The sequence below is a fragment of the Hypanus sabinus genome, chromosome 22, assembly GCF_030144855.1.
Source record: "Hypanus sabinus isolate sHypSab1 chromosome 22, sHypSab1.hap1, whole genome shotgun sequence".
In the NCBI taxonomy this organism is placed as follows: domain Eukaryota; kingdom Metazoa; phylum Chordata; class Chondrichthyes; order Myliobatiformes; family Dasyatidae; genus Hypanus; species Hypanus sabinus.
Genome location: NC_082727.1, coordinates 12,422,382 through 12,566,560, shown reverse-complemented (window position 1 = coordinate 12,566,560; position 144,179 = coordinate 12,422,382). Strand labels below are relative to the sequence as shown.

At 41.7% G+C, this 144,179-nt stretch overlaps 1 protein-coding gene across 6 annotated transcripts; it reads left to right on the top strand.

The window, feature by feature from the left end:
• Positions 1 to 31,872: 31,872 nt before the first annotated feature.
• LOC132379338 (ectonucleoside triphosphate diphosphohydrolase 4-like) lies at positions 31,873 to 125,835 on the top strand. 6 transcript variants are annotated; one of them, XM_059947062.1, is made up of 14 exons: positions 32,892 to 33,192; positions 34,993 to 35,161; positions 40,802 to 40,981; positions 82,279 to 82,484; positions 91,419 to 91,569; positions 96,632 to 96,735; positions 108,711 to 108,770; positions 111,120 to 111,268; positions 112,259 to 112,425; positions 116,242 to 116,566; positions 117,042 to 117,127; positions 121,807 to 121,968; positions 124,431 to 124,671; positions 124,990 to 125,833. In XM_059947062.1, the coding sequence occupies exons 2-13, from the start codon at positions 35,154 to 35,156 to the stop codon at positions 124,636 to 124,638; spliced, it is 1,806 nt and encodes a 601-aa protein (XP_059803045.1). In that variant the 5' UTR covers positions 32,892 to 33,192; positions 34,993 to 35,153; the 3' UTR covers positions 124,639 to 124,671; positions 124,990 to 125,833. The 6 variants fall into 6 exon arrangements, with proteins under 6 accessions (XP_059803044.1, XP_059803046.1, XP_059803045.1 ...); XM_059947061.1 differs by lacking the exon at positions 32,892 to 33,192 and adding an exon at positions 31,873 to 31,968 and having other exon boundaries at positions 124,431 to 125,832; XM_059947063.1 differs by lacking the exon at positions 32,892 to 33,192 and adding an exon at positions 31,910 to 31,968 and having other exon boundaries at positions 35,092 to 35,161; positions 124,431 to 125,833.
• Positions 125,836 to 144,179: the final 18,344 nt, after the last annotated feature.

Below are 144,179 nucleotides of genomic sequence, written 5' to 3'. Positions count from 1 at the left end.
ACACAAATGCCTACACAGTCAGTTCCTATTTTCTTATATTAAATATAATATTGGCCTGGCTATCTCCCTTTCCTTTTTCAAAACTTTGGCCATTTGGAAGTTACCAATGACAGAACCTCTGTCCATATTTGTCAACCTTCCGTGACACTATTAGTTGCAGAAGTACTTTCAAAATGTTTGCTTCAAATCTGTAAGAAAATTTGGAAATTTTGAAAAGTAGAATTAATCCAAAAAATGTACTACAAACATGTAAGATAAAATATGGTATATTCATGGAAACATATAGAAAAAATTTCTCCTTCACTGTAATCATTAAAATGCAATGTAATGTGACAGATCATCTACAACTTTAACCTTATAATATAATCATTCCAAAATCAGAATTTTTGCTCTTTGGCCATATAAGGTGATATTGTTATAAATGCTGCTTTGAAAAAATTCTGTTGTATTGTAGGTTTACCTTTGAATTATCTTAGCCCATTTTAGCTTGCCTCATTCCAATGAAGTCAAATTTAATTAAGGCCAGAAATCTCTGCTTGTGTGTGATCATTGTCCTTCTCAAGTTTAATGTCAAACATTATCATGTTACTTTGGAATCCTCTGCCAGTGCAGTGTAAATGTCAGCAGGACAGGACTGTGTGTGAGAGGAAGGGAGAGAGAAAGACAAGAAAGAAAGTTTTAGGAAAGAGAAAGAGGGAGAGGGGGAGAGAGAGTGAGAAAGAGAGAAACTCAGAAGTGAGAGGAGAGTCAGTGAGATGGTCAGGAGAGAGAAGGGAGACTTAGGAGAGAGAGAGAGAGAGAGATTTAGATGTGCGAATCATAAGAGAGAACAAATTGAGGTTCAAGATTGCTTAATGTCATTTCCAGTACACAAGTATAAGAAGAATGAAATAATTGTTACTTCGGATCTGCTACAGCACAAAAAAAGGCAATAGGATAAAGAACACAACAATTAAAAAAATGCATAAACTAGCTTATATACATAGATTGATTGTATGCTGATAAAGTGATGCTGGGCACTGGAATGTCTGTACATAAGGTAACTGACAGGAATTGATAAATTAGTGGTGGTGGGGGTTTTGGAGGGGATGGTTAGTAGATGAAGGTGTTGATCAGCTTTATTGTTTGGGGAAATTATTGTTTTGAGTCTGGTAGTTCTGGTGTGAATGTTACATAGCCTCCTCCCTGATGGGAATGGGGCAAACAGTCCATGAGCAGTACGTATGGGATCCTTTATGATGTTTTTGGCTTTTTTCCGGCACATTTCTGTGTATATGTACTTGATGGCAGGTGGGCAGGTGCTGGTGATGCATTGGGCAGTTTTGACTACCCGTTTTGGAGCCCTCCTGTTCTCAGCAGTGCGGTTTCTGTACCAAGCAGTGATGCAGCATATTAGGATGCTCTTCAGCCTCCTCAGAAAGTAGAGGTGTTGGCGAGCTTCTCTGATGGTGTTGAATATGTTCTGCGACCATGAGAGAAAAAAAGAATACAGGGAGTCAGAAAAAACAAGAGTCGACAAAGAGAAGGAGAAAGGGAGAGTGAGTGATAGGAGAGAGGAAAGGGTCAGAAGAAAGAAGTGAAAATCAGAGGAGAGGGAGCTATGTCACAGAAAGAAGGGACATTGGCAAATGCAAATAAGGGGAATTGGCTAAGAGGGATATAAACAGTACATGGGATATAAACAGTATATGGCATAAAAAGGCTTCTGTTATTATTGGGTCTTGCATGTTCTCCCTCTTCATCCCTCCTACTTCCCTCACAGAGGTGACAAGTATAGAAGTCCCTCGATATTGCAGGGGATCTCAGTTGACATCTTCGTGTTTGGGCTGGAACAAATTTGGATTAATCTAACTCAGAGAGGAGATTGCTGTCACCTGAACCGCAGCTGACATTGCATTCTATCTATTACAGTAAAGTATGGCTGTTAAGTGCGGAGAAGGTTGGCACTGCAGGCTGAGAGGAAGTTGGGCTTGGGTCAGAAGGCAGATCACTCATTAGTGGTTAGGAATCAGGGGTCAGGGCAGGCTTATATCACTAGTCAAAAGAATTATACACAAACATACTAGTAGCAATAACACCTTGACTGTTTCCTGGGCTGCCAAATGTCCCATGTTACTGAGGTGGAGAGTTTATTACCTGCACAACATTTCTTGTGGTCCTTCAAGTATAGGGCAAAGCATGGTTGCAGCTCATTTTATGCAACTGACCAACTCAGCATAAGGCTCTATCTCAGCTTGCATTATATTTAACAGCTGAATGATATTGATGGAGAGACTTGCCCAAGTCTTGTACTTGGATTTTACTTTAATGAGGTACCAGGATTATATTAATACGCAGCAGGCTCTCCGGACTCTGGATTGGGGATTGCCAAACATTATGTGGATTTTCTAGTGTAGTCTGTTTTGTCCTGTGCTTTTGTGATATCATTCTGGAGGAATGTTGTCTCATTTTTTAACTGCATTGCATTTGTGGTTTCTAAATGACAATAAACTGAATCTGAATCTGAATCTAAATCTGAAATTATCTAAGCAAACTCCCTTTTGGAACACAAACAAGAGAAAATCTGCAGATGCTGGAAATCTAAGCAACACACACAAAATGCTCAAGGAACAGCAGGCCAGGCAGTATCTATGGGAAAAAGTAGAGTCGACATTTTGCCCCGAGACCCAGACCCCTGACTGACCCTGTTTTCCTTTCAATACATGCGGTAATTTCCAGATTGTAAGTAAGTGCTCCCTGTATTAAAAAGTTTTTCTTTGCATTCTCCTGTATCAATCTGGCTAAAAATTTATATCTGCATTGTTTTGTCCTTGAAATATTTGTTCAGAGGAGTGCCTTTTTTCTATCCATCCTATCTAAGCTCTTCATGATCTTGGGCGTATCTATTAAATCAGGGGTCCAAGTGGCAGCATGGGAGTATTTAGTGTTCAATTCCCACTGCTGTCTTACGGAGTTTGCCCTGTGATTGTGTGTGGGTTTCCTCAGGGTGGTTGGCTTGATTCAGAATTCAGATTTGCTTATCACATGTACATCAAAACATGCAGTGAAATACATTGTTTGCATTAACAACCAACACACCCAGGCAGCCTGGGGCAGCTAGCTTGCAAATGTCGTCACACATTCCAGGCAATATACCCACATTATTCAGAACAACACAAGCAACAAGAACAATAACAGAACTAAACAGGACAACAACAGCAAAACAAGCCCCTTCACCCCCTCACAAACTGTGGTGAACTATGTGCCTGTCGGGACACGCCCCTGCTGACTGCTCCTGTGGCTCCTCCCACAGGCCCCTGTATAAAGGCGATCTGAGGCCTGACGCTCAGCCTCAGTCTCCAGGACATAGTATGATGGACACTCACTCCTGGTTCCTTCTTCCAGTCAATAAAAGCCGATATCTCGCCTTACGTCTCAGTGTGAGTTATTGATGGTGCATCACAAACACAGATAATTCTCCAGCCCCAGGGCAGGCTGCTTCTGGGCCTCAGGTCCTTGACGTCGAACTGTCAGACTTGACCTTTGGGCCTCTACCTCAGGACTCACCAGCTTCAGTCTTTGACCTGCGGGTTTTCTGCCTCTGGATTTGCCGAGCTCTGAATTTCAGCCATTGGCTTTACCCCCTGGACCTCTGGGTATCGACCTCAGGACCTGTCTATCATAGTTTTGACCTCCGGGCCCTGACTGATGAGATAGTGGAGACAGATACGATGATAACATTTAAGAAACATCAATATAAATATTTAAATTATGCCAAGGCACATAAGTCTACTGACCTAATGTGGGCAAATGGGTTTGGTGGAGATATGTACAACAGGCATCATAAATATTATTGGCTATAGGGCCAGTTTCTGTGCTGCAGTACACTATGACTCTAATAAGGTCCCTCTGTTCTTCTACACCCTTCACAATGGAGTCATTAAGACCATAGTGTATCATTCATTGTATTAAATTTCATCCGCCACAGGTAGGACAGTTGTGTAGGGATTAGTGCAATTGCTTTACAGTGCTAGCGATCATTGGTCAGGGTTCAGTTCCTGCAGCGGTCCATAAGAAGTTTGTATGTTCTCCTTGTGACCATGTTGGTCTCCTCCGGGTGCTTTGGTTTCCTTCAACATTCCTAAAAATGCATGGTTAGGGTTAGAGTTAGTAAGTTGTGGCATGCTATGTCGGCGCCAGAAGCATGGCGACACTTACAGACTGCCCCCGGCACATCTTTGGACTACGTTGGTCATTAATGCAACAAGACACATTTCACTTATGTCTTGATGTCTCAACGTACATGTGACAAATAAAGATAATCTTGTCTCCCCATTCTACAAGCCTATTTATGTCTTCTGATCAGCTGCGAGTGTTGCCCCTCTATTTGCCACACTTCAAAGATCTGGGTCAAACACAAGTTTCGAAATATTATCCCAAAGCAGACTCAATTCTGTAATAGGCATAATAAAAACAGTGGTCCCAACTCTGATCCCAGGAGAATACTGCCATCTAGTATCTGCCACTCTAAAAGTTCCCTCCCATCCATTGTTGCTCTTTGCTTTCTGCTTTTTAAGTCAATTTCCTCTTCATGCTGCTGTGATTTTTTTAATTCCCAAGATCTCAGTATTGCTACACCGTACAAGACTCTGGAACCCAGGGGATCAAGCAGCATCAATGGAGGGAACAGAATGGTAAACATTCCAGGTTGAGACCCTTCAGCTGGATGGCTGAGTTACTCTAGCAACTTGTGTGCTGTTTCAGAGTCCTGTATCTGCAATGCCATGTGTCTCAATACAGCTAACCAGCATTTGTGACATTATCAAGTGCATTCTGAATAGCCTTTGGACGCTGTAACTAGTAGCAAATTAACTCATTGGGAGTGCACAGAAACTAAGTGTAAATGGCAGATGGATGACAACACCTCCCAAACTCATCATTTACCCACCCTTTCTAACACGTCCTGTGGTACAAATAATAGTATAATGGTCGGTCCTATGTCAGCATCATTGGTCACTTCACAATCTACAGTACCGCATGTCACCAAACATCCTAACAAACTTCTACAGATGTTCTGTTTGAAGATTTTCTGAAGATTTTGAAGATTTTGTTTGAAGATTTTCTACAGATGTTCTGTTTGAACTGGCTGCATCAAGGTCTAGAATGGCAAATCAAATGTGCAAGCTGTAGAGAGTGGTGGACTCAGCCCAAAACTTCACAGGCACATCCCTCCCTACCATTATAAGTATCAACATGAAACACTGCCTCAAGAAGGCAACATCCATTATCAAAGATCCCTGCCATCCAGGCCATGCCATCTTCTGGCAGCTACCATTGGACATGAAGTACAGAAGCCTGAAGTCTCACACCACCGGGTTCAGGAACAGTTACTTCTCTTCAACCATTCTTTTCTTGAATTAATCTTCACAACCTTAATCACTATCTCAGTATAGCAACACTATGATCAATTTGACTACTTTGTACAACATTGGACTTTGTTTTATTTTGTTCTAACTCTAAAAATATCCCTCAAGATCTCCAGCATCTGAAAGATGTCTTGTGTTTATAAACTCAACTTTAATTTTAACATTGACATGGGAATGAAAGTGTGCCATTACCGCCCCTAAAGGATTTCTAAGAAAGGCTTACTGTACAAAGAAGTGATGAGGGCAGTGGGTACAGATGAAGATCCTGCTGCCTCTGTCGGGTAAAGAAGGAGGCACAAGAGCCCTGAGCTGGAGAAATGGAGGGTTATCATTGGTTTGAGGTCTGCTCAGCGTGAGTGTATATAGTGCTCCCTACCTACCTACACTTATCATACCATCAAAACCAATGCCGTAAAGAAAATATTCAGTTCCTAACCTTTTTAATGAAACCAGAAAATAGATTACATAGTGTTAATTTGAAAAAGAAACATAAACTTTGGCCCAGAAACTGAGAAAGTAAATATTGGATTTTAACACCTACAGTCCAAAGGAAGACAGTAGAAGTACTTGAAATTTACTTCATGCAGTAAAATTCATGGTGGGCTGAAGAATATGACTTTTATTCATCTCACAGGGCTACCTTAGACTCACGGAGAATCCATCAAAAGGTACACAAGATGGTTCACTTGTTGACCCAGCTACACAAACAAAAATATGCTTCCGACTATTGTGAAGGGTCTCTGACTATTTTCCAATCAGTTGACTGAATTCTTCCTTTCTGAGTCTCAGGAGTTCTGAGTTCCAACACTACGCAAGATGTTTAACAAATCAATGCTTGCTTGAGTCAAGTTGGTCATATTTTAACCAGCCTGTTCGAGCTTCTTACTTCCTTTTTTTGAAGTGTTGACTTAGAAAAGGAAATTTTCACTAATATACTGTCTTTCATGAATCAGGATGTCTCAAAATGTTTTACACCAACAAAGCATTTTTCAAAAAATATAGTCACAGTTGTAATGGAGAAAACATAACAGCAAATTTATGGTAGGCCCAGCGAGCTTCCATAATAGGGCAACGTGATTATTAATAGGACAGTGTTTTAGTCATTAAAAAAATGGAGATGCTTAAGAGCTGAAAATGCTGGAGGAACTCAGCAGGTCAGACAGCATCTATGGTGTTGAATATAGAGACGATGTTTCGAGCCAAGACCCTTCATCAGGACTGGAAGGGGGTAGAAGCCAAAAAGCATTGGTAGAAGGGGAAGGAGTACAAACTGGTAGGTGATAGGTAAAAACAGGTGAGGAGAAAGATGGTGTTTGGGTGGTTTCAGCAACATATACCAGAACCTAGGATCTGCTCACGTAAATCTTTGATAAATTATGGAGAAGCAATTTTCAGGTGCAGCACATATCTTTGCCCACATGAATGGCTTGTCATTGGACACCACTACGCTTATTCCGACAGTTGCCTGAGTTACTTTGCTAAATCCCCAATTTTCCTTACCAAGCATCTTTCCATAAAAATTAGTTTCTTAGTGCACATAAATGTTGTCCTAAGTATTATGATTTCTATTTTTGTTGTACTAAGTGTTGTAAACTCAACTTTTTGTGTAAATACATTGACACAGGTGGGCAGTTTTGCCTTGGCTGGTCTGAAATAAAAGTTGATTGAACAGAGTTCAAAGTTCAAAGTAAATTTACTATCAAAACACATACAACTCTGAGATTAATTTTCTTGCAGGCATTCACAGTAGAACAAAGAAATACAACAGAATCTGTGATAAGCTACACACAAAAACTGAACAATCAATCTGCAAAAGAAAACAAACTACGCAAATGCAAAACAACATAATAAATAAGTACATAAATAATACTGAAAACATGAGTTGTATCCTTATAGACTTATGGAGCTTGCTGCTTTTTGAACTTATTCCTCAGTTTGTACATGCAATGGCCACTTTATTGCATACGCCCATTCATTAATGCAAATATCTAATCAGCCAATCATGTGGCAGCAACTTAAAGCATAAAAGCATGCAGACACAGTGAAAAGGTTCAGTTGTTGTTCAGACCAAATATCAGAATGGGGAATAAATGTGATCTAAGTGACTTTGACTGTGGAATAATTATTGGTGTCAGATGGGTGCTTTGAGTATATCAGAAACTGCTGATCTCCTGGGATTTTCACACACAACAGTCTCTAGAGATAACAGAGAATACTGCAAGAAACAGAAACATCCAGTAACAAAAATACCTTATTAGTGAAATAGGTCAGAGGAGAATGGCCAGACTGGTTCAAGCTGAGAGGGCGGCAATAGCAACTCAAGTAACCATGTGTTACAATAGTGGTGTACAGAAGAACATCTCTGATTGAACGCCATGTCGACCCTTGAAGTGGAAGGGCTACAGGAGCAGAAGACCACGAGCATACACTCAGTGGCCACTTTATTAAGCACAGGAGGTACCTAATAAAGAGGCCACTGAGGTTAGTCTAGCATTATAAGGATTCAAGAATCCAACTATTGCAATGCCAGAGTCACTGCTCAGCTTAGCCAACTAGACATTTGGCAACTGAACAATCAGAAACAACATCTTGCCACCTTTATCTACCCATTTCACTCAGGATTTTATTAAACTACTGTTGCAATGATTAGGAATTAAAAGGAGAGAGATCCTTTCATAATCATTTTCTATTATGCCTCTGAGCAAAGAAGTCTGTCAATTTAAAATAAAGAACTTGTATAAGTCCATTGTACATCATAAAAGAGACATAAATTAAGAACCGATGGCAGTTTGTGAATACAGGCTGTTCCAGGAATATCATGTGTAGGCGAAGATCTACAATAGGTCAAATATACAATGTTTCCTGTCATAATAAATTCATATTAAACAAATACACACATATTTTAATCTGTTTTCATATTCTAACTTTCCAGGTTTATCCAGATCACTACAGAGATACAGCAGTGTTAGAATGGGAACTCACACAGTCCTGCCTCTGCCAATTACGGTAGGGACAGAAGTACTGGTGTGAGCATTTAAAGTAACAAGTTACGTCGGCCCTTGTCCAAAGCTTTTCACTGACAAAGGGCTAGCTTTCCTCTTTCTTTAAATAGTGGGGCTGAGGAGAATACTATGGTGGGGATTGGCTTGCCTCACTAATATTCATTGGCCTCTCTAGAAAATAAGCAATGAATTTGTCCATAGGAGGGAGGGCAGCAGAGATTTGCTGTTAGTTCTCCTGCGTTTTTCAATGAATGAAACAAAGGGAGTGAAAACCCCATTTGTCGGAAACTTTCTACTCAGATTCTTTTTGAGAGCCATTGCACTCGGCTGTCTGACATTACAGGAAATAGCTCACTCAATGTGATGCTAAAGACCTGGTTACTGGTGGTCGTGTTGATCAGGAGTTGGGTTGCAATTAGAAAGGCTTACAGTTCTATATTTGCACTCAGGCGTGAGCCTCATCCTAACAAGCAGACAGATTTCCCAGTATTGAAACCAATGATCTGAGACGCAGAGAGAGGGAAAAAAAAGAGCAAATGTACTTGGAACAAAGATCTAAAAGTTGCCTTGGTTGGAAGAAACACATCAAAAGGAGACAGAAAAATGACAGAGATTTGACCAGATCTTGACTTTAAACTCTGCACTTTACAATTCTGATTTCAGTATATTATTACACTGATTAATTCATTTCCTATTCACCCCAGATAGATCATTTATCCAAACACAACAAGTGTGTTGTGTCATCTCCGTCCAAGTGTCGGAATAAGTTCTCCCAATTATTTATGTTCCATTCCCATGTACACTGAAAGAATACTGTCAACCCCTTGTCTAATCCCACACAGACTCACCACTTGCCTTGCCTGGTTAATTTTTCCCACGTCGATACTTGCCTTTAAGGGACTGTTTTGTTGAAAGCATCCTGTTAAAAGGCCACTCTGTTAACTTTATTCATGCCCAGGGTGTGGGCGTCATTGTTGAAGTTGGCATTTGAGGACAGGTCCACCTCCATTTCCCTCAAGATGGTGGTGAGACACCATCTTAAACCACTGTGGTCAACATACTCAAGCAAAGTGTGGCACTTTATATAAGGGAATGGCTTGCCGAACTACTTAGCAGGGTAGTTAAGAATAATTTCTTTGGCTCTGAAATTGGAGTCATATACAGGCTATCCAGGTAATCACAGATTTCCTTCCCTTAAGGATATGAACATCAGAGGTTGATTGAAGTTTATAATCTGATGAAAAGTATCAATAGGGTACAGAGTCAGAATTTTTTTCTCAGAGTAGACAAGTCAAATACTAGAGGACATTATTTTAGGGTGAGAGAGGACGTTCTTTACACAGGGAATGGTAGGTGCTTGGAATGTGCTGCCAGGGTTAGTGATGAAAAACAGGTATCACAGTTCCGTTTAAGAGGCTGTTAGATAGGCACATGAATTTGTAGGGAATAGAGGAATATGGATCATGTACAGCAGTGGAAAGTTAGTTCAATTTGGCATCATGTTCAGACCAGACATAGGACACAGAACTTTGTGATATAAGATGGTGCCATTAGGTGGTGACTGCGTGCAGTTCCGATGGGGTTCATCAAATATTCCCATTTAGGACTCCTACAGCTGAAATTCACAGACACAGCCATGGTGCTTCAGTAAAATGCATCATTTTAAGACATTTATAAAATCTATTTATACTGAAATTCAACAAACTCAGATAGCAGACTAGGGTCACAAGTGCAATTCCCCTTTACGAAAACAGATGCGGGGATGCCGTGCTGGTTGAAGTTTCAGATGCTCATTGCTGACCATCCTGCTGGAAAATGTACAAACACTGGAAAATAAGACTGAAGGCCTTAAAGCAAAATTGCTTTACCAGATGGACATCAGGGTCTGCTGTATTTTGCTTCACAGAAACATGGCTACCACCCCCACTCCCCCCTTATTTTAGACACAGAGCTGCAGCCTGATGGCTTCACCATTCTCTGCAAAGACAGAACAGCTAATGCCTTCCCTATCATTGTGGGAGATTTCAACCAGGCCAACTTGAAGACATCTTTGAACAATTACCGCCAACATACAGTATCACCTGTTGAACCAGAGGAGCCAACACACTTGACCACTATTACACCACCATCAAGAATGATTTGGAAAGCCCAGTTACCTGGCTATACTTCTACTCCTAGCGTGTAGGCAGAGACTAAAGACCGCAGCACCAGTGGTGAGGACCAAGAAGGTATGGTCAAGGGAAGCAGAGGAGTACTTACAGGACTGATTTGAGTCAGTACTCTGGACAATATTCAGGGATTCACATCTTTATGAATGAATATGCTACAGTTGTCATCGACTTCATCAAGACCTATGTGGATAGAACATAGAACAATACAGCACAGTACAGGCCCTTCGGCCCACAATGTTTTGCCAACACTTAAACCCTGCCTCACATATAACCCCCACCTTAAATTCCTCCATTTACCTGTCTAGTAGTCTCTTAAACTTCACTAGTGTATCTGCTTCTACCAATGACTCAGGCAGCGCACTCCATGCACCAACCATTCTCTGAGTGAAGAACCTTCCTCTAATATCCCCCTTGAACTTTCCACCCCTTACCTTAAAGACACGTCCTCTTGTATTGAGCAGTGGTGCCCTGGGGAAGAGGCGCTGGCTGTCCACTCTATCTATTCCTCTTAATATCTTGTATACCTCTATCATGTCTCCTCTCATCCTCCTTCTCTACAGAGAGTAAAGCCCGAGCTCCCTTAATTTCTGATCATAATGCATACTCTCTAAACCAGGCAACATCCTGGTAACTCTCCTCTGTACCCTTTCTTATGCTTCCACATCCCTCCTATAGTGAGGCAACCAGAACTGGACACAGTACTCCAAGTGTGGGCTGACCAGAGTTTTATAGAGCTGCATCATTACCTCGCGACTCTTAAACTTTATCCCTCGACTTATGAAAGCTAATTTTACCCCATAAGAGATAGACATTTTCCTGGATAAAAATGGCATTAGGGGATACAGTGAGCGAGCAGGTAAGTGGACATGAGGCTAGGTTTAGATCAGCCATGTGATCTCCTGGACCAGTTTTCGATAGCCTGGATGAGTCGGAGAGGAATTTTCCAGATTTTTTCTCCTCAATTGGCAAATCGGTTTTTTTTCCCCCGGGTGATCACATGGGTTTGGGCGGGATGAATAATAAAATAAAATGGGCGGCATGGTGCCCTGTTGGTTGGCACTGTTGCCTTGTGGGATTCGGCGATAACTGGAGTTATGATTGGATCAGCCATGATCTTGTTGAATGGCGGAGCAAGCTTGAGGGGCCGATTGACCTACTCCTGCTCCTATCTCTTATGTTCTTATGTTATATGTTCTTATAATCTTTCTTAACTACCCTGTCTACCTGTGAGTCAACTTTCAGGGATCTGTGGGCATGTATCCCCAGATCCCTCTGCTCCTCCACACTTCCAAGTATCCTGCCATTTACTCTGTGTGAGGTAGTACACCTCTGCCAAGGTGTACCACCTCACACTTCTCTGGGTTGAACTTCATCTGCCACTTCTCAGCCCACTTCTGCATCTTATCAAAGTCTCCCTGCAATCTTCGACAATCGCCAACACTATCTGCAACACCACCAACCTTTGTGTCGTCTACAAACTTGCCAACCCACCCTTCTACCCAAACATCCAGGTCATTAATAAGAATCACGAAAAGTAGAGGTCCCAGAACCGATCCTTGTGGGACACCACTAGTCACAACCCTCCGATCCAAATGCACTCCCTCCATCACCCCCTCTGCTTTCAGCAGGCAAGCCAATTCTGAATCCACCTGGCCAAACTTCCCTGGATCCCATGCCTTCTGACTTTCTGAATAAGCCTACTGTGTGGTACCTTGTCAAATGCCTTACTAAAATACTTGTAGATCACATCCACTGCACTACCATCATCTATATGCCTGATCACCTATCAGGCTTGTTAGATATGATCTGCCCTTCACAAAGCCATGCTGACTGTCCCTGATCAGACCATGATTCTCTAAATGCACATAGATCCTATCTCTAAGGATCTTTTCCAACAGCTTTCCCACCACAAACGTAAGGCTCACTGGTCTATAATTACCTGGACTATCCCTACTATCTTTTTTGAACAAGGGGACAACATTCACCTCCCTCCAGTCCTCCAGTACCATTCCCGAGGACAACGAGGAGATAAAAATCCTAGGATGTGTGTATGCCTTTGATATCATACCGGTCATACCCAAACCAAAAGCTGTGGATGAACCAGGAGATTTGTAGATTGCTGAGAGCTATGTCTGTAGCATTCAAGACTGGAGATCCAGAACTGTACAAGAAGTTCAGATATGACCTATGTAAGGCTGTTTTAAAGGTGAAAAATCAATTTCATTTGAGGTTAAAGACAAAATTGGATGCATGTCAGCTCTGGTAAGATTTGCAAGTCATTACTGGCTGCAAAGCGAAACCTGACTTTAAGAATGGCTGCCATGCTTCATTCCCAGATGAATTCAATACCTTTTACGCATGCTTTGAAAGGTAGAATAAAACTACACCTGTGCAAATTCCTGCAGCATCTGGTGACCATGTATAGGTACTCTCTGTCTTGCAGACCAATGTCAAAAACATCTTTCAAGATGGTGTACCCTCGCAAGTCACTGATTGTGTATCGGGTAGGGCTCTGAAAACCTGTTCCAATCAACTGACAGGTGTGTCCAAGGACATCTTCAGTCTCTCACTGCTGCAGTGAGAGGTTCTCACCTGCTTCAAAAGGGTGACCATCATACCAGTGCCTATAAAGAACAGGCTGAGCTGCCACAATGACTATCACCCAGTGGCACTCACATCTCCTACGATGAACTGTTTTGAGAGATTGGTCATGGCTAGAATCAACTCCTGCCTAAGTAAGGACCTGGACCCCCTGCAATTTGTCTATCACCACAATAGATCTACAGTGAATACAATCTCACTAACTCTCCACATGGCGTGGATCACCTGGACAATAGTAATACCTACATCAGGCTGCCATTTATTTGGGACAACTCAGCATTCAACACAATCATATCCTCAGTTCTAATTAACAAGCTCCAAAACCTGGGTCTCTGTATCCCCCTCTGCAAATGGATCCTTGACTTCCTCACTGGGAGACCACAGACTGTGTAGATTGGAAATAACATCTCCTCCTTACTGTCAGAGGATTACCAGTATTAGCACCAGAACTTGCAATAATTGCCTCCTTCAGCTGGCACATAACTTCAGAATATACCAGTAGCCATCCCAGCAGAAGTCAGCGTGTTTTACAAGTCAGCAAAGAAGGCCATTTAACACCTTACCTATCTATGTCTCCCCCTCCACGATCTATACACACAACCTCTCGGTCCTCACAACCTGGTATACAGTACTATATTCTGAATATAGACCCAGGTACCTAATTCAGGGTGAGTATAATGATTTAAATTTGGAATAAGTCTGGCACAAGGGCACAAGGGCCATCCGTAGTACCACCGATGTGGCAAAGAGGGCCTCAAGGTGGCTGTGGCTCAAGAGAGGGGAGCCATGGAGTCATGTGTAGCTAGCCACCTGGACACAAGCTGGGGTCTGATCAGCCCCGGCTGGGTCAACTGGAGGAGGGTTACGATGTTGAAAGACCCAAAACACCCGATGATTCCAGGAACATCACTGATGATGTGTCCAGAAGCATCAGTAGATGTATGCACACAGCTGAATATAGACCCAGGTACCTAATTCAGGGTGAGAATGATGCTTTAAATTTGGAATAAGTCTTGCTGTTTACTTCTGAATCTTTTCCAAGTGCTCACTATACCTTCCAATGTGAGGAGATCAAATTGGACATGATATTCCAAATGAGACATCTCACTGCCTCAGCAAAGGAGTTAACATAATCAAGAACATCACCCACTCCAGAGATTCTCTCTTCTCCCCATCCCATCAGATAGAAGGTACAAAAGCCTGAAAGCATGTACCACCAGGCTCAAGGACAGATTTTATCACAGTTATACTGAATGCGCCTCACCTCATAGTCTACCTCATCATAGCATTGCACCTTATAAGACTATTGAACAGTCCCTGAGTAAGATAAGATGGCCTCTTGACCTCACGATCTACCCTGTTATAGCCATAGATGTTATTTTCTGTGTGTGTTACTCTGGATTTCCAGTATCTGCAGAAACTCGAGTTCGTAATATGCAATTCAAGCAGAATGGAGACCTGTAGATTGTCAGAGGGGTGATGACACTGATAGGCGGAGACATCCTGATGTTGATTTGAGTGGGACAGAAGGAAAGATTTATAGGCATTGGGGGATCAGTGGTTGCTTTGTTGCACTGATCCAGAGAAAGAACGGCTGGACTATGCCAAACAACCACAGTGAAAGAAAGAAAAAAATTACCCTGTTCTTCATATGCAGTAAGTGATAGTTTGTACTGAGTAAGGATTATGTTTTGGGCAGCAGTTAATTATTACTCACAGTCCTGGCACTCAAGAGTTTTTCCAGACAATGAACAGAAGCTGAGCTGAGCTCCATCACTGTTTTATGTACTGAGATATAGAAGAAAACTTTCTCTATATACTGTTTCGGCAAAAACACCCTTTAGGCAGGGACAGCATGGGAATTCTCCTGCATGGCTTCTCTTATACATTCTGAACTTCTTCACCCTCTGTCAACCAAACATGCCACGGTGATCCATTCTGACATCAGGCAGCAGTGGGGTCCCAGTGGAGTCTTCCCCTTTTATACAAGGGACCACAGGTAGTGAATGTTCCTCAGAACAGTGACGTGCAAAGGAGGTTCACAATTCCAGGTTATTTCTGAGGCATGGAGAAATCCATCTCTTATGTATACATAAAGTGTGATATTCTGCAGCCCTTCTTTGATAATTTGAAATGGCTACTCCTTAAGTTCTGGTTTCAGATTTCAATAGGTACATTCAACAGATTCACTTAGTTATCACATATTGACCAAAACATACAGTGAAATGTGTCATTTGCATGCATTTCAAACAACCAATCCAATTTAAGGATACGCTGGGAGCAGTCTGCAAACGTCGTCACACTTCTGCTACACTCTGCTGAATTCTGGGCATTTGCAATAGGAGTGTGAGGAGGACCGAGTCGGTGAGGGGACCTTCTTGTCAATTCGCTTTTGGCACTGGCCAAGGTGGCTATTCACAGATCCAGGCACACAGCCTTCAAGGGTTCAGCCCGTGTCAATTGCCTGCTTATCTTGCGAAGATATGGGCATGGTGTAGGTAGGAGGGATTAGTGTTTGGGTGCTTTTGATTTGCTTTTAGCTGGTTCACCACAACATTGTGGGCCGAATGGCCTGTACCTGTGCTGTACTGTTCGATGTTCTATGTAATACTGAATATAGTCAGTAAGTCAGGCAGCTTCAATGGAAGGAAATAAAAAGCCAACATTTTGAGCTGAGAAAAGTTCCTCCAATGTTATGCGTGTGTTGCTCAAGGTTTCCACCATCTGTAGAATCTCTTGCGTTGTCGAAGATCAAGTTGGCATGGCCTAGATGGGCTGAAAGGCCTACTTCTGTCCTATCCTTCTCTGTGACTTTAAAACTAATTATGTACAGTATGTAATGATGTACTATAGCTTTTTTTGTCAATTTTTAGCTCCAAAACAATTGGCCACCTTCTACAATACTGAAAAGTTTTTTGGGTTGTAGTCTGCCTTATGAACTTTCCTCTATGAAATTACTGATATAATGAAGTCCTGATGAAGGGTCTCGCCCTGAAACAACTGGGTAGAGGAAAGTTCATTCGGCAGAATGACTGTTTACTCATTTCCATAGATGCTACCTGGCCTGTTGAGTTCCTCCAGCATTTTGTGTGTGTTGATATAATGAAGGTGATCTGTAAATAAAACATTTCAATTCCATGTCAATTTTGCCTCACAGTTTCAACTTTTGAACTCTTCACCACTATAGCAATCATAATGCTCAAGGAAGTGGCACGAGGATTGCTGGATTTGAAGACATCAGATTTTCATAGGAGATAAGCTGAGTATACAACAGGCAGTGTGTATAACTATCTGCCCTCTGCTGGGCAAGTTTTTATGTACAATTAGAGGGTGAAATAATATAACTGATAAACAGCACAATGCTACTCTCTGGAGGCCAACTCTAGTATGAATGGTATGCGCTCCATGAACACGTGACACATAGGAGAAATTTTAACCCAAGCCATCCAAGAAGAAACTGAAAGGCTGGTTCTACATTTTCCATTCCTGCTTTATTTTATTACCTGGACAGTCAGTTTTCTGCTGAGCACATTAAGTTAAAATTAGTCTCCTATTCAAAAAGATATTGGTTTGGATTCTGAAGGAAAATACCAGTAACGTAACACTGAACTGGCATTTCTCGCATTAATGACACGATGTTTATGGTTTCTGTTAATGCACACAGAGATGCAAGGTCCCAGACTTGCTTGCTGCTGATATCCCAAATGCAATCTGAAGTTAGTTTCCTCATGGAGTCCCCTGGTGGATTGTATAGTTGCAACAACTCCTCATCGCTTACACTGGGGAATCTGCTTTTTTTTAACATTCAGGATCCAGCCTTGTCCACCCCCTCCCACCACCACAGTAGATATTTATTCCTCATTCCTAAGTGCCCTGGAGAAGGTGATGATAAACTGCCTTGTTAAATTGTTGCAGTCCTTCAGGTGAAGTTCTTTTGGCAGTGCTGTTGGGCAGGTAATTTCAAGTGATGATGATGCAAAGGTGAGTGCAACTCCCCCGGTTGGCAGGTTCTTCTGGGTATGCAAGCCAGTGAATCTGGGTTTCAAGGTCTGGAGTTTGGAATTCTGTCATCAGCAAGTCCTAAGGTTGAAAAATTGAAGACTGAAGGTCGATCGGAAGTCCAAAAGGCAGAATGCTGATGGCTGAAACCTTGCGTCTGTGAGTCTGTGAAGCCACTGAGAAAGTCGGAGGCATCCAATAATCCAATATCTGCAAGTCCACAAGTGCACTGGAGGTCCCAGAGGCAGCTAGCCCTGGGGATGGAGGAGTGAGTGAGTGAGAGAGAGAGAGAGAGTGTATGTGTGTGTGTGTGTGTGTGTGTGTGTGTGTGTGTGTGTGTGTGTGTGTGTGTGTGTGTGTGTGTGTGTGTGTGTGAGAGAGAGTGCTTTTGTCAATATATATACAAGTTCACTTACTGTACATCCACAGTAAACAGTTTGCTGATTGTGGCAGTGTACATTTGTGGTGCTTATGACGACCCATACTGTTCCATAGATCCTGGTTTTAAACTACCAAACGTATTCTGAGCTAAAACATTTAGCACAATTGTATACAAGAGAAAATCTGCAGATGCTGGAAATCCAAGCAACACACATAAAATGCTGGATGAACTCAGCAGGCCAGGTAGCATCTATGGAAAAAAGTACAGATGATGTTTTGGGCTGAGACATTTATATAGTCACGTGACATGCTGGAGTGTGTCCTTTGGTGTGAAACAGAACTTTCGCTCCATTACAATAAGTGCAGTGGTCACTTCTACCAATGCTGTCATTGATAGATGTAAAGCCCCACATAGACTGCTGAAGGTGAGGTCTCAACATTCTGTGTTGCATTTAATCTGAATTTAATCTGCAATAGTTTGACTGGAAACTATTTCCAAAACACTGCTTGGAAAATACGAGCTTTAGGAAAATACATTTATTTGTGACAATTGATAGATAGATAGATTGACTTTATTTTTCACATGTACAGTACATCAAAACATACAGCGAAATGCATCATTTGCATCAACATCTAACACAGTGTGAGGATGTTCTTGGGGCAGCACACAAGTGTCACAAAGATAGCATGCCCACAACTCATTAACCCTTACGAACTAGTACATATTTTGAACGTAGAAGGAAACCAAAGCTCCATGGGGAGAACACGGAAACTCCTTACAGACAGTAACGGGTCCACTTAAATATCTTCAATACTTTAAGTGTACTTAACTTATTCAGTAACTTTGCTTTAATTAATGTTTTAAAGTTTAAAATTGCTTGACTAATTTTCGATAAATTTTGAATGGCTGTGAAAATCCCAATCACAAAACATTCTTAGGTGTTCAAAGCTTTTGACAGATTTGACAACCAGCTACACCAAGGGATATGACTTAGCCAGCTGTTATATTTTTTTCAGCTGTTTGGTAGTTGAGGCTAAGATCTCCTTCTTGTTAGCACAATTATGTCATTAGGCCTTTGCATTCAAAGCCTCACTAGTGTGCAAACTAAGGACTGCTTTCAGCCAATTCAAACTACCAGAAACAAATTAGCCAGTCTGTTCTTAATACAGAGACTTATTGCAAATATGGATTATTTGTCACTTTCTAGGTTTTTATTTCACCAAGCAGTCTTTATCTCATCACCTCATAGCTCCAGTGAACCCAGGACATGCCCTCTTCTCATTGTTACTGTAAGGAAGGAGGTACAGAAGCCTGAGGTCACACTCTCAGCAATTCAGGAACAGCTTCTTTCCCTCTGCCATCCGATTCCTAAATGGACATTGAACCCAATATTATTACTGTTTTTGCACTATTTTTAATTTAACTATTTAATATACATGTATATTTACTGTAATTGATTTACTTCTATTTTTCTTATTTATCATGTATTGCATTGTACTGCTGCTGCAAAGTTAACAAATTTCATGACATATGCTGGTGATATTAAACCTGATTCTGATTCAATCCTGGCTTCCAGAGTTGTCTATGTGGAATTTTGCGTGCTCTTCCAGTGACTGCATGGATTTTCTTCTCATAATCCATTTCCTTCCCACTTTTTAATCCACCAGAATAGTAGGTTAAATAACCACAGTAAACCACCCCTAGTGTGTGTAGGTGAGTTGTGGAATCTGGGGTTAGGGGAAGTTGATGTGAATGTGCAAAAAATAAAATCAGTGAATGATGGGTGAGCGTAAATAGGTAGCTGATGATCAGCATGGAATGGGATTGTTTCCTTTTCTGTACCCTTCCAAGAATATACATTAAATATCTATTTTACAGGCTATTAAAGTTATTATTTAGTCTGTTCTTTATGGCCTCAACAATGCTTCATTTGCTACACCCTCGCACCCCATAACACTCCAACACCCTAAGGTTCCTACACTTCTGACTTCACGCACATCTGTGATTTCCATCACTCTAACACTGGCAGCTGTGCCTTCAGCTGTCAAGGTCAAAGCTCTACAATTCCCTCCCTAGGTCTCTTCAGTTCTTCTCTTATAACAAGCTCCTTAAAACCTTATTCATGTCAGAGTTACAAAAACAGGCAATAATGGAATCACTCAGCAGGTCAGGCAGCATCTGTGAAATGAAAAACATGCAAAACTTTTCAAGTTGAAGAACATTCCTCCTATTTCAAAGCAACACAAAATGCTGGAGGAACTCAGCAGGTTAGACAACATTTATGGAGGGATACAAACAGTCGCTGTTTCAGGTTAAGACCCTTCATCAGGTCATTTAGATATTTAAGCACTCATTCATTTCCATAGATTCTGCCTGACTGGCTGAGTTTCTCCAGCATATTGTGTGTGTTGCTCTGGATTTCCAGCATCTACAGAATCTTGTGTATTCACCCTATTTCAGTGACTTTAGGTAGTTTTCCTGGTGAAGAAACTCTGATGTGCTTTTCTATGTCAGAAGTGTTGTGGAAGCTGATCTTGGTGTTAAAAAGTAGCTTAAGTTCCTGCCCCAGTTTATGATAATGTATTTCCAATATCTTTTGTTTTACATAAATCTTTGACTGTTATCCCACCCAATGAAGCAGCGGGTACAGAATCACTAATAGAAGAAGATTAGGTTTATTTGTCATTGAAGCATAGAAGAATCAAAATATACTGTGAAACACATCAGTTCTGTCAATGAGCAACACAGTCAGAGGATGTGCAGGGGGCAGCCCGCGAGTGTCGCCATGCTTCCAGTGGCAACATAGCAGCTCACAACTTATTAACCCTAACCTTTCCATCTTTCAAATGTGGGAGGAAACTGGAGCACCCAGAGGAAACCCATGCGGCCACAGGGGGAATGTACAAACTACTTACAGTCGGTGGTGGGAATTGAACTTCTAACCACTTCGCCACCTAACGAGCCAGACAGGTATTCGTCTTAGCTTATCATCCAAAATAAGGCGTCTCTGACACCACTGCAAACTGCACTCTAAATGGAGTTCTGATGCAAGACTCTCTTTTTAAACTTGGTGCTATGGATGAAGTTCCCTCTCTTTAATAATTGTTAATTGGCTTGTTATTGTCTCATATAGCAAGATGGAGTGAGAAGCTTTTGTTTGCAAATCATCTAGACAGTTCATTCCATACATTAGTACATATAAAAAGGAGAAACAGAATGCAGCATATGGTGTTTAAGTGGCAGAAAAGTGCCTTGCGGATAGACAAATAAAGTTCAAAGGTCATAATGAGGTACAGACAGACATACTTTATTGATCCCAAGGGAAATTGGGTTTCGTTACAGTCGCACCAACCAAGAATAGTGTAGAAATATAGCAATATAAAACCGTATATAATTAAATAATAATAAGTAAATTATTCCAAGTGGAAATAAGTCCAGGACCAGCCTATTGGCTCAGGGTGTCTGACACTCCGAGAGAGGAGTTGTAAAGTTTGATGGCCACAGGCAGGAATGACTTCCTATGATGCTCAGTGTTGCATCTCGGTGGAATGAGTCTCTGGCTGAACGTACTCCTTTGCCTATTCAAGTGTTTGGTAACAATGGGATGGAAGCTTGCATCTTGTGCTATATGTTCTCAAGCTTTTGTATCTTTTCCCAATTTGAGGCTTAGGTCATGGTGTGAGGGGTCCTTGATGCTGTAGCCTGCTTTCCTGCTTTCCTGAGGCAGCAGGAAGTATAGGATCCAGATTTGTGTTCATACCCTTCCTTAAAGTGTGAAATCTCAAGACTCCATACAACTCTCTTTGGCACAGGTCACCTTCCTTGGAGGAGACTCAGACATTGAGCACGTCCTGTGTTCCACCAGGGGTCAGATTTCATCATCCGTTACATCTGAGGGAATGGATGTTCTGACAGATAAGGGTATTTGACCTTCCCATGTTTCTCTCAAACAATCGGGAGATTGGAAGCAGAAACACTTTGGACTTCAGTGAAGCTTGAGATTTCCCAGACCACTGTTGGGCTGTGTCTGTTTGCACTAAGCTGAGTTGTCTTTTACTGCTATCTGGCTGTGCATCTGAAGTGTAAAATGAGATATTTCTTACATACTTTGAGAAATGCAGATACCAGGTTCACTTGCCAGAGAAATACGTGTCAAGTAACAGCTAGCTAAAACATTCAGCATCAACTTTCTTTAAATCTATTTTTACCTTTGAGATTAGGTAAGGTAGGAAAACATGCTGCCTGGTCACATAGCCATAGCACTGTGAAAGCGATAAAATTCATACTTTTCCTGATAAATGGAGAATCCAAAAGGATAATTCTTGTTCAAAAACGTAAGGCTGAAGATAGTTTCGCAATTTAGTCTCAAACAAAAAGAACAGGAACATGATGAGGCCTTTTTTTTGGGGCAGTTAAATTGTCTGTTGGTTTTCACTACTCAGTTGACACATAAGGAATAATCCACTGAGGAGCCTGAAGCATTCTCTCAGTTTCAGTATCTCCAGTGAAATGTATTTGCACTTTTCACACTCTCAGGATGTCTCCAGACAAATGAGTACCTTTGAAATCCATTCGCTGTTGTAAGGCATGACGTAAGGCAGCCAAGTTATGCACAGAAAGCTCTAACAATGAGATAGATCATCTATCTCATATTATATCAACAACCAACACAGCCAGAGTGTTATGCTAGGGACAGCCTGAAGGAAGTTACCACACTTCCTTCATTAACATAGCCTGCCCACAATTCAGTCACCCTAGCCATATGTGTTTGGAATGTGGGATGAAACAGGGGCACCAGTAGGAAAGCCACATGGTCACAGGGAGAACATAGAAACTCCTTACAGACAGCAGAGGGAGTTGAACCCTGGTCGGTGATTGCTGGCGCTGTGAAGCAATGCGCCTACCACTATGCTAATAATAAACTAATTTACCTGACGAAGGGTCTCGGCCTGAAACGTCGACAGCGTTTCTCCCTATCGATGCTGCCTGGCCTGTTGTGTTCCACCAGCATTTTGTGAGTGTTGCTGAACTAATTTACCTATTTACTCTGCTAATGATTGGAAATAGACTGACTGAGCAGGAGAAGCTGGTTTGGATTTCTCCTGCTTTTTGAGAACAGGACACAGCCTGACAATTTTCCACATTTTGACTTGATCTATTTGTTTAAATATAGATACAGCTCGGAATGGGCCCTTCCAGTCCTTCGAGCCATACCATCTGGCAATCTCGCCATTTAATCCAAGCCTAATCACAGGACAAATTAACCTGGCAACTGGTACGTCTTTGGACTGTGGGAGGAAACCGGTATACCCGAAGGAAACTCACAGGAAGAAAGTATAAACTCCTTACAGGCAGCAGCAGGAATTGAACTCGGGTCTCCTGTGCTGTAAAATGTTGTGCTAACCACTACACTACCATGCCGTCCTTATTATGCAGATGTCAGTTTTTATTTCTGAAGCAGCAGTATGCAATAGCTGGCCCACAGGATGGTTGGTTCAGACTGTTACAGTAATTGACAGTACCATAGGAAGATGGCATTGAAGAAGCTTATGAGAGGAAAAAGACCAAGTGCTCTGAACTGGCAACTGAAGCTGCTCAGAATGGCTGGAAGACCAAGATTTTCCCTGTAGAAGTGGGATGCAGGGGATTCATTGCTACATCTACAACCAGTCTATTGAAGAAGGTGGGGGTGAGGGGTGTCTCCCTCCAACAAGCAATCAAGTCCTTGTCAAATGCAGCAGAGGAAAGCAGCAATTGGATTTGGATTAAAAGGAAAGACAACAACTGGGCTGCAAGATGAAGACAGGAGGGTACGGAACTGAGAGGGGTGTACCTGGGATGCCAGGTAGCACCGCTGAGCCCTCTGGAGACGTCGTGGGCTTATCAACGAAACGTCAAAGAAGGAGGGTGCCCACCTGATGACCCCGATGAAGTAGCTACCCTCCTCATCACCACTCCAAGCACATCGAGAGTGCCGACTTATCATTGGGATTGAAACATCAAGTCCTAGTAGCTCTACTGAGATAGCTGTGCAGAATGTAGCAAGCTACACTCTGCATAGCCATCTCATTTCCTGAAATCAGATCCTGGCTGGGTTATTCCTAAGAAGCACATGGTCCTCTTGTCATAAAAGCCAACTCATAAATTGTTTGTCAGTGAGTTAAGCCATGCCCTGATTTACTGGCTGTCAATACTGTCAAAAGATTTTTAATCGTAGTTAAATAACCAACAACATAGTTCACTTCAAAATATGTAAATTCCTTGAAACTACCTACTTCCTTTGGAGTTGTTTCTCTTGGTTGAATAAATGGAGTCACTGGATACAATAATAGAGAATGGTGGAAATGCCTAGCAGATCAGGCAGCATCTGTGGAGAAAAAAGAGTTAACATTTCTGATAAGTTAGGACTACTATAGAAAGTGGCTGACAAAGAATGATAATGGTGCAGGTTTATTGCTGAGATCTCCTTAACTTTTGCATATTTCCTTACAATATTGAAGCAGGCCATTAGATCCATTAAACCCATACCGATTCCCTGAGGAAACTTGTTTCCACACTCAGTTCCTCTTTATCTATCTTCTACACATTCTCATTAGCCCCCACACGATTTCCCCAGCAGTGACTTAAACCAGGAGAAATTTTTAGCAGCCAATTGGGCTCCCACACAAAATGCTGGAGGAACTCAGTAGGTTAAGCAACATCTATGGAAAGGAATAAGCAGTTGATGTTTCAAGCTGAGCCCTTTCAAAAGGACTGGAACAGAAGGGGCCAGAAGTCAGAATACTACCAACAGAACGTTTTGCGATGTGAAAGGAAACTGCAGTACACAGGGCAAATCCACAGAGTCAAAGGGCAAGCATGTAAGCTCCTCAAAGATAGAGCTGGAATCCAATTGTAGAAAGCTATCAGACTTCATGAGGAGTCTAATACTGGAATATGATCAGAATGATAGCAATGATGAAGTTTCAGGAAACCTGTGTGTTCTGCAAAAGCAAATGGCAATTTATCAAATGTCAATCCACTTTTCCTGCCAAAAAAAACTTGTCGTCACTGTGGTAGAACCTGCTAGGGTGGGCTGTAGGGAAGCGTGGTAGAATCTCACCACTGAAAGACATTGCAGTTTTAATTTTATAGGTAACTATTTTTGTATCCTTTTAGAGGGGAAAAGAAACAGACCAGCAGATAAACTGTTCTGGCAATGCTTCTCATTACAAAAGGCCAGGCATGCCATTATTCAGGAATCTTAAAGAGGAAGAGACTGACATGGAGCAGACAGAAAATGCCCAAGAAGGCATATAGGTCATTTCCATTGGCAGTCATAGGAGGAGTTAGAAAATAACAAAGGAGATGGGTTAAATCCTGCAGTCACTCTCCCTGTCATCAGTGTCTGATGTTGTTTATATATCACTGGAGTTCAGCCAATGGGAATTCATAATCTTCTATCAGCTTCAACACAGACACGACCAGATCAACCCATCTGGAAAACACAATGTCAATCCAACATTTGAGACTATAGGTCTGTCACTGAGAAGATTGGCACCATCCAAATACAAAACAGCTCACTTGACTGATGCCTATTCCACACCCTCAACATTTAGTCACCAGCACATCAATGCTGCAGTATGTACCATCCACAAAATACACTGTAGCAGATGATCAAAGATCCTTTTGACAGCTCGTCACAAATCCACAGTCTCTACCACCTATAAAGATGAGGAATCAGATCCTCTTCACATTATACAACATCAAATTGAATGGGCTCAGACTTTTTTTCTCTAGAGTGCAGGAGAATGAGGGGAGATTTAGCTGGTATAGAAAATTATGAGAGGTGTAGATAGAGTATTGTATAGAGAGTGTAAATTCAGACACCGAGTTTGGGTGAGATTAGAACTAGACGTTATACAGTAGGTTAAGGGCAAAAGGTAATATATTTAAGGGAAGCCTGAGGGTGAATTTCTTCACCCAGAGGAAAGTGAGGGTGTGGAATGAGCCACCAGCAGAATTAGTAAAACTGCTACAGGATTATGCAAAAGTCTTATAGACCCTAGCTATATATGCCAAAGACTGTTGCACGGTACTGTATATACATACATTTCTCATTCTAATTTATAGTTTTTCTTATGTATTGCATTGTAATGCTGCTGCAAAACAACAATATTTCACAACATATGTCAGTGATATTTAACTTGATTCTTATTCAATAATTTTTCATATTATGATCTGTCTGTACACAAGGTCCTTGGAGTATGTCTGCTCTCTACCAGCTGACCAGCTCTTTTCATGGTCTTCCTTCATAATTTTATTCCTTGACATTTGATATTCCACTTTAGCCAAGTAGTTCAGTAACTGTGGGTTGTTGTGTGTTCTGCAGACCCTGTGGGCATGCTATGTTGGCATCTGAATCTGTGGCAAAACTTGTGAACTGTCGCCAACTCATCCTGAGGTACTGCTGGTCGTTGACACAAGCACATTTCACTGTATGTTTCAATGTACAAGTGATAAATGAGTGAATCTGAATCTAAATCTAAACCCAAATTAGATCATATTCTAGACCACAGGCTGTAGCTGAAACTTTGTAGGCAGATTTACAGTACTTGGGAAAATAGAAATAAGGAATCCTGAATATTGGGTAACACTTGCAAGGGCAGCATTTATTGTCTATTCCCATTTTGACTGGGGCGGGGGGGGGGCAGTCACATTCGTGGAGCTGAAGTTACATTGATGCAAGAATGGAGGATTCCCTTCTCCAAAGGGCATGAGCAATGTGCAGTGTGGAATCATTCAGGTATCACCAGGAATGAGGTTACACAGGACGACTTAAGAACTTACAGCTTTAAGACTATAAAGGGGTATAGCAAAAATTGATAAAGATTCCTTATGGTGGTTGGTGGATGAGAAATGACAGCTACATTAGGGACACTTATGAAACTCTTAGACACATGAATGACAGAAAAATGGAAGGCTATGCAGGAGAGAAGGAATAGTTCGTACAAGTTCAATGACTGAAGGGCCTGCACTGCACTTTATTGAAACTAAAAGCACACATTTCCATAAAAATTTAAGGATAGTTTGGGAAAATATTCCCACATTGAGGGTGAATAGAATACAGAACACATGTCTTAAACTTGTAAAATAATTTTTAGCATCAGACTTTGAAAACATGGAGCAGCAATTAAAACAATTGTGCACTGGAACACGGGTTAGATCAGGTGGGAAATCTCAAAGATCAAAGTGAATTTATGATCTAAGTACATATATGTCATCATATACTACCCTGAGATTCATTTTCTTGCAGGCGTTAACAGTAGAACATAGAATCAGTGAAAAACTATACTCTGACAAACAACCAATGTGCAAAAGAAGACAATCTATGGAAATAATAATTATTATCATAAATTAGTAAATAAATACTACTGAGAACATGAGTTCTTTGAAGAACAAGATGCTGAAAAATGACACCAGAATGAATGACTCAAACAGTATATTTTTTATGTATTTCTACATATGTTGTCATTGTTCACTATCATTTTGCATCAATTTGCTTAGAACTGTAGCATAAATACGGGCTGTTTCTTCTGCCACGTACCGTCCGTGCATGCTGATTATAGGTGTTGTTATTCTATGCAACTTCCACATCGTGGCGCTACTCTCCATAATAGAGAAAAGCATTACTAAGTCTACAGTATATGCAGAAGGCTGGAGATTCATCCAGTTCATTCATGGGCACAACCCTCCCAAACATCAAGGACATCTTCAAGAGGGTATAAGAATCCTCACTAAAGAAGCTATTTCTGAATCACTGAGTGTGTGCCTTCAGTCTCCTGTATCTCATCCCTGATGGTAGGAATGAGCATGTCCTGGGTGACGGGGGCCTTAATGATGGATGCTACCTTTTTGAACATAGCAGAGTACAGCACAGGAATAAGGCCATTCCACTTACAATGTTGTGCCAAACCAACTAAAAAGCAAAGCCCTCCTGCCTACACCATGTCCACGTACATATCCCTCCATCTTCCTCTTATTCATGTGCCTATCCAAAACTCTCATGAATTTGCTTCTACCACAATACCAGACAGCACATTCCAAACATCCACTGCTCTCTGAGTAAAAAACAAACCCCTCCCATCACCCTTGAATCTACCTCCTCTCACCTTCAATGCATGCCCTCTGGTATTAGACATTTCAACTCTTGGAAACAGATACTCTCTGTAACCTCTATCCGTAACCTTGTAAACCTGTATCAGATCTCCCCCGTCAGCCTCCGACACTCCAAAGAAAACAACCCAAGTTTATCCAACCTCTCACGGTAGCACATGCCCTCTAAACCAGGCAGCATTGTGGTAAGCTGCTTCTGCTCCCTCTCCAAAGCCTCATCCTTCCTAAAGTAGGGCGACCAGAACTGTATGCAGTACTCCTGATGTGGCTTAACCAGACTCTTATAAAGTTGCAACATTACCTTCTGATTTTTGAACTCAATGCCTTGACAAATAAAAGTAAGGATTCCATTAAGCCTTCTTAACAAACTTATTGGCCTGTGTAGCCACCTTCAAGGAGCTATGAACTTGGATCTCTCTGCTCAGCAACACTGATCAGGATCTTGACCTTAACAGTGTACTGTCTCCTTGCATTTGCCCCACCAAGGTGCAACACCTGACATTTATATGGGTTAAACTCCATTTGTCATTTTTCTGCCCATATCTGCAAATGATCTATATCACATTATATTCTTTGCCAGCCTACTACACTATCCACAACTCCACTAATCTTGGTATCATCCACAAATTTACAAACTCACCCATCTACATTTTCATCCAGGTCATTTATATACATCACAAACAGCAGAGGTCCCAGCATAGATCCTTGTGGATCTGTGTGCAGTTTTGGTCTCTGAATTACAGGAAGGATATTAATAAGGTTGAAGAGTGCAGAGAAGGTTTACAAGGATGTTGCCAGGACTTGAGAAACTGAGTTACAGAGAAAGGTTGAATAGGTTAGGACTTTATTCCTTGGAGCGTAAAAGAATGAGGGGAGATTTGATAGAGGTATATAAAATTATGATGGGCATAGATGCAAGCAGGCTTTTTCCACTGAGGTTAGGGGAGAAAAAAACCAGAGGACATGGGTTAAGGGTGAAGGGGGAAATGTTTAAAGGGAACATTGGGGGGGGGGCTTCTTCACACAGAGAGTGGTGGGAGTGTGGAATGAGCTGCCAGATGAAGTGGTAAATGAGGGCTCACTTTCAACATTTAAGAAAAATTTGGACAGGTACATGGATGAGAGGTGTATGGAGGGATGTTGTCCAGGTGCAGGTCAGTGGGACTAGGCAGAAAAATGGTTTGGCACAGCCAAGAAGGGCCAAAAGGCCTGTTTCTGTGCTGTAATGTTCTATGGTCCTAACTCCACTAATTACAGACCTCCAGCTCGAATAAGTCCCTTCTACCCACTACCACTACCCACTGTCTTCTACACACAAGCCAGTAATGAATCAAAGCAAAGCAACCAATTCTTATGGATCGCATGTATCTTAATCTTCTAGATTAGCCTTCCACAAAGGACTGTTGAATGCCTTACTAAAATCCATGCAGAAAACATCCACCACCCTACCTTCATCAGCTTCCCTTGTCACCACATCAAAAAATTTAATCAAGTTGATAAGGCACGACCTACCACACACAAAGCCATGCTGGCTCTCCCTAGTTAGGTGATAGGTTTCCAAATGCTCACTGAGGCATCACTTTCTGAAGATGTATTGGATACTGGGGAGGCTAATGCCCATGATGGAGCTGACTATGTTTACAACTCTCTGCAGCTTATTTCGATCCTGTGTAGTACCTCCCTACTCCGTACCAGCTGGTGATACAGCCAGTTAGAATGCTCTCCACAGTACATCTGTAGAACTGCGCGAGTGTCTTTGGTGGCAAACTAATTCTTCTCACACTCCAAAATGAAACATAGCCACTGCTGTGCCTTCCTTATAACTGCATTGATATATTGGGCCCAGGAGAGATCCCAGGAGATGTTGGCACCTAGAAACTTGAAATTGCTTACTCTTTCCACTTCTGATCCCTTAATGAGGACTGGTGTGTTGTCCCTTGTCTTATTCTTTCTGAAGTTCACAATCAATTTTTTGGATTTACTGACGGTGAGTGCAAGGTTGCTGCTGTGATACTACTCAATTGGTACTATGCCCCAGTACACCCTCTTGTCACCACCTGAAATTGTGTCATCAGCAAATTTATAGATGGCATTTGAGCTGTGCCTGGCTGTAGTCATGGGTGTAGAGAGGGTAGAGCAGTGGGCCAAGCACACATCCCTGAGGTACTAGTTTTGTGTCATTGTCTAAAACCATACCCACAATTTCTTACATACACCTTTTGAGTAGCAGTCATGAGGAAATGTTCTCTCTACATCTACATTCTGGTTGGTATGGTAACACTTTATCTGCATGACAAAAATTGTTTAAGAAGTGGTTTACAGCAACATTATCAAATATAACTTTTTGAAAATCCAAGTAGGTGATTGTTCCAGTCCAGACTTCTTTGCTACAGTCCAGACTCTCTTGCACTACATTTCAAATATTATCTCCTGCAAACAAATTTAGATAACACACTTCTATCCATTTTCCATCACAAATCCTCATTACCCTCTTCATTCTCAGTTACCAATGTCTCCATTTGTACATTTTTGTTTTCTGAACTTATGTCTCCATGGGTTCATCCCTCTTCTCCACCTCTGCAATTTTCTCCAGCTTTACAATGTTCAGAGGTTCCCCCATTTCTGAGTCCATGAACACTCATCACTGGATTCACCATCAGCAGCTATGCTATTTGATGATGAGGCCTCAAGATCCAAACTACCCTTCCTAAATCTCTCCAACACGCCACCTCCCTTTAATTCATTAACCTACCATTTCTCCACAAGACTCGCATAGGACATGTAGCTTCAGCAAGAGCAACAACGGCATCAATCTATGACATATCTGATGCTGAAATCCCACCCAAGACCACAGATCACTGCTAAACAATACATGTCCTTGATAAAGCTTTCTCATGCTTCCTATATGGTGTTCTGCATTACACTATTTTGGACAATGTATATGTTCTCATTTGAAGCAGATGTCCAAACCATCCTAACTTTTCCTTTTGTTAAAGCAGTAAGTTTTGTCCTGATTCTTGTTAAATAATTTCTCATATCATGATTTGCCTGTCTGTTATACACAAGGTCCTTGGAGTATGGTTTCAGATGATATGTCCTCACCAACATCAAGGCTCTCTGGGATTACTTAGAGAAAAAGAAGCAAGCAAGACAGCCAAAATCTGCAAAAGGACAGTGGCAAGTTTTCCCAAGATGCTTGGGGCAACCTACTGGCCAATGTTCTTCAAATAAACTGCACAGCCGTGTACCTAAAAGAATTAATGCAGTTTTAAAGGTGGTCACGCCAAAGATGATTTAGTTATTTTTATTGTTTACTACTCTTTAAAATACTTTCTTGATATTTAGAAACTTTTCATTATTTTTGAAAGCATCTTCGCTTAACAGATTTTTTAAACATGTGCCTAAGCCTAAAACTTTTGCAATAGTACTGTACTTTTTGACCAGAAAATTAGTTTGGAAGGTCTGTTACCCAAGATAAATAAAGTTCTTGTTGTGACCTTCCACCCACTCAGCTCTGTAACACACTTAAGACGTTGCTGCGTAAGGTCTTCGGTTATGTCTTCATTCCCATTTGATGCGCAGATGTTCTTCATAACGATTTTGCTAATTTTGAATCGGCCTTTCTGTATGGCTCCCATCTGTTGATATTTATTTCCCAGTGTTGACCATGACAGAGTTAGTTAATTTGTCATCTAAGTTTCTTCAACGTTACTCATCTGAAGTCCGAGAGTTTTGAGCGATCTCTGTCAGTCTGTTTTCCTTTTCACGTCAATTTGACAGCGGATTGAGGTCCTTCAAGCAACTGGTTAACAATCTCTTTGAGAAAACATTTTTCACCTGATGTAGCTTGGCTTCAGATTTTGTTTGATAACTGTAGGAGTTATTATTCAAAAAAAAACAAGTTAATTGTTCCAATTTTATGGTGCGCAGTTTCCTCAACGCGCATGAAATTGCAAATCCATCAGAAATAAACTATTCCAAGCTAGAGTACGTCAAATGATGCAGTTAAACTAAAGGTAAAAAGTTTGAGTGATTGGAGCCTGTCACCGTCCCTCCTCTCTCGAAGTTTTCCTCAGCTGTTGCCCAGAGCAACCGCTGCCGGAAAGCTCAGCAAGGGAGTTTGCGACATTTTATGGCAACAGGTTGAGCTGTCACCCTGGTTACGTGGCTGCCGTTAGGCGGATATGGTTCTGGCGGCGAGGGCTGGGAGTGGTTAAGTGCAGCGCCGTTACCTGTCAGGGGTCGGGCCCGAGGTAGGGAGGGGAGCGGTCGGGACGGGAACAGAGGCTGAGTGGGGTCAGGGTTTAGGGGAATGAGAGAGAGGGTGGTTAGGGTTTGGGGAAAGAGAGAGAGGGTGGTTAGGGTTTGGGGAAAGAGAGAGAGGGTGGTTAGGGTTTGGGGAAAGAGAGAGGGTGGTTAGAGTTTGGGGAAATGAGAGAGAGGGTAGGCAGGGTTTGGGGAATGGGAGAGGGTGAAGTCAAGGGGCTTGGGGTTTGAGGAAATGAGAGAGAGGGTGAAGTCTGGGATTGTTTGGGGAAAGAGAGAGAGGGTGGTTAGAGTTTGGGGAAATGAGAGAGAGGGTGGTTAGAGTTTGGGGAATGGGAGAGGGTGGTTAGAGTTTGGGGAATGGGAGAGGGTGGTTAGAGTTTGGGGAAATGAGAGAGGGTGGTTAGGGTTTGGGGAAAGAGAGAGAGGGTGGTTAGGGTTTGGGGAATGGGAGAGGGTGGTTAGGGTTTGGGGAATGGGAGAGGGTGGTTAGAGTTTGGGGAAAGAGAGAGAGGGTGGTTAGGGTTTGGGGAAAGAGAGAGAGGGTGGTTAGGGTTTGGGGAAAGAGAGAGAGGGTGGTTAGGGTTTGGGGAAAGAGAGAGAGGGTGGTTAGGGTTTGGGGAAAGAGAGAGAGGGTGGTTAGGGTTTGGGGAAATGAGAGAGAGGGTAGGCAGGGTTTGGGGAATGGGAGAGGGGGAAGTCAAGGGGCTTGGGGTTTGAGGAAATGAGAGAGAGGGTGAAGTCTGGGATTGTTTGGGGAAAGAGAGAGAGGGTGGTTAGAGTTTGGGGAAATGAGAGAGAGGGTAGGCAGGGTTTGGGGAATGGGAGAGAGGGTGAAGTCAAGGGGCTTGGGGTTTGAGGAAATGAGAGGGTGAAGTCTGGGATTAAGGTTTGGGGAAAGAGAGAGAGGGTGAAAGGGTGAGGTTTGAGGATCAGGGACAGGGTTGGGGGAGAGATAGAGGGTAAAGGGGCAGGGTTTGAAGTCGGGAGGAGATTAGGGATGTGGATATAGTATAGGGTTGGGGTGCTGGCAATGGGGTTATGGAAAGCTAGGGCCAGTTTTGGGAGGTCGAGGAGGGCAGACTGGTCGGATGAGAGGGTTAGGTAAGAAGGGAAGTCATGAGGAGTTTAAAGTGGACTATTGAGTTTGGGGGTCAGGGTTTAGGTAAAGGATCGGGGAGAGGTTGGAGTAACTAAGAAGAAAGCCTAGGGTAAGTAGATGGGGAGAGGGGTTAGGGGCATGGTTGGTGATCAGGAAGAAATTTGGGAGAGGGGTCAGGTTGTGTATGGTGGGCATTTAATGGCTCTGAACCTGTAATCACTGGAGTTTTGGAGAATGGGCCGGGGGAGGGGAGTGGAGTGGATGCTGGAATCTCATTGAAACCTATTGAACATTGAAAGGCCTAGGTAGAGAGGATGTTTCCAGTAGTGGAAGAGTCCAGGATTGGAGGGCACAGCCCTTTAAGAACAGAGATGAAGATTTTTTTTTAAGCCAGAGCATGAGGAATCTGTGGAATTTATTGCCACAGTTAGTGGTGGAGGCCAGGTCATTGGGTATACTTAAAGTGGTTGTTGATAGGTTTTCAATTAGTAATAGTGTAAAAGGTTACTGGAAGAAGGCAGGAGAATGGGGTTCAGAGAGATAATAAATTGGCCATGATGGAATGGCGGAGCAGACTCAATGGGCTGAATGGCCTAATCCCTAATGTCCTTCGTTTTATGATCTTCACCTCATCAAAAAACTGCTCCCAATGCAATTAAGTGGAAATAATTTTGAATGCTATCAGCCTTATTTCGTAAACTTGCCAGACCTTTTACAGGTTTATTCCTGCTTGTGTGCAACATCCGTGGTACCTAACCCCATTCTCCCATTTCAGAGAGCACTGTTGTCATGTTCAAAGACTGATGTGATAGTGTTGTCAAACCGTAGCTCAAAAGAAAATGTTAAGTCCATAGAAGATTACAGACAGTGTACATGTAACCTGCTTATGTAGTATCGTGTATTGATTATGCAGTGTGTGTATACCGAACTTTCTTTTATGTTTAGATTCCGTAAGCCTGTGATGCAGTGAACATCAATTACAAAGGCCCCACCTTCTGAAGTCAATGACCAGCTCTTTTGTTGTCATGATGCCATGTTACTAAGTGCTCTGTCTCTTTCTTTCCTATACTCCAGAGTTATTATGAGATGTAGCCCACTGTGGTGGTATATACAGACCTACAGTCATGAGTGTATAGGGAGTAGAGGGCAGAGGACACAACCTTGTGGAGCACCAGTGTTTACAGTGATTATTGTGGAAGTGTTGCTACCTATCCTTACAGACTGCAGTTTGTTGGTTAGGAAGCTGAAGATCCAGATGGAGGTGGGGACTCCCAGCTCTCAGAGTTTGGTGATAAGTTTACTTGGAATTACAGTATAGATTGAACGTGAAGCTGCAGTCAAACAATAGTCTGACAGGGAAGTTTTTTTCTATTCACATGGTCTAGAGATGAGTATAGGGCCAGGGAGATTGTGTCTGCCATTGACCTATTTAAGTAGTAGGTGAATTGCAGTAAGCTGAGGTTGTTTGGGAAGGTGGAGTTAATGTGTGTCATGACCAGTGTTTATGACTTTTGCTGGGTGCTCTAAAATGTAAGGCTTTCATTCATAAATTTCCACATTAGTCATAAATGCATACCCAAACACAAACAAAAAGGCAATTAAAAGAGCAGGAAAAGTGTCATTAATAAGCTTCCATACCAAACACTATAGGTTCTAAAATGTGGGGTATTCCTACAGGGAGTAAAGCATTCTGAATAAGGTAATGGGAAACGGTGATTTGTTTTTGTCAGTAATTTAGCAGTGCGTCACTGGCCTGCAAAAGGTAATGGGAGGGAAGGAAAAAATATGGAAAAAATCGTACACCACTTCCATCGGATCAGTACAAGTTGCGGTAGATTCAGCGCGTTCTGTGGTTAATTTTTTGCTTCATTTCACCCTTTTCTCTCTCAATGTATTTTCCTCTAATCAGTTAACCTATGGGCTGCGAATATCAAAAAAAGAGGCAGGTCTGATTTGTGCTATCAGCAATGTGTACCTGTCAACTCAAGATATGACGTTCACTCACCAGGAGCCTAGTACAGAAGCCGCGTGGTCAAGGTCTTTCCTCTTTACCAGCTGTGCCTTTACCATATGGCTAGGTAAGTAATGTAGCTCTTCAGTAGCCCTGTAAAGTCTTTCTGAGCTGCAGTTTTTAATGATTATGAGACAAACTAAATTTGATATTTTCACTTAATGTGACATCACGTGTATTTTGGCTGTTCTGGAATTGGAACTCTAACAACTTGGAAGAACAAAGTTCTTTCATTTTCAGTGCCTGCAAATAATCAGGGCCTCACTGGATCACTAGTTTTCAGTGATCTAGTAGCATGCCGATTATGTCTTGTGGAGAAGAGGGAATGTATGGGTGTGATGAAATGTCTTGAATAGGAATTAAAGTTGAAAAGTCAAAGTAAGTTTGTTATCAAAGTACAATATATTACAATATGCTACTTTGAAATTCATTTTCTTGTAGGCATTTACACAAAAAAGATAACTTGTGTTTTGGAAGGCTTTACGTTTTCACAAATGTAGTGGCAAAGCAGCAGAACAGTAACTACTGCAGTGTACAATGGTGTAACATGCCAGTTTCAGTCACATATTGGTTTAGCTTGCTGACTGCTTTAAATAGCTCATATTCCTCTGTAGGATCCTAATGTATCCAGTAAATTTTATCAATGTCATTAAACTACTTATTACATCTTTTTATAACTTTCAAATGACCAAGGTTTTGAAAGAGATCTGAGTTTCACATGCTTTCGGGGCTTACAGCCCTGCAACCTACTAGAGTGGGAATTTGGACATATCTTCTTGTTCTGCTACCATTGAGAACTTGCTCTACAATGTGGGTTCTCCTTGCATCTTTCTGGCAGACACAATCACACTAAGAAAAATTCCATGCCGTGAAGTAATGTAGAGAGTTACATTTGCAAAATGTTACTCAGAAACAGCTCAGAAGTTTTCTATGTGCTAGAACTTCTAACTTCTGGTAATTTCTCTCCCCTCCTTTCTTTCTAAACCTGTTCAGGGGGTAATTTTGAGTTGGCCACATATATGACTGCGGCATTCACATTCAGTGGCAAGATTCCAAGAAGGATTAAAATTAACTTTCTGGCATTGGCAACCTTTGGATTGTATTTCCGCGATGCATGTCACAGCACACCTAAGCAGCATTTTGACAAAGTTTAGCACTGCTCTAACGCCTGCTTTGTGGTCATCAGAGGCACAGATAACAGAGATCAGTCTCTTGTAATTCTACCTCGAGGTGCTAATTGATATTACTAATGAGAATTTTTAAAAAATCAAACTAATACAATTCCACAATTAGCACAATTGCTTTACAGTGCTGGTGATTACTGATCGAGGTTCAATTCCCTCAGACATTCCAATGATGTATGTTTAGCAGTAGTAAGTCATGAGCATGATCTGTTGGTGCAGGAAGCCTGGCAATACTTGTTGGCTGATCACAGAACAATCCTCGCTGATCTGATCTGACACAAACAATGCAGTTTACTGTGTGTTTCGATGTATCTACACGTGTGTGCCAAATACAGTTCAACTTTAATCTTTAGCATCATTTTTCTTGTAAGACCAAATGAGAAACAAGTCATAGGCATCAACATGCTTTTGGGACCTGGCACCTAATTACATTAATCATATTTGAATTCTTCCTACGTTATCATCAACCCCACCCATCCTGAGGTTCTACATCAGCCACTACACTACACATTAGGAGTAATTGATTATGGCCAATTAACTCTCCAACCTGTATGACTTGGCACCAAATCATCTGGAAGAAAGCCATATCATCAACATGCAAATGCCACACAGAGGTCAGGATTAAATGTGTGTCACTGGAATTGTGAGGCAGTAGACCTACTGGCTATGCTGATGTGCTGTGGCAGTTTTCTTCAGAAACCTGTTGTCTTTCTGGAAGTGCAACATTTTGTATCACTTCTCATTCTAATGAACTGTTACCAGCTGGAAGTTTCTCACTAGGAACTACTGTTTATTCAGGTGTCTGCATTTAGTCAGCTTTGGGCATTAGAACCTCCCCTTGTAGTTGTACAAGAAGTGCTGGGAGCATTATAACTTTGTTCTTACATGCGTCTAATTCACAGAAGACTAGACGGTATTTTAAAAAAAATAGATCAGAAAGCATTTATAATTGTCATCAGTTCAGATGGTATCTGATGAGAGAGCAAATCAGTTATTTCAAGTTTCTGATCTCCCATCAGCTCACAGGTCTGAAACATTAAATGACAGAGGTGATAAATCTTCATTTCTACTCCTCAGCAACATTCTTCTCTTGCAGAAGATGGTGGGTGAGGGGAGGAGATGGAAGTTCACCCTGGCATTTTATACCAATACGTGTATACTCTCTTCCAAGCATCAAAGTTGAAAGTAAATTTATTAGAGATCTAAGTATGTACTGTATGTGTCATCATATACAACTCTGAGATTCATTTCCTTGTGGGCATACTTGGTAAATCCAGGAACCATAAGAGAATCAATGAAAGACCTCACCCATCAGGGCAGACAAACAAACAATGTGCAGAAGACAACAAACAACAAATACAAAAGAGAAAAAATAGTAAGCAAATAAACAAATATCGGGAGCATGGGGCGAAGAGTCCTTCAATGTGAATCCACAGGTTATGGAACAGTTCAGTGATGGGGCAAGTGATGTTAAATGAAGTTATCCTCAGTGGTTCAAGAGCCTATGTTTGAGGAGTAATAATTGTGCCTGGACCTGGTAGTGTGAGTTCTGAGGCTCTTGATCTTCCTGATGCCAGCAGGAAGAAGAGAGCATGACCTGGTTGGTGGGACCAATGAGATGGAATTGGTTTTATTTCAAGTTTATTGTCTTTCAACCACATATGTATAGAGCTAAACGAAACATAATTCCTCTGAAGCCAATGTGCAAAACACAATACACATAGTCGCACACAACACTTATAGTTACAATCTAGCATATATAGTCACAAAATAATATTAGCACAAGTCCCTGAGTAACATAAATTGGTGGTGCATGGTTGTTGTCCTGGAACCATGATTCTGCAAAAACAAACACTCAGCAGTTCCTCCTTATAGGGTTAATTATGCAATAATGTCCTGATGAGATTATAAATTAACAGATCTCACTGTCGTGTGTAGAAATATGTTTGAATGAGTCTTTTTTGCTGTCTTTGATAGTGTAGCAGTTAGCGCAATGCTTTAAAACACCAACTGCAAGATCGGGGTTCGATCCCTGTTGCTGAATATCTATTCTCTCGGTAGGTGTGTGGGTTTCCTCCGGGTGTTCCAGTTTCCTCCCACATTCCAACGACGTACGTCTAGAGTTAGTGAGTTGTGGGCATATGTTGGCAACACTTGTAGGCTGCTCAGCAGAATCCTCACTGATTTATCTCATACAATCGACATATTCCACTGTTAGGTTCAATGTACATGTGACAAATATTTTCCTAAATCTTTTTTGCAAGATAATTTGATGCATACAATTAGCATGAACTCTGTGTAACTCTGGAATGTTTTTATTCCCACGTTCCTTAATAATAAAGGGAATTTGGGTGTTTTGGGGATGGATTCAACCCTGATCAGTTAACAAGCACTTGCCTGCGGTCCTTCAGAAATGGTGCACTGCTTGCTGTGCAGTGTTTTAGGTGGTATATTTTCCCAGGATTGAATTGTCTAATGCTAAAGGGAATACATTTAAATTGAGAGGTGTTAACACAGAAAATGCCAGAGGAACTCAGCAGATCAGCCAACATCCAGATTGATTATGAGGACACTCTGTCCTCGTTTATTGTCATTTAGAAATGCATTCATGCATTAAGAAATTATACAATGTTCCTCCAGAGTGATATCGCAAAATAAAAAAAATGACAAACCAAGACCCACACTGACAAAACCACATAATTATAGCATATAGTTTCAGCAGTGCAAAGCAATACCATAATTCGATAGACGCAGATCATGGACGTGGTTTAAAAAAAAGTCTCAAAGTCCCAGTCGACTCCAGTAGTCCAATATTGGCAGCAAAGGGAGAAACTCTCCCTGCCATAAACTTCCAGGCACTGACAATTAATGCCTTGGAAGTACCCGATGACAGCAGACTCTGAGTCCGTCCAAAAACTTCGCGCCTCCGACCAGCCCCTCCGATACAGCCTCCCGAGCGCTATCTTCTGCCAAGCGCCTTTGACCTCATTCCGGCTGCCGAAACAAGCAAAGCCGAGGTCTCGGAGGCCTTCTTCAGAGATTCTGGACCGCGCAGTAGCAGCAGCAGTGAAGCGGGCATTTCAGAAGTTTCTCTAGATCAGGGGTGTCAAACTCATTTTAGGTCACGGGCCGGATTGGGCAAAATGCAGCTTCATGCGGGCCGGATAAGTCGGGCGCGTGCGAACGCAGCTTTCATTGCCTCCGTTTTTTCAGCCTGTTCTCATGTGTCTCAGTCTCTGCTATAACTACAAAGTGTTTCACTTCACAAATTCCGTTTCTTATGAAGAAGACTGCTGAGCAAGGGTTATTTTTATGATTGGTATTAACTTACAATCATAGGCTTCATATCGCCGGGCTATTAATAATTAAAATAATAGATCTATCTAAAATGATCTCGCAGGCCGGATATAATTGTACGCCGGGCTGGATATGGCCCGCGGGCCTTGAGTTTGACACCTATGCTCTAGATGTTCCTCCACGCTCTCACATCTGCCTCCATCAAATCAGGATTGTGCGCAGATCCCTACTTACTTGTAACAGATATCCATTCTCTGGAGAGGCCGCGCGCGCTGCGTTGCGCCACCATCTTCTCCTGAATGAACAATTGAAGTTTTGGATTCTTGTTGTCAGTGTATTCATTTTCATAGATGCTGCCTCATTGCTGAGTTCCTCCAGCATTTTGTGTGTTTTCTGCTCTGGATTTCCAGTATCTGCAGGATCTCTTGTGTTTCTGAGATGGGGTAAATACAAAGGAGATATGTGGGGCAAGTTTTTTTTTTACACAGAATGATGGGTGCCCAGACTGTGTTGTCAGGTAGTGGAGTCACAGACAATGGAGACATTTAAGAGGCTCTTAGGCACTAAATACAAAAAGAATAGAGGGTAATCGACTTAAGCAGGTAGAAGGGTCTAGTTTAGGCATTAATTACTAGTTTAATTAGTTCAGCACAATATCATGGATCTGTTCCTATGCTTTACTGTTCTATGTTTGTATACTTTAAATTTTTTTAAATTTAGAGCTACAGCAGAGTAAAGGACACTTCCGGCCCAATGGGCCCATACTGCCCAATTACTCTTATGTGATCATTTAACCTACTGAACTGTATGTCTTTGGAATATGGGAGGAAACTAGGGCACCCGCAGGAAACCCATGTGGTTACAGAGAGAACATGCATATTCCTTACAGGCAGCAGCAGGAAATGCTCTTCCATTGCACTAAATGCTGTCTACTGTGCCACCCTTTGATGAGAAATAAAAATTAGTAGCAAAGAATTAGCATCTAATGAAAAATGGGCGAGTTTTCAGTCTTCTGATCATTTATTCGTTAACAGCAGTTGGAAATCCTAATCAGGTTGTTAATTTCAATAGTGCAAGTTGGGAGTCTGTTGCTTAAAAATAATGTTCTGTGTTTCCTATATTACAATAATATATCAAATATGAAAGACTATATACATCTTTATTTGATATTATTATGTGGTGAGGATTAAAAATAATTCAACCATTGCTTTTTAATTTTGTTTCAGAGTTTGTGTCTCCTGTTTGCTTCCTGCATCGTGGCACTTCAGCGTGTCTCTGAAAAACTCTACAGCCAGGCAGAAAGTGACACTTGCTGGTGTCCTCTTCATATTTTGTCTGATGTTCCTTCTTATTTTCATGGAATATCAGCATTGGAAGCCACAACTCAAGGACAAAGAGATGGAAAAGTAAGTAGAACAAAAGAATATCATCAACATCGTCATCATAAGACCATAAGATATAGAAGCAGAATTTGGCCATTCAGCCCACCATGTCTGCTCTGCCATTCCATCGTGGCTTATCCCAGATCCCACTCAACCCCATACACCTGCCTTCTCACCATATCCTTTGATGTCCTGACCGATCAGGAAACGATCAACTTTCGCCTTAAATATGCACATGGACTTGGCCTCCATCGTAGTCTGTGGAAGAGCATTTCATAGATTTACTATTCTGTGGCTAAAAAATTTCCTCATTACCTCTGTTCTAAAGGGTCACCCCTCAATTTTGAGGCTGTGCCCTCTAGTTCTGGATACCCCCACCATAGGAACCATCCTCTCCACAACCACTCTTATCTAGTCCCTTCAACATTCAGTAGGTTTCAAGGAGATCCCCATGCTGTTTAAGTAACTGGAAACGATTATGAGCACTTTTAACACTTCAGTGTAAATTGTTAAGGGTGCAGCCTTTCAATTGAAATACATAAACAAGAACACTTTCGAGAAGGCACTATCTAAAGGTGAGTAGGACATGCCTGAATACCAAAGAAATGTTTGTATTGGGCCATTGACAGACTGTACTGTTAAAATATTGAATGTCAAAATGTGATGGTAGTGTGCCAATCATTTATATAACAAGCATACCTTTGCTATTAACAAAATCTTTGGACTGTTCTGAGCAGGTGATGCAGCAGCTTAGCGGTTTGTGTAAAACTATTATGATGCCAGCAAGCAGGATTCAATTCTCACCACTATCTATAAGGAATTTGCGCATTCTTCCCATGACCCCATGGGCTTCCTGCGGGTGCTCCGCTTCCTTCCTCATTCTAAAAGCATATGGATTAGGGCTAGTCAGTTGTGGACATACTATGTTGGCACCGAAAACAGAGTAACTCTTGTATGAAGGCAGTCCATTGTCTGCACTAGGTGTCTGTACTGATTTTGTTCATTTACAGTTCATCCAAAGAACATGGCATCAATAAGTATTATGAACTAATGCACAGTTTTATAGTACTGTAGTAGTATTGGTAGTGTTCTAGTTTGATGCGTATTTCATTTAGTACATAATTTATTATGCAGTTAAATGGTAGTTTGTCTTTTTCATACCCTTTTAACTATTTCCATGAAACTTTGGCTAATTGGGGCAGTTCCTTAATTGGATGAAAATGTACAGGTCCGGACGTGTTCCAATTAACTGGAATTGGGTGTGTTTGCTTTGTTTGAACCCTTACTTTGACCGTAGAAGTTCTGAGAGGAATAAAATTATGTATGACTTAATTTCAAAAAGTATTTAATAATCGTAAGAATCCAATAATGTATAAATTGTCATCATGAGCATGGATTTAAAATGTATTTTAGCAAAAGGTTAAAACACAGAATGTAACAAAATCCTGTCAGCAAGAGTTTGATTGGACTCAAAATTCAGTATTGCAGTTGAGCACATGAGAATAATTTTCTGGTCCAGATGGTTATTCTGCAGAATTTTTAAAATCTTTTTCCTCTATACTTTCTCCTTGGCTTTGTAAAATTATTAAAGATGCGTTAATTATAGGCAAATTGCCACAATCTTTTTATGAAGCTTCTATTTCTTTAATTCTTAAAAAAGATAAAGACCCTATTGAATGTGCATCCTATTGGCCTATATCCTTGCTGAATATGGATTTTAAGATTTTTAGTAAAATTTTGGCTACTAGATTAGAAAATATATTACCTCGAATCATTTCTGAAGATCAGACTGGATTTATTAAAAATCGCTATTCATCTTTTAATATTAGAAAATTAATTAATATTATTTGTACTCCTTCACCCAAAATACCAGAATGTGTCATTTCTTTAGATGCTGAAAAAGCATTTGATAGTTGAATTACCATATTTATTTAATACGTTGCAGCATTTTAATTTTAGTTCAAAATTTATATCATGGATTAAATTAATATACTATAAACCCTTGGCTTCGGTTTTTACCAATAATCAAAGATCTCCTTTTTTTCAGTTATTCCGTGGTACAAGGCAAGGTTGTCCTTTAAGTCCTTTACTATTTGACATTGCTTTGGAACCTTTGGCTATAGCCATTCGTAAATAACCTAATATTTTGGGTACTACTCATGGGGAGGGGATGTATAAGTTATCATTATATGCTGATGATTTGTTACTATACATATCTGACCCTGAGAAATCTATTCCTGCTATTTCGTCCTTGCTTGCTCAGTTTAGTAACTTTTCTGGTTATAAATTGAATTTTAATAAGAGCGAATTATTTCCATTAGATATGCAAGTTCCAATTTACAAACATTTACCATTTAAAGTTGTTACAGATTATTTTACTTATTTAGGTATTAAAATTACTAAAAAACATAAAGATTTATTTAAAGCTAATTTTTTACCCTTAATTGACCAAATTAAGCAACTTGCTACCAGGTGGTCTCCACTATCTTTGTCATTGGTCGAATTAATGCTATTAAGATGATGGTATTACCCAAGTTCTTATATTTATTTCAAGCATTACCAATTTTTATTCGGAAATCTTTTTTTGATAGTATTGACTCCAAAATATCTTCTTATCTGTGGCAGAATAAAAATCCTAGACTAGGCAAAAAATATTTACGGAAGCCCAAGAAGGAGGGCGGTTTGGCTTTGCCAAACTTGAGATTTCACTATTGGGCAGTTAATATACGATATTTAATATTTTGGACACAAGAATCGACGACAGCTGCTTGCCCACAATGGGTAAATTTGGAATGTAAATCTGTACAAGACTTTTCATTGTTTTCAATTTTAGGATTTTCACTTCCTTTTTCTTTATCTAAATTGAATAAGCAAATAACTAATCCTATAGTCAAATATACATTGCAAATTTGGTTTCAATTTCATAAATTTTTTGGTTTGAATAAGTTTATTTTATCATGCCCTATAATATCTAACTATTTTTTTCGGCCCTCTTTTATGGAAAACAAAAGGTATAACATGTTTTCGTTATTTGTTTTAGGATGATACCGTTATGTCCTTTGAACAGCTATCTAATAAATATAATTTACCTAAAACCCATTTTTTTAGATATTTGCAAGTTAGGAATTTTTTGTATAATGAGTTACAGTCTTTTCCGAAACTATGTCCATCGGACATTACGGAAAGAATTTTAGCTCTGAATCCTTGTCAAAAGGGTTTAGTAGCTGTCATTTATAATATGATCATGAAAATACAGCCAGAAGTATCAGAAAAAATTAAGAAGGAATGGGAAGAAGAACTTCATTGTCTTATATCCACTGAGCAGTGGGAGAAAATTTTTACTATTAGTCAATTCGTCCTCTATTTGTGCTAAACATGCCCTTATACAATTTAATACAGAGAGCTCATATGTCTAAGGATAAACTTGCTCGATTTTATCCTCATGTTAATCCAACCTGTGACAGATGTCATTCTGATGTTGCTTCATTGACCCATATGTTTTGGTCTTGCCCTTGTTTACAAAATTACTGGAAAGATATTTTCAGTATTATTTCAAGAGTTCTGAATATGAATTTCCAACTGCATCCTATTACTGCAATTTTTGGTTTACCAATGGTGGATAATAGTTGTTTATCCTCTTCATCTCAATGAATGATTGCATTTGTTACATTAATGGCTAGAAGATCTATTTTATTGAATTGGAAAGAAATTAATCCTCCAACTATATTTCAGTGGTTTTCTCAAACTATCTCTTGTTTGAGCTTAGAAAAAATTAGAAGTGTTGTTTTTGATCCTTCAGTTACATTTGAAGAAACTTGGAGAACATTTATTCAACATTTTCATATGAGTTAAATTGTCTTTTCCTAAACCTCACTTTTATTATCCTTAATTATTTGGATGGAGGTTCGGAGTTATTGGCACTACCGTATGTATCTAACATTATGCAATGGCCCATGTTGGTTAGTGGTTTTTTTTTTTCTTTTTTTTTGTTTTTTTTTTCTTTTTGTTTCTTTTGTTCATAAATACTATGAGTTTGGGAGGCTATATATATTGATTATTATATATTTGAATGTCTACTTAAACTATCAACTATGTACTCTCAAACACTTTGTATTCATGTTTCATTTATGTTTGCTTAAAAATTAATAAAAAGATTTAAAAAGAAAGAAAGAGAATAATTTTAGTTTGCCTGGTATAATAAGAGTTAAAATCCTGGCTATAATTCAGGATTGCTGCCCATAAGTTGTCATTTGAAGATTTATGGCAATCTTGCTCTATCTACATTCCAGATGCAGCCTCCTGCCAAGTTGTTCAGTCATTGTTAGTTATTTTATTCCCATGAAAATCTTCCACTTTGCAGGAACTCAATCAGGCTTTTTATCATTTGTGGCAAGGGACAGCCATCCGATGAAAGTTTCAGTCAGTGATCGCTATCTAAACTTGCTGTTATTATTCCTTTTTCCTGTAAGGTCTTCCTCAAACTGCTGAGCCAAAAGCAACATTTTAACTCTGTGTCAAGATTTCTTAAAATCTCTTTAAAACCTGCTTTGCTTATGGCTTGATAAACAGAATGTGTTGCTGTTTAGTTTGTGAAACAAGAATGGGTATGATGCCACTGATGTACCAACAGTCCTGCTTTATCTACAACTCTCCATTTCCATTGATAACTTGAATCAGATTTATTATCACTGACTTAAAATGAAGTGAAATTTGTTTTGCGGTAGCAGTACAGTGCAAAGCCGTTAAATTACCATAAATTACAAAAAAGCATGCAAAATGAAGGAAGAATAAAGTAATGTTCATTGTCTGTTCATAAATCTGATGATGAAGGAGAAGCTGTTTTTGAATCACTGAGTGTGGCTCTTCAGGATCCTGTACCACCACCTCAATGAAAGTAATGAGAATTGTACATGTCCTCGATGGTGAGGGTCCTTAGTGATAGATGCAAACCTCTTGAAGGATGTCTTCCATTGTGAGAAGGGTTGTGCCAGTGATGGAGCTAGCTGAGTTTACATTTGCAGTCTGTTACGACCCTGTGCATTGGATTCCTCTCCAGTGGAGGCTGCGATACTCTTCGGCGTATATCTATCTACTTTTGTAAGATCCTTTGTGACATCCTCACACTCTTAAAGAAATAGATCCACTAGCATGCCTTCTTTGTGATTGCATCAATATGTTGGGCCCAGAATAGATCCTCTGAGATGTTTATGCACAGGAACTTGAAACTGCTCACCTCTCAGAGGACTGGTGTGCAGATGCTGGAAATCCTGAGGAGCACAAAATGCTGGAGGTTAAGTAGCATCTATGGAGAGTTCCTCCAGCATTGAGTGTGTGACCTGCTGAGCTCCTCCCACATTTTCTGGGTGTGCTTAATCCTTCCATGGACGCCGCTAACATGTACCTCTTTGGAATGTGGGAAGAAACATAGCATCAGGAGGGAATCCATAGAGTCATGAGGAGAACAAATTCCTTGCATGCAGCAGTTAAATTAAACCCACATTGCTGAAGCTGTAACAGCATTAAGCTAGCCTCTACGCTACTGTGCTGCCCCTTGTTGACGTTGAGTGTGATTACCATTGTTTTATAAATCCTTGTCTTAAGGAATATTCATGTTCTTCCTGACACTGCTTTACCTCCCATTTTCTTCCCAGACTTTTTTTTCTTATAGCACAGTTCTCAGGACACTAGTTGACTTTCCACTCACTTGCCTCAAGTAGCCATCAGCAATGAATAAAGTTTGCCGTTGAATTCAATGACCCTTCCATTGGAGGTTGCATCATGACCAATCCTGGTCCTGTGCTCTCTTGAGTTTGCACACACTTGTATGAATAGATCTCAAGCATCTTCATATGGGTTACTGGATGGAGATTTTAAAATAAATACTGTAAGTTACTCCTCCCAGGTCCAGGAGGTCACTGTCTTTTGCTTCTGTCTCAGTTGTAATCGATCAATGGGATTTGAACTATGCCAATCTTAATCTGTACATCTCAGCTGCAAAAAGAAATCCTTGGATCTGTACTGAAGTCTTCATGACATCAAGATGTCCTTAGTGTATTCGAAGTATAGGAATCAGAAAATCAGGTATGTTATCACTGACATTGGTGTTGTTTTACAGCACCAATACTGTGCAAGAATTTTAAAAGACTTTTACGTTATGATAAGAAAATAAGTAGGCAAAAACATAGCAAAATAGTGAGGTAGTGTTCATGGATTCATGGACCATTTAGAAATCTGATGATGGAAGGGTAGGAACTATTTCTAAAATGTTGTGTGTCTGTCCTTGGGCTCCTGTACCACCTCCCTGTTGGTAGAAACAAGAAGTAAACATCTAGATGATTAAAGCCACCAATTTCCAAATGGCAAAACCCTACACAGTAATAGAACAATGATCATAATTTGTTGGTGGTGTTTTGTGGTGATTATTGGTCAGAACACTGACTATGATATATTTTGAAATAGTCACAGTACAAGAGCATTTTTTATTATCCTAGCAGAATTGATGTTGAGGATATTGGGGAAATAAAGTGTTGAGGTGGGACCATAAGTCCTTCTGAATTTAACAGGTGAGATTTGCCTTTACTGGGAAAGCATATTCAGTGTGACCTTGGTGAGGGAGTAAATGCAAATAAATCCTCCCTGAAGTTTAATCTTGTTTAAAGATACAGCTCACTACTATAGCTGGAACAAGTGTCTTCATTGAACATTTCTCCCCCGCATTAGGAGGAGTTTTGTAGTGACATCCTTAGTTCCTAATATTAATTAAACAAGAAATTAAATTCCTAACTAAGTTTTTTTTTTGCTTACACAATATTTGTATCACTCCAATTGCTTCACACTTGTGTGCCCATCTCGAGCTCCTTAGCTGCCTTTACTGTATTTGCCACAACCACCCCTGGCTGCACATTCCAAGCACCCACCAGTTTGTGTAAAAAAAAAAAGTCTTGCCCCACACATCTTTGAACTTGCTCCTTCTCAACTTAGATCATGGGTTCCCAGCCTCGGGCTCATGGACTCCTCCGTTAATGGTAGGGGTCCATGGTATAAAAAAAGGTTGGAAATTCTTGCTTGGCTGCATCCCTCTACTATTTAAACATTTTGACTTAATTCAACAAGCAATTAAAACAAATTATGTGAAATATTTAAATATGCTCAATTCTGTTCTTCAGTAATCCATTGAATCAATATTTTGTTTCCAGCAACTGCCATCTGTAAATACATTGGACATACTAACTTGTAGAATTGTGAAAAGTTGGAAATATAACTTGGTCTTAAGAACATTTGTCCCCATTCCTATCCTAAATTTAAAAAAAAGTGTATAGAAGGAAGTAATCTCTGACCTCTTCAGAGAATTGCATACACTGGGCTTACAGTTTTTCCTGGTAGAAGAGATGTAAGCACCTAAAGGCTGTACAAGATTAAATATTAACTATTATTAGTCCCTCTGCTCTTGCAAAAGAAATGGCCTATTTTTGGGTCTGTTAAATCTGTGTCTCAGAAAACATTTCCTCGTACAATCTAGAACATCTGCACACATTGTGTTCTGCCACTCATTTTCTTAGCAACTCTTGACAGTTTATGTAAAATCTCAATTTATAGCTGTATCTGACAGTGACCTTCTTGCATTGCCATGATGGGAATGGTTTCCTCCTATTGAAGGCAGCTCCATGCCCTGCGTAACACTGTAAGAAAGTATCATTTCAGTCTTAAGTACAGGACATGCTGCACTTCATATTCTCAGCAATGACTGATATCCAACTGTTTTGATAACAATCTCCTTCCTATCTATTAACCTTCATTTTTTGTTCTATTTTAAGTTCTTCACCCTCTCATTCCTATCCTGTGCCCCAAACAGTACACACTATTTAGTGCACTGGGTATTGCTCAACTTCAAAACCATTCACAGGGCTGCGATGATGCTCATTCTGAATTGTTATTTTCTCACCGAAGACAGATTTGCACGTTCGATGTTACCCTACTAAAGAGAAAAAATGGCACTTTTCTAACTAGATCATGATTGAAGTCAATTTACTGAAGAATGGACTGGGAAAACTAATTGCCAGCATACTGTATGACCCTACAGTCATGCCACACTATTTCAAAAAAATCAAAACTAAATTTATCTGAGTACATATGTGTCACTATATACTGCCCTAAGATTCATTTTTTTGCAGAATTCACAATAGATACAAAGAAACACAATAGAATCAATTAAAGTTTACAAAGCCAGACAAACAACCAATGTGCATAAGAAGACTGACAAAAATAAGAACAAATAATAAATAAATAATATTGAAAGCATGAGTTGTGGAGTCCTTGATTGTCCATAGGTTGTGGTGAAGTGAGTGAAGTTATCCACTCTGGTTCAGGAGCCTGATGGTTGAAGGGTCATAACTTGTTCCTGAACCTGGTGGTGAGGGACTTAGGCTCCTGTACTTTCTTCCCGATAACAGCAGTGAGAGGAGAGCATAGCCTGCGTGGGGGGGGGGGGGGGTGTTCTTGATGATGGATGCTGCTTTCTTACTGGAGTACTACTTGTAGATGTGCTCAGTGGTGGGGAGGGTTTTTTCTGTGATGGACTGGGTTACTCATCTAATTAATCAACAAGCGCTTCTTTATCTTCATAGTTCTTTAAGGAAAGATTTTGATGGACTGTGGATTGTGTTGGTGATGGTGGAATCTATTGCTTTGAGAAGTGACATGTAGTGGGGCGTTCTTTATTCACTGCACACCTTTTGTTGAAATTGTTTAGAGAATTGTTAGATAAGTTTCAGAAATTAAACCCAATGATGAAGGAAAATCAGCTAGTTCCCAAATCTGAGTGGTTTGTGACTTAGTGAATATGATGTTGTGTTCCACGTTTTTGTTGCTATCAGAAAGGTTTCATTTGGAAAGTTCCTTCAGAGAAACTTTGGCAAGTAACTATATAGCTTTTTAAAATGATACACTTTTTATTTGCACAATTTGTCTTCTTTTGCACATTGGTTGTTTTTCCTTTTTTGGTTATTTATGTATGGTTTTTCATAAATTTTATTGTCTTTATTTTTCTATAAATGCTTGCAAGAGAATAAATCTCAAGGTAATATACAGTATATGTACTTTTGATAACAGACGTTACTTTCAGTCTATCCACAGTGTGCCAGTGGTGAAGGGAGTAAATACTTGGGGTTGTAGATTGGGTACCAAACAAGTGGACTTTGCATTTTGAGACAAGTGGCAAGTATTTCATCACCCTCTTGTGTCTTCGTAGAAGGTGAAGAAAGCACAGTGAAGTCAGGAAGGAAATTACATTCCATGGACATTTTTTTTAGGTACAGGATTGGAACCTTCTACTGCTGTAGCCTATCCACTTCAAGGTTCAACTTGTTGTGCATTAGGAGATGCTCTTCTGCTCACCATTGTTGTAATGTGGATATTTGGGTTACCATCGCCTTCCTGTCAGCTTGAACCAGTCTGGCCATTCTCCTTTGAAGTTTCTCATTAGCAATGCCTTTCTCCCACAGAACTGCTGTTCACTGGATTTTTGTTTTGTTTTTCGCACCATTCTTAAAAACTCTTCTGTGTGAAAATCCCAGGAGATCAGCAGTTTCTGGAATATTCAAGCCCCTCTGTTTTGGCCCCAACAATCATTCCATGGTAAAAACCACTTAAATCACTTATTTTTCCCCCATTCTAATGTTTGGTCTGAACAGCTGAACCTCTTGACCATGTCTGCATGCTTTTATGTATTGAGTTGCTGCCACATGATTAGCTGATTAGATATTTGCATTATCCAACGGGTGTACCTAATAAATCAAGAAAATTGGCAGATGCTGGAAATCTGAGGCAACACACACAAAATTCTGGAGGAATTTGAAGACCATGAAGGGTGTCAGCTCAAAACGTCGACTGTTTATTCTGTTCCATAGCTGCTGCCTGAGCTGCAAAGTTCCTCTAGCATTTTGTGTGTGGTAAAGAGGCCACCTAATGTAGATGTTGCATAATACCCAGTTCCTGACTCTGTCTAAAACCCATAGTACTATCGTGAGTGGTACAATTGCAATCATGTTATTCGTGACCTACTGATGCTGAAACAGGCCAGCATTAAATCAGGGGATTGCTGGGCAGTGTAGCTCGAAGGTCAGGAAGGGCCTATTCTGCACTGTATCTCAATAAAATAAAAATTCAGTCATCACAGTAGCATTGGGATAAACATTGTGTTTAGGTAAACGCTCATTAAAAATCAGCCAGTCAATAGTTTTGATGCTACAAGTTGTAAAGGTCATGTTTCCAACTTTCACCTGATGTAGTAAATGACAATTATTCACTGCATTAGTCGTAAATCTGATTCATGTTCAATATGTTACTCTGCTTGTACAAGTATAGCCAGTCGGTTGAAGTTATAAAGCAGGGAAGGGAGCTTTTCAGCCCATTTGTGCATGCTAACCAAGATACCCATCCAAGCCTGTCCCTTTTGCACATAGCTCTTCAAAACTTTCCTGACCATGTACCTGTACACTTAACTTTGTACAGGTGCGTGTGGCCAAGTGGTTAAGGCGTTCATCTAGTGACCTGAAGGTCGCTAGTTCGAGCCTCGGCTGAGGCTGTGTGTGTGTGCTTGAGCAAGGCACTTAACCACACATTGCTCTGCGATGACACTGGTGCCAAGCTGTATGGGTCCTAATGTCCTTCCCTTGGACAACATTGATGGCGTGGAGAGGTCTCCGTAAAGACTGCTAGTCTTCCATTTAAAAAAAACCTTGCTCAGGCTTGCGCCCTGGAAATTTTCCAAGGTGCAAATCCATGGTCTATTGAGACTAATGGAGGCCTGCTACTATTACTGCTACTACAATTAACTACAATTAATGTACCTGCCTCAACCATTTCCTCTACAGCTACAACAAAACAACTCACCGATTTATAGTGTTAAAAGTCTGTTGTGTTGAGTTTTCTGATCTCTGGGTACACAGCCAGCAGCCAGCTTGATGCTTTCAATCCATGACACATCAGGCGGTGGCACCGACCCTGAATCCACCTGCCTCCAGAGCCATGAAAATCCGGCACCCTGAAGGTGCGCTCGTCCTCCAGGCCTTGTCCTTGACAAATCGAAAAGCAATCGCTTGTAAGACCCTGAGAGCGGGTCACATTTCCGCAAAGAACCAAAGTCGGCGTGATTTCCCCCAACCTTGGCAAAAAGGCTGTATGTATTCACTATGTTTATGCCTCTCACAATTTAATTCAGCTCTGTAACATCAAGCCTCATTCTCCTCTGCTCCAATGAGAAAAGTCACAGCCTGTTCACCTTAACCAGTCATCACACACAAGATACTGGAGGAACTCAGCAGGCCAGGCAGCACTTGGGAAAGAGTACAGTCCACGTTTCAAGCCAAGACCCTTCATTGGAACTGGATAAAAAAAGATGAGGAGTACTATAGATTTAAAAGGTGGGGGGAAGAGAGAGAGAAAGGTGATAGGTGAAACTGTGAGGGGGAGGGATGAAGTAAAGAGCTGGGAAGCTGATTGGTGCTGAGTTCCACCAGTATTTTGTGCGTATAGTTTGGATTTCCAGCAGATTTTCTCGTATCGGCAGATTTTCTCTTGTTTGCAACTTGAGTCCCTTGAGTCCTAGCAACATCCTCGCAAATCTCCTCTGCATTTTTCATACCTTAATGGCAGCTTTACAAAAGCAGGGTGACTGAAACTGAACACAGTATTGTGAATGTGGTGGAATGTCTTATACGACTGCTGTATGGACTCGATGAATCTATTTTGGAAGATGCATGGTCATGCACTTTGGTAGTAGAAATAAATGTGTGGATTATTTTCTAAATGGGGAGAAAATCCAAAAATCTGAGATACAAAGGGATTTGGGAGTCCTTGTGCAGAACACCCAATAAGTCAACTTGCAGGTTGAGTCGGTGGTGAGGAAGGTGAATGCAATGTTAGCATTCATTTCAAGAAGTCTAAAATACAAGAGCAGGGGTGTGATGCTGAGGCTTTGGTGAGGCCTCTCTTTAAATATTTTGAACAGTCTTGAGCTCCTCATCTAAGGAAAAAATGTGCTGGCATTGGAGAGGGTTCAGAGAAGGTTAACAAGGATAGATTCCAAGAATTAGAAGGTTATCATATGAGGAACATCTGATGGCTCTCTGTCTGTACTCGCTAGAATTCAGAAAGATGAGGGGGTTCTCATTGAAACCTTTTGAATGTTGAAAGGCCTAGACAGAGTAGATGTGGAAAGGATGTTTCCCATGGTGGGAGAGTCTGGGACAAAAGGGCACAGCCTCAGGATAGAGGGGCGCCCTTTCAAAACAGAGGTGCGGAGAAATTTCTTCAGCCAAAGGGTGGTGAATTTGTGGAATTTGTTGCCACATGCAGGTATGGAGGCCAGGAGATAGAAAAAAAATGATCAGCCATGATTGAATGGAGGAGCAGACTTGATGGACCAGATGGTCTAATTCTGCTCCTATGTCTTATGGTCTTAGTGAACAAGAACCTCTTTAATCCCAGTTGTGTTGAATATTAAGTGCAGGCTGTTAGACCCTCTCATCAGAGATTGTTATTGCTCATCCACTTGTGTGGCAATTGTTTTCATGGCCAATTTATCATCCCATGTGTGAGACCAGGTTTTTGTTTATGATGTACAGTGTCTATAAAGTACTCACCCACACCTTGGAAGTTTTCATGTTTTATTGTTTTGCAACATTGAATCACAGTGGATTTAATTTGGTTTCTTTTACACTGATCGACAGAAAAGACTAGTGTCAAAGTGAAAACAAATTTCTTCAAATTGGTCTAAATTTATTAGAATTATTAAACACAAAATAATTAAACACTAGTTTACTGTCTGTGTGTCCCTGTGACCGTGTGGGTTTCTGCCGGGTACTCCAGTGTCCTCCAACATCCCAAAGAAGTGTGGGGTTTGCATCTGAATCAAACACTATAGCAGGTAGGTAGCTGGTGGAAACTGGGGGGCAGGTGGAGATGATGAGACTGTGGAGATTAAAAATGGGGTTAAATGTAGAATTAGTGTGAAGGGTGTTTGACAGTCAGTGTGGACACAGTGGGCTGAGTTTCTACAGTACCTATAAAAAGTGTTCACCCCCCCCCCCCCGGAAGTTTTTATGTTTTATTGTTTTACAACATTGAATCACAATTGATTTAATTTGTCTTTTTTTTACACTGATCAACAGAGAAGGGTGTTTTCATGCCAAAGTGAAAACAGATCTCAACAAAGTGATCCAGATTAATTAGTTATATAAAACATTAAAAATAATTACTTGCTTAAGTATTCACCTCCTTCAAGTCAGTATTTAGTAGATGCACCTTTGGCAGAATTACAGCCTTGCGTCTGTGTGGATAGGTTTCTATCAGCTTTGCACATCTGGACACTGCAATTTTTTCCCATTCTTCTTCACAAAACTACTCAACCTCTGTCAGATTGCTTGGGGATCGTGAGTGAACAGCCCTTTTCAAGTCCAGCCACAAATTCTCAATGGGATTGAGGTCTGGACTCTAACTTGGCCACTCCAGGACATTAACTTTGTTGTTTCTAAGCCATTCCTGTGTAGCTTTGGCTTTATACTTGGGGTCACTGTCTTACTGGAAAACAAATCTTTTCCCAAGTTGCATATGTCTTACAGACTGCATCAGGTTTTCCTCCAGGATTTCACTGTGTTTTGCTGCATTCATTTTGCCCTCTACCTTCACAAGCCTTCCAGCACCTGCACAGCATGATGCAGCTACTGCCATGCTTCATGGTAGGGATGCTATGTTTTTGATGATGTGGTGTTCAGCTTATGCCAAACATAGAGTTTATTCTGATAGCCAAAAAGTGCAATTTTGTTTTCAACAGACCATAGAACCTTCTTCCAGTTGTCTTCAGAGTCTGACAAACTCTAGGTGGGATTTCATGTGTTTTTTTCAATAGCGGCTTTCTCTTTGCCAGTTCCCATAAAGCTGTGACTGGTGAAGCATCTGAGTAACAGTTGTATGCAGTCTTTCCCATCTCAGCCACTGAAGCGTGTCAACTCCTCTGGAGCAGTTACATAGGTCTCTTGGTGGCCTCCTTCACTAGTTCCCTTCTTGCACGGTCACTCAGTTTTTGAGGGTAGCCTGCTTTAGGCAGATTTACAGCTGTGCCATTTCTTGATGATTGACTTTAACTGTACTGCAAGGGATAATCATTGACTTGGAAATTTTCTTGTATCCATCTCCTGACTTCTGCTTTTCAACAACCTTTTCACAGAGTTGCTTGGAGTGTTTTTTGTCTTTCTGGTGTAGTTTTTACCAGGATACTGACCAGCAGTATCTTTACCAGATCCAGGTGTATTTTTACTGCAATCAATTGGAACACTTTGACTGCGCACAGCTAATCTCCATTGAACTAGTGATGTGACTTCCAAAACTAATTGGCTGTACCAGTGATATTATAGTGTGTGATATTATAGTGTATCATATTAAAGGGAGTGAATATTTAGGCAATCAGTTATTTTGCGTTTTATATTTGTAATTAATTTAGATCACCATGTAGTCTCTATATGTTGATTGGTGTCAAAAAGACCAAATTAAATCCACTGTGATTCATTGTTGTATAACAATAAACTATGAAAACTTCTGGGTGGGGGGAGGGAGGGTGGAAATACTTTTTATAGGCACTGTATGTGACTTTGGATTGATTTAGTTTGAGAGTTTGGAATGAAGCAGGTTCTTGTGCATTAATCAGAAGTGGTCCTCAGTTTTGACTTTGTGGAGGGAAGATAGTTGAAAATGCTTGACATCCAACCTCCTTAAATCTTTCATTCCATCATTGCTCCTTCTTTTCCAGTCCTGATGAAGGCTCTCAGTTCAAAACATCAGTTGTTAATTCATTCCTGACCTGCTGAGTTCCTCCAGCATTTTATGCGTGTTGCTCAACAAAATATCAATAATGTCCATGCAACAACCTGGCACTCAACATCAGTAAGACGAAGGAGCACATACCAATCTTCATAGAGGAATCAGAAGCGGAGAGAGTAAGCAGCTTCAAATTCCTCAGTCTCAAGATCTCTGAGGATCTAACCTGGTCCCAAGAGATTTTAGTTATAAAGAAGGGAAGACAACGACTATATTATGAGTTTGAAGAGATTTGGCATGTCAACCAATACACTCAAAAACTTCTATAGTTGTACCGTGGAGAGCATTCTGACAGGCTGCTTCACTGTTTGGTATGGAGGGGCCGAAAGAAGCTGCAGAAAGTTGTAAATCTAGTCAGCTCCATCTTGGGCACTAGCCTGCAAAGTACCCAGGACATCTTTAGGGAGCAGTGTCTCAGAAAGGCAGTGTCCATTATTACAGACCTCTAGCACCCAGGGCATGCCCTTTTCTCACTGTTATCATCAAGTAGGATATATAGAAACCTGAAGGCACACAGTCAGCGATTCAGGAACAGCTTCTTCCCCTCTGCCATCCAAATCTTAAATGGACACTGAAGCTTTGGACACTACCTCACTTTTTTAAAAATATACAGTATTTCTGTTTTTGCACATTAAAAAAAATCTATTCAATATTCATAATTGATTTACTTGTTTATTGTTTTATTTTATTATTATATTTTCACTCTCTACTAAATTATGTATCGCATTTAACTGCTGCCGCTAAGTTAACAAATTTCACATCACATACTGAAGATAATAAACCTGATTCTGACATATACTAGAGGGTTAGTAAATCCATTCCAGTACAGTCATAATACTGGCTTGTGGAAATTGCCTAGGCATGCCACATTCTCAAGAAAAATCAGAACCAAATCAACTCCAATAATCGGTGCACCAGTCCATTCACAATTCACATTATGGTCATAGGATCACACAGCACTACAGCACAGATACAGGACCTTCAGCCCATTTACATCAGGTGTCAGCAGAGTAAAAAAGCGGCACCTGGAGCATCAGATACACTAGATGACCCCAACAGCTTCACAGGTGAAGCATTGCCTCACCTGGAAGGACTGTTTGGGGCCCTGAATGGAGATGAAGGAGGAGGTGAGTGGGCAGGTGTAGCACTTCTGCATCTTGCTAGTATATTATCTGGTCCCTTGGACCATGCTGTATTCAGTGCTCATCCATTTCTTTATAATATAGAAGAAATGCAATTTCCTGCATACTGACTTTCATGAAGTTGGTGACTCTGGTAAATGGCCACGATGGACCATTTTCTCGGCATTTCTGGCTGTGAAACTGCTCTAATTTAGACTGGCTTGGGATTCAATGTTATTGAATGCTGTAGTAAACTGCATTACAAAAACTTACCACCAACTGAAAATGTTGCTTTCTAATAATTTATTTTTCATACTCATAGAATAGGCTATCAGCCGTTCAGATGAATATTTGTAGATGCAACCTTTGTGTGCACAGACTGTTGATGCTTCCTACCATTCAGGTTTTGAGACAGAAGTGTATGAAAATGAAGTTTGGGAAGTCATTTCTTTTCTAGGGACTTACAGCTAAGAAGCTGCCTTATCTGGCCTTTATAAATCAGAGCATTGAGTATAGGAGTTGGGATGTAAGGCATTGGTAAGGCTGAATTTGGAGTATTGTGTACAGTTCTGGTCACCAAATTATAGGAAAGATATCAACAAAATAGAGAGAGTACAGAGAAGATTTACTAGAATGTTACCTGGGTTTCAGCGCCCAAGTTACAGGGAAAGGCTGAACAAGTTAAGTTTTTATTCTTTGGAGCGTAGAAGGCTGAGGGGGGACGATAGAGGTATTTAAAATAATGAGGGGGTTAGATCGAGTTGATATGGATGTGCTTTTTCCATTGAGAGTAGGGGAGATTCAAACAAGAGGACATGATTTGAGAGTTAAGGGGCAAAAGTTTAAGGGTAACACGAGGGGGAATTTCTTTACTCAGAGAGTGGTAGCTGTGTGGAATGAGCTTCCAGTAGAAGTGGTAGAGGCAGGTTCGGTATTGTCATTTGAAATAAAATTGGATAGGTATATGGACAGGATAGGAATGGAGGGTTATGGGCTGAGTGCGGGCCAGTGGGACTAGTGAGTGTACGCGTCGGCACGGACTAGAAGGGCAGAGATGGCCTTTTTCTGTGCTGTAATTGTTATATGGTTATCTGTTTTTAGGCAGTGTTTCTAGTTCTAGCTTAACAGGCTGTGGCCCTGGAAACTTGTGATATTTTAGAATTTGGTATTGTCAACTAAGTAAATTACTTATGTAGTGAAAGGAATAATGACTACATTGTTGGCATTCAGTCCTGTGGTAGTACAATAATTTTAAAATGGACCTTTACTAAATATTTATTATATTTCAACATAGGGATGAGGTATTGTCATTATGGAGCCATTAAATGCTAGAATGTTGATTAAATACCAAATGATTATTTTGTTTATATTAAGCAGTCAATGTTTGATAAACACTTTGGATGTTGCGTGCCCTATCAAAACCAAAGTCAAGCGTATTTTCTTTGCACGTGTACAATACAAAGACTTGCTTGCAACAACATCACAGGCACATAGCAATATATGTTCCTGAATCACCAAAAGAACATAAATTATTCACAATTTTTTTTACAAGAAGAAACACAATTAGAACGAAAGTGTCTTTTAACGCAAAGTGATCATGGTGGTCCATGCTTGTGTCTTTTATTGTTCACTGTGAAGTCTTGGGGATTTTACTGATTGTACTCTCATTAGGATTGGATTCTGACCAAGGAATATATTCAGATTACATTGTGAGAGCTAAGAGTTGAATTTTGCATTAATATCACAGGATTGTCATTCAGTTCTTTTAAATTGAGAAGCAGTGATTTAAGTCCTGCAGTGGACGTCAGCTACCGAGATTGAAAGTAGTGAAGGTAAAAACATGTTAAGATGTTGCCACAACACACACAAAATGATGGTGGAACACAGCAGGCCAGGCAGCATCTATAAGGAGAAGGACTGTCGACGTTTCGGGCCGAGACCCTTCATCAGGACTAACCTAAAGGAAAGATAGTAAGAGATTTGAAAGTAGTAGGGGGAAGGGGGAAATGCAAAATGATAGGAGAAGACCGGAGGGGGTGGGATGAAGCTAAGAGCTGGAAAGGTGATTGGCGAAAGTGATACAGGGCTGGAGAAGGGTAAGGATCATGGGACGGGAGGCCTCAGGAGAAAGAAGGGCGGGGGGAAGCACCAGAGGGAGATGGAGAACAGGCAAACAACTAAATATGTCAGGGATGAGGTAAGAAGGGGAGGAGGGGCGTTAACAGAAGTTAGAGAAGTCAATGTTCATGCCGTCAGGTTGGAGGCTACCCAGCCGGTATATAAGGTGTTGTTCCTCCAACCTGAGTTTGGATTCATTTTGACAATAGAGGAGGCCATGGATAGACATATCAGAATGGGAATGGGATGTGGAGTTAAAATGTGTGGCCACTGAGAGATCCTGCTTTTTCTGGCGGACCGAGTGTAGGTGTTCAGCGAAACAGTCTCCCAGTCTGCGTCGGGTCTCACCAATATATAAAAGGCCATACCGGGAGCACCGGACACAGTATACCACACCAGCCGACTCACAGGTGAAGTGTCACCTCACCTGGAAGGACTGTCTGGGGTCCTGAATGGTGGTGAGGGAGGAAGTGTAAGGGCAGGTGTAGCACTTGTTCTGCTTACAAGGATAAGTGCCAGGAGGGAGATCGGTGGGAAGGGATGGGGGGGACGAGTGGACAAGGGAGTCGCGTAGGGAGCGATCCCTGCGAAAAGCAGAAAGGGGGGGGGAGGGAAAAATGTGTTTGGTAGTGGGATCCCATTGGAGGTGGCGGAAGTTACGGAGAATTATATGTTGGACCTGGAGGCTGATGGGGTGGTAGGTAAGGACAAGGGAACCCTATCCCGAGTGGGGTGGCAGGTGGATGGAGTGAGGGCAGATGTGCAGGAAATGGGAGAGACGCGTTTGAGAGCAGAGTTGATGGTGGACGAAGAGAAGCCCCTTTGTTTAAAAAAGGAAGACATCTCCTTCGTCCTGGAATGAAAAGCCTCATCCTGAGAGCAGATGCGACGGAGATAGAGGAATTGCGAGAAGTGGATAGCATTTTTGCAAGAGTCAGGGTGGGAAGAGGAATAGTCCAGGTAAGAAGTTGCCAGCGTGGATTCAGAAAGGCAGTAACTGATATAAAGACTGAATCAAATTTTAAAGTTTCAGAAAGCTTTGACTTTTAAAGAGGTAACTAAATATCCAGGAGTTCAAGGGAGTTGTATTTAAAACGTAATTACAGAAAGGTTAATTGCAGAGGCTGCGAGGTCAGGGCAGAGACAAACCTTTATTTACAGTCTAACATTTTGAAAGAATTGAGATCAGAAAATTGTCCCTTGCATGGAAAATCAGTCTCTGTACTATTTGAAAGATTTTTCTTTTGTTGTGCTCCTTTCGTTTACTCATTCAATATCTGAACCCAGAAGCCAAGTGACCAATTGAATTGATTATTTTTGGTTGTTTGCTAATGCACGCCACACTTAACACTACTTTGCTCTTTAAGTGTTCTCTGATGGGCTAAGCACTTTGTAGTGAAGCTGTCCTTCAGTTCTCATATGCAATAATTTGGCCAAATTGAAGGAAAATGTGCAGATAAGGTCAATCTCCATGCACTTAATGTGATTTGCTTGAATTCTGCACACCATCTTATGACCAGAGAGTATAGAATTTCCCATGCAACAACAGGAAAGTGAAATTTTTGCTTACAGAAACAAATTATGTTGAGGATAAACACTGTTACCAGTGAATACACACTCAATTTCTAATGATCTAATAAGAGCAATCGGAAGCAATTCCTTCTCATTTTGCAGTCTGTCGGCAACAGATACTAATTAAGGTGGAGTTGAACCAACAACTTAGAAAGGCAAGATAGACTTTGGTTGAAATTTAATACAAGTAGCGCAGCAATTTAGTTGTTGGGAAAGAGCTCTCGACTGCTAGTCACCTTTTGACACCACTTTCTAATGCAAGCACAGTACATCTTTGGAGATTTAAACTTATTATCCCCATAAGCAATATTCAATATCAATTTTCTTCTAGTTAATACAAACTCTTCAGAAGCTGTTATCTTGATGAGTTCTTCAATGGGGACTCATTACTTACCGCTTTCTCAATTTCTGTGCCTAAGTGTTCCTCGGGGGAGATGTACTTGCAACACACACAAAATGCTGGAAGAACTCAGTAGGTTCAATGTTTATTCATTTTCGTAGATGCTGTCTGACCCAAGTTTCTGTAGCATTTTGTGTGTTGCTCTGGATTTTCAACATCTGCAGAATCTCTTGTGTTTAAGATGTGCTTGCAGCCACCATTTTCCTAGTACCTTGAGAGCAATGTTTCCACAGTCAAAGAACAGTACAGCAAATTAACAGGCCATTCGGCCCAGTGTTGTGGTAAACTAGCTAAAAAGCAAAGCAAAAACACCTAAACACTAATCTTGCTGACACCATGTCCATTTCCATCCATTTTCCTTACATCCATGTGCCTATCCAAATGTTTCTTAAAAGCCTCTAATATACCAGGTGGCACATTCCAGGCATCCACTACTCTCTGGATAAAACAACTTACCCTTCACATCCCCATTGAACCTACCCCTCCCCCTTCAATGCATGCTCTCTAGTTTTAGACTTTTCAACCCTGGGAAACAGGTGCACTCTGTCAACTCTATATGCTTCTTATAATCTTATAAACCTCTATCTAATTTCCCCTCTGCCTCTCCAGAGAAAGCAACCCAAGTTTACCTTGCCTCTCATGATAGCACATGCCCTCTAAACCAGACAGCATCCTGGCAAACCTCTTCGGCACCCTCTCCAAAGCCTCAACATCCTTCCTATAGTGGGGCAGCCTGAACTGTATGCAACACTTCAAATGTAGCCTAACCAGAATTTTATAAAATTGCACACCATCTCTTGACTTATGAACTCAACTAATAAAAGCAAGCATTCATAAGCCTTCTTAACCTTCTTATCGACCTGTGTAGCCACTTTCAAGGAGCTATGAATTTGGATCCCAAAATTTGGAGCTAGATAGGTATCTTATGGATAGGGGAATCAAGGGATATAGGGACAAGGCAGGAACCGGGTATTGATAGTAGATGATCAGCCATGATCTCAGAATGACGGTGCAGGTTCGAAGGGCCGAATGGTCTACTTCTACACCTATTGTCTATTGTCTAATCTCTCTGCTCAGCAACACTGTTAAGGATGTTTCCCTTAGTGTACTGTCTTGCATTTGCCCTACCAAGGTACAACACCTCACATTCATCTGGGTTAAACTCGCATCTGCCATTTCTTTGTCCATATCTGCAACTAATCAATATTCCACTGTATTCTTTGCCAGTCTTCTATACTGTACACAACTCCACCAATCTATTTATCATTTGTAAACTTACTAACATTTTCATCTAGGTCATTTATATATATCACAAACAGCAAAGGTCCCAGTACAGATCCCTGTGGAACACCACTAATTACAGACCTCCAGCTCAAATAAGTCTCTTTCTGCAGATTTCCTCGTGTTCCCTTTAATCATTACCTTTTGCCTTCTATACGCAAGCCAGTACTGAATCCAAATACCCATTTTGCCGTAGATCCCATGCATCTTAATCTTTGGGATTAGCCTCCTATGAGGGACTTTGTCAAATACCTTCTAAAATTCACGTAGACACCATTCACTGCCCTACCTTCATCAATCTCTCTCATCTTGTCAAAAAAAAATACTCAATCAAGTTGGTAAGACATGACCTGCACTTCAATAATAAATTGACTTTGAATTTTGTAACTCTTCTACATATACATATTGCAACTAATGGTTCCATCTAAACAGTTCTCCAGCACTTCACTTCAATGGGCACCCTGCATAGCTGTCATTTGACCACTGGAAATATTGAAGCTAACCTAATACTGACTAGGTTCAAGGATTGTGCAGGTGGCTTGTGTTGAGTAGAGATTAACAGCAGTACTGATGTTTTCAAGATTGTTTAATGTCATTAAACATGACATCAGACCTGCTGGAGCAGTTTGCTAGGTCCTTTGAAAAAGAACTGAGTGCCCAGCACCCTGGAAACTGTCTACAGTTCAGCCTTAGCCACCTTTGGGAAGATGACTTAGAAAACAGAATCCAACGAGGTTGCCACTCAATGTCAGTAAGACCAAAGAACCAATTGTAAACTTCAGGAGAGGGAAACCAGAGGTCCATAAGCCAGTAATTATTGGAGGATCGGGGGGGGGGAAGGTCAATACTTTAAATTCCTAGGTGTCATTATCTCAGCGGACCTGTTCTGGACCCATCATATAAATATAATTGCAAAGAAAACACAACAGTGCCTCTATTTCCTCAGGGGTCACTGGAAATTTGGAGTGTCATCAAAAATCTTGGCAAACTTCTATAGATGTGTGGTAGAAAGTGTACTGACTGGCGCGTTACAGCCTGGTATGTGAACACCAAAGCCTTTGAGCAGAAAATCCTACAAGAGGTAGTGGGTTTGCCCTCTAATGCCCTCCCATTCCATTGGACACATTTACATGAAACATTGCTGTAAAAAAGCAACATCCATCATCAGAAATCCTCACCACCCAAGCCACACACTTTTCTCACTGCTTCCATCAGGTAGAAGCTGCAAGAGCCTCAGGACTCGCATCACTGGGTTTAGGAACAGTGACTACCCCTCAACCATTAGGCTGTTGAGCAATAGGGGATAATTATACTCATTCTGTTTCTGGTGTTCCCACAACTAATGGCCTCATTTTAAGACTCTTGTTACTTATTGCTATTTATTCATATTTACATTTCCACACTTTGTTGTTCATTGGTCCTGTTTACAGTTACTGTTCTATGGACTTGCTAAGTATGCCAGAAGGAAAATGAATCTCAGGGTTGTATCTGGTGATATATATGTACTCTGATAATAAGTTTTACTTTGGCTTTTGAGTGTACTGCTCTAGCTGAGAATACACACTTATCAACTCAGAGGAGCATATAGATCCTCAGGACTGCTGGAAGTAAAGTTCAGCAGACTGCCAGATGCTGCACCAACAAGTACTGGATGCAGGTCGGTGAAGGTATGCACTGACAGGCAATATCAGGGGTATGCATGATGGCATCAAGAAAGCTCTTGGCCCGTCTCAGAGCAAGATGACTCCTCTCAAATCCATCATTGGGGAAGTAATCACAGACAGGAACAAACACAGCAGGATTACTCTGATCTCTACTCCAGAGTGAATCCTGTTACCATCTCAACCCTGGATGCAATTGAGTGCCTACTGACAGTGGAAGAATGGGATACAGAGCCGAGCCCAGAGGAGTTCAACAAGGCCATCAGTAGCTTGGCCTCGGAAGGTACCAGGCAATGATGGGAATCCCCCAGACCTGATCAGGCACTGAATGCCTACCCTTCTGCACCTGCTGCATGACGTGCTCTGTTAATGTTGGCAGGAAGATGAGGGGCCAAGATTATTACCCTCTACGAAAACCAAGGTGAGAAAAGTGACTGTAACTAACAAAGAGGAAGGAGGACCTTTCTCTTGAATGTTGCTGGCAAAGTCTTCACTGAAGTTGTCTTGGTCTACCTACAGAAGTTGGTTGAATGTGTCTAGCGAGAGTCAGAGTGGCTTCTGTGCTAGATGATTTCCCCTCTGCTAACTCCAGGAGAAGTACAGACAACAAAAGAAGCCCCTCTACTTTCTGTTTATTGATCTCACTAAGGCATTTGACTTGGTCAGCAAAGTTGGGCACTTTTCAGATCCTCTCTAAGATAGGCTGCCCATCAAGTCTACAGAGCATGATCAGATCCCTCAACAACAACATGAATGGGATTATGCAATACAACACAGCTCTTCAGAGCCCTTTGACATGAGCAGTGGCATTAAGTGAGGATATATTCTTGGCCCAACACTCTTTTGGATCTTCTTAGCCTTTCTGAAGCACGCATTTGGCACTGCAACAGTATGTTCTGGTATGGATCTACCTCCACACGAGAATAGATGGCAGGCTTTTTAACCTCAGCTGCCATAGAGCCAAAACCAAAGTGTGCAAGGCTATGAACAGAGACCTACTGTTTGCCGACGATGCAGCAGGCGCAACCCACACTCCAGAGCTTGATGGATCACTTCTCCCAGGCCTGCAAGGAATTAGGTCAATCTGCCTGAAAAATACAAACGTCTTGGGACAAGATGTGGAAGCACCACCTGTCATTGCCATTGATAACTACAAAGTGGATGTCGTTCATTATTTCAAATATTTGGGTCCATCATCAGTGAGAACTTCTCCCTGCATGCAGAAATCAATATACATATCAGGAAGGCTGTAACAACTCTTGCCAGCCTCACCACACGAGTCTGGGAGAACTCCAAACTGTCAGTCAAAACAAAGATGGCAACACTAGTGTCACTAGCACACTGTTGTACTTCAGCAAGACCTGGACAAAGTATGCTAAGCAAGAGAGGGCTCAGCACCTTCCATTTAAGTTGCCTTTGTTGTATCTCGGGTATCTCCTGGAGAGACAGAATACCCATGCTAAGAACACACACAAAATGTTGGTGGAACACAGCAGCATTTTGTGTGTGTTGTTTGAATTTACAGCATCTGCAGATTTCCTCATGTATACCGATGCTAAGGTTCTCTCTCATGCTGGCCTCCCCAGTGTGTACACCTGCTCAGACAACCTTGGCTGTACTAGCTGGGCCTTGTCTGCCGCATGCAGGATGACTACGTCCAAAAGACAGCTTCTCTGGTGAGCTGGAGAGAGCTGCTGGCCACCCATAATTGCACTACAAGGATGCCTGCAAGTGGGACTTGAAGGTCACTGGACATCTACTTTAAGTCCTGGGAGGAACTTGCAGTCAACTGCACCACGTGGGGAAACACCCACAAATAACATGTTAAGTTAGGCAAGGAAATATTCCTGAAAATGGCAGAAGACAAACGGACCCATAGAAAGGAACGCTGCAGTTCCAGCAGAGCTGGGACCATGTATGGATGTGACCTTTACAACAGGAGCTCTCACATTGGTTTTGTCAGCCACCAACACCACTGCTTCAACAACGTAGATAGCTAGGGCACAACATCCATGATCGACCTCGACCAAAGTAGGGCTACATTTAATGCCATTTCCAGTACACAATTGTAAAGGAGAGCAAAATAATTGTTACTCTGGATCCAAAGCAGCACAAAAGACGACACAATAATGTAAAGGAAATAATTGAGAAAAAACAGAATAAATATAAATAGATGTATACATTAATTATATGTCCTTAAAGTGACCCTAGACACAGGAGTGACTGTGCATAATGTGACTGACAGGAAACAATAAAGCAGTGGTGTGGAGGTGTTGATCAACATTACTACTTGGAGAAAGCAGCTGTTTTTGAATCTGATGGTTCTGCCATGGGTGCTATGCAGCCTTCTTCCCGATGGGAGTGGAACAAACAGTACATGAGCAGGATGTGTGGGATCCTTCAAGGTGTTACTCACCTTTTTCTGGCACCTTTATGTATGTACTTTATGCTCTTGATGATGCCGGTGATGCATTGGGCAGTTTTGTCTTTCCATTGTAGAGTCTTCCTGTCCGTCACAGTAAGGCTTTTCTTCACTTTCTATTCCTACCATTAACTCTCACAGCCTCCATCTATAGATGATATACAGTCAGTAAATAGAATCTTTTACCATTCCCACCTATCCCTTCCTTGCTTCTCAATTCATCCCACCCACCTACCTTCCTCTCACCTGGGTCTCATCTTTCATCTGCCAGCTTGTACTCTTTCTCTTCCCTCCCATCTTATTCTGATTTCTTCATCCTTCCTTACTGAAGATTGGCCCAAAATGTCAACTGTTTATTCTTCTTCACAGATGCTGCTGACCTGCTGAGCTCCTCCATTATTTTGTGTTTGTTACAGTGGAATATTAGTTTTTCCTAATAAACCCAAAGAAAATTGGCCAAAATGATACTGATGTTTTAGAATTGTTTTACTGCATTGTTGTTAAATTATATCTTGTAATTCTACTAAGGGACTGTTTTGGTGTTCTTTCATACATTTTTTTCCTTCTGTTCCCTCTAAAGAGCAGATAAAGTGGCAAATAGTTCATCTTCTGCAGTGCTCATTCTTCTGTACTAGGGCAGAATGTGTTGAGGGAAGTTTTTCTGCATGCTTTGACCCTAATATCTCCTAATAAGGATTTATCAGGAGTGGCATAAGGAACAAACTGGAACAGGAATTCAGACTAGGCTTCCTCTTGTGTCCAAATAGCAGGACATAGGTGAATCAGGGTTTTTCTTCCAAATTCGTCCAGTGTTAATACTGATGTGTACATCATTGTTTTTGAACATAAGCCGATGTTGTTACTTCTACCTGCAGCAAGGAAAAATGTAAGGGAATGAATTTTACACAAGGCATGAAAGTGTGCTGATCTGATTATTCATCACACGTTAAGAGACCCAGATTTTCAGCTTTCACTGTGGCCAAAAAAGGGTTCAAAACCAAGTGGGCAAAACTTGAGAGAGAGTAATTCTGGACTCTGAATCACCACCTGGACGCAGGTCAACCTACAGGCTTATTCTCAAGGACTCTTTGTAACTCATGTTCTCAGTTTTTTTGTTCAGTTCTCAGCGTTGCACCTCGGTGGACTCATTCCACCGAGATGCAACGCTGAGCGTCATAGGAAGTCATTCCTGCCTGTGGCCAACAAACTTTACAACTCCTCCCTCGGAGTGTCAGACACCCTGAGCCAATAGGCTGGTCCTGGACTTATTTCCACTTGGAATAATTTACTTATTATTATTTAATTATTTATGGTTTTATATTGCTATATTTCTACACTATTCTTGGTTGGTGTGACTGTAGCGAAACCCAATTTCCCTTGGGATCAATAAAGTATGTCTGTCTGTTTATTTGCACAATTTGTCTTTTGCACATTGATTGTTTGTCAGTCTTTGTTTCTGTGTACAGTCAGACCCCGCTTAATGTTGAAGATGCGTACCTCAGAGGTAGAGTGCTGTGTAAACAAGTGCTATGTGGGGTCATTATGACATTACGTAAATGAACATTTGTGCCTGATTTAAAAAAAAATCAAACTTGAGATGTAGGATATATTATTTTGTGTATACACAGTAATTTGTGGAGTAGCAAGCACACAAATAGGCCTAACAGTACCTCAGCGAAGCAGTGGAGGGAAGCGCGTGGCGGTTGCATCTTAGAGGAGGGACTAGGCTGTGGGTCCTCTAAGTTTGTCATCTTCTTCACATCGAGATTTGACTGCCTTTTCTTGAGTTTCCTCTCATAAAGCAGTTCTTAGCAGGAAATCATTTTGAGAACACCCGTCTTTGCTTTATTGCTTGGCTTCCAGTCAGGGTCATTATCGATGAACTGATCCATGACTTGTGTGATCATGGTGATGGTGCTGAGGAATTTTGCAGTAAGGTTTCCTGCTGATGTTTTTTCTTCTCTATCCGTGTCCTCAGATTCACTCGGGATGCGTTGCTGCGCTAATTCTAGAAGCTCTTAGTAATTAAAGCTCTTGCTGTTTGCACTAGCTGCTTCACTGGAGATACATATGCTATGGAGGTTACTGTGCTGTTTAAATCTATCAAACCAACCTCTGTTGTCTGTGAATGTAACCAGTATATCTTCTTGAATATGATTGAAGATGCTTCTTGCCTTTTCCATTATTATCAGCTGGCATAAGGGCCTGTTTCATTGCGTTTGATCATCCACCCATATACTTAGTTTATTTTCCATTTTTTTCAAGCAAATAGCTCATTGAACAAATCCCCTTTGTTGATAACTGAGGTCATCATGGCAGAAGCTTTTATCTTGTCTGCATTTTTTAAACAATTGTTCTGATCTTCGATGTAGCCAATTTTAAAGAGGTGTGAATATCAACCTGATGCTCACTAGTTTCCAAAAGCTGTATCACTTGCTGTTTCATATCCATGCTGATGCTTTTCCTAGGGATCTTAGATGTCCTATCCTCACTGGAAGTTGCGGGTCATTTTCCAGGCATTATGGGGTGAAAAAAAATGGAATAAATTGGCAAGGAAGCAAGAACATTTACACATGTGGGGAAGACAGAGCATGAATTCATATGTGATTGGCTGTGAGTGGCTCAAAGCGTATGCAAAGCACTCTCATTGGCTGATTGAATGTTTATTGTAATATCCATTCTTGAGAAGTTTTATGTGTTCTTTAAAATGAATTCTTGTCATTTTTAAAAATTTCAATAAAGAATTGAATAACTATGTAGTAATGAATTAGTGCTATGCTGGGTTTGAGTGTAGTTTATGTATCCTATTGTATTTCTTTATTTTCCTATAAATGCCTGCAAGAAAATGAATCCCAAGGTAGTGTATGGTAACACACATATAGTTCATTTATTTGACTTTGAATCCACCTGATGTATAAGTAACTCTGGGTTCTGATTTGGCCACCTTCACTTGTGGTAAAGGATGTCCTCTTTTATGCTCTAGCTCTCATGGTAGGCCTGTCTGTCTGAGGAGGAAAGGTTAGACAGTCTAGGCCATTTGCTGAAGATGAGATGAGTGGGAGAGTACTCATTTGCAGTGTAGGATCTTGAAAGGTCTTGACAGAGTACAAGTTCTGAGGTTGTTTCCTCTTGAGAGAGTGTTGAGAACTAGGGATTACTGTTTGGAAACAAGGGGTTACCTGCCTATTTAAGACAGATATAGTGACAATTTCATTTAGATGTTTGTGAGTTGTATGCATACTTGCTCAAAAGTCAAAAACATTGAAATGTTTTAAGGTAGATTTGGATAGATCCTTGATAAGCAAAGGGGTAAAAGGTTAATGAGTAAACAGGATGTGGATTTGAGGTTACAAGCACATTAGCCATGATAGCTTTCAATAGCATAGCAGCCTCAAATGGTCAAATGGCCTTTTACTGTTCCTAATCTGTGTTTCTCAGTTACTTGTCCTGGTGATATTGATGTCAAGCATTAATGAAAAGTTTTTTTTCTTGGTTGGCTGCAGAGAGTCATACAGCAAAGAAGGGGGGGGGTGTCATTTATAACTGTTTTTGAAAGAGTAGGCCAATAATCACTCTCTTCCACTGACCTACAAGTTTTCCTTTGTCAAGTTTTCTCTTTTGAAAGTACATTTCACCATGAGTTGAAATGCTTCTACTGCTGATAATATTGGCAGTGTTTCCCAGTGTTGCCCTTGATCTTATGATGGCCATCAGCATCTGATTATTTTTAATTGTTAATTCTGAAGTCTGTTAACTAGATCTTTCCCATGAACTGTCAACCCTCCTTTTCAAGGCTCCTAGAAACTGGCAGCTGATCAAGGGCTCTTTTCATATTTAGCCTGACAGTGAGTGTTTGAATTCCCGATTATTCTATTTATATTGCTTAACTCAAATTGCTAGTATGTATAGATTAAATTTGCTGCTTCTCCATTTTTAAACTTTAGATAAGAAATGGCTGTTGAGGGTGGGATGAAGTTGTTTCAGGTTTGGGTTCCACTTTATCTTAGTGTTCCAATAACTTGCAGAATTTTCCTTCAAATCCTGAAAATGTCCTTTGCACTTGTGTGCTCATCTGATCAGAGCCCTCTTTTCACCCCCCCATCCTTCTCCCCTCAATTAAAGATTAGTTTTTTTAATCATGTGTACTGTCGTTTGCATCAAATCAAATCAGTGAGGATGTGCTGGGAGCAGCCTGCACCAGCATGCCCACAACTTACTGAACTCTAATCCTACTCAGAAGTCTTTGGAATGTGGAGGACACTGGAACACCCAGAGGAAGTCACAATGGTCATGGAGAATTTACAAACTCCTTGCAGACAGCGGCAAAAATGGAGCCCCATTTGGTGAGCACTGATTGCACTACAGGCAGTCCCTGGGTTATGTACGAATTCCGTTCCTGAGTCCGTCTTTACGTCAGATTCGTACGTAAGTCGGAACAAGTACATCTGGTATTATTTAGCGTCAGTTAGTCAAACGTTTGTCTTAGTATATAGTATATATTTTACCTTTCTATGCATATAAAACACTTAAGAAACGTTTGTATTCCAATAATTAAACCACTGCGTTGCTTAGTAATAATTGTAGCTTTCATCAGGTCAGGGCGTTTCACATGCTCCATTGTTCTCACTTTATCCGTTATCCTTTAAAATTCTTCCAATCATTGACTGACTATAGCCTAACACTTTTCCAATGATCAATGGCGTTTCACCTCTTTCCAAACGCTTTATTATTTCCACTTTATTTGCAATCGCGATCACTTTCTGTCAATGGAACAGAAACACGGCGGGCGGTGGATCCCGAGCTCCGCCGGCTCACGAGGTCCACTGGGTCCCAAAGGCCACCGCACTGAGACAGGCTAAATGGGACGTGGGGGCTGTGCTGGGTTTGGGTTTTTGATCCTCCACAATATTCCACATGGGTATTTAAGCTGGAGGTGGCAGTGTTTTTGTTGAGGTAGAGTTGCGAGCTCGACATCAACCCGGCACGGATGGTATGGGAGTCAGTGGATTGACATCAACTTAGCACAGGAGCGATCTGTCACTGGATCGAACTCGCCGATCTCACTGTGCCACCAGCTGACCGGAACGGGAGAAGGGGGGCAGGGTCAGGGTGAATCTTACGAAGAAAAATTTAAGCCAAGTACGAAGTTAAACAGTGTCAATGGCAACGATTTAAAATGGCGTACAGCGTCACGATCCGACTTAAAATGGCAGACGGCGTTCTCCTTCCTCAGTTCGTAAGTACGAGTAGTCCATAAGTCGGACGTTCGTAACTCGGGGACTACCTGTAATTACTAGGCTTTATTCCAAAATTCTTCAGGCTATGGAATAATTTTGCCATCTTTAGGGGTACTACATAAACATTTTTGATAACGTCTCCTTGGGGCAATACTGACAGGAGAGTGATTTGCAGAAGCCTGCATGGCCTCTATGTTAACTATTAAAACTGCTACCAACATTAATTGATGGAGACATAAGAGATTAAAGACACTGGATTCTGGGGCAACAAACAGTCTGCTGGATGTTATCAGTGAGTTGAGTAGGATGGAGAAGTTTTGTCGCTAGAGACATAGAAGACTACAGCACAGAAACAGGTTCTTCAGCCCGTCTAGTCCATGCCAAAACATTTAAGCTGCCCAGTCCCATTGAGCTGCACCTGGACCATAGCTCTCTATACCCCTCACATCCATGTACCTATCCATACTTAAACGTTGAAATCGAAATCGTATTCACCATTTGTGCTAACAGTGATCCACACTCACCAAATTCTGAGTGAAAAGTGAATTGAGTAAAGTTCTAACCTATTCAATATTTCATTATAACTCAGGTCCTCCTGTCCCAACAACATCCTTGTAAATTTTCTCTGTACTCTTTAAAACTTACTTACATCTTTCCTGTAGGTAGGTGACCAAAACTGCAAACAATATTCCAAATTAGGCCTCACCAACATTTTATACAACTTCAACATAACATTCCAACTCCTGTACTAAGTACTTTGAATGATGGAGGCCAATGTGCCAAAAGCTTTCTTTGCAATGCTATCTACCTGTGCTGCCACTTGCAGAGAATTATAGATGTGTAATCCCAGATCTCTCTGTTCTACCGCAGTCCTCAGTGTCCTACCACTTTATGTGTAAAACCTAGCCTGGTTGGTCCTCTCAAAGAACAACACCTCACAATTGTCTGCATTAGAATCCATCTGCCATTTTTCACCCCATTTTTCTAGCTGGTCCAGATCCCACTGCAAGCTTTGATAGTCTTCACTGTCCACTACAGCCCATATCTTGGTGTCATCCATAAATTTGATGATCCAGATCGTTGATATAGATGACAAGCAATGGAACCAGCACCAATCCCTGTGGCACTGTACTAGTCCCAGGCTTCCAATCAGAGAGGCTACCACTCTGTGGCTTCTCGTGCAAAGGCAATGTCTAATCCAGTTTACTACCTCATCTTGAATGCCAAGTGACTGAACCTTCTTGACCAGCCTCCCATGTGGGACTTTGTCAAATATCTTGAAGTCCATGCAGACAATGTCCATTGCCTTGCCTTCATCAACTTTCCTGATAACTTCCTGAAAAACCTCTATAAGATTGGCTAGGCACACAGGAAGCCATGTTGACTATCCTTTATCAGCCCCAGTCTATCCAAATACTCATATCCAAGGGAACACCTTGTCAGGCCCTGAGGATTTACCCACCCTGATTTGCCTGAAGACAACAAACAGCTTCTCTTCTGTAATCTGGATAGGGTCCATGACATTGATACTGCTTTGCTTCATGTATCCGTCTTCCAAGTAAATACAGATGTAAAAAATCGCTTCAAGATCTCCCACGTCACTTGGCTCCACGCATAGATTACTATTCTGATCTTCCAGAGGAAGATCATTTTGCTCTAGACATATCTGTAGAACCCCTAGGATTCTCCTTCACCTTATTTGCTAGAGCAACCTCATGCCTTCTTTTAGCCCTCCTGATTTCTTTCTTCAGTGTTCTCTTGCATTTCTTATATTCCTCAAGTACCTCATTTATTCCTAACTGCCTATACCTGCTGTGCACCACTTTATTAAGCAGGGCCTCAATATCTCTCAAACTAAGGTTCCATAAACTTGTTATCCTTGCCTTTTATTCTGACAGGCACATATAAGCTTTGTAGTCTCAAAATTTCTCTTTTGGAGCTCTCCTACCTACTAAGTCCAGCTTTGCCAAAAATAACCTGTCCCAACCCAAGCTTGCCAGATCCTTTCTGATACCATCAAGATAGGCCTTTCCCTAATTTAGAATCTCAACCCAAGGACAAGACCTATCCTGTTCCTTAATTACCTGGAATCAAATGACATTATGATCACTAGTGGCTAAATGTTCCCCTGCACTGACTTCTGCCATCTGCCCTATGTCATTCCCTAATATGAGATCAAGTTTTTCCCACACACTTTCATTGAGACTTCCATGTACTGATTAAAGAAACTTTCCTGAACACTTTTGACAAAGGCTACCCTGTCCAGTCCATTTATAGTACGGGAGTCCCAGTCAGTCCGTGGAAAGTTAAAATTGCCTTCTATCTCAATCTTGTGTTTCTTGCAGCAGTCTGCAATTTCTCTGCAAATTTGTTACTGTAAATTCTATGGACTGTTGGCAGGTCTATAATTTAGCCTCATTAATGTGGTCATACATTTCTTATTCCTCAGTTCCACCTATAAAGCCCCATTAGATGAATTCTCCTCTGTGTTGTGACTGAGCACTGCTGTGACATTTCCCCTGGTTAGTGATGCCACCTCTCCCACACTATCACGGAATATTGAGCTGCTAGTCCTGCCCCTTCTGCAACCAAGTCTAATTAATGGCTACAATATCATAATTCCATATGCTGAGCTCATCTGACTTTCTCAATACTATTTGGAATGAAATATATGCATTTCAGAAGATGAGTCCCACGATTTAGTACTCACTTGCTTGAGTACTGTTGGGGGGACGGCCTTCTGGGGGTAAGCAACAGTGGTCGCACCCCTGGCACAGAGTCTGGCCCTGTAGCTCAGAAGGGCAGGGGATGGAAGAAGGCAGCAGTAATAGGGGACTATAGTTAGGGGGTAAGACAGGCGATTCTGTGGATGTAGGGAAGAAACATGAACACATGAGGAAATCTGCAGATGCTGGAAATTCAAGCAACACACACAAAATGCTGGTGGAACGCAGCAGGCCAGGCAGCATCTATAGGAAGAAGTACAGTCGATGTTTTGGGCTGAGACCCTTCGTCAAGACTAACTGAAAGAAAAGATAACAAGAGATTTGTAGGTGGGAGGGGGAAATCCGAAATGATAAGAGAAGACCGGAGGGGGTGGGTTGAAGCTAAGAGCTGGAAAGTTGATTGGCAAAAGGGATACAGGAGCTGAAGAAGGGAAAGGATCATGGGATGGGAGGTCTAGGGAGAAAGAAAAGGGGAGGGGAGCACCAGAGGGAGGTGGAGAACAGGCAAGGAGTGATTGTGAGAGGGGCAGAGAGAGGAAAAAAAAAGGAGGGGGGATAATAAATAAGGGATGGGGTAAGAAGGGGAGGAGGGGCTTTAACAGAAGTTAGAGAAAACAGTGGTCAAGCCATCAGGTTGGACGGAAGTTAGAAATTTGCCGACTTTGAAGCCCAAAAAAGCAGGTTTGAACTGCTCAGTAATCCATTTGCAGCTGACATGGAAAGCGCACCAACCAACATACAAATGGAGCTGATTGAACTCCAATGTAGTGACACACTCAAGGCAAAGTATGACTCGGTGGGCGCTGCACAGTTTCTATGTTTCATTCCCGACACAATGCCCCAGCTGCGTACCCAAGCTGCTCAAATGCTCTCTATGTTTGGCAGCACATATCTGTGTGAACAACTGTTCTCTTTGATGAAGATAAAACATCACACAGGAGTCGTCTTTCTGATGAACACTTTCACTCAATTCTGAGGATTTCCTCAGCTCAGAGCCTGACTCCAAACATTGATGAACTTGCATCCAAGATGAGATGCTAAGTATCTGGCTTAGACTAGTGTGAATCTAGTGTTGGCCTGTGGAAAAATGTTTTCATTAGAAATTACTCCGGAAAAGCTGCAGATAAAGCCATAAGAAATAAATGCAACTGATTTTTTATTTTTTTAATGTTCAATGTTGTTTTTGTAGGCAATAACCTAAGCTTTGTTAGTTCCAGGTTAATATGTGTAATAAATTCATTTCAATAAGTTTTGCAATAAACGCTGAACCAGTCCGGCCCTCGACTTGAACCGATTTTTAAATTTTGGCCCACTGTGTATTTGAGTTTGACACCCCTGCTCTAACTAATGAATCTTTTGCCTCTTTTTCCTCCTTTTCTGAGCCACATAGCTAGAATCACAGCCAGAGAACTGACCACTGTGGCTTTCCTTTGCTACATCATTTCCCCCCCCCCCCGCCCCCCCAACAATAGTATCCAAAATGGTATACCTGTTATTCAGGGAGATGATTGCAGGGATACCTTGCACTGGCTTTTAACCCCTTTCACCCTCCTGACACCCCGTTGTGTGTCCTGTAACTACCTCTCTATATGTCCTGTCTGTCACCCTGCTCCGCCTCCTGAATGATCCCGAATTCATCCAGTTCCAACGCCAGCTCCTCAACATGAAGTGTTAGAAGCTGCAGCTGTATGTACTTGTTGTGGGTGAAGTCATCAGGAGCACTGGAGGTCTCCCTGCCTTCCCACATCCCGTGAAAGGAGCATTCCACTATTCTGGCTGACATCCCAACTGTTTTAACGGACCAATTATAAGGAGGAAACAATAAATAAACTGAAACAAATCTACCTACATCTATTTGCCTTCTCTCACTCAAGCTTCTCACTGAAGCCTCGAAGAGCTAAAGGCTGAAATCCTTCTCAAACTGTCCACTACAACAATTGCCACTCCCCTTGCCCCTGCCTTGTTTTTATTTACCCTTGTTAATGAATCCAAATCTCGGATTGACCGCTGTTCAAAGGCTGAAACTCCTGCAAAGCTCTGCTTTTTAATGCACACCTGCTGACCTGTGCGAGTCAGCTCTTCCCTTGCTCCCTGATTTCTGATGCTTTGATGTTGTCAATGAATTTATTGATAATTTTGTTCAAGAATATGAATGTATTTTATCTGTGAGGGAATAATGCAAGAAAGAAAGTCTGTTGTCATGCTGAAAGTTTAGAACCACTTAGATGAAAGTAAGTTACAATGATCAAAAATGTTTAGCTGTGTTTTCATTTCAGAGGCAAAGATATAATCCTTGTTATGTACTAGTTCCCTTGGGCACAGTTGAGGGGGAAAAAAAAAGTCTGCTTCTTGGTCTTAAATTCTATGCTTGCTCTATCAAGGATGAAAAAGAAAGACTCAGTGCCTTGCACATCTTTTCAGGACGTGCCAAAATGTCAAGGAAGAATGTTCCTCTATCCGTTATTGTAATACAAGCGTCACTGGAGCCACTGCACATTGAGAGCTCCCACAGACAGCAGTGTGTTAATGGCCTGATGATCAATGTTAGTGATCACTGAATCACAGAAATTTAAAGCACACTTATTAAGTTCAAGTTTATTGCCTTCTGACTGTACTTATAGTACAACCGAATGAAACAACTGGACCACAGTGCACCCACAAAACCTATATCACAGTGAATAAAACAAAGAATTACCATAAATAAGTAAAAAAAATAGAATTCAAGAATGCATGTAGTACATTGCACAATTAAATGGTAAACAGCTCATTGTCCTAGAGACAAGACCATAAGACGTTGGAACAAATTAGGCCATTTGGCCCATTGAGTCTGCTCTGCTATTTCATCATGACTGATCCATTTCCCTCTCAACCCCAATCTCCCAGCTTCTCCCCATAACCTTTTACACACTGACTAATCAAGAAACACTCAACCTCAACCTTAAGTACATTCAGTGACCAGGCATCTGCAGCTACCTGTGGCAATGAATTACACAGATTCATCACCGTCTGTTTATAGAAATACCTCCTCATCTCTGTTCTAAATGGATGTCTCTCCATTCTAAGGTTGTGCCCTTTGGTCCTAAATTCCTCCACTACAGGACACATCTTCTCCACATCCACTCTCTCTAGGCCTTTCAACATTTGATAGATTTCAACGAGATGCCCCCTGCTCCACCCCCCCCAGATTCAGATTCAGTTTATTGTCATTTAAAAACCACAAATGCAATGCAGTTAAAAAATGAGACAACGTTCCTCCAGAATGATATCAACAAAGCACATGACAAAATAGACTACACCAGAAAATCCATGTAATGTTTGGCAATCCCCAATCCAGAGTCTGGAGAGGCTGCTGCGTATTAATATCGCGCTACCATCTTAGCGTGTTTCCCGGAAAGGAGCTCCAAAGCCACCAGACAAACAAGACCAAAAACTAAAGCTACAAGACCTGCACAAAACCACATAGTTACAACGTATAGTTACAACAGTGCAAACAGTACCATAATTTGATTTAAAAAAAACAGACCATGGACTCGGTAAAAATAGTCCAAAGATGTTAAAAGACTATAAGTTCGAAAGAAACCACCACACAGTTTCCACAAGTCCTCAGGGTCCCAACAGACTTGCCATCCCACGCCGGCGGCAGAAGGGAATACCCCCGCTATGGACTTCCACTGCGCCGTCCGACTCAGCCTCACAGATGCAGCACATACCTCATTCTTCCAAATTTCAGCAAGTACAGGTTCGGAGCAATCCTTTTTGTGAACCTCCTTTGCACCCTCTCCAATGTCAGGTCATCCTTTCTTAGATAAGGGGCTCAAAACTGCTCTCAATATTCCAAGTGAAGCCTCACTAATGACTTATAAAGCTTCTGTGTTAGATCCTTATCTTTATATTCTAGTTCTCCCGAAATGAATACTAACATTACATTTGCCTTCCTCGCCGCTGACTGAAACTGTAAGTTAACTCTAAGGGAATCTTGCATGAGGACTCCCAAGACTCAGATTTAAAATTTTCTCCCCATTTAGAAAATAGTCTACACTTTTATTCCTTCTACCAAAGTGCATGATCATACACTTCCCAACTCTATATTCTATTTGCCACTTATTCTCCTAATCCAAGTCCTTCCGTAGCCTCTCTGCTTCTTCAACACTACCTGCTCCTCCAGCTATCTTCATATCATCCACAAATTTGGCCACAAATCCATCAATCCCAGCATCCAAATCAATGCGAAAAGAAGCAGTCCTAACACCAACTCCTGTCGAACACCATTAGTCACCTGTAGCCATTTAGAAAGGTTCCTTTCAATTTGCACTCTTTTCCTTCTGCCAATTAGCCAATGCTCTATCCATGCTAGTTTCATTCCTATAATACCCTGGGCTCTTAATTTGTTTAGCAGCCTCTTGTGTGGCATCTTGTTAAAGGCCTTCTGAAAATCCAAGTACACAACATCCACTGACTCTCCTTTTTTCTCCTGTATGTTATTTCCTCAAAGAATTCCAACAGTTTTGTCAGGCAAGGTTTTCACTTACGGAAATTCTTGCTGACTTTAGCCCATTTTATCACGTGCCTCGAAGTACCCTGAAACCACATGCTTAATAATTGACTCCCAAAATCTTCCCAACCACTGAGGTTAGGCTAGCTGGCTCATAATTACCTTTCTTCTGCTTCCCTCCTGTCTTGAAAAGTGGAGTGATATTTGCAATTTTCCAATCCTCCGTAACCACACTAGAATCTGTTGATTCTTGAAAGGTCATTGCTATGCCCCCACAATCTCTTCAGCTACCTCTTTCAGAACCCTTTGGTGTAGTCCATCTGGTCCTTATCTACCTTCAGACCTTTTCATCTTCCCAAGAACCTTCACTCTTGTAATAGCAACTGCACTCACTTCTGCATCCTGACAGATGTGAGAGCTTAGTGTTGGCAGGATACTCATTAGTCTCACAACCTGAGGGAAGAAGCTGTTACCTAATCTGGCACTCCTAGTCTTCCTGACAGTAGTGGGTCAAAGAGATGGTGGAATGGATGGTAAGAATCCTCACCAATGTTTTGGACGCTTCGTCTGCAGTGCCCCTAGTAAATGTCACCACTGGGTGGGGGAGGGAGACACTGGCAATCCTCTTGACGGTTCCCTTGTTGACTGAAGGATAGTTAATGGCTTGGATGCTGGTAATATCCTACCCAATTTAATGAGACCAAACCCAGTTTAATGTCTTGTCCATTAGCTGGCTCATAGAGTGCAACACCTCCCTGCCCTGCTGAAGGATCCCATTGTGCTTGTACCTTCCTCACAGACCAGGGACTGCTCCAGACTGAGCTGCACCAGAAATCCTATAATATCTGAAATTCAAAGAAAACAACTTTAGATGCTGGAAATCTATAATAAAAACACAAAACTTAGGGGGGGGGGGTGGAAATTCAGCCAGTCAATCAGCATCTTTTGAAGGAGAAACAGCTAATGTTCCATGTCAAATAACTGCTTGCCCTGGGTGACAATTGCTTGACTCAACTTTAAGTTCTCCCTCACCTGGTCTCACCTATCACTTGCCACCTTGTACTCCTGCCCCTCCTCTCACTTTCACATTCTGGCTTCTTACCCCATTCCTCTCTAGTTTTAATGAAGGGTTTTGGTCTGAAATATTGACTGCTTAATCCTCTTCATAGTTGCTGCCTGACTGGCTGAGGGTAGTGAATCTGGAATCATTGCCAAGATGGCTATGGAGGCCAAAAACATGAGTATATATGAAGCAGAAGTTGATAAATTCTTGATCATTAAGGGTGTTAAAGGTTAAATGGAGAAGATGGGAGAATGGGGGGAAAGAATATCAACCAGGTAGAACAAACTCGATAGAATGTCCTAGTTCTGTTCTTTTTTTTATGGCTATATGGTCTAATTGCTCATATTTCAAGCAAATCCAAATCCAATGCCAAATTTGGACAGCCTTCCCAACAACAACAAGATTCAGAGGATAAAAATAACTTTTTATGTAGGAATTGTGTTCTTGCTAAGACTAATGCTGTTAACTTTGTTATTCTGATTATCTCATTGGAGAGATTGTATCAATTGTTTATCTGTTAATTTAAATGGTGATCTGCATCATATGAGAGTGTACAGACGGTATTCTGCTTTTAATGGAATTACAGTGGATTCCAATTAACTGGGCCATTGGTTATTTGGGACAGCTACTTATTTAGGACAATTATTAAAGAACAAAAACTAATCAAGAAAATAGTAAGAATTTCCTTCGTTTATTTGGGAGACTATGCTGCTTAATTAGGGCAAGAGACTCTTGCTGAATAGTGTGCACTTTTGTGGCCGTCAGACACAGACACAACGTGCTTAGAGTGAACAGTTCTCAACTTACATTAGCTGTGTCTGTTTGTGTTGGAAAAGCATTGATTTTTGTCACTGATAGTTGGCGAGAAATAAGAAGTAAGACAATTTAGAACAGTTTTGCTCACTGCAATTTCAAGCATTCAGACTTGGAGATGCCAAAAATGGCTGGGAGTGAAAATGGAACAATTTCACTGCTTCAAGTTAGGAACTCTGGAGAATTTGAATATATTGACCATCACTGTGAATAATACAGTGAAAGTGATGAGTTTGAAGGGTGCAGTCATCTTAAACGAATTTTACAAAGGCAGTTCATTATCTGCACTAGATGTCTGTGTTGATTTTGTTCATTTACAGTCAATCATAAGAACACAGCAGTGTACTCCAGATGGATTTCTCCTTTGATAATTATTAGGAACTAATACAGTTTTATAGTACTGTAACAGTATTGGTAGTGTTCTAATTTGATCTGTATTTCATTAAATTACATAATTTGTTACTCAGTTTAACGGTACAGTCGGCCCTCCTTCTCCGCAAGGGATTGGTTCTGGGGTCTCTCGCAGATACCAAAAATGTGGATGCTCAAGTCCTTTATTCAACCTGTCTCAATGCGGTGGTCCTTGGGACCCAGCGGAACCCCAGACCTTATTTAACCTGTGTCAGTGCGGTGGACATGAGGACCCGGCGGTGGGCTCTGAATCCGCAGTGTTTCTGTTCACGAAAATAATCACGATTGAAAATAAAGTGGAAATAATAAAATGATCGAAAGAGGTGAAATGCCATCGGTCATTGGAAAAGCGTTAAGCTACGTTGGTCAAAGATCGGAACAATTCTAAAGGATAAAGTGAGAAAGTCCCTGCCCCAATGAAAGCTACAATTATAACTAAGCAACGCAGTGGTTTAATTATTGGGTTTGGGGGTTTTGAGTTTTTGATCTTCCACATAAACCTGGCACAGTGGAGAGCGCACTCAGGAGCGGTCTGTCACTGGATCGAACTCAGGAACTTCCATTCCCAAGCCCGGCCCTGAAACATACACTCTTAAGTGTTTTATATGCATGGAAAGGTAAAATACATACTATATACTAAGACAAACATTTGACTAACTGACGCTTAGTAATACCGGATGTACCTGTTCTGACTTACTTAGTAAGAGAACTTCTGATTTTTTTTTTGATCCCGATCCACAATAACCCACACACATCCTCCCATATACTTTAAATCATCTCTAGATTACTTACAATACCTAATACAATGTAAATGCTATGTAAAATGATTGTTAAACTGCATTGTTTAGGGAATAATGAAAAAATGTCTGTACATGCTTGAACAACAAGTGCTGGAAGAGCACTTCTGGGTTTTCTTGATTTGCGGTTGGTTGAATCCACGGATGCTGAATTCATGGATAAGGAGGGTCAAATGTAGTTTGTCTTTTCTGTACCTTTTAACTATTTCCATGAAACCAGCTAATTTGGGCAGCCACTTAATTGAGCTAAAATGTACTGGTCTTGATGTGTCTCAATTAACTGGAGTCCACTGTATTTGGGCTAATTAATATTCTTTTTTTGAATCCCTCACACAGGTTCATGGCCAGAATTGAAGACATGGAACCCACCGATATCAATGACGCCGAGCTAAACTACGGTGTGGTGATAGACTGTGGGAGTAGTGGGTCCAGAGTGTTTGTATACTTCTGGCCACGGCACAATGGGAACCCTCACGATCTCCTCAATATCAGGCAGATGAAAGACAAGAACAGGAATCCAGTGGTTAAGAAAATCAAACCAGGTAATTGCCAGGCTCAAAAGATCTGCGGACTTTCTGGTTTGTGAGCGTAGTATATATGTCACATTGTTATTCAGCATGGTGAAACGTTCACCTCTTTTCAATAAGCCTTCTCGTATGGAGGGCTGACATAGTAGCATAGTGATAATAATGCAATTACATTGCCAGCGATCATCCATTGGATTTCAATTTCCACAGTTGTTTGTAATGAACTTGTACATTCTTCCCATGACCATATGCGTTTCCTTTGAGAGTCCATAAAACCGTAAGACAGGAGAGCAGAATTAAGACATTCAGCCTATCGAGTCTGCTCCGCCGTTTCATCATGGCTGATCTAATTCCCTATCAACCTCAATCTCCTGTCCTCTCCCATTTCTTCCCACATTCCAATGCTGTACAACATAGTAAGTTATAAACACAAATGATTCTGTATATGCTGGAAATCCAGAGCTATATACACAAAAACTCAACGGGTCAGGCAGCACCTATGGAAATGAATGAACAGTTGACATTTCAGATCAAGATCCTCCTTCAGAGCTGGAAAGGAAGGGGGAAGATGCCAGAATAAAAAGGTGGGGGAGTGGGAGGAGGACTAGCTAGAAGGTGATAGGTGAACAGGTTAGTAAGTTGTGGGCATGCTACATTGGCATCGGAAGAATGGCAATACTTGTGTCAAATAAAGCTAATCTTTCTTTGTTTACACTCCATGTGCTGGTCAGGTGCGGTCCATGTAGCTTCTGAGTCAAAGGGTTGTGGGTTCAAATCCCACTCCAAAGGCTTGAGTGCAAGATCACTGCCGACAGCTGAGTACAGCAATGAATGAGAGCTCCAATATTGAGGGTGGAGTAGCACGGTTGTTGCTTTTAGTATATTAAGCAGAGGTACTCAGCTGTTAATTTTGGTCATACAGGTGAATGTTAAAAGCCCTATAGTACTAATTGAAGATTATCAGGACATACTTTCCAGTGTCCCAAGCAATAATCTTCCCTCACTGGGTATCAGGAAACTTAACCCACAGAATGAACTAGGCAAATAGAAAAAAATGACAAATGCAAATTCACAAGTGTAAGCTGCTGCTCTTGGAAACTGTGACTAGTGTTTAGTAGTAGGTTTATAAATCATAGTGTCCTCCCATAGCAGATCAAAGATCTACATATATAGCATTAAACTACACAGCCACTGCTGTGGAATACCTCCAGATCATAACCAAATTGTACAATCTGTGCCTAGACCACACCTCGAAAGCAGTTCTGGTCATCACCTCAAGCAAATAGAGAGATTGCAAATGGATTGTTATTATTGGGATGAAAGGTCCAAGGAATTATTGGTGTGTAGTCCTGAGAAAAGGCATCAACTGTGCCACTAAATCTAAGATTGTAAACTTCAATTAAATGCTTGGGAATGCTTTGTTAAATTGCAATCTTTTGGTGATAAACTATGTGGGGAAAGCCTCTGTTGTTTGAGTCTTAGAGTTGTTTTGGGAATATTGCTATATTTAAACAGCTTAGCTGAGCATAATAGTCTTTGTTCAAAGTTTCTGTGGCACATTTGAGAGTTTGATAACGTGTAATATAAATATAGGTCTTTAAGTTTTGCTTGGCTCACACAAAAGCAAAGATACTTGAGTCCTCAATTTGCTTCACAGCTCATCGTTATTGGAATGTCAGGAACATGTTTCCTCTTCAGTGAATTACTTTAATTCCTTAAGACCATAAGATATAGAGTTTCACCCAATATGGATAAATAGAAAGCAAATGTCCACTGACAGAATTGATATAAAATAAAAAATGATGGATGTGTGAGCTTGCATCTCTGGAAGGAGGAAATGTTAATGACTCATTTCAGCAGTGTGACATTAAGGTATAATTGATGTTTACAGTTGTTATATGCAGTGTGGCTAAAAATACACTGTCATAGAGCTATTCAGAACAGAAATGGGCCTTTCGGCCCATTAAATCTGCAGCAACATCAAATACATGCTCACACCAACTCTTCGCTAATCTATTGTCCTATTAACACACCTTGCCCCCCCCCCCACCCCGCTGATTGTACCACTCACCAACACATTAGGAGCAAACTACCATAGCGAATTTGCCTACCGATCTGCACAACCTTCAGATGTAGAATGAAACTAGAGGAACCAGAGAAACTCACAGGGGCAGGACCAGAGATTGTAGTGTAGTTCCCTGTGTTGTTTTTTTTCACGTAGTTCAGTCTAGTTTTTGTACTGTGTCATGTAAAACCATGGTCCTGAAAAACGTTGTCTCATTTTTACTATTTACTGAACATAGCAGTTATGGTCGAAATGACAATAAAAGTGACTTGAGATCATGATGAACAATGGTCTCTGGAGATGTGAGGCAGCATTCTGAGTAGCTGTGCCACTCTACCACCCCAACAAAGCCATTGATGTGCAGTAATTATAGTCATGCAGCTTGGGAAAATGTCCTTCAGCCCATCAAGTCTACACCAGCCTTGTGACTCATCCATAATGTCACAAGATACAGGAGCAGAATTAGGCCATCTGCTCTATCAAGTCTGCTTTACCATTTCATCATGTCTGATCCATTTTCCCTCTCAGCCCCAATGTCCTACTTTCTCCCCATATTCCTTCACGACCTGACTAACATCCCATTTGCTTGCATTAAAATCGTATCCAAGCCTTGCGTATTCAAGTGCCTGGCTAAAAGCCTCCTAAACATACTAATGGTGCCTGACTCCATGATCTCTTTTGGCAGTGATTTCCAGATGGCAACTGCTCAGTGCACTGAAAAACATCCCCCTCCAGACCCCCTGTTAAAACTATTCCCTCTTCCCCTAAACCTTTGCTTACTTGTTTTTGTTAGCATTACGATACGAAAATCATTTTGACCATCTACCCTATCTACCTCTCGTAATATTTTATACCTCAGACAGCTCCAGAGAAAACAAGCCCAGCCCAGCAAATCCAATCTTCACCCCCCCCCCCACCCCCTGGCCATAACTAAAGTCCTCCAAACTAGGATGTATCCTCATAGATCTCTTCTGTGCTTCCTCAAAGCAAGCTACCCTTTCTCTATTATGATGTTGATGAGGGCTGCACACAATACTGCAAGGGCAGTGTAACTATTTTATTATAAGTTTGCAACGTAATCTCACAACTTTTATATTCTGTCCTAAGCTGAGATCATGTGCATCCTTTACCTTTGCTTCCACCTGTGACTGTGAATAGTAAACTTTGAACACCATGATCACTTCACAAACCATTTAACCCTTTGCACTAGATTCCCTGTTCTAAGTAGATGAAGACTGATCTTTACATTTACTACACTTAACCTTGTTCTACATACTTTGTACTTCAATCATTAAGATCTGTCATGGTTTTGAAAGCTCTAGTTTACCCTGCGCTCAACAATCCAATTGGGTGAGATACTTCCAGATGCTAATGACGTTTTGTGAAGGACCAAGTTGAATTAATTTCCACTTTATCAGTGTGCATGTTATCCTGGAGCAGGCAAATAGGTTCTTGTTTTGCCATTTCAGCCAAAGGTTTTTTTGTCCAGATAATGCAGTTAAGTGGCTCAGCTCAAGTTGAAAAAGAAATTAGAAGATTAGCTTTATTTGTCAGAACATTCAGTAAGATGGCGCTACCAAACATGTGCAACAGCTTCTGGCAGTCGAAAGCTAAGAAATCAGACTAAAGATATCACTAAGAATACCTTTTCTGAAGTAAATGTTGTTAAATTGTCACCTCAAACAGTGAAAGGGTGAAAAATGGAGAGGGGAGTTTGGGGTATATACCAAGGTGATGTGTTGCAGAATCATTGCAGATGGAGTTCTGATACCCATACAGCAGGCCCGAGAGCTGAAAGGAGAAGTCAAGTCCCAGTCAGAGGGGGTTTGGACCATACAACTGGTCTTGGGGCAAGGCTGTTCCGGGGTTCTGATCTCAGGACCTAATTTTGCTTTGGAATGTTGTTGTTGTTCACTTCAATTGTTTGCGTGATTTTTTTTCTTTCTCTTGCGCATCTGGTGTTGGTCTTTTATTTCTTAATTTTATTCTTTTTTTTCCCCTTTAATTGAGCCCTCTTTGTGGCTACCTGCGAGCAAGCAAATCTTATGGTTGTATAATTTATACATTCTTTGAAAATGAATTTTGTATCTTGAATCTTGAATTTGTCAAATGTACATTGAACACACAGTGAAATTACACAAGTGACTACATAATGAAGGATTGTACTGAGGACACCTTGCAAGTGTCACCACACTTTCAGCACGAACATAGCATGCCCACAACTCACTAACCCTAACTGTATGTCTTGGAATATGAGAGGAAACCGGAACACATGAAGGAAACCCATGTGATCATGGGGATGATGTGCAAATTCCTTACAGGTTGAACTCGAATGATGATTGCTAACACTGTAAAGCAATGTGTTAACTGCTATACTAACTTGGGCAAGACTGTCTCCCTGAGTTTAGTCAATACCTTCAACAGGTGATGCCTTTACAAATTTGCTTTGAACACAGAGCCTCTATGATTGTATGTCTCAGCCGTGGCTCAGTGGATGATGCAGGTGACTCATATTTTCATCTCATCCTCAGGAAACATCAGAAGCTCCACCTGGGGGAGCTGTGAGATTTAATCTTAGCTCCTTAGGGTAATCTTTGAACAGCTAGTGTCCTCATTACTGATCCTCCCTTAAAGCATCTGCTCTAGGAAAAAATGAGTCAGTCATACATCTTATGGAGAGTAGTTGGACTACAGCTGAGGATGACAGTTGTTCCACCTTTTACTGAAAATTTACTTCATACAGTCAGAGCAATACAGACCAGACACAGGCCCTTTGCCCTAGTGAGTCCATGCTGGCCACAGTGCCAACCCAATTAGTCCTAATTTCCTGCATTCACTCCCTATCCCTCTAATGGGCCCTCTATGCACCTATCCAAGTGCTTCTTAAATGATATTGTAACTCTCAACCACTTCCTCTGACAGCTTGTTCCGTATACTCAGCAGCCTCTGCTTGAGGAGGTTGCTCCTCAGGCCCTTTCCCCTCTCACTCTAATCTGTGCTCTCTACACTCATGACTGTGTGGCCAGGCACAGCTCAAACACCATCTGTAAATTTGCTGACGACACTATTGGAAGAGTTTCAGGTGTGACGAGGAGGTGTACAGGGGTGATACAGCTCAGCTGGTTGAGTGGTGTTACAGCAGCAACCTTGCGCTCAGTGTCAGTAAGACTAAGAAATTGATAGTGGGCTTCAGAAAGGGGAAGTCAAGGGAACACACACCAGTCCTCAATGAGGGATCAGCAGTAGAAAAGCTGAGCAGATTCAAGTTCTTGGGTGTCCACATCTCTGGAGATCTATCCTGAGTCCAACATATCAATGCAGCAACAGAGAAGGCACTATAGTGCTGTATTTTATTAGGAATTTGAAGAGTCTTGGCATGTCACTAAAGACTCACAAATTTCTACAGATATACCGTGGAGAGCATTCCAACTGGTTGCATCTCTGTCTGGTATGGAGGGGCCATGACACAGGATTGGAAAAAAGCTGCGCTGCGTGAAGTTGTAAACTCAGCCAGTTCCATCATGGGCACTAGGCTCCTAGCACTGACACCTTCAAAAGGCAGTGCCTCAAAAATACGCCTCCATCACCCTGGACGTGCCTCTTCTCGTTGCTACCATCAAGGAGGAGGTACAGGAGCCTGAAGAAACACACTCAACATTTTAGGAACAGCTTCTTCCCCTCCTGCATTCACCCCTATCTCTCTACTGGGCCCTCTGTGCACTTATCCAAGTGCTTCTTAAATGATATTGTAACTTTTCTGAATGGACAATGACCCCATCAAAACTAGCTCACTATTTTTCTTTCTTGTTTGCTATCTTTTTGCACTGCTCAATATAATTTATATATCTATTGTAATTTATAGTTTTTTAAAAAATATGCATTGAATCACACTGCTGCCACAAAACAGCAGATTGCCAATGATTTTGATTCGCTGTCTTTCTTCTACATATTAAGAATAAACGCCTAACCTAGCCAACCTCTCCCTATAAATCAGGCCCTCTAGTCCTGGCAGCATCCTCATAAATCTTCTCTATACTCTGCAGTTTAACCACGCCTTTCCTGTAACAGAGTGATCAAAACTGTGCGCAGTACTCTAAGTGCAGCTTCACCTACGCAACCACAACATAATGTCTCAATTCCTTCTGGTGTCATGAAGTGATTGAGGTCTAAAAGAGTTGATGTACAAGTGCATCTCCCTTTCTTATTTCAGACTCTGATTCATTTATTTATCACATATATTGAAACATACAGCAAAATGTATCATTTGTGTTGACAACCAGCATATCCTCAGGATGTGCTGGGTGCAGCCCGCAGTGCTGCTAGACATTTTGCCAATATAGCATGCCCGGAATGTTCAACAGAACAACACAAGCAGCAGCAGCAACAACAACAAAAACACTCTCACATACACCTCCAAACCCAGGGCAGGCTGCCTCCGGACGTCTGGTGGACTCGTGAATTCTCAGACATCCGGCCCCCAACTTACTCAGACCCAGGTCTTCGCTCTTCCAGTCTTCTGATCATCCTTTACGCTTAAATCTCATGTGTATCATCCCTAGGAGTTTTCAATGATGGAACTCTAATCTCCAGGCCTCGACCTCTGTACTCACCAACTCGCCTACTAGGGTCACTAGTCTTCGTGTGTCCTGCGCACACCGACCTCTGATCCCAATATCCGTCTACGTATGTCCTTTTGGAACACATCCATGCCACTGGCCTTCAAACTCTCCCTCATCCCTGTCCCTAAACGTTGTCCTGACCCCTAATTCCCATCTCTGTCTCCAAAACAGACTGTCCGCACAGTCTGTGGAGTAGGATTTGAACCCACGATCCATTGATTCAGAAAGTACATGGACAGTCCCCCACTGGGCTCATTCACTTCCCCCAGGTCATGAGATTACTGAACTCCCTGACACCACTCGAGTCTCAACAGGTCTGAAGTGCCAGTAGTGTTATACTCCTTATTTCTTAGCTTGTGTCCTAATGCACATTAATTTATTTGTGGCAATATTACTTTGTGAATTACAGCATAAATACTGTGTTGTGCACTTTAGTTCAGAGAAACATTTGGCTGTATACATGTGTACGGTTGAATGATAATAAACTCGAACTGTCTGGTATGGGTGGGGGGGCTACTGCACAGGACCAAAAGAAGCTACAGAAAGTTGTAAAATGAGTCAGCTCCATCATGGGTACTAGCCTCTGCAGTATCCAAGACATCATAAAGGAGTGGTGCCTTGGAAAGGTGGCTCCATTATAAAGGACATCACCCAGGACATGCCCTTTTCTCATTGCTACTTTATGGACATATATTTTATTGTGTTTTTTATCATTAATATTGTGTTCTTTATCCTGTGCTTTTTTGTGCTGTAACAATTATTTTGTTCTCCTTTACACTTGTGTGCCAGAAATTAAACAATGTTGAATCCCATTTAACTTGTAATTAATAACCTTTTGTAGAACTCTGCTGCCACCCTGTGGTTATAAATCTGTATTGCAGTATAACATTAATACAGTACAGTTTTAATGCAGTCATTAAATAAACTGCTGAAGGACCTCAGCAGGTATGACATCATCTGTAGATGGATACGAACAGCCAGACGCATGTTAAGCCTAATGAACACCAATATCAGGCAGTATTAAACATCTCTGAACATCATCTCTGAAGATCTACCCTGAGCCAGAGCCGTCTCTATTTACTGGGGAGACTGAGGTCCTTTAACATCTGCCGGACGATGCTGAGGATGTTCTATGAGGCTGTGGTGGCCAGTGCTATCATGTTTGCTGTTGTGTGCTGAGGTAGCAGACACCAACAGAATCAACAAACTCATTCGTAAGGCCAGTGATGCTGTGGGGATGGAACTGAACTCTCTGACGGTGGTGTCTGAAAAGAGGATGCTGTCCCCCATCTTGGACAACGACTCTCATCCACTCCATAATGTACTGGTTAGGCACAGGGGTACGTTCAGCCAGAGACTCATTCCACCGAGATGCAACACTGAGCGTAATAGGAAGTCATTTCTGCCTATGGCCATCAAACTACAACTCCTCCCTTGGTGTGTCAGACACCCTGAGCCAATCAGCTGGTCCTGGATTTATTTCCACTCGGAATATTTTACTTATTATTATTTAATTATTTTATGGTTTTATATCGCTATATTTCTACACTATTCTTGGTTGGTGCGACTGTAACGAAACCCAATTTCCCTCGTGATCAATAAAGTATGTCTGTCTGTCTAATGTATTGATAGAGTTATGAAGAAGGCATGCCAGTGACTGTATTTCATTGGAAGTTTGAGGAGACTTCATATTATCACCAAACACACCGGCAAATTTCTACAGATGTACCGTGGACAGCATTCTGACTGGTTCCATTAATCTCGTGTATGGAGATGCCAGTGCACAAGATCAGATAAAACTGCAGAGGATTTTAAACTCATCCAGCTCCATCATTGGAATCTAACCTCCCCACCGCCATGGACATCTTCAAAAGGCAATGCCTCAAGAAGGCGCATCCATCACTAAGGACCTCCACCATCTAGGACGTGCCCCCTTCTCATTACTACCGTTAGGAAGCAGGAACAGGAGCCCAAAAGACCCCACACTCAAATGTTTTCGATGCAGTTTCTTCCCCTGCACCATCAGATTTCTGAGCAGTTATGAGCCTGTGAACACTATCTCACTATTTTGCTCTAATTTTGCACTCTTTATTTATCTTTTAATATTTCTTATTATAATTTGTAATTTTTTAATGTATTGCACTGTACTACTGCCACAATAGAAATTTCATGACTTGTATCAGTGATAATAAACCTAATACTTGGAAGTAATTATGTGTTGTTGTCTGAAAATATTTGACCTCTATCTATCTAATTGCTTTCCAGGTATCTCGACGCTGGCCTCCTCTCCTGATAAGGCCATAGATTATCTCCGTCCTCTCCTGCGATATGCAGCTGACTACATCCCTGTCGTGAAGCACAAAGAAACACAGTTGTACATCCTTTGCACAGCAGGCATGAGGCTCCTACCAGAAAGGTACAGGGATTGTATTTGGGAGGATTTCACTGCACTGCACAATGAGGTGGATGCCAGGAGATTTGGAGGGTATAGCAAGATTGAGTGATGGGACGTGACAGATGGAATACTATCCACCTTGGAGTTTAAAACACGTTAAAGAGGAGTGTTTTTTCATTGGTGAGAGAATGGATGGTTCTGGTGGTCAGAAGGATCTATTTCTTGTACAAGGTTACAAAGTTAACATGTATCAGAAATCAGGAAGGAAAACGATTCAATAGCCGCTTTTTCAACAGTTTTAGTACCGGAGAGTCCTGCCTCACTTAGTGTTTGAGACTGCATCTGAAATAAATTAGCCTATTATTATCACAAACTAAGGTTCAGTGAAAAACTTTGCATGTCACCCATACAGATCATGTAATCATATCAGTATTGAAATAGTACAAGGGAAACATAGTACAGGTTGAGCACCCCTTATCCAAAATGCTTGGCGCTGGAATTAGAATTTTTTTCAGATTCAAAACTTTTGCAGGGCTTTATAAGGTAATACAGAGTTAACATTTATCCTATCTTGTCAAAAACCATGTGTCACTGACTCAAAATAGAAGGTTAGCCACTCAGGACAGAGTTGAGATTAAATTCATCTACCCAGGAAACCATGGAAACCACCCCTTCTATTCTCCCTCACCCTCATCACTTCCCTCTAGTCCCCTCCACTTCCCTCTAGTCCCCTCCACTTCCCACTAGTCCCCTCTACTTCCCTTTCTTCCATGGTTCCGTGTTCCCTTCTATTAGATTTCTTCTTCAGCCTTTTATCTTTTTAATTTATCACATCCCAGCTGCTCATTTCATCCCCTCCTCCCTTGCCCACCTACCTTCCCCATTCACCTGGTCTTTCCTATCACCTGCCAACTTCTCCTCCTCACCCTCTGCCCTCACCCCCACCCCCACTGCCTTATTCTGTCATCTGTCCCCTTCTTTTCCAGACCCAATGGAGGGTCTCGGCCTGAAACATTGGCTGTTTATTCCTTTCCATAGATGCTGCTGTGTTGCTCCAGCATTTTGAGTGTGTTAACCATGGAAGCTCACCGTTACTTTGGGAATTGAGGGAAATTTAGTTCAGGAGAGTGGAGCTAAGGTAAAAGACCTGCCAGCATCTTGTCGGAAAGCAAAATTTCTTGTTAGAGGAACAAGAAATTCCACACCATACACTCAATGGCCAGTTTGTTAGGTACGGGAGTGATGTCTAGTGTGGCCTTCTCCTATTGTAGCCCATCCACTTCAAGGTTCAATATATTTTGCATTCAGAGATGCTCTTCTGCACAGCACTGTAACATGACATTATTTGAGTTAATGACTGCTTGAACCAGCCTGGTCATTCTTCTCTGACCTCTCTCATTAACAAAGTTTTTCGCCCAAAGAACTGCCACTCACTGGATTTTATTTGTTTTCAGCATCATTCTCCATAAATTCTAGAAACTGTTGTGCGTGAAAACTGCGGATCAGGTGTCTCTGAGATGCTCAAGCCACCCTGCCTGGCACCAACAATCATTCCTCGGTCAAAGTCACTCGGATCACATATCTTCCACATTCTGATGTTTGGTCTCAGCAACAACTGAACCTCTTGACCATACCTGCATGCTTTTATGTATTGAATTGTTGCCACATGAGTGGCCAATTAGATATTTGCATTACCAAGCAAACGGAGAGGTGTACCTAATAAAGTGGCCACTGAGTGCATGTCACTGTTAATAAACCTGATTCTAATGCTGGAGAGGAGGTACAAGATGAAATATTCTACTCCTCGCCTTTCTTGTGCTTCCAGTGTTTTGTTTGTTTTTGTGCTCTCATTTCCCTTCCAATGGCACAAAAATAAGTGGAAGGGCACATTAGAGTGAGGATATTGTCACCCAGCAATGAGATATATTTGCTAGAACTGTAGGGGAGGGTTTAAACTAATTTTTGTCAAAGGAATGTGAAACTGAGTGATGGGGCAGTTGATATACAAGCAGAGGCAGTGTGCAGTGAGGCTGTCAGGAAGGACAGGCAGATGTTAGGGCAAAATTGCAGTCAGTGGGATGAGTTGCAGTGTAACAAGGGGACAAAATCAAAAAGGGTGACAAATGCAGGACTGAGGTTATTGTATTTAAATGCACGCATTATATGCAATAAGATAGATAATCTTGTAGCACGGTTAGAGATTAATATGTATGACGTTGTTGTGGGCATCACCGAGTCATGGCTGAAAGAAGATTAGAGTTGGGAGCTTAGCATCCAAGGCTACCCACCGTGTTGAAAGAACAGGCAGGCAGAGGGGTGGTGTGGCTCTGTTGGTATAAAAAATAAATTAAATCCTTAGAAAGAGGTGACACAGGATCAGAAGATGTAGAATCCTTGTGGGTGAGTTAAGAAGCTGCTAGAGTAAATAGATCGTGATAGGAATTATATGTAAGCACCTGAACAGTAACCAAGATGCGGGCTACAAATTACAACAGGATATAGAAGATGTATGTCAGAAAAGGAGATGTTAAGATAGTTATGATAAATTTCAATTTGCGGGTAGATTGAGAAAATCAGGTTGGTGCTGATTTTCATCCCAAGAAAGAATTTATCGAATGCCTATGAGATGGCTTTTTCGAGCAGCTTGTGGTTGAGCCCACTACGGGATCAGCTATGCTGGATCGAGTGTTGCATAATGAGCCAGATTTGATGAAGGAGCTTAAGGTAAAGGAACCCTTAGGAGGCAATGATCATAATATGATAGAATTCACCCTGTAATTTGAGAGGGGGAAGCTGAAGTCAAATGTATTAGTATTACAGTTGAGTAAAGGGAATTGCAGAGGCATGGAGAGGAGCTGGCCAAAGTTCATTGGAAGGGGGTTCTAGCAGGGATGACAACAGAGCAGTAATGGCTGGCATATCTGGGATCAATTTGTAAGGCACAGGATAGATACATCCCAAAGAAGGAGTATTCTAAAGTCAAAGTGACAGAACCATGGCTGACAAGGGAAGTCAAAGCCAACATAAAAGTAAAAGAGAGGGCTTATAATAGAGCAAAAATTAGTGAGAAGTTAGAGGATTAGGAAGATTTTAAAAACCAATAAAAGTGAACAAGAAAAGCCATTAGGAGGAAAAAGATGAAATATGAAGGTAAACTAGCCAATGATATTAAAAATGTGACCAAAAGTTTCTTCAGATATATAAAGAGTAAAAGAGAGGTGCGAGTAAGTATTGAACCGCTGGAAAATGACACCGGAGAGGTTCCACTGAGGGACAAGGAAATGGTGGATGAACTGAATAAGAATTTTGCGTCGGTCTTAAATGTGGAAGACACTAACAGTTTGCTGGAAGTTCGAGTGTGTCAGGGAGCAGAAGTGAGTGCAGTTGCTATTACAAGAGAAAAGATGCTTGGAAGGCAGTAAGTCTGAAGATAGATAACTCAACTGGACAAGATGGTTGAGACCCCAGCATTCTGTAAGAGGTAGCTGAAGAGATGGTGGAGGCCTTAGTAATGATCTTTTAAGAATCAATAGATTCTGGAATGATTCCTGAGGAGTAGAAAACTGAAAACGTCCTTCCATTCTTCAAGAATGAAGGCAGGCAGAATAAAGGAAATAATAGGTCAGTTAACTCAGTCATTGAGAAGATATTGGAATGGATTGTTAAGGATGAGATTTTGGGGTACTTGGAAGTGCATGGTAAGATAGGCCTAAGTCAGCATGGTTTCCTTAAAGGAACATCTTGCCTGACAAATCTATTGGAATTCTTTGAAGAAATAACAAGCAGGATAGACAAAGGAAGATGGTGGAGGTTATGTACTTGGATTTTCAGAAGGCCTTTGAAAAGATGATGCACATGAGGCTGCTTAACAAATAAGTGCCCATAGTATTACAGGGAAGACATCAGCATGGTTAGAGCATTGGCTTATTGGCAGGAGGCAGAGTGGGTATAAAGGGAGCCCTTTTCTGATTACCTGCAGGTGACTGGTGGTGGTCCACAGGCGTCGGTGTTGGGACCAACTTTTTTTTTTACATTGTATGTCACTGGGATGAAGGAATTGATGGCTTTGTGGCCAAGTTTGCAGATGATAGGTGGAGGGGCAGGTAGTGTTGAAGAAGCAAGGAGGCTGCAGGAGGGCTTAGCCAGATTAGAAGAATGGACAAAACAGTGTGAGATGGGGTACCGTGTTAGGAAGTGTGTTGTCATGCACTTTGGTCGAAGGAATAGAAGCATAGTCTATTTTCTAAAGAGGGAGAAAATTCAAAAATCTGAGGTGCAAAGTGTCTTGGGAGCCCTCCTGCAGGATTCCCTGAAGGCTGATTTGCAAGTTGAGTTGGTGATGAGTAGGGCAAATGCAACATTGGCATTCATTTCCAGAGGACGAGAATATAAAGCCAAAGATGTAATGTTGAGGCTTTATAAAGCACTGGTGAGGCCTCACTTGGAGTATTGTGTGCAGTTTGGGCCCCTATCTAAGCAATAATGAGAGAGTTGAAAGGAGGTTCACAGAAATGATTCAGGGAATGATAGGTGTATTGAATGAGGAACGTTTGGTGACTCTGGGGCAGTACTCACTGGAGTTTAGAAGAATGAGAGGTGACCTCATTGAAACCTATCAAATTTGAATGGTCTGAAAGAGTAGTGGGACAGATTTCATGCACATGTTAAGCTGTGATCACAGATGCCCTCCCCAGGACATACTACACTCAAGGCAAATATGCACTTTGCTCTACCAGGGAGTTCCAAGTGCAGTCATACCCAACTGTGCATGGGTGTACACACCAGCAGGGAATTCAAAGTGCAATCATACTGAGAAAATAGCAAAGTCCAGATTACAAAACCTGTCAAGAGTGACTGTTGTGTTCTGCAGCAGTCAAAACCATCCACAGCCTTCATCCAGTGTTAAAACATTTACCTGTAAAATCTCTTTGGGAGTGTAAAATCCCAGACTTATCCTAGTGTAGGCTGCAAGAGATTTGGTCATAAGTTATAAAGGGAGAATTTGCCAGGAGGGCTCATTGATTTCCATGGTTGCTGTTGAAGGGAAATCACACTGGAATTCAAATGTCTTGCATCTCTTCAGCCAACAGAACGCCATTCTCCAGAACCTTTATGTTAATGTGCCAGTGGAATTTGACTTCCTGTTTTCGGAGTCGCATGCAGAAGTGATATCTGGTAAACAAGAAGGTGTGTATCAATACATTCATATCTATAGAGCACAGAAACAGTTCTTTTGCCCCAACTCATCCATACCTACCAAGGTGCCTTACTTGAGTTAATCCAGTTTGCCTGCATTTGGCCTATATGCCTCAAAACTTTGCCAGCCATTAACCATAAACACTGTGCTACCCTGTGCCACCAGTTCCTTTTTGCCCCCCACCCTCTGTGTGGGAAGGTTTGCCTCTCATGTCTGCTTTAAATCTTTCCCCTCTCCTCTTAGATCCATGCCCTGTAGTTTTATACTCCTTGACCCTGCAACCATCCACCTTACCTGCACCCATTCGTGCAAAACAGAGGAGTGCAGATGTTAGAAATCTGAAATTAAAAAATTCCATGCTTGTCGCCTTCAGTAGATTGAGCATATCTCTAGAAGGGAAAATAATTGACATTTCTGGTTGGAGACCCTTCAGAACAGGTGTGTGTAATGGAGCACCAACAACACAGTATCTGTCTGTCAGCAGTATTGTGCATTCTATATCCAAGTTTCTCATCAGAATAATCCAAAAGAGCAATTGACTACTTCAGAATTAGAATCAGAATCAGTTTACTATCACTGACATGTCATGAAATTTGTTGTTTTGTGGCAGTGCTACAGTGCAATATGTGAAATATAAATTACAATAAGAAATATGAAATGTGTGTGTGTACATATATATGAACTTGTAAATCTGGTAAATCATTGACTTACAAATCTTGTACATCTTATTTTTAAGGTAACTTTTTATATTCTCTTTTATTATCTGTGTATCTGTGCACTTGTAATGCTACTGTGCCGCTGTAATTTCCTTTGGGATCAATAAAGTATGTATGTATCTATATAAATACAAGGAGAGGTCAGTCATAGGGGAAAGAGCAGAATCGATTGAAACAAACCAGCTGAACAGCAATAATAAAGGCTGGTGAATAGCAAAAGATGTGTTTGAGGGAATTGTGCACTGGGGCAGCTGTAATGCGAATACTGGGAATGGAGGCTGGAGGCCCAGAAGTGGCCTGTCCTGGATTGAGGGAACTGTCTGTACGTGTGAATGGATGGGTGAGTACTTGGGAGGGAGTAAAGGGGCTTGTTTTCCTGTTGTTGTTTTGTTGCTGTTCTGCTGAACATTGTGGGCATGTGTTGGTGCCAGAATGTGTGGCAATGCTTGCGGACTGCCCCCAGCACATCCTCAGGTTATTTTAGTTCACCGTATGTTTTGATGTGCGTGTGATTAAATTAAATCTGAATCTGAGTTACAAGGCCAGATTAGCTCATTTATCAGAAAGTCCAGTGTCAAGACCGGAAGGGTGCAATGTGTCAAGATGGATGGCGTGGAGCTCTTTCTCAAGCTTATGTTGAGCTTTTTTGGGCAAGTTCATGCAGAAAGGAGAAATAAAGTGATGTTCTGGGGTCACCGATGCCAGTTGAACAGAGGTGTTACACAAAATGGTTGCCAATGTAACCATCACTGTAAATGACATGTACGCCTGTTACAGAGTCAGGCTTTTCCCAAGTTCTTCCAAACGGAACTGCAGATGTGTCCTGTGTCTATTTCATTGGCCAGTGATGAAGTCACAGTATTTTATTGCTGTTGGCTTGGTCAATTGCATCCGTCACAAGCAGATGGTTTATCTCCCATGTTGCCTCCTCCCCTACCTACTGGAGACCCAGATTGATGGTGCCCCAAAGTTAGTGCAGGTGACGGGCTGACAGTACTGCATCCACTTGTTATTCAGCATTGATCAGCTGAGGTGGTAATGTGGAAGATCACTCCCTGCCCATGAGAGTTCATGGGATGTAGACTCAATGCGGAGGATGCACAGAACTACTTCAGTCCACTAGTGTTTCACTCTGGTGATCACACTAATGGGACAGGATGTTCTCAGGGATTACGATGCAGGAATCTGGCATGGCGTCTGCCTGTGAGTTATGCTTCCACAGTGTGGGACACTAGTCCCCAGATATTTGTAACTATAAGGTCGGCCAGACATAGAAATTTCATCTCATCCAGTGTTATTCCTGTGAAGTCCACACTGCTCTCCTATCAAATTCCTCCAGCTTCTCACTTCATCCCTCCTCCTCCACCCACCTACCTTTCCCCTCACCTGGCTTTATCTATCACCTTCTAGTTTGTATTGCTTCCTCTTTCTCCTCCCCCTCCCCCCCCCACCCACTTTCCAGTCCTGAAAAAGTAGCTTCGCCCAAAATGTCACCTATTTATTCATTTCCATAGATGTTGCCTGACATGCTGAGTTCCTCAAGCAGATTGTACGTTGCTGTCAAGTTGTCCACTGTTTTATCCCTTTTCTGCCTCGGGTGAATAACTTGGCAAACTATAACTAATGGCTTTCTTGGCCAACTCAGCGGGTAGCCAAATATCATCTCTCTTCCAATAGATCGGGACTGTCATGCTAGGCAGACCATATTAAGAAACTAAATTAAATATAATCAGATTAATAAATTAGATATCGATGACCTACTCCTTAGTCTTCTCTTGCCCTCTTGTGAAGCATTCCCACCATTGGGACATCCCATGCACCAGTCATCTTCAGACCATGCCACTCAGGGACTTGTACTAATACTTTTGTAACTGTACGTGCCATTGTTACTCTGCGTGCTGTGTGCAACATTATTGTACTGTATTATGCACTTTGGCTCCAGAGGAGCATTGTTTCATTGTAGGCGCTCCAGACCAGTTCAGAAGCAGCTGAAAACCTGGCCAGTGGGAGCCATCTCTGCTCTTCAAGACTGCTTTGAGCACACTGACTGGCACATGTTCAGGGAGGCTGCAACCGATGGCGACTCTACCAGCTTAGAGGGGTACACAGCATCAGTGACCAGCTACATCAGCAAGTGCATTGATATGTTACTCTGTCCAAGACCATCACTATACGCGTTAAGCCATGGATGACCGCGGAGATGTGTGCGCTGCTGAGGACCCGCGATTCTGCCTTCAGAGCAGGCGACAAGGCAGCTCGTAACAATAGTAAGGGCCAAACTGTCCCGCGCCATCAGAGGGGCAAAGCGTGCACACGCCCAGCTAATCCACAGCCAGTTCCAGGACAGCGGCGACATGCGGCGCATGTGGAAGGACATCCAGGACATCACCAATTACAGGACAACATCACCTGACTATGCAGGTGATGCCTCCCTCCCAGATGCGCTAAATAACTTCTACACCCGGTTTGAGACGGAAAATGACGTGGCGGCGAGGAAGTCCACACCTACAAATGACCAGGTGCTGTGTCTCACCATGGCTGATGTGAGAAGAACCCTGTGTAGATTCAACCCACGGAAGGCTGCTGGACCAGACAGCATCCCTGGTAGAGTGCTCAGAGGATGTGCAGACCAGCTAGCAGATGTTCTCACCGACATCTTCAACATCTCCCTGAGCAGCGCCACCTTTCCAACATGCTTCAAGGCCGCCACCATCGTCCCTGTACTGAAAAAGTCTTCAGTGTCCTGCCTAAATGACTACCATCCCGTTGCACTTACATCCATCATCATGAAGTGTTTCAAGAGACTCGTCATGAGGCATATCAAGACCCTGCTGCTCCCCTCACTGGACCCCATGCAGTTTGCGTACCGTCTGAACCGCTCAACAGATGACGCCATTGCCACCACCCTCCACCTGGCCCTAACCCACCTGGACAGAAAAGATACATACATTGGAATGCTGTTCATAGACTTCAATTCAGCATTCAACACAATCATCCCTCAGAAACTGACTGGAAAGCTGAGCCTACTGGGCCTGAACACCCTCTGCAACTGGATCCTAGACTTCCTGACGCAGCATCTCCAACGCCATCACGCTGAGCACAGGCCCCCCCCCCCCCCAAGACTGCGTGCTCAGTCCACTGCTGTTCACTCTGCTGACCCACGACTGTGCTGCAACACACAGCTTGAACCACATCATCAAGTTCGACGATGACATGACCATGGTGGGTCTCATCAGCAAGAATGATGAGTCAGCTTACAGAAAGGAGGGGCAGTGGCTAATGGACTGGTGCAGAGCCGACAATCTGTCTCTTAATGTGAACAAAACAGAAGAGATGGTTGCTGACTTTAGGAGGACACGGAGCGACCACTCCCCGCTGAATATCAACGGCTCCTCGATAGAGATCGTTAAGTGCACCAAATTTCTTGGTGTTCACCTGGCGGAGAATCTCACCTGGGTCCCTCAACACCAGCTCCATAGCAAAGAAAGCCCAGCAGCGTCTCCACTTTCTGCGAAGGCTGAGGAAAGTCCATCTCCCACCCCCCATCCTCATCACATTCTACAGGGGTTGTATTGAGAGCATCCTGAGCAGCTGCATCACTGCCTGGTTTGGAAATTGCACCATCTCGGATCGCAAGACCCTGCAGCGGATAGTGAAGTCAGGTGAGAAGAACATCGGGGTCTCTCTTCCCGCCATTATGGACATTTACACTACAAGCTGCATCCGCAAAGGAAACAGCATTATGAAGGACCTTATGCACCCCTCATACAATCTCTTCTCCCTCCTGCCATCTGGAAAAAGGCTCCGAAGCATTCGGGCTCTCACGACCAGACTATGTAAGTTTCTTCCCCCAAGCTATCAAACTCCTTAATACCCAGAGCCTGGACTGACACCTTGCCTATTGTCCTGTTCATTATTTATTGTAATGCCTGCACTGTTTTTGTGCACTTTAGCAGTCCTCTGTAGGTCTGCAGACTAGTGTAGCTTTCTCCGTGTCGTTTTATTTTGCGTAGTTCAGTCTAGCTTTTTGTACTGTCATTTAACACCATGGTCCTGAAAAACGCTGTCTCATGTTTACTTTGTACTGTACCAGCAGTTATGGTTGAATGACAATTAAACTTGAAGATGACTAATTTCTGCATTGCCCCAAGAGAGCTGGTGGTGTATCTCCATTAACAGGGCGAGGTGTGGTTTGGAGGGGAGCAACGCAAGATGTGGCTCTATCGGAGTGTTTCCCCTTCATACCTGTTAGCTTGAGTTGTACTCGTGTTTCTTGATGCTGCACTCCATCACATGTTGCCTTGATGTAAGGGCCAGTCATGTTCACCTAACCTCTAGAGTTCAGCTTCTGTGACAACCTGGTAGTTTATGGTCACTTTTGCTGGAGTTTCATCTCAAGTTCTGTTTTACTTAATTCACTGCATGATAAGAACAGGAAGGCAGATTACTATCTGAATGGTCTCAAGTTAGGAAAAGGGGAAGTACAACAAGATCTGGGTGTCCTTGTTCATCAGTCACTGAAAGTAAGCGTGCAGGTACAGCAGGCAGTGAAGGAAGTTAATGGCACGTTGGCCTTCATAACAAGGGGAGTTGAGTATAGAAGCAAAGAGGTCCTTCTGCAGCTGTACAGGGCCCTGGTGAGACCGCACCTGGAGTATTGTGTTCAGCTTTGGTCTCCAAATTTGAGGAAGGACATTCATGCTATTGAGGGAGTGCAGCGTAGGTTCACGAGGTTGATTCCTGGGATGGCAGGACTGTCATGTTGAAAGGTTAGAGCACCTGGCCTTGCATACAGTGGAATTTAAAAGGATGAGAGGGGATCTGATTGAAACGATTAAGATTATTAAGGGATTGGACACGCTAGAGGCAGGAAACATGTTCCCGATGTTGTGGGAATCCAGAACCAGAGGCCACAGTTTAAGAATAAGGGGTAGGCCATTTAGAACAGAGTTCAGGAAAAACTTTTTCACCCAGAGAGTTGTGGATCTATGAAATGCTCTGCCTCAGAAGGCAGTGGAGGCCAGTTCTCTGGATGCTTTCAAGAAAGAGTTAGATAGAGCTCTTAAAGATAGCGGAGTCAAGGGATATGGGGAGAAGGCAGGAACGGGGTACTGATTGTGGATGATCAGCCATGATCGCACATTGAATGGCAGTGCTGACTCAAAGGGCCGAATGGCCTACTCCTGCACCTATTGTCTATTTTAGCTGTATACACAGACAGAGAAGAAGACAATGCCAGGATACCCTCCTATTGTCACTCAGGGTTCACGTGCTTCCAGTTCAGAATATTCCTGAACTAATCAGCTTATCAAATTGTTTGTGGAGATGGAGGTTAATAATTAGCTCATGTGGAACTTAATAAAACAGCAACAATTTCCCTCACGTTTTATTTCAGTTTAATCTCTCTCGGTATCCTCGTAACCAGATGATGACTCAATGTTGTTTGATCAATAAACTCTTCACTATCTAGCTTGCTCATATATGGGAATTATATAACTAGGGTCAGCAGGTTGTTCAAACGATGTTTGTCAGTGCATCAAATCCTTACTTTACCATTTAGTTCAGTCTTAAAATACATGTGAATGTTTAGAAACCTCGGTTTCTTCAAAATATTGGAAGACCTCAGCAGGTCTAGGCAGCATCAATGGGAATGAATATATCGTCGACACTTCAGGCCAAGACCCTTCATCAGGACTGAAGAATGGTCAGAGCCCAAAATATCGACTATCTATTCATTTCCACAGATGCTGCCTGACTTGCTGAGTTCCTCCAGCATTTAGTGTGTGTTGCTTTGGATTCCAGCATCTTCAGACTTGTGTTTCTTACTCTTCAAAATTCAATTAATGATATCTTTTTGATATCCAGTTATAAATTATCCTTCAAAAGACAGTGCCTCAAGAAAGTGGCGTCCATGATCTACCCTCTTTTCATCTGTGAACGCGACCATCGGGGAGGAGGTACAGGAGCCTGAAGACCCACAATCAACGTTTTAAGAACCGCTTCTTCCCCTCTGTCATCAGATTTCTGAACGGTCCATGAACACTACCTCACTATTTTGCTCTCTTTTTGCACTATTTACTTATTTTGATTATTTCTTGTAATGAGTACAGCGGATTCAATAGGCTGAATGGCCTAATTCTGATCCTATGCCTTATGATCTTTTTTGTAAGAGAATATTCTTTTTCTTTTCCAATCTTTTTATTAACATCAACATGATAAGATTAGTACATAGATAATGGGACTACAAACTTACAAAATTAAAATGAACTTAAAAGGATACACAAGCAATAAGTACATTATAGTTAAGTTTTCCCAAATCATGAATGATACAAATGTCATATAAACAAAACAAAAAAAACTAAGTAATTCATGTTGGAAAAAAACAGAAAAGAGAAAAAGAAAAAAATGAAAAAATATTAATACCCTAAGAAAAACTAAACTGCCAAACTAACCACTAACTATTAAGAAAAAGAAGGAAAGAAGAAAAAAAATTAGCTGTTTATAGTATCTATAAAAAAATTACAAAATAATCAGTGTCCCCAACTCCGAGTCTCTCTCTCTCTCTCTCTCTCTCTCTCTCTCTCCCTCTCCCTCTCCCTCTCCCTCTCCCTCTCCCTCTCCCTCTCCCTCTCCCTCTCCCCCTCCCCCTCCCCCTCCCCCTCCCCCTCCCCCTCCCCCTCCCCCTCCCCCTCCCCCTCCCCCTCTCCCTCTCTCTCCTCCCCTTCCCTCCCCTCCCCTCCCCTCCCCCCCCATATATATATGAAAACCAGAAAAACAACTAGGATTGGAACAGGGTCAAATTACATCATGTGAAAATATTGAATAAATGGCCTCCAAATCAATAATCATCTTAATAGCATTAATCCAACCTCTCAGAGATAAAGACAATGGTGACCATTTAGTGAACAAACATTTAATCTGATCGATTAAGGGTAAAAAATTAACCTTGAATAACTCCTTATGATTTTTTGTAATTTTAATCCCTAAGTATATAAAAAAGTCATTAACTAATTTAAAAGGTAAATTTCCATAAATTGAAACCTGTCTATTTAAGGGGAACAATTCATTCTTATTAAGATTCAATTTATACCCGTAAAAATTACTAAACTGAGCCAACAATGATATAACTGCAGGAATGGATTTCTCAGGATCAGAAACATATAATAACAAGTCATCTGCATATAATGATAACTTATGTATATCCATCCCGCGAGTAATGCCAAAAATGTTCAGTGATTCTCTAATAGCAATTGCCAAAGGTTCTATAACAATATCAAATAATAATGGACTAAGAGGACAACCTTGCCTGGTACCCTGAAATAAACGAAAAAAGGGAGATCTTTGATTGTTAGTAAAAACTGAGGCTTTTATCAATTTAATCCAGGATATTAATGTCGGACTAAGATTAAACTTCTCAAGCACAGTAAATAAATATGGCCATTCAACTATATCAAATGCTTTCTCCGCATCCAATGAAATGACACATTCTGAGGTGCTGCGTGAAGGAGTATAAATAATATTCAATAATCTCCTAATATTGAAAAAAGAATAGCAATTTTTAATAAAACCAGTTTGATCCTCCAAGATAATTTGAGGTAATATCTTCTCCAGCCTGGTCTCCAACAACTTGGAAAAGATCTTGGAATCTACATTCAATAAGGATATTGGTCTATAGGATGCACAATCAGTAGGTTCTTTATCTTTTTTCAATATTAAAGAAATGGAAGCTTTATAAAAAGATTGTGGCAATTTACATAGTCTAATTGCTTCTTCAAAAACCTTGCATAACCAAGGAGAAAGAGTAGAGGAAAAACACTTAAAAAATTCCACTGTATACCCATCTGGACCTGGTGCTTTCCCAGAATTCATAGAGGAAATAACACCTTTAATTTCTACATCCATAATAGGAGTTTCTAATATTAAAAGTTCTTCTGATGATAATTTTGGAAAATTCAATTTCCCAAGAAAATCATGCATGGTATTATGATCATGAGGAAATTCAGAATGATACAGGGAGGTATAAAAATCTTGAAAGGATTTGTTTATCTCATCATGGTTAACTGTCAGTTCACCATTCTGTTGACGAATCTTAATAATTTGATGTTTAACCGAAGCATATTTCAATTGGTTAGCTAACAGTTTGCCCGACTTATCACTATGTATATAAAAATCAGTTCTGGTTTTCATTAATTGATTTTCATTTGAAGATGTAAGTAATAAACTGTGTTCCATTTGAAGCTCAACCCTTTGTTTATAAAGCTCCTTACTAGGAGCAATCGAATATTTCTTGTCAATTTCTTTAATCTTATCAACCAATAAGAGAGTTTCCTTCTTAATACGTTTTCTCAAACCAACAGAATAGGAGATAATCTGTCCACGTATATATGCTTTAAAAGTGTCCCAAAGTATTCCGCAGGAAATTTCATCCGTGAAATTAGTTGAAAAGAAGAAATCAATCTGTTCCTTCATAAATTTAATGAAATCCGGATCTTGCAGTAAGGTAGAATCAAATCGCCATTGCTTAGTACCAGAAGCTGTATCCATTAATTTAGTAGAAAGTTTAATTGGAGCATGATCAGAGATGGCTATAATGTCACAATTACAACCAGTTACAGATGGAATAAAACGAGAGTCAATAAAAAAAAGTCAATTCTTGAGTAAGAATGATAAACGTGAGAAAAATGAAAACTCTTTGTCCTTAGGATGCAGAAATCTCCAAATATCGAAAATTCCATTATCAGTCAAAAAAGAATTGATGTAAGTGGCCGACTTATTTGGTAAAGTCTGAATGGATATAGATCTATCCAGCAAAGGATTTAAACAACAGTTGAAGTCACCACGCATTATTAACATATATTCATTTAGATTAGGTAGAGAAGTAAATAAAGACTTAAAGAAATCAGGATAATCCACCAGGATTATCACCAGGAGACACTCATGGAGTGTGCACTGTTGTAGATTCACTCCATAACCTTTACTTTTTTAACCTATGATCACCCTTATTTAACTTATTTTTACCTACACCAGAAGACTCTTGTTACTTTTTTGGACTTATCTTTAAGAGGGTACTGTGAATTTTGAAGAAATGAGTCCTGCAATGGCTTTCAGACCTAAAGGGCGAGACCCTGGGAAAGATTCTAACGGCAATGGAAAGAAAAAAAAAGACCGATCCTAAGCGTACTGAATTGATTTATGATACGTTATTGGAGCTCTTGAATGAAAAATTTGAAGAACGACAAACTTTCAAAGCAGATTTCAAGGCTTTCCAGGATTCTCTGGATAAGATTGATCATGAAGTTATACAGCATCAAACTCTAATCGCAACTCTGCAAGAGGACGCTCGGAAGCGAGACTTGAAAATCAAGAAACTGGAGCAGAAATTATCTTCGGCGATTAAACAGTTGGAAATACTTAAAGCCAAGAGTGTTGATTTTGAAAGTTGGTCTAGAAGACAGAACTTAAGCATACTTGGTCTCCCGGAAGGTATCGAACAAGGGGACCCCTTGAAGTATTTCGCTCAACTTAAAGGATGCGTTTCCTTCTGTATTCCCAGATAGTCCTCCGTTACCTGATCGTGCCCATAGAATTATGCGCCGATCACCAAGTTCTTCATCTAAACCACCTGTTGTAATTGTTCGATTTCATTATGTGCATGTTAAAGAGCAACTTATTTGTTTGGCTCAGTGTTTAGGGTTGGTTAAATTGAGAGAACTCCAGTTTCGGCTTGTGGAGGATTTCAGCCCCGAAGTGATGAAAGCGTGGCTCGTTTTTAAACCTGTGATGTCCGAATGTTATGAGAAAAACCTAAAACCAGTGCTTTTATACCCTGTGAAACTTAGAATCTCGCGACGTGTTTTTCTCTCCACAGCTGATGCTCGAAGCTTTCTGAATGAGAACTATCCTACTGCTTCGGATTCTCGTCTCTAATAAATGTATGGTTTTGATCGTTGCAAGATAGTTTTTGTTTCCAAAACCAGATTTTGTTTCTGACTTTTAGTGTAGCTTTATTTTACATTTTATATTCCAATTAAAGTTTTTCTTTATCGATGTATTAATCTTTTTAATTTACTTACTTTAACCATTGTATTTTATTTTTGGTCATTATTATTAATCCTTTGAAGGTGAATTTTTTAACGTTTTGATATACATCTTTTTCATTTTTTGTGTAACTAAGATGGCGGCTTCTTTTCTAAAATATTTCTTGCTTTTTTTAAAATGTCGTCTTTTTTTGTCGTCTTCTTCCTATAATGCCTTTCTTATCACATCCTAACTTTTATTTGTTCGTGTTTTAACCCAATTTATAAGTTACCAGTGTTTATATTTTTGTTTTTTTTACTAGCAATTATATTAAGAAGTCTGTTTTAGTATAGTGCTAATTACTTTTTAGGATTTTGGGTGGAATTTTTTTTCTCCTTTATATATCTGGAGTCGCCTTCTGGAGACATGGGGGTAGATTTAGTCTCACAATTTTTTTTTCTGGCCTCTTTCAGGCTCAGGAGGGTCTCTTTTCTGTGGGTGGTGGGCAGGGGGTTCCTTTCTAATTCTATTGCTCTTTTTATTAGTTTTTGTAGTATTTTCATTTGGGCTGATTTCAAACTACTAAAATGTCCGCCGTGTTGTCATTTCCGGGTCCTCCCCTTATTTTTGTTCCTCTTCCGGGTGCATGAGTTCATACTTTGGTTAACTCTTTATATACCAAAGGGTTGATTTTAGAAATATGGCTCAGACCATTAATTTTGTCTCTTGGAATACTAATGGCTTAAACCATCCGATTAAATGGAAAAAGATTTTTAAAGTATTCCAAAGACTGAATGCGCATATTATTTTTGTACAAGAAGCTCAAGTGAGGAAAGAGGACAATCAATGGTTTTTTTAGGTTTTGGAGGGGTCAACAGTACCATTCGAATTTGAATGCTAAAGTAAAAGGAGTTTCAATTTTTATTGACTCCTCTATTACATTTGTTCAACACGATATTATTTCGGATCCGAGTGGTAGATTTTTGTTAATTACTGGGTTACTTTTTAATAAGAAGGTCGCTATGGTTGTAACAGAATATTTTTTTATGTATTGCACTGCACTACTGCAGCAAAATGACAATTTTTACGACATGCCAGTGATAATAAACCTGATTCTGATTTTCCCCTTGAGATTTTGATCTGCGTGTCTAAACCTGATGCTTATATTCTGAAACACTGCTATTTTTGTACCATGTTTCAAGCTTGTAATTAATGTAGAAATATTTTGACAGGAGTCTATGCCTGGATTGGAATCAACTTTGTTCTTGGACGGTTTGACCATATTGAAGATAGTAAGTCTGCCTGTTCATACTGCTCTGTGTACAGTTCCACCCAGTCGCTCTGATATTGCATGCAATCATTATTTCCCTGTCCACCGAGGTGTGTTCACAGCCTGCCCTATTTTACTCACCATGAGTAACAATTTTCATTATCGCTGACCTCCACCTCTTTACCTCACGTCCTAAACATAATAATACATCTTTAGAATAATTAACAGAAAAGCAAATATTCCAGATACTTTAAATCTGAAAAATGAACAGAAAAATCTTGAAGTAGCTTGCCAATCAGGCAGCATCTTTGAAGAGGAAAGGAGAAATAGCTTTTAAGTCATTAACTTCTCCATTGCCTCCCCTCCATAGACTCTGTCTACACTTCCTACTGTCTGAGGAAAACAGCCAACATAACCCCTCTTACTATTCTCTCTTCTCCACCCACCCCCCCCCCCCGGTCAGGAAGATGCAACAGCTTGAGAAGACATCCCATGATGCACAAGAACAGCTGTTATAAGACTTTCAATTTCTCATTGGACCCGTCCATGTCTCTTGCATTTTATTTGTCTAACTGCATTTCCTCTGTAACTCTTACTGACTTCTTTCTGTGCTACATCGATTTACCTCTGTATATAATGATCTGTCTGAGTGTTTTTCATTCTGTCTCTGTACGTATAACAATAATAAACCAATTCCATTTCCATCCATTGATGCTTTGCTGAGGGAATCCTACACTGCTAGAGCTGCTGTCTTTTAAATGGAATCTGCAGTAAGTATGGTTCTTCTCTCAACCTTTCTTTGTTTTATTCTTGTCTGCGTACCTTCCAAATAAATGTAAATTTTGCTTCCTCCCTTGGATTTGGACTCTTTCTGTTTGACACTTCATTTTAGTATCAGAAAGCTTTCCGTAGCAGCATTAAGCTCAACAGTTTCTTCAGGAAATAACAAGTCAAACAGAAGTAATATATACAAGCACATGAACTCAGCAGGTCAGGCAGGAAATGAACAGTCAATGTTTTGAGCTGAGACCCTTCATCATGACTGGCAAACAAAATTCATTATCAATGAGATAATGGTAAATCTTCATCTTAATTCTCTTAGATAAAGAGATATCTATCATACCTGCCATATCTATCAATGTTCTCAGCTGTCAAAATTGGTGGAGCTCAGATTTAAAATTAATTGCTTCCACTATTTTGTTGGAGAGAGTTCTAACTTTCCACCACCCCTTATGAGAAGAAAGGTTTCACATTTTCTGACTTAGCTATTGACTTTGCCAGCATTCCCCATATCCCCAGAATGAATATGGAGAGAAAGAAAATGGCCTGCCTTAATACATGAAACAAAAACAGAAATTACTAGAGATAATCAGGTGAAAAGGCATCTGTGAAGAGAGAAGGAGTTAATGTTTCTAGTTAAAGGCTCTGCATTCCTGGGCTATGCTGCTGGTGACATCCTTGCATCTTTCCGTGGAGATTTCCCCACTGTTATAGACTAGTGCACCTCTGAGGGAATCCTCTGTTTTGTGAGGGATGTCATCTTCCTTATCCATTGCTCTGGACAATACTCACTAAAATAGATTATCTATTCATCATCACAGTGCTGTTTATAGGAGATTACTGTGTATTTACTAGCTCTTTTTAAAATATTTACAAAAATAAATGCTCATCAGAAATTACTTCATTAACTGAAAAGTGCTTTAAGTCTTCCAGGGCTTGTGATAGCCAGGACAGAAATATAATCTTTCTCTTATTTCATCTATCTTTTGGGTTTAATTCAGCCAGCATCCTCTCTATAGACTTTGTCTATGATTCTCAGTGCCTCAGTAAAGCAGCCAGCATAATCAAAGACCTCACTCTCTCTTAACTCCTATCCCATCGGATAGAAGATGCAAAAGCCTGAAACTCAAAGACAGCTTCTACCGTACTGTTATAAGACTATTAAATAGTTCCCTGGCATGATCATTTGGACTCCTGACCATTCAATCTGTGATATTATGATTTTGTATCTTATTGTCTACCTCGACTGTACTTTTTTGTGTATGTGTTACTCTTTTGTGCAATGTTATTTCACCTTGTTCTTCCTCAATACACTGTGTAATGATCTGATCTGTATGAAAAGATTCATGTTCATTTACTTATCACATGTACATCAAAATGTACAGTGAAATACATTGTTCGCAATAACAACCAACACACTAAGGATGTGCTGGGGGCAGCCTGCAAGTGTTGTCACACATTCTAGCACTAACAAAGCATGCCTACAATGTTCAATAGAACAGCCAAGCAAGCCCCTTTCATCCCTCCCAACTATCCACTACTGATCTAATTTCCGCTGTTTCCTTTACCGGTTCTCTCTGGTTGGTTTCAGGTGATGATGCGTTGGTTGCTGTGACTGTGTCCAGCAATCAAGGTTCTGTGATTCGCAAACGGACTGTCGGCATTTTGGACATGGGTGGTGCTTCGCTTCAAATTGCTTATGAGGTGACGAATCCTGTAGTCTTTGACTCACTGAAGCAGGTCAGCATCAAAAGTTATTTGTTTTTAACATTATTTATTCAGGGTACAATCTACACTACAAGCAACCCCTGTGTTACCCCTCATCGGTTTATGAAAATTTGTCTTGATAGTAGTCACAAATTCATAAAATTTGTCCTTGTAGAATAACCCAAAAGATGTTGAATAAAATTTCCTCTCATAGAATTTTTGTGTGGGAAAATAAGTAAATAAATCACACATCTTTTAAAGTTTAGATTTTGTTTCAGCTTCATGTACTGAAATTATAATGCAGTCCATTTTCCAGGAAAAGAGCGCCCACATAACATGAAGCTCACCTGTAATTAGGAACTGAGCATCCAAGCCAGGAGGATTTTATGAAACAATTTTCTCCAGACAATTTCAGCATAAATGTAAACTCAGACATTTATGATAGAAGTCTGGTAATTACTGTGACCATAACTGTTCATTTCCTGCCACTGTCTATAAGGACGTTCTCTCCACGACCGCTTGGGTTTCCTGTCTATGAGGAGTTTGTAAATTCTCCCTGTGACCGCATGTTATTCCTGTCTATGAGGAGTTTATTTGTTCTGCCTGTTACCGCATGGGTTGTGTATGGCTCCTTCAGTTTCCTCCCACATTCCAAGGACATATGGTTAATTAATCAGTTGGTTAATTGATCACATAGGTGTAATTGGACAGTGCGGGCTCGTTGGACAGAAAGGGCCTGTAAACGTGGCCCATTTATAAAAGTGTAGCTCTTAAATCATAATGGTGTGATATTTTTAGTTGGCCAATAAATGTGATGCTGCTTGCTAAGACTGCAAAGTCATCCTGACCCAAACTCTTGATAAACTCCTCTGAAAACCAAGTTCATCTGAAATATAAAAGGGAAAATATTGTTACCAGTTTCATTTAGTAAGAAAGAAATGTTCCGTTTCTGTGTGGCTTCCACTGCAATGTACTTGCGTACCTTATCAGTTTTCATTCTAAGCTACAGATTTGTCATTACAGGAAGAAGCTGCTAAGAGTTTACTGGCTGAATTCAACCTTGGTTGTGATGCTCTTCATACCGAGCATGTGTACAGGGTTTACGTAACTACCTTCCTAGGGTTTGGAGGGAATTACGCTCGCCAGCGGTATGAGGATCTAATCTTTAACAATGCCACAGCTGCCAACAGGTATATTGACACAGAGGGCAATATTACTCTGTAATGTACAGCAGACATTGCAATGGTTGAACTTGGGTTTGAGATGTCTGGATGTCATCTATACTCAGTGGAAGGAAACTGGATTAAATGGGGCCTGTTTTGTTTTTGATCCTTGTCTAGGAATCTTTGGGATGAGCCATCCTTAGTTGAAAACAGGTTCAGTCGCCTCTCCAACCAACCAGTCATCATCTGCACAGCACTATTTGGCTGACATACAAGAAAAATCAGAACCAGGTTTACTATCACTAACATCGTGAAATTTGTTGTTTTGCAGCAACAATGCATTACATAAAATATACTACAAATTACAATAGGAAATAAATATAAAAACAAGTAATTCAAAAGTAGAGAAAAATGGTGAGAAGTGTTCATAGATTCATCATCCATTCAGAAATGTGAGGACAGAAGAAGCTGTTCTGAAACATTTTATGTGTCTTCAGACTCCTGGGCCACCTTTCTGATGGTAGTTGTGATTGTGATCAAAGTTTCTTGAGGGTCACTGAAGCCGGTGAAGTAGAAGTCTTTATTCTGGAGACATTCTCAACAGAAGCTCGCAAACCTGAAAATACATCACATTTTTATACCTTTTAAGATCAAAGGTGATTCAATACAATTTCATTAGTTACAGTGACATTGTTTACTTTAATATTTTGGGCTGACAGTGCTTCCTTTGAATTTCATATGGACATGTGGGGGACGTGTCTGAATATTCAGCTACCTTTGCTAATTGCAAATTTCCCAGAATTGATTTACAATGATGCAAATGACTTAAAACCCATTGTTGCCTAAGTTGCTGCAGTGCAATTAACAGAACAGCATTATCTAATGCATATGCAAACATCTCATGGTCACCATTTTTCATGTCATGTCTCTCGGTCTGTGTGCCAGTAATTTCAAAGATTCAAAGTGCATTTATTTTCAAAGAATATATCAATTAAACAACCTTGAGATTTGTTTGCTCAGTAGGCAGAATGGTCACACACAACACAAGGTAATATTACACAATAATATAACAAATAATCGGATGCATGTAAAATACAAGTTTAAAAAATAAACAGTGTAAGGTACTCACACGTGATGAAACCTGGATGGTGGCAGGGACTTCAGAATCGGGTTTAATACCACTGGCGTATGTCGTGAACTTTGTTAACTTTGCAGCAGCTGTACAATGTAATACATGATAATATAAAAAAAGAATTACATTAAGTATGTAAATGTATATCAAATAGTTAAGAAAGCACTGCAAAAACAAATAAAATGGTAGTGAGGTAATAAAGTTCGCGGTTTCAACGTCCATTCAGAAATCGGATGGCAGAGGGAAAGAAGCTGTTCCTGAATTGCTGAGTGTGTGCCTTCAGGCTTCTGTACCTCCTTCCTGATGGTAACAATGAGAAGTGGGCATATCCTTAGGCGTGGGGGTCCTTAATGTTGGGCACAAATTTTTTGAGGAACCAGTCCTTGAAGATGTCCTGGATACTATGGAGGCTGGTCCCCATGATGGAACTGAATAATTTTACAACTCTTACAGCCTGTTTCCCACCCGAACAGTTATTATCCTAATGCTACAGTCCCTCCTGTTTGATGATAGGGGATCAAAGAGATTCCAGTCCTGATGAAGAGTCTCGACCCAAAGCATCGACTGTTTATTCATTTCCATAGAAGCTTCCTGACCTGCTGAGCTCCTCCAGCATTTTGTGTGAATTGCTTTGGATTTTCAGCATTTGCAGTCTTTCTCTTGTTTATGATCAAAGAGATTGTTGGATGAATGGGAGGGATCATTGACAGTGCTAAGGGCCCTGTGTACACAGTGCTCCTGATAAAAATCCTTTGTAGGAACTTGCATTCAATTGCCATGCAATTCCTGATCAGGCCACTCTTGATGGTGCTTCTGTAACAATTGGTTAAAATAGTTGGGGGTGGGGAAGAGAGCCACACTCACCTCGATCTCCTCGGGAACTGGAGACACTGCTGTGTTTTTTTGACCAAAGAGATGGTGTTGAAGGACCAGATGAGATCGTCTGTTATGTGCATTCCCAGACACTTGGTACTCCTAACTCTCTCCATGGAGGAGCCATATATGTGAGTGATGAGTGGTCAACCTGCATCTTCTTAAAGTCCACAATTATCTCTTTGGTGCTGTCTACTTTGAGACTCAAGTTGTTGTGCTCACACCATTCTAGCAACTGTTCTACCTCCTCTCTGTATGTTTTTTTGTCTTCATTGTTGATGAGGCCAGCCCCTGTTGTGTCAACTGTGAACTTGATTGAGTTTGAACTGGATCTAGCAATGCAGTCATGCGTCAGCAGTGGGCTGAATGCGCAGCTCTGGTGGAGCTCCAGAGCCAAAGATGTTTCTGCCGACAGGGACTGGCTGTGGCCTTTGTCAAGGATCCAGTTATAGAAAGAGGCATTAAGACCCAAGAGGACAGATTACCCACCAGCTTCTGAGGTATGATTGTATTGAAAGCTGGGCTGAAGTCGATAGACAGGCGGGACAAGACGGACTGGAGTGCAGGGGTTGTGGCATCATCAGTGGACCAGTTAAACTGATAAGTGAAGGAAAAGGTTCAATGTAGCAGGAAAATGGGATTTAATGTGATCTGTAAACAGCTGCTCAAAACAATTTGTATTGATGAAGTCACTGCCACTGGACGATAGTCATTTAAGCAAATTATTGTTGCCCCCCTTGGGCACTAGGATGATGGTGGCCATCTTGAAACCTGACAGGACAGTATATTGTACCAGAGAGATGTTGAAGGTATATGATAGGGACTCAGATAACTGGGTTGCACAGTCTCTCAGCACCCGACCAGCTATATTATTACACCCTGCAGCTTTACTTGTCTTGTCCCTGGCTAATGTCTTCCTCACATAAGTTGCTGCCAGACAGAGTGCCTGCCCCTTGAGAGTGGGGGAGCCTTCCATGTATCAAATTGAGCATAAAAGACATTTAGCTCTCAGGAAGAAAAGCATCACTGTCATTGATGCGCAGAGTGGACTTGTGGTCTGAATCTCTGCCTCAAGTGGTCCTTGACTCTGATGTCACAAAAATGGCTGTATATTTAATCCTCTTTTGCCTTTATAAGATTAGCTTTATTTGTCACATGTATATTGAAAGATAGAGTGAATTTTGTTCTTGCAATGCACGGGGGGCATCTTGCAAGTGATGCCATGCTTACAGCGCCTACCCACTAAAACCCTAACTCGTACATCTTTGGGAATGCGGGAGTAAACCCACACATTCACAGGGAGAACATACAAGCTCCTTACAGACATCAGGAATCACTGCCTGTAAAGCAGTTGTGCTAACCATTATGCCACTGTGCTGCCCGTGCCAACCATGCCAACTGTGGTCCTAACTGAAGTCATTGACTTCAGACCCACATGACCTGCATGTAGCACCAGTACAAGCATGTCCTTCTTGAACAACATGTGCCAAGTAAAGGCCTACTAGCACCCAAAGTAAAAGATGCGTAGAAAAACAGCAACAAGTTACTGGCTGGTGTCTATGCAAGGAATTCAAGCTTTTTAGAATGGATACTTCCAAATAATATCAAAGTCACACTGCAGTTAAAGGTCAGGAGGCTTGGTTTTATTAATGGTTAGTTATCTGTATGTGATCAGGACTGGTTGCATTCAAATAAAATATATCCCAATAGTTGGGTTTTAAACATCTAATTGAAATTTAGGTAGCACTTTTGAGTGTAGACTGTTTGTAACACACTGAAAGGAGAGGGATGGAAAGTGAAGAGCATTCAGAGTTATAAAGCTGTTGCCTTTTTTACAGATTACCTGGGCAGCACATGGGTGTCAGTGTGGAGAAACCCTACCTCGATCCCTGCTTGTCCCTTGAAACAACTGACACCATTCAGAAGGATGAACAGACATTGCATTTGAAAGGAGTTGGGAATTTTGACGAGTGTTGCAAGCAAATCAGACCATTCCTGAACAAAGGGAATGAGACCAGCATGTCCTTCAATGGGGTTTATCAGCCACCGATTGATTTCTATAATAGTGAATTCTATGGATTCTCTGAGTTCTATTACTGTACTGAAGACGTCTTGCGCATGGGAGGTCAATATGATGGTATAACATACAAAAAAGCAGCCAAGGTATGGAAACCTGGTACTAGAATACAACACATTGCACTGCATAGAGAACTACAGAATGGAAGTAGGCCCTTTGGCCCATTTAATCTGTAGCCTCTGTCATCTGTATACTGATCCACCAAGTGACCCAGCAAGTAGAGCTGCTCCCTTGGTTTCATCTCAACCTCTGCTTTGTGTGGACTTTGCACATTCTCTTTCCAGCTATGTGGGTGTTCCCCAGCTGCTCTGACATCCCAAATATGTGCTGATCATTAGGTTAAATAAACAGTTATAAATTTACTTTCGTGTGGGTGGGTATTAGAGTGGAATGATGAGCAGCTGCGTGAGAACAAATTGGGCTCTGACAGCCAGCATAGACTTGATGAACTATGCCATTTCCTTCTTTATCTTGGAGAAATAAAAGGCATAATAAGTGAAAACTTGAAGTACTGGCAATCCTTTCAAGCTGATTACTTTCCACTCCAACTCTCTTTTCCAGGATTATTGTGCTACCAAATGGGCAACATTGAAAGAACGTTTTGATCGCAACCTGTTTTCATCTCATGCTGACCTTTACAGATTAAAGTAAGTTTCCTAAGAATTAACCTTGAGTAGCAGAACCATGAAAACAAGAGGTCTGAAGGGCACAGTGGTGGAGTGGTTATCGCAACGCTTTACAGTGTCAGCTGTAAGACTGGGATTCAATTCCTGCCGCTTCTTAAGGAGTTTGTACATTCTCCTTTAAACTCTGAACTCCAGTTTCCTCCCACATGCTAAAGGTGTACGGGTTAGGATTCGTGAGTCATGGGCAATCTACGTTGGAGCCGGTAGCATGGTGGTACTTGCAGGCTCCCCAGCACAATCCTCGCAGATTTGATTTGCTGCAAAGGCACGTTTCACTATATGTTTCACTGTACATGTAGCAAATAAATCTAATCTTAAAACCTTTGAACTTTGATGCAAGTAAACTTTCAAAGATTCTTCATTAACTGACCAGTGTGGTATACATTGTAATCTAATGTTTGTACATGTAAATTACATAAATCTCATATGTGCACAAAATTAATGCAGTACTTCAGTCCACACCACAGTGATGTTTACATGAACAATTCATGAAAAGTCACTTGGATAGAGGCTTTGCCTATTATAGAAAAGGTATATAATTGGAAGAGTGCAGTGAAGATTTCCAAGTATGTTGCCAGAACTAGAAAGCATGAGTTACAACAATTAGATAGCCAGGCTGGTCTTTATTCCTTTGAATAATGGAGAATGAGCAGAGCGACATTATAGGAGCATTTAAAGTTAATGAGGGCATAGATAAGGTCGATGATGATACTTTTCCCCAGGTTAGGGGAGTCCAAAACAAGGAAGCATAGGTTTAAGAATAGGATATATGAGCATTTGGAAACCCTTGGCCTAATTAGGCAGAGTGCCAAAGTTTTTGACAAAAGTGGCGAGAGCAACTGATGAGAGTAGAACAATGGATGTTGTGTATATGGATTTTAGTAAGGCATTTGACAAAGTCTGTCATGGGAGGCTAATCCAGAAGATCAAAATGCTTGGGATCTGTGGGAATTGGCTGTTTGGATTCAGAACTGGCTTATGCATAAAAGACAGGTTAGTGACTGAAGGGACTTATTTGAGTTGGAGGTCTGTAATTAGTGGAGTTCTATGGGGATCTGTGATAGGACCTTTGCTGTTTGTGATGCATATAAATGACCTGGATGAAATTGCAGATAGGTTGGTTAATAAATTTGCAGATGATACCAAGGTTGGTGGAGTTGTGGATAGTGTAGAAGACTGACAAAGAATACTGCATGTTATAGATCAGTTGCAGATATGGGCAGAGAATTGGTATGGAGTTTAACCCAGATGAATGTGAGGTATTGCACCTCGGTAGGGCAAATGCAAGGAGACAGTACACTGTTAAGGACAAAATCCTTAACAGAGTTGCTGAGCAGTGAGATCTTCTGATCCAAATTCATTGCTCCTTGAAAGTGGCTGCACAGGTTGATAAAGTGGTAAAGAAAGCTTGCTTTTATTAGTTCAGGCATTGAGCTCAAAAGTCAAGAGGTATAAAACTCTGTATAAACATGAACTGTATAAAGATTGCAACTGTATAAAACTCTGGGCAGGCTACGTCTGGAGTATTACATACAGTTTTGGTTGCTGCACTTTAGGGACAATGTTGAAGCTTTGGAGAGGGTGCAGAAGAGGTTTACCAGGATGCTGCTTAGTTTAGAGTGGCTGTGCTATCATGAGAGGCTGGATAAACATGGGTTATTTTCTTTGGAGTGTCAGAGGCTGAGCGGAGATCTAATCAAGGTTTATAAGATTATGAGAGGCATAGATAGAGTGGATAGAGAGTATCTGTTTCACAGGGTTGTAACGTCTAATACCAGAGGGCATGCATTGAAGATGAGAAGCAATAGGTTCAAGAGGGATGTTAGGGGTAGTTTTTTTTTTAAACTTAAATAGTGGATACCTGGGATGCACTGCCTGGTATGGTGGTAGAAGTAAATATATTAGAGGCTTTTAAGTGACATTTGGATAAGTACATGGACGTAAGGAAGATGGAGGGATAGGGACATGTTGTACATAGGAGGAATTAATGTTTGGGTGTTTTCGATTTGCTTCTTAGCTGGCTCAGCACAATGTTGTGGGCTAATTGGCCTGTTCCTTTGCTGTACTTTTCTATGTTCTATACTCTACGGCAAGTGTTTTCAACTTGGTGTCCGCTCCACAGTCCTGTTGGTTAATGGTAGGGGTCTAGTGGTTTATTATGGAGGGGGAGGGGAAGATTTAAGAATAACCCAAGGAGCAACATATCCATCTTGAGGGTGATGAGTATGTGGAATGAGCTGCCAGAGGTAGAAACTCAACTGGGTACATGGAGGTTGGTGGTCTGTGGGGGGGAAATCTTTGAGATATTTGGGCCTAGCAGAAAATCCAACATTAGCTTTGTTGCCATTATAGTTGGCACGGACTGATTCGGCTGAAATGCCTGTATCCATGCTGCATTGCTCTATGACTCTTATGTGATGCAGCTTTACTTACATAGTTTTTATTGATAGTTTTCAAGAATTGGGTTAAGAACATAAGAAATGTAAACAAAATTAGGCCATTTGGCACTTCCACCCTGCCCTGCTTTTCATCAAGATCATGATCCATAAAGACATGATACTGCAGATGCTGCGATCTGGAACAACAGTCTCTGTTCCTCTACCGCCCCCCCCCCCCGCCCCTCCCTCATGCACTCAGCCCATCATCCATCATTCCTCCTTGGTCCACCAATCACCTACAGTTCTCTGTCTTGCAGTGCTCCCTCTTTATTCCAGCTCTCTTCCCTCTCCACTGTCAGTCCTAATGACAGTCCCTTCCCCAACAGATGATGATCAACCCATTGAGTACTTTCAGCAAATGTTTATTACTCTATGTTCTCACTAAATCCTTCCAATAAAGTTTGTCAAGAGGAGACCAAGAGGATTGACTAGGGAGGAGCAGTAGATGTTGGCTACAACTGCTTTAGCAAAGCCTTTACTGAGGTCCCACAAGGAAGACTGGTCTAGAAGGTTACAATGTTACGGGATCTACAGGGGGCTAGCAAACAGATACAAAATTGGGTTGTTGTTAGGAGGTAGAGCATGGAACTGGAGTGTTTTTGAAGCACTTGCCTTGATCAAATAGTGTATGGTGGGTAACATCACTGGGTATTATTTTTATTATTAAAAACTGTAATAGGTTTCTGATCATAAGTTTTAAAAAACAATCTTACATTCTATAACCTCGGGCTGTTCTAGAGGAGTTCTCGGCAAGGAAATACATTTAAAGTGTGGATCCTTTCATGTAAAATGTCCTGATTCATAGTACAGGAGAGTGAATGGAGATGTAAGACACCAAAAACCACAGGAGTGGTGGAAAATGGTGGGGATAATCAACAGTATCAGGCAGTATCTGTGGAGAGAACTCATATTTCAGTGGACCCTCAAGTACACAGAGCAGTGCAGCACTGAACAAGTCAAGTTTGTTTACATAGCACATTTAAAAGCAACCGACATTGACCAAAGTGCTGTTCAGATCAGAGCAGATTGCTAAAATCACAAATACAAGAAACACAGACATAACCAACAAGGCAAGTAGCTTATAGGCACAAAAGGAACAACACAGGGGCCTAGACACAAGCCAAAGATCAGCCACATCAGGAGGATTCAAACTCTAGTGAAAAAAGTAAGATTTGAGCCTGGATTTAAAAGAGTTGTTGGAGGGGAATGTTGTTCCACAGTCTAGGGGCTACATTAGCAAAGATACAGTCACCCCTGAGCTTAAGTTTAGATCGCGGGACAGCCAGGAGCCCAAAGTCAGCTGACCTGAGGGACCTGGTAGTAGAATAAGGGGTTAGAAGGTCTGTGATATAAGGGTGGGGGGGGGCAGCCCATTTAGGGCTTGAAAAACAAACAAAAGAATCTTAAAATCAATTCTGAACCACACTGGCAGCCAGTGGAGGGAGGCCAGGGTAGGAGTAATATTGTCCCTCTTCCAGGAGCCTGGCTGTGGCATTCTGGACCAGTTGCAGACGAGACAGGGATGACTGACTAATCCCAGTATACAGGGAGTTGGAATAGTCCAACAAAGCATTCAGCCCACAATGTTATACTGATGTTATACCAATTTATACACAATGTTCTCCTGCATATCATCCATAACCCTCCAATCCCTTCATGTTCATGTCTCTACCTAAAAGCCTCTTAAGCTCCTCCAAACTTTCTTTGGAACTAATTAATATCATTGCTGAGTGTCTGATTTTGTTTCAGATCTCCAGCATCTGGAAGTTCTTTTCCAAAACAAAAATCACTAAGTTGCTAGAAATTTGGGGGGAAATAATCAAAAAATACTGAAAGCACTCAGCAGGTTAGGCTTTATCTGTGAAGAGGGAGGCAGACTTGATGTCTGAGGCCCTGTTGAAAGTGAGCTCTGATTCTCCTTGCAACATCCTGCATGACTGGCTGAATGCTCCCAGCAAATTTCATTTTAATCATAAGACTCCCAAGCTATTTGTGAAATCCTGTCTGTGAATTGTTGCTTGTTTATTATATCTTTATTTTGAGATGCTCCTTAAAATCTGCCTCTTATTAAAAATTATCCCAGTATCTTGTGCATCTCAATCTTTTTTTTTAAGATGCTACTATGAAGAGCATTGAGAAATTTTCCCGACATTGCGTGCAAGTTAGAGACTGGATTATGATCATTCTCTTCTGATCTTGCAGATATCAGTGTTTTAAGTCTGCATGGATGCACGAAGTATTGCACAGTGGTTTTAACTTTCCAGCGGACTATTCCAACTTGAAAACAGCCCAGTTGATCTATGACAAGGAAATACAGTGGACGCTGGGAGCAATTCTTTACAAAACCCGTTTTCTACCTCTTCGGTATGTACCCTCCATGTGTGAACAAAATAATATTTGGTGAAACTGAGCAGGACTTTGAGAAATATGTAATTGACAAGAACAAACACAAAATGATCAGGCAACATCTCTGGCAAGGATGAACAGTAGACGCTTTGGGCTAAAACCTTACATCAGTACTGGAATGGAAGGGGAAAGAAGCCAGAATAAAGAAAGTTGAGGGAGGGAAGAGGTATAAGCTGGCAAACCAGGTGAGGGGGAAGGTGGGTTGTAGAACAGAGGGAAATGAGTAAGAAGTTGGGTAGTAATAGGTGGAGGAGGCAAAGTGCTGAAGAAGGAGGAATCATAGGAGAGAAGAGTGGACCACTGTAGAAGGTGAAGGAGGAGAAGCTACAGAGGGAGATTATTGGCAGTTGAGGAGGAGTAAGAGGAGAGCCAGAGTAGGGAATGTAATTGACAGTTAGGATGCTAAATTGGGACACAGTGTGTGAATTCTGCAGTAGAACAGATTTTATTTCAGATTGTTTTTATGGCAACAGTGGTGGCACAGGTACAATTTGTCACAGAATTCATGAAGTCGTTGTTCAGGTTCTACAGCAAAATATTTGCAGTAAATATGGTATCTCACCAAGGGTGAACTTCACAGCAGCCATGAAGTTGTATGGCATGAGGCTCAAAGCATGTTGAAAATAATGACTTGTTTTCCACGATATAAATATTATTCTAACCCCTCTGGCACTGAAAATTCAGACTTTGTTGATTTTTGTTACTAAAATTTGTTACATTCCATTATGTCCTTTGAAATAAAGTTCAAAGTAAACTTACTGTTCACCATATATTAACCCTGAGATTCATTTTCTTGCAGGCACTCACAGTACAATAAAGAAATATAATAATCAGTGAAAAGTTACACAAGGATTGGCAAGCAGCCAATGTGCAAAAGATGAACTGTGCAAATACAAAATAAATAGGTAGATATTACTGAGAACATTAAGTTGTAGTGTCCCTGAAATAAAAATGAAGGAATTTGGCTCCAGACTTTACTATTTCAAAGGATATAATGAAATATATTTAATGAATACTGTGTAATGAATTTTAGTAAAATTTATCAACAGAATCTTTAAAAAAAACTGAAATTTGAAGTTAAAGTTGTATACTTAAAGTAGCTGTTTGGCTGTTTCAGAGAGCAGTTCAGAGAGGACCTGGGCCAGTCTCAAATGCAAGGAGGGCAGATTCCTATCTCAAAGTATCAGTGACCTATTGCTTTTTAGTAGTTCCCCAGATAATATAACTTTCATTCTAATTTAACTGATTCTGAATGCTCTAGTTGTGGTGAGATTTGATCACAAGTACTGATCATCAGTAAAACCAGTCCAATAACACTGTTATGCTAACCATTTTTTTTTGGATAGTTAGCTGATGGGACCTCATGGCATCCTTCTGTGCTCCTTCTCTCCATGTACAGGAGCGTGGCTATGCAGAGTAGGTTAAGGCGGCATGTTTACCTTAATCAGAATCAGGATTATTATCACTGACCAGTATGAAGTGAAATTAGTTGCTTGTAACAGCATTACAGTACAATACATAAAAATTGCTATAAATTACAAAATATTGCACCAAAGAAGGAATGTAGAAGTAGTGTTCATGGACCACCCTGATCATGGAGGGTAAAGAAGTTGTCCTAAATCATTGAAAGTAGGTCTTAAGGCTGCTATATCTACTGTATGATGATAATATCAAGAAGAGGGCATGTTCCAGATTGTAACAGTCTTTACTGATGGATATTGCTACCTTGAAGCTCTGTCTCTTGAAGATGTCCTTGATGGTATGGGTGATAGGTGAGGGCACAGAATATCAGAGCTGAGCCGTTATTTCCCAACTTTACAAAATATTGGTTAGACAACTTGGAGTACTGTGTGTTGTTCTGGTCACCTCACTAGATGAAGGATCTGGTTGCAATGGAGAATCACCAGGAATTGGCTGGAAAGTTTTAGTTAGAAGGAGAGACTTGATAACCTCGGCTTTATTTGCTGGACTGAAGGATATCAAATTATGAGAGACACGGGTAGGGTAAATTTTCCCCAATGATGAGAGCTACCAAAAAGAGTAGATCAGGGGGTTGAGGTGAGAGCTAAGAGTCTTGAAGGGGATAGCAAGCGAATGTTCTTTTTACACGGTAGTTACTATCTGAAATATGCTGCAGAAGAAGGTGGGTGGGGAATTGATCATGATGTGGAAGTGATATTTAGCCAGGCACTTTATGTAGGCAATGCACAGAACAATACAGCCCTAATGCTGATCAGTGTAGATGGGTGCAGTGGTCAGCATGTATGAAGGGTTATTTCCTGTGTTGTGCAATTTCTGAATAAAGGCAAGAAATCTGCCGAATTCTGCATTGAGTGCAAGGGTATACTGTAAATTGTACATTTATGTTTTTCTCTTCACTCTCCTTGTTCTCCATAATCTTATTCCACCAACGATAACAGAGATCTCCGGCAAGATGCCGTCAGAACAAATCATTCCAGCTGGCTGCGAGTCTCGTTTGTCTATAACCACTACTTGTTCTTTGCCTGTTTCTTCGTGGTACTGCTGGCCATCATCCTGTACGTGCTGAGGCTCCGCCGGATTCACAGGAGGACACAGCAGGAGCTGCAGTGGCTGGAAGAGGGAGAGTCATTGACTGAGGAAGCATGATCAGCACAGCGAGAGGCAGCAAACCTTTCCAAGGTAGAGAATGGATGCAGCGGAACCAAAGGTTGGGCTGTAGCTTGAAACATTCCAGTATCAACCTGGGCATGTTCTGGGTCAAATTACAAGTAGACCATGGTTTGTGTGAATGGGATAGATGCACAAACCTTTGGGATACATCGGCTAAGTGTCTATTCTGAATGTCTGCATCCCCTTTTAGATGACTGCTTGATTCTAAGACCTATTCTTCTCTATGAATTAGGAACCAATAGCTGATTCAATCTGCACGTTTAATTTTGTGAACTACATTCAATTGAGGTGCTAAACTATTTATCTGTCTTCTGATGTTTTGTACAGATTAATTGGACACAATTGTACCCAATATTGCACTGTCGTCCAATATGCGGTGAGTCAGTGACAAGCCACAATTTGGAAAATATTGTGTTTTTTTTTGTGCACTCCTATGCACTTACTCAAATATACTCATCCAATCCACCCTCAGAAATGCACTAAAATAACGTACGAGAATGTATGCTTGAGTCGGGCTTAAACCCACAGTCACCCGACTCGGCAGAGAGACCTACCAGCTGAGCCAAACCTACTTTCAAAGGTACTTCAGGTTAAGTCATGAAGCTGTGATGCAAAAGCCACTTTGCATGGCTCAAATTGGGGAAAATCAAAGATGTGTTTCATTATTGGGACTGGTGAACACCAAGCAACTGAGCTCCCCTATTTATGGTAATTCGAGGGGACGAAGAACAAAAGACTGAATTGTGGCCAATGATACCAAACTACTGATGGACATCCTTGAGAACACCAGAATTGGTGATGACCAAAAAAAAGAGCGCGTTTACATGGATGATTTAAAATATTTTCAGTTGATCTTAGATTCCAACCAAGTGGTTCATTTCAGGTGCCAACTTGTGTGCTCAGACTGTGGTTATGTCGCTTAGCTAGCTGTGTCTTTGCCCATTTAATGTCCATACTTTGCAAACAATTGTCCTACCTCCAGTAAGTTTTGAACTTATTTTAATAATCAATTACCTGCCAAATTACACCTGAAAGTGTGTGTTACTCTGTTCAGTGATTTATGTCATTCTTACCTGCCTCAGATTAACTGCCTTATTGCTCTTGATGACAGCAGAATCTATTTAATGATGTATATTGTACAGGATTTTAAAAGAAATAAAGTTCCAGGTTGAAGTTGTTGATTTCATCCAAGATTACCGCTTAAAATGTGGGTTGCACATAGCAGGCACAGGTAGCTGGGAACTTCAGTACCCAAACCATACCAAGATGGCCACCCAATATCAGACTAAGAAGTGATCCTTGTATTAGGGTGCAGTCCACCAACTCTTTTTGCTTTGAGTGCAGTGCAGCCTGAGTCAGCCTGTCAGTAGTTTTTTTAAAAAACTAGTGCTGCACATCCGTTAGCACTAAAGAAGTCAATGAAAAATTAATACACACCCAACCCTGAGACACCAGGCAAGGTAATTTGATTCCAAACAATTGGTTTATTGATCATTACAGAATGTCTATCTGGTGCTTCCTGCTCCCTCCCCTCTCCCTTCCCCTTTTCTCAACCATGATTCCCCTCACACTGCACTATTCCCACACTCAGTCCACATTTGACACCCATATCAGAATCACGTTTATCATCACTCACATATATCATGAAATGTTTTTTTGCATCAGTAGTAAAGTGCAATACATAAAATTACTACAGTACTATGCAAAAGTCTTAGGTACCTAGTTATATATACTTTGATATTCATTTTCCTGCATGCATTTAAAGGACAAATAAATACAATAGAACTTATGAAAACTAATAAAGATGAACAACCAATGTGCAAAAGTTGATAACTTGTGCAAATTAAATATATAACACTGAGAACATGAGTTGGCGGGTCCTTGAAAGTGAGTTTGAAGGTTGTGGAATCAGTTCAGAGTTGAGATGAGAGAAGTTACCGATGCCGGTTCAGGAGACTTATCAGTTGAAGAGTAATAACTGTTCCTAAACCTGGAGGTGTGGGACCCAAGGTTCCTATACCTCTTGCCCGATGGTAGCATATATAATGTGTATTTGCATATTTATGCTAAGAGGTTGCTATGGATGGACTGTACAAAATAGTGGCGATATACATTCCCAGAAGGACTGAACAAATGAGTTTGCCTCTTTCCTGGTCATGTTTAAGTAGTGTGACGGGTTTTTAATCATCTCTTGTTCTGTGTCAAAGCCTTTCCACCAGTTACTGAACAGCATGTGTCCTGCCAGTGGGGTGAGGATCAACAGAGAACATATATCAAACGCAGTGCCATCCTCTTTGGTCCTCTGAGGACAGAATGGAGCTGAGGCTCTCCTGTAACACCAAGCATGATATTGGAGCAGTCATACACATGGTGAATGCAGGTTGAAGAACATCAGTACTACATGTTGCTTGTGTACTGACATGGTGAAGTAAATTGTTCTTCAGCTAGCAGGAGGCATTTGGCATTATTTCTGGTGTTATTTTCCAAATTCATCTTGAGGTGCATTTACAATTGCATCTTACCACAAACCCATTTTGGGCATTTTTGGGCCAGAGCTGGGCACCTCAGGACTGCAAAGGTGTGTTGACATATTGAGTCACTAGGGGTTGTGTTAAGTGTTGTCGATAGCTGATGATTCCCAGAACATTTCCCAATGCATGGGGTAGCTTTTTAAAATAGCAATATTACAGCACCAGCGATTTGTGCTCAATTCTTCTGCTGCCAGTGTACTTTCCATCCACGACCCTGTGGGTTTCTTCCAGTTGCTACGGTTTCTTCCCACATTCCAGAGATGTACGGGTCAGCAGGTTAATTGGTCACATGGGTGGGATTGGACAGTATGGACTCATTGGGCTGGAGCAACTGTGCTGTATCTCTAAATAAAATAAGTGCATTGTGGTTGTAAAAAGAAGAATTCTTCTGTTACAGACAAAGGGCAAAGGCCACAATGAGGTAGATTGAGAGATTCTGCATGCAATAGGTCCTAGCGACCCTGACAATCCAGTTTTAGCCACAACCTGATAATGGACAATTTATAGTGACCTGTTAACCTGCCCACTGCATCTTTGGACTGTGGGAGGAAACTAGTGGATGCAGAGAAAGCCCATGCATTTCATGGGGCGGATGTACAGAGACTCCATACAGAGGGCACCAAAATCCAGTGTTCCAAGCTGGAGTACTGCCATACTAACTGTAACAGTACTGTGCTGCTCAGTTCTATCTGCTTTCTGTGGTGCATCAGCAAAAACCGGTAAGAGTTATTGTGAACATGTTGAATTTCCTTAGCCTTCTGGGGAAGTGGAGGCATTTGGTGTGGTTTTTGCCACTACATCCACATGGCAGGAGCAGGACAGATTATTGCTGAGGAACTTGAGGCTTTCAACCACCTCCACTTCAGCTCCATTGCTGCATATGGGTGTGTGTCTTCCACCCTGATTCCTGCAGTCAATGAGCAGCTCCTTCATTTTGCTGATGTTGGTCTTTTGATAGCAATGGACGATAAACTTACTTGTTGACTACTTGTCCATCTTTATTAATTGCAGTCTGTTGGTCCAAAATTTGAGATTCAGTTGCAGAAGGGGGCACAGAGTCCTTGGTCTCAGTTGAGAGATGACTCCAGAATTTTGGCATTTTACTGTGTCTTTGCATCAACAGATATCAGGACGACCCAGCCACCTGGAACTTCCATTTGAACGTAGAAGTGCTCCAGAAGTCCATTTCAGAGATCTAATTTTAAGCTAGTGTGTCATTCTATACAGCTACAGGTAATACTACAAGGGCCATACACTACTCTGGGGAAAACAGATAAATTGGATATAATTTTGGCCACAGCAAACTACCATTACCAAGGAATCATGTCTAAACCAGTTGCTTTGAACAATGGAGACTGAATGTGTTTTTGTGCTCTACAACTGTGACTATATGACTCAAATTCTCATCAAACATGATCAGAAGAATTTTATTTTCCATATTGATATCAGCCTGTTTCTTCCATACAGCCCTGAAGAAGTGTAATGTTCTGACACTATTAAAGATTGTGAAAGTTGGGGATCTGATGCAAAGAAATGGGATCAAAGTGTGTGTGTGTGGGGGGGGGGTGTACATTGGGCAGCAGAAGAGCCTGTTCCTGTACTAAGGAGGGAAGTTTGAGCATGACAGGGCTTTTGTAGTTGGAGCAACAGAGGATAACAGGCAACTTGGACATTATGAGAGGCATCAATAGAGTGGGCAGCTCCGGCCAATACCAGAAGACGCCCATTTATTTGAGTAGAGGAAAGTTTGGAGGTGGGAATGGCAGAGGCAGTTTTTTTATACAGTGGTGGGAGCCAAGCTGCCGAGGGTGGTGATCCAATTGATACATATAAAAGACTCTTAAGAACATGTTGGTTAAAAATGGAGGATTATGGGTGTGTAGGAAGAAAGGATTTTTATGTAAATCGTCCCAACATCGTGGACCAAAGGACCTGCTGTACTCTACTGAAAGCTAGCTTGTAAAGCACAACATACACAAAATGCCGAAGGAACTGAGCAGGCCAGGCAGCATCCATAGAAAAGAGTACAGTCAACATTCTTGACGAAGGGTCTCGGCCCGAAATGTCAACTGTATTCTTTTCCATTTTGTGTGTGTTGCTTGGATTTCCAGCATCTGCAGATTTTCTCTTGTTTGTGATTGTAAAGTACAACATTTGGTGTACAGAACAACACCGCATTTCTTTTGTAGGTTCACCATGATTTTGAAAAGCTGCTACGGAAGAGGACGTTTCCAATCAAAGCAGCACGGGCATCCCAATGCAGGGACTAGTTCCGTCCAGCTGTCATTCTGCAGGGACCTTGAGAAAGAAAACTGCAGGGGATTTTAAAGCATGAACTGTTGGGTTCTTCGGGAAGGCTCATTTGTTCATAATATCTGAAGTCACAGGATTGATGATAGGTCACAAACGGCAGCAACGCTTGTGAAGCTGGAGGAGCTCAGCTGGTCGGGCAGTGTCTAAGGAGGGAAATGAACATTTGATGTTTCCGGCAGAGACCCTTCATCTGGACTGAAAGCCGGTGTAAAAGGAGTGGAGCAAGAACTGGCGAGTGCCAGAATGATCCGGTTGAGGAGGGGTGATTTGCCTAATGGAGAAGGCAAGCGGAGTGGATTGCAACAGAGGCTGTAGGAGATAAGTGGAGGTGATAAAAGGCTGAGGGTTGGATCTGATAGGAGAGGGAGGTGGGGAGATCAAACGGGAAGCAGGGGATGGAATCAGTAATAGGATTGTGCGGGTGATGGGCAGATGGAGTGGAGGAAGAGGAAAACGGGGCACCAGTATTACTAGAATAAGAGCTGTGTGTGTCAAGGTCTTGACACAAAACGTCGACAGTCCATTTCTCTCCACGGATGCTGCCCAGTGAGTTCCTCCAGCATCTTGTAATACTCCAGATTCCTGCTGTCTCTTGTGTCTCACACCGTCTCTACAATCACTAAGTATATAGTTTCTGTAAGCATATTAACATTCGCACAGTGCAGCTGTCAAAAAAGGTAAGCGAGTTTAACAGCTGCTGTGGGAGGAGAGGAAGTAGTGACGTTTCACCCGCACAAGACTGCACAGAACACCAGTGGGCCATTAACCATATAATCTCCAAGACCAGCAAACCAGCTCCACGCTGTAAATTAACCCGTGACAGCCCATGGAAAACACGAGATGGGTGTCACGGGAAGGAAATATTCTCAGATACTCCGAGCCATGTTTTTTCCTGGGTGCTCGAGGCGACGTTTCGCTTTTGCTGTGGTCAATTGGACTGGAGAAACTGTCCCCGGTACCTGTTACAACCCAAACCCGGCTGAAGAATAGTGGCGGAGTTTCTGCGGTGAGCGCTGGGATAGAGATGAAGCTGTAATAACCCACTTTATCCAGCTCCACCTTCTGTATTATCAGCTTGGGAATTTTTATTCCCAGATCTCCCGCAATTCCTCCGAGCACTCATCAAATTCTTCCCTTGTTATGGGGTCGTACCCGCTGATATTTGGTTTAATGATCTCACAATAAGCGAGACGAGGGACTCCAGGAGGTAACGGGAATCCCGGGCATCCTCCGGGCAGGTGGAAAGCGACGCCGATGTGATCCCACGGTCGGGAAATCGAAAAGTAGATTGTGGCTGGACCAATCGTCTCACCAGTCGAATCGGGTCTCCACGTCCAGCCCTGGTCTGATTTCGAAAGGACCGCCCCGGGATCACTGGGGATGTCGGGACAGTCACTGAACAGGGAGGTTCCCGGACAGCAGACCACCACAGCGTGCATCACCTCTAGCTTGTATTTGAACGTACCCAACACCCGCACCTCCGGCGGCTCCCCAGCGCACACGGAATCTTGGTACATGTCCATCAGACTCGAAATATCGTAGGTGAACTTGAAATTGCCATATCGGGCTCCACGCTGGAAAGCGGGAGAGCTGAAACAATGGGACAATACGTCCGTGCTTTGGGCTTTGCGATCGATGATCTCTCGGTACTTGTTTCGCTCTCTCTCTATCTCAAACTGGTCTATTTCGAAACTCCACCAGGAGAAACGTTCTGTCACCTTTTCTCCAATCTTCTTCTGCTGTTGGCTGGTGAATCGCCCGCTGGAGAAGATTTCTTTGGCAGCGCTGAAGGTGGTGACATGAGAGAGTTGTGTGGGCTGGAAGGTAGGTCGGTCTGACTCCCCGGTCGCTAATAAGATGTGGTCTGGTATTGCGTCGGACGCGAGGCCACCCCATTTCTCCCAGCGCGGATGGCGTCGCGGGTAAAAGTATTCTTCTCCGATCTTTGCCGTGCCGGTTAGATGCCATCCACCGACGTTGCACATGACCGGCGTCTGTCCAGCTGCCGCAGGCTTCCCACAGGATTTCCTCCAACTCCCGCAACCTGACGAGGAACCAATAAATATGTCGAAGAAAGTGAAACCGGATAAAGTTGTTGCTGAATCGGGATCTGACTGGGCGTGGAATGACCGTGGATTCTGTACTTCCTTCTTCTCCCGTGACGTTAGTATTGACCCTCACCCTTTCCGATGAAGGTACACAGCGGTACCTGACCGGGAGAAGCGGACCGATCCCGCTGCCAGAGGAGTGACTCTTCATCCGCGGAAAGCTGAAAGAAATCGGGAAAGAACGTGAAGGAACACTTCATGGATGGAGGGTTATAGGATTTAGACCGAGCGAAATTTCCTTCGTTCAAGTTTCCGGGCTCGTAGAAGACCTACATCTCCAAGAAGAGGGGTTTTTACCGTTCGATCCTGAGCAGAGGACTTTGGTGTAAAAGCCGCTGACCCACGATGGATGAGGGCTCAAGTATATCCTTAACCGGGGCCACTGACTGGCTAGAAGGCCCTGCATTCTATGTGAGAGCCTCCCCGTTTACCCTGTTACGAACCCGCAGGTTTCGTTTACTGTGGACTGTCGCTTTAAGCGCCTTTAAGGACTATGTCGTCAGCCACAGGCTGAAGCGGTTTGTTTCTGATTTTTACACAGAGGGAGGAAGAAAGAGAGAGAGGGGGGAAGGGGAAAGAGAGAGGGAGGGAGGGGGAGAGGACTGGACAGGCAAGCTGAAACTCTTCTATGCCCAAAAGATTGGGTTAAACATCGGCACACAGTGCACAATGAATTTGTAACTGTCGCATCGTATCATCCATAGGAGTGGATTTTGGGATATCTTGTGGGACCACTTGTGTAGCCCTTGCCTGGGTCTGTTGTGTGGTAATCACTGAATGACGATATTCCTGTGACAGATCGCTTTCGGGTATAATTTGTATGCAGATTTGGAACTTCACGACGACAATATCTACGGCTGATGTTACCTCGTTTCCTTCATGCAACCTGTACTTACCTTCCCTCTCCGTTACAACGTGGATGACAAATATCTCTCTCCCATCATTTATTTCTCGGATTACTGAACTTTTCTACTTTACCATCTCAGGATTCTAAGCCTTGTCCCCCCAAGCTCAATAGTTTGGGTGCTGTATTTACACACATATATACACATAACACTGTTAACTTCTGTTTAACGGTTTAAGTTACTATATTATAAGCAGTTACTAATAAAGATCGCGGTTTTAACATCAAAAGCAGACTCCATTGTAATCTATTGGTGCTGGTCCATTTCTAAAACGTTACATTTCATCACAAATTGGGGGCTCATCTGTGACATGAACAAAAATTGGAGCTTGTTGATCCCATTGGCTACTTCTCTTTTGATTTACTTGTGTGTGGGAACCAGCAACAATAGATTACTGTCTTAAAGGGGGACATTGGGAGTGGACCTAAAGAGACACAGACACTGAACTACCAGAAACAGGACTAGGCATGAGAAGGAATCAAGGGAAGAGAGGGAGAAAGGACACTGGACATGACACAGGCCCCGGACGAGACAAGGACTCTGGGCTTGTGCTAGGACTTGATGAGGATGGTGGAACCAGGACATGGAACAGGGAACTAGGAGCCTGGGCTTGGACTTGCAACCAGAGACTGGACAAGGACCCAGAACCTGGGTCTTGACTCGGACTCGGACTCGGACTCCAGAACCGGGTGACGACAAGACGTGGCTACAGGATGAGGAGAGGCGCAGGACTGGACGTGAGACTCTTGGACAGAACAAGGGACACCCAGCACAGGACAAGGGAATCCCAGCAAAGGGCTGGGCAAGGTACTCCTGGGCTGGGCGAGGCACATCGACAAGACAAGAACACAGAGCCTTGGTTGAGGGAGAACAGGAATGCAGAACAGAGCCGAGGGAGACACAGGAACATGGAACACAGAGCCGGGACCCCTCCTTGGATACAGGATGTAGGGCCGGGACTCATTACACCGAACACAGAACCAGGACCTGGATACAGGATGTAGGGTACATTACACAGAACACTGAACACAACGAGACAGTTCCCAACGCTAGGTAGCAGCAAAACGGCCAGACCAACCTAGCGAAGGTGTGGACATGGACAGACAGTTCCAAACAGGGCGAGGCTCCAGACACAGGCAAGGTGAGGCAAGGCTCCAGGCAGAGGGAGGCGAGGCAAGTCTCCAGGCAGAGGTAATGCAGAGGTGAGGTGAGGCGAAGCTCCAGGCAGAGGTGAGGCGAGGTGAGGCTCCAGGCAGAGGATGCAGGGCAGGGTTCCAGGCACAGGTTACGGACAGGGCTTCAAAGGGACAGAACGCAGTCCAGCCTCAGGGTAACAGCAATGACTACTGACTTACCCAATGGAGGCAAGGACCAGGAGGGACAGTTCCTACCGTAGGGTAATGGCAAGGACGGCTCCAGGCAGAGGCAAGGTGAGGCGAGGCAAGGCTCCAGACACAGGTTGCCTTTTGCTTTCTTCACCCATTCCATATTCCCATCACCTACCCACCCCCCCTCAGTGATTCTCACCCACTGTTCCATCTGTCCTGACTGGATTCCATGCTCCACTATCCTCTCCTACCAGATTCCATCACCTGCAGCCCCTTGTCATGTCCAACTAGCATCTCCCAGCCTCTGTAACTATTTGCACTCTCCCCTCCTCTCAGTCTATCAAGCCCCCCCCCCCACATGAATCCACTATCACCTGCAGGTTTTCCTCCTCCCCCTTTCCTTGTTTTTCAGCAATTGCTCCACCTTTGGTCTTTTTATTCTGGCTATCTCCCCTTCATCCTTCAGTCCAGATGAAGAGACACAACCCAAAAACATTTTCTTCCACAGATGCTGCCTGACTTATTGAGTTCCTTCAGCAGCTTGTTGTTCTGACTCCATTAGTTCAGATACTGTGGAATGCCCTCCTTAAATATAATTGTCAACAGAGATTCATCTACACTATACACAATGCAAAACAAACAATGATATTATCCCAGTTTATGACAGGACCATTATCAATAAAGACCAGTATCAAACAAAGCTGCATCATTGCCCCAATGTTTTTCTCAATCTTTTTTGTCACAGTATTGCACCTCATCTTCAATAAGTTTTCCACCAGAGTGAACCAGACTTGATGGATCTATAATGATGATATTTTCGAATTATGAGTACTTCCCCTCCGCAGACCCTGTCTACAATTCTCACATTCTCAGTAAAACAGTTAACATAATCAAAGTCCCCACCCTGGTCACTTCTGTCATCTCTCATCAGGCAGAAGATACAAAAAAACCTGAAAGCATGTGACACCAGGCTCAAGGACGGCTTTGAACCCCATTACAAGACTATTGAATGGATCTCTTGTACAATAAGGTAGACTCTTGATCTCACAATCTACCTTGTCATAAGCATTGTACCTTATTGTCAGCCTGCACTGCAATTTCTCTCTACATGAAACACTTTATTCTGCATTTTAATATTGTTTCTCCCATGTACCACATCGATGTATTAATTTGGTGAAATGGATGGCATTTCATGAAAACATAGTTTTCACTATACCTTGGAATATCTGACAATAATAAACACGTTTACCTACTTATTCATAGACTGAGTTACAATGTGCAGAGCTGCTTGTGATGAGAGCATGGAGATTACATAGAACAAAGAACAGTACAGCACAGGAACAGGCCATTTGGCCTACATTGTTGAGCCAGACCAATTAAATTAGTAATTAGATCGCCAACTAAACTAATCTATTCTGTCCACACACATAGAAACGCTTGGTATTGGGAAATGAACCTCGTCAGGTCTCAGATCTCTCAGTGGGAGAGCATTTTGGAGTAGTGATCATAATTCATAGGTTTTCTAAGATTCCATAATTCTATCTCCTTTACAATAGCATTGGAGAAAAACAGGAACAGACAAGTTAGAAAAGCTTTTAATTGGAGTAAGGGGAATTATGAGGCTATCAGGCAGGAAATTGTAGGCTGAAATTGGAAACATATGTTCTCAGGGAAAAGCATGGAAGAAATGTGGCATATATTCAGGGGATACTTGTGTGGAGTTCTGTATAGGTACTTTCCAATTAGACAGGGAAATTATGGAGGGTACAAGAACCGTGATGTACAAAGTCTGTAATGAATTTAGTCAAGAAGAAAAGAAAAGCTTACAAAAGGTTCAGAGAGCTAGGTAATGTTAAAGATCTAGAAGATTATAAGGCTACTAGGAAGGAGCTTAAGAAGGAAATTAGGAGGGCCAGAAGGGGCCCTGAGAAGGTCCTGATGGGCAGGATTAAGGAAAACCCCAAGGCATTCTACAAGTATGTGGATAAAACATGAAAGAATAGGACCTATCAAGTATGACAGTGGGAAAGAGTGTACAGGACCGGAGGAAACAGCGTAGGTACTTAATGAATACTTTACTTCAGTATTCGCTATGGAAAATGATCTTGGTGATTGCAGTGATGGTAAAACTCTTGACAATGAGGAGGATCAGAGGGATCTTGGGGCCCGGGTCCATAGGACACTTAAAGCAGCTGCGCAGGTTGACTCTGTGGTTAAGAAGGCATACAGCCTTCATCAATCATGGAATTGAATTTAGGAGCTGAGAGGTAATGTTGCAGCTATATTGGACCCTGGTCAGACCCCACCTGGAATACTGTGCTCAGTTCTGGTCGCCTCACTACAGGAAGGATGTGGAAGCCATAGAATGGGTGCAGAGGAGACTTACAAGGATGTTGCCTGGATTGAGGAGCATGCCTTCTGAGAATAGGTTGAGTACACTCAGCCTTTTCTCCTTGGAGTGAAGGAGGATGAGGTGACCTGATAGAGGTGTATACGATGATGAGAGGCATTGATCGTGTGGATAGTCAGAGGATTTTTCCCAAGGCTGAAATGTTTGCCACAAGAGGACGCATGTTTAAGGTGCTGGGGAGCAGGTACAGAGGAGATGTTGGGGGTAAGTTTTTTACTCACAGAGTAGTGAGTGTGTGGAATGGGCTGCCAGCAACTGTGGTGGAGGCGGATACAATAGGGTCTTTTACGAGACTTTTAGATAGATACTTGGAGCTCAGTAATGTACTGTTGGTAAGCCTAGTAATTTATAACTTAGGGACACGTTCGGCACAACTTTGTGGGCCGAGGGCCTGTATTGTGCTGTGGGTTTTCTACATTTCTGTGTTTCTACCTATCAATCTCTTCTTTAAACATACCCATTAACTGGGCCTCCACAGACATCTGTGGCAATTAATTCCACAGATTCACTGCATTTAGGGCTAAATAAGTTCCTCCTAATCTCTGTTCTAAATGGATGTTTCCCAATTCTGAGGCTGTGCTTTCTCGTTAAAGAGAAGTGAGCTCAAATCCCACTTTACGTTGTCATGTTACCTCACTTCGTACTCTCTGCCAAGCTCAAGGACAGTTTCTATCCCATTATTATAAGACTATTGAAACACCAAAGCCCTTGAACGGAAAATCTACAAAAAGTAGTGGTTATGGATCTGTCTTTCACACGTAAAGCCCTCCCCACCATTGTGCATGTCTACACGGAGCGCTGTCACGGGAAGGCAGCATCCATCATCAGAGACCCCCACCACACAAGTCATGCTACCTTCTCACTGCTGCCATCAGGAAGGAGGTACCGGAGCCTCAGGACCCACACTACCAGGTTCAGGGACAGTTATTACCCCTCAACCATCAGGATCCTGAACCAGAGGGGATAACTTCACTCAGCTTCACTCGCCCCAACCTATGGACTCACTTTCAAGGATTCTTTATCTTGTGTTCTCATCAATATTTATATATTTATTTATTTTTATTATTTCTTTCCTCTTGTATTCGTGCAGCTTATTGTCTTTTGCACTTTGGTTTTCTGTCCACCTTGTTGGCCGTGGCTTTTCACTGATTCTGTTATGGTTCTTGGATTTACTGACTACACCCTCAAGAAAATGAATCTCAGGAGTGTAAATGTTGACACACATGTACTTGGATAATAAATTTACTTTGAACTTCTTAAACTTTGAATTATTGAACACTCCTCTTTTAATTTAAAGATTATTTTCATTTGCCAAGTGTATATCAAAATATTGAAACATACAATGAAATGTGTTATTTGTGTCAAATCAAATCAGCAAGGTTTGTGCTGGGAGATCTTGAATGTGAAATGAAGAGTCCATGTTAGAGAAGATGTCCATTCAATCGTCTTATAATGGTGGTTAGAAGCTGTCCTTGAGCCTGCTGGAATGTGCTTTCAGGCTTTTGTGTCATCGGCCGTAGGATTTGCCATGATCTGGTGCCAACATAGCACTCACTAACCCACAGAAGCTACCTGACAATTACTTTTCCAGCTTTTCTGTTTTATTTCAGCTTTTTATAAAATTTTGGCTATTTGTAAAATCTTGCAAGTGTCTGAGTGGCACAGTGGCAAAGCTGGTAGAGCTGCTGCCTCACAGTGCCAGACACTAGGTTACTGTCTGTGTGTCCCTGTGACAGCATGGGTTTCCTCCGGGTGCTCCAGTGTCCTCCAACATCCCAGAGATGTGTGGGGTTGGCAGCTGAATCAGACACTAGAGCAGGTAGGTAGCTGGTGGAAACTTGGGGGGGGGGGGCGGGTAGAGATGATGAGACTGTGGAGATTAAAAATGGGGTTAAATGTAGAATTAGTGTAAAGGGTGTTTGATGATTAGTGTGGACACAGTGAGCTGAGTTTCTAGTGTCTATAAAAAGTGTCCCCCTCCCCAGAAGTTTTCATGTTTTATTGTTTTACAACATTGAATCACAGTGGATTTAATTTGGCTTTCTTTCACATTCATCAACAGAAAAAGGCTTTTTCATGACAAAGTGAAAGCAAATCTCAACAAAGTGATCTAAATTAATTACTTATATAAAACATTAAAAATAGTTTCTTGCATAAGTATTCACCCATTGAAGTCAGTATTTAGAAGATCCACCTTTGGCAGAATTACAGCCTTGAGTCTGTGTGGATAGGTCTCTATCAGCTTTGCACATCTGGACACTGCAATTTTTCCCATTCTTCCTCACAAAACCACTCAAGCTCTGTAAGAGGACATGGGGATTGTGAATGAACAGCCCTTTTCAAGTCCAGCCACAAATTCTCAATTGGATTGAGGTCTGGACTCTGACTTGGCCAATACAGGACATTAATTTTGTTGTTTTTAAGCCATTCCTAAGAGGCTTTAGCTTTATGCTTGAAGCCATTGTCTTGCTAGAAAACAAATCTTCTCCCAAGTCACATTTCTCTATCAGACTGCATCAGGTTTTCCTCCAGGATTTCCCTGTATTTTGTGCATTTATTTTACTCTCTACCTTCACAAGTCTTCCAGAGCTTACTGCAGACACCACCATTCTTCACGGTAGAGATGGTGTGTTGTTGATGATGTGCGATGGTTGGGTTACACTAAACATAGCATTTAGTCTGATTGCCAAAAGGCTCAATTTCAGTTTCATCAGACCATAGAACCTTCTTCCAGCTGACTTCAGAGTCTCCCACATGCCTTCTGGTAAACTCTGAGATTTCAGGTGAGTTTTTTTTTCAACAGTGGCTTTCTCTTTGCCCCTCTCACATAAAACTGCCACTGGTGAAGCACCCGGGCAACAGTTGTATACGCAGTCTCTCCCATCTCAGCCTCTGAAGCATGTAACTCCTCCAGAGTTGTCACAGGTCTGCTGGTGGTCTCTCTCACTTGTCCCCTTCTTGCACAGTCACTCAGTTTTTGAGGATGGCCTGCTCTGGGCAGATTTACAGATGTGCCATATTCTTTCCATTTCTTGATGATTGACTTAACTGTACTCCAAGGGATATTCAGTGACTTGGAAATGTTCTTGTATTCATGTGGAAGAAAATATCCAGAGCTGACACTGTATTGAGCAATGGTCTTTTAAATCGAAACACGAGGCAGAGAGTGAAGAAGTAAAGGCATCTCAGAGAGAAGCCATTTTTTAGCTGATTGGGGCAACAAGCCTAGACTGCACAGGTGCATGATGTAGTGCACCAAAGGTAAAAAAAAACAGACTGCCATATACAGCGGCCATCGTCAGAGTGGACTGAGTCAGAGTGGGACAGGTTTGGCTCAACAGACTTCGTTGTGAACAGGCAGAGGCGAGGGTAGTTTCCGGTAAGTTTTGTTTTGTTTCTTTAGAGTAGAGAGAATGCCAGGCAGGATGTTGGAATGCTCCCCTTGCAGGATGTGGGAAGTCAGGGAGACCTCTGGTGCCCCTGACAACGACACCTGCAAGAAGTGCATCCAGCTGCAGCTCCTTACAAACAGCATTAGGGAACTGGAGCAGGAGCCGGATGACCTCCGGATCACTCAGGAGAATGAGAAGTTTATAGATAGTAGCTACAGGGAGGCAGTTATGCCAAAGGAGCAGGGCACAGGTAATTGGGTTACCGTCAGGCGAGGGAAGGGGAAAGGGCAGGCAGAGCAGGTCTCCCCTGTGGCCATTCCCCGCAGCAACAAGTATACCAATTTGGATACTGTTGGGGGGGATGACTTACCTGGGACAAGTTGCGGAAGCTGGATCTCTGGCACTGAGTCTGTTTCCGCTGTGCGGTTGGGGGGGGGGGGGGGAGAAGAGAAGAGCAGTAGTGATAGGGGACTTAATAGTTAGAGGTACAGACAGGAGATTCTGTGGTCACAGCAGAAACACCCGGATGGTTTGTTGCCTCCGGGGTGCCAGGGTCAGGGATGTCTATGATTGCGTGCACAGCATTCTGAAATGGGAGGGTGAGCAGCCAGATGTCGTGGTACACATCGGTACCAATGACGTAGGAAGAAAGAGTGAGGAGGTCCTGAAGAGTGAGTATAGAGAGCTTGGTAGGAAGTTAAAAAGCAGGACCTCGAGGATGGTAATCTCAGGATTGCTCCCTGTGCCACGTGCCAGTGAGGGTAAGAGTAGGATGCTCTGGAGGATGAACATGTGGCTGAGGAACTGGTGTAGGGGGCAGGGTTTCAGATTTCGGGATCATTGGGACCTCTTCTGGGGTAGGTGGGACCTGTACAAGAGAGATGGGTTGCACCTGAATTACAGGGGGACCGATATCCTTGCAGGGAGGTTTGTTAGTGTTATTGTGGGGTGGCGAGGTTTGAACTAGATTTGCAGGGGGATGGGAACCAGAGTGCCAGAGCAGATAGTGGAACGGGGGTGAAAATAAATGATGTTAAAGTTTCATGCAAAGTCACAAATTGAAGGGTTGTGTGTGGTGGTAAAAATCTTTTGAGGTGTGTCTATTTCAATGTGAGGAGTATTTTGGGGAAGGCTGACGAGCTGAGGGCGTGGATTGACAAATGGCATTATGGCATTGTAACCATTAGTGAAACTTGACTACAGGAGGGGGAGGACTGGCAGCTCAGTGTTCCAGGGTTCCAATGTTTCAGACGTGATAGAGGCAGAGGGACGAAGGGTGGGGGGGGGGGGGGGGGGGAGGGGTGGCATTGCTAGTCAGGGAAAATGTTACAGCAGTGCTCAGGCAGGACAGATTAGAGGGCTTGTCTACCGAGGCCATATGGATGGAGCTGAGAAACAGGAAAGGTATGACCACATTAATGGGGTTGTATTATAGTCCACCCAATAGTCAGCGAGAATTGGAGGAGCAAATCTGCAGAGAGATAGCAGACAACTGCAGGAAACATAAAGTTGTGATAGTAGGGGATTTTAATTTTCTGCATATTGATTGGGACTCCCATACTGTTAAAGATCTAGATGGGTTAGAGTTTGTAAAATGCGTTCAGGAAAGTTTTCTAAACCAATATATAAAGGTACTGACTAGAGAGGATGCAATATTAGATCTACCAGGAAACGAGTTAGGACAGGTGACGGAAGTTTGTGTTGGTTCCAGTGATCATTACACCATTAGTTTCAACTTGATCATGGATAAAGATAGATCTAGTCCTTGGGTTGAGGTTCTAAACTGGAAAAAGGTCAAATTTAAAGAAATGAGAAAGGATCTAAAAAGCGTGGATTGGGACAGGTTGTTCTCTGGCAAGGATGTTCGTTGGCAAGTGGGAGGCCTTCAAAGGAGAAACTTTGAGAGTGCAGAGTTTGTATGTTCCTGTCAGGATTAAAGGCAAAGTGAATAAGAATAAGGAACCTTGGTTCTCTAGGGATATTGGAACTCTGATAAAGAAGGAGAGATGTATGACACGTATAGGAAACGGAGCAAATAAGGTACTTAAGGAGTATAAAAAGTGCAAAAACACTTAAGAAAGAAATCAGGAGGGCTAAAAGAAGACATGACATAGCTTTGGCAGTCAAGATGCTTGCTATCCTGAGGCAAATCAGAGTAGATAAATCCCCAGGACCTGACAGGGTATTCCCTGGGACCTTGAAGGAGACTAGTGTTGAAATTGTAGGGGCCCTGGCAGATATATTTAAAATGTCAGTATCTACGGGTGAGGTGCCAGAGGATTGGAAGATAGCTCATGTTGTTCTGTTGTTTAAAAAAGACTCAAAAAAGTAATCTGGGAAATTATAGGCCGGTAAGTTTGATGTCGGAAGTAGGTAAATTATTGGAAGGAGTACAAAGAAATAGGATCTACAAGTATTCGGATGGACAGGGGCTTATTAGGGAGAGTCAACATGGCTTTGTGCGTGGTAGGTCATGTTTAACAAATCTATTAGAGTTTTTCGAGGAGGTTACCAGGAAAGTGGATGAAGGGAAGGCAGTGGATGTTGTCTACATGGACTTCAGTAAAGCCATTGACAAGGTACCGCATGATACCTTGTTAGGAAGATTCAGTCGCTAGGTATACATGGTGAGGTAGTAAATTGGATTAGACATGGCTCAATGGGAGAAGCCAGAGAGTGGTAGTGGAGGATTGCTACTCTGAGTGGAGGCCTGTGACTAGTGGTGTGCCACAGAGATCAGTGCTGGGTCCATTGTTATTTGTCATCTATATCAATGATCTGGATGATAATGTGGTAAATTGGATCAGCAAATTTGCTGATGATACAAAGACTGGAGGTGTAGTGGACAGTGAGGAAGGTTTTCAAAGCTTGCAGAGGGATCTGGACCAGATGGAAAAATGGGCTGAAAAATGGCAGATGGAGTTTAATACAGACAAGTGTGAGGTATTGCACTTTGGAAGAACAAACCAAGATAGAACATACAGGGTAAATGGTAGGACACTGAGGAGTGCAGTAGAACAGAGGGATCTAGGAATACAGATACAAAATTCCTTAAAAGTGGCATCTCAGGTAGACAGGGTAGTAAAGAGAGATTTTGCTGCATTGGCCTTTATAAATCAAAGTATTGAGTATAAGAGTTGGAATGTTATGGTGAGGTTGTATAAGATGTTGGTGAGGCCGAATTTGGAGTATTCTGTACAGTTTTGGTCACCAAATTACAGGAAGGATATTAATAAGGTTGAAAGAGTGCAGAGAAGGTTTACAAGGATGTTGCCAGGACTTGAGAAATTGAGTTACAGAGAAAGGTTGAATAGGTTAGGACTTTATTCCCTGGAGCATAGAAGAATGAGGGGTGATTTGATAGAGGTATATAAAATTATAATGGGTATAGATAGAGTGAATGCAAGCAGGCTTTTTCCACTGAGGCTAGGGGAGAAAAAAAACCAGAGGACATGGGTTAAGGGTGAAGGGGGGAACAGTTTAAAGGGAACATTAAGGGGGGCTTCTTCACACAGAGAGTGGTGGGAGTGTGGAATGAGCTGCCAGATGAAGTGAAAAATGCGGGCTCACTTTTAACATTTAAGAAAAACTTGGACTGGTACATGGATGAGAGGTATATGGAGGGATATGGGCCAGGTGCAGGTCAGTGGGACGAGGCAGAAAAATGGTTCGGCACAGCCAAGAAGGGCCAAAAGACCTGTTTCTGTGCTGTAATGTTCTATGGTTCTACGGTTCTATGGAAGGGTTAGTAATCTTCAAATGTAAAATCAAAGTCTACTGTGACTAATGTACTCTGTGCTGCTGACAATGTGCCGTTCGGTCAGGCTGATTAAAATAATTTGTTGCATGGAGCGACTGAGGAGAACCCAAGTGCAGGACACAGGCACAGAGACTGAGTTGGGGATGCTGGCGCAGACGTGAACGTTGAACAGCAAACAGGAGGAATCTTGCCACGGAGCTCTGATATGGAGTCTTGACACAGAGATGAGGTTTTTATGGAATATCTTGAAATTGGAGCTGAACTTGGAACAAACGGTTCTAAGCAGTCAAGAAACGAAGTTATCACATGGGAACAGACCAACAAACTGGCAACCTGTGATAGTGACGCCATCGTACGTATTTCACGGTCTCTGATGAAAACCAGGGGTACGGTAATTGAGTAAACTAGCAGCAAATGGAGATCTAATGGCTGAAATTAGAGCATAATCAGGGTGAAAGAAGCGTTAAAGGGGAACTGCCAACTGGAACCATGACATAACTATGTTTGTATTTGTTGTTCTAAGAATCATCGCATGTCTGATATACTCTTTTAGCCTGTCTGATATACTCTTTTGAGAAATTAACACTGAAGTGAATGTGTAACTATCCAGGGACATATCCTGCAGAAATGCCGTTGAAGTTCCTCCTTCTGATTATGTGTTTTTCTCTTAACTGCTTGGGATTTAAATAAGAGCGTGACCCGTTGTCAGACAGAGTTTTGGAACTCTGTTTTAGGAGGGGTAGGCTCTCCATGCTATCATGCTACAATAA

Bases quoted from the DNA above. Each gene is read 5' to 3' on its own strand.
- LOC132379338 (XM_059947063.1), top strand. The intron at 91,570-96,631 runs GTACAGGGATTG...GCATCTCTTCAG, and splicing joins ATGAGGCTCCTACCAGAAAG to CCAACAGAACGCCATTCTCC. The intron at 111,269-112,258 runs GTCAGCATCAAA...TTGTCATTACAG, and splicing joins TCTTTGACTCACTGAAGCAG to GAAGAAGCTGCTAAGAGTTT.